This window comes from Perissodus microlepis, chromosome 1 (genome assembly GCF_051167445.1).
Source record: "Perissodus microlepis isolate ML-2025 ecotype Zambia chromosome 1, ASM5116744v1, whole genome shotgun sequence".
In the NCBI taxonomy this organism is placed as follows: Eukaryota; Metazoa; Chordata; class Actinopteri; order Cichliformes; family Cichlidae; genus Perissodus; species Perissodus microlepis.
Genome location: NC_140461.1, coordinates 3,427,043 through 3,561,746, shown reverse-complemented (window position 1 = coordinate 3,561,746; position 134,704 = coordinate 3,427,043). Strand labels below are relative to the sequence as shown.

The following is a 134,704-nucleotide window of genomic DNA, read 5'->3' as shown; positions in this document are numbered from 1 at the left end:
CATACTCTCTCCCGCACTCGATATATGATCCATTGTTGATCTGCACACAGCTGTTGTCACGAACGTCGCACTCGCTTACGTCACGGTCATGAGACATTCTCGCAAAAAAAATCACGGTTTTAGTAACGCAGTAACGCAGCGTTCCTACGGGAAAGTAACGGTAATCTAATTACCGTTTTTGCAATAGTAATCCCTTACTTTACTCGTTACTTGAAAAAAGTAATCAGATTACAGTAACGCGTTACAAGTAACGCGTTACAAGTAACGCGTTACTGCCCATCTCTGCCAGCAAACACCTTCGTAGCTACATGCGGCTGTCTTCTTGTTTGATGGCAGATGCTCCCTTCACCCTGGCCAAAAAGGCTAAAATGACCAAAGAAAAAGTGGAAAACAGTTAAACATGAGAGGTTTTTGGACAAAGTTTGTGTTTTTTCCATTGTTTAAGCACTGCTTCCAGCCAAGAGTGATACCATATATGCCCCATAGCTGCAGAAAAGGCTAACATTGTTATCTTTTTACAAAAAAACAGCTGAACATGAGAGGTTTTTGGACCAATTTTGTGTTCTCCATTCTTTAAGCACCGGTTTGAGCACCGTTTAAGCACCGGCACCGTTTCAAAAGTACCGGTTTGGCACCGGTATCGGATAAAACCTAAACGATACCCATCCCTAATCATAACAGGACTATGTATAAGTCAATGCCTGCACACCTCAATGACCTGAAGCTACATGTTAAAGAACAGTGGGCCAAAATTCCTCCACAATGATGTAAAAGACTGACAAAGTCATACACAAAATCATTACTTGAAATTATTGCTGCTAAAGGCGGTTTTACAAACTACTCAATCATGGGGTTTACTTTTTCATATGACTGTAAGTATTCTACTTGTGTTATGAGCAGTAATTTCCTAGTACTAATTAAACTAAATAATTTTCTGTCGTCCTGCAAGTGTATTTATCCATCAAGATTAAGTCTGTTGACCAGTTTTGGAGATATTCAAAGAGACGGCCTAACTCTGGATGTGTGATGGACTGGTAACCTGTCCAGGGTCTAACTCACCTTTTACATGACAGCTGGAATCGACTGCAGTCCCCCTGCAAGCACAAATTGGACAAGCTGTTAGAAAAGCGGATGGAGGCATGTCTATATAATAGAACTACATGGCTTTGACTTGCAGTGCTCAAAGTGCTAAAAGATTAACGAATTAAAGAAATAATACTTACTGAGCAGTAACATTTCTTCCCAGAAATTATTACTCAATTCCTAAAAAGAAATGCCTGATGGACAACGTTAGCCAGCTGCACACTTCTTTTTGTTGGCGGATGTAGTCAGTAAGATCTCTGCGTTTCAAAAACTCACACCAAGCAACTGACACAGAACTCATCGAAGTAGATAAACAGCTCTGCAGACCAGAGCACATATCTGATTTCAGGGTGAACTGTTCACTGAAACGGATGATCTGCTTTGAATTTAAGCACAATGTCCTTGAAAGCTGAGATGAAACTTGAGCTCTCGTTTATCTGTCTCTTTGTACGTCTCCTTCTGGTTTCTAAGGCTGGTTTCCGCAGTTTAAACTGAATTTTCTAAGACTGTCATCATCCTGCTTTCTGCCCTAATTCAGTTTTTTTTCTTTCTGATATTTGACTTATTAGCTATGCATTGAAAAGTGAATCAATCAGCTTGTTTCCTGTTTTATTAAGAATCAGACCTGTGTTTGTCTTCATCAGTATCAGGATCAGCGAGCGTGTTGATCTGACACCAGAAACAGGCATCAGTCCGTCCAGGAGAACAGCTGACTACCCGATGAGGCAAACACCAATCAGAAGCTCTTTGTTGTTTTTAACTGAAGTGTTCAGCAAACCGACGAGTCTCCGCTCTGTCTGATCTCCCTTAAATTCGGTGCCAATGTTTGGAGGTGTTTATGAAGTTTGCTGTGAGCTGCAGGTTTCTGTGAATGTGCAGGATGTTTCTAAGAGGCTGATTCAGTTCAAGCTGAATCAACCTCTTAACCGAAATAGCTGCATATTTAGTCTGAGTCTGCTGCAGGGCTGCTAATCTAAACTGAGCTAACAGTGCTGGGGGTGGAGAACATACCTGGGGCCCCAGTTAACCCTCACCCTGCTTTTTCCACTCAGCTCTGCACCTCCACCCCCACCCCCTGCTTTCCCTTTGTTTATTTTACTTCCTTCAGGATCTTTTCTTTTCAGCAGCTGCAGAGGTTAAGGTGGAAGAATCAATGCTGAAACAGAGCAGCGGAGATTCTGAACCAAGCAGATGATTCTCCTCCCCCTTGTCATTAGCATCATATTCATCAGTCCAGAAAAGATCCAGGGAACATTAATCACCTTCAGTTTGTGGAAAAGAAACTATGTAGGCTTCATGTTCTGGTTATTGCATCCAGATCAGACCTCAACCACAAACCAAACCACAAAACCAAACCACCACATCACCAAACTAAACTTTTCAGACCTCATCACACATTGTGTTTGTCATTTAGAAAGAAGAAGCCCTAAAAATCCATAGAGTCCCAGCAGAAAGCTTTCTCTTCTGTGGCAGACTTTGAAATACAGAAATGTCACAGACTTGGTTCACCCAGCAGCCCAGAGTCTAAAAAAACACTTTCTGTGCTGGCTGTGAAAGATCACAACCTCCTCACTCCAACGTATGATTGCACATCACGTTTTCTGATGTGTTGTAACAGCTTTAACTAACTTAATACTTTTATTAACTCTCTGGTAAGGAATGAAGCCACGGGCAACAAATATTCTCTCATAATTCACACAGATGTGACAAACTGTGTGACTTTAAAAACATTATTTATATTGAATAAAATTAGGAAAAGAATGTAAAGAAATAGCAGCGTTACAGTTATGTCAATAATTGGAGGCCATGTGCTAGCTTATCAGCTCCTCACCCAGGCCTGGCTTCAGAGCGGGACCAACGTGTCCCTATTCTGAACGACGTTTCTAGGTAGATATTTTCATCAAAGGCTTTTTTTTGCCTTGGGAGACCCTACCAGGATTGAAAACATAAACTATCTCGTGGGATCACTCAGGCCCACAAACCGCTCCACTGACAAGATCATGGATGCAAACAGTACTGAGCTTCCTTTGACGGGTGCCTGGGTTCTCTTGATAACATTCAATCAAGAAGAGGCACTGGGGAAGATCCTGGAGAGGGTCGGATAGTTGGAAGTATTGGCATCTTAACTTAGAATGCTGCCCCAGTGGTTCGTGGACAGATCTATGTTCCTTACGTTACTTCTAGTCAGTAAAGCACAGAATATTATAATAGAAGAGGCTTCAGCGCCTGAAGGTTACTTAACAGAAACAAGCGTCAGTGGAGCATACGGCAACCTTTTTACTAGACGTCAGTAGAGTGCAGATTGCAGGCAACTGAATTTGATTTTCTTGTCCCTCCATATTCAAGTGCATAATCCTAGCTACGGTGGCCGCTGTAGGACAAACAACTTTGGCTGCCGTTCATCTGTTGCCTCTGTTTACCTCAGCTGGTGACCACGTCTATTTACTGTGGAGGAGGCTGTGAATGAGTCAAAGATGAGTCAAAGATGAGTCAAAGATGACGGCAATACCCAAGCGAGTTGTTGAGGATATCAGATTTTCTGTTGGTAAGTGCTGCTGTTATTGCCACAGTGTTAGGGAAACTGTCTTTGAAGTGGATCTAACATTGTTGGACTGACACTGAGCGAATAAATGATGTGATGTGAGAATGTATTCAAACTTCATCGGAGGGAAAGTGTTGATTTTTAGGACATTCAAGCCTAACATTAGCTGGAATAATATTAGCTTATAACCAGCAGTCATTGTTTAGAGATGGGAGGGTCACATGTGTAATCTGCTGACAACAAGTAATTGGGATACTATCAGGAATAAATAAGAATGTTTATGCACGTTTTCATGTGTTAGAGCCTTGACTTTGGTTCAGGAGATAAGGCTGAGGTGTGGAGGAAGAAGATGACATTTTATCCTGATACCAGTGGCGCTGTCTCTTTCCTGTGTGTTTCTGGTTCTTTAGTAAGTGCGACCCCTTCTCTTCTCATATCTATAGTCTGAAGGTGCAGACACACGGCACATGAATGCCTACGAGTTCTCCTCTCCTCTGGCTTTGGTGTACGACCATTGCAGCTTATCTCGCAGAATGGCAACGTCCAGCTCAACCATCTGAAGATGGCAGCTTCCAGAAACTGGGACTCTGTCCGATTTATTTTTAATGAATTAATTATAAACTAATGAGATTGCATTCGTTGGTCTCAAAAAATGACTGACTGTTCCTTTAAAGAATTAACTGTGATATCATGGCTACACTTACGTGCAAGAAGTAAAAATACATTTCCTGTAGGAAGCACAAATTGGAAGTGAGGAGGTGTTTTCATGGTGAGCATCAATCAAACTGCAGCATTATACCAGACAATATCGTGTTTCCTGCATACGCCAAACAAAGCATGGAGGAAAAGATCAGAATCCATTAATATTGTTATCAGCCTTGTTCTAATATTACTTCTCCGCTTGTACGTACAGGAACGAGCTCAAGCTGATAAATCTGCCTTTGAGCACGTTCAGTCCAACTAATTAAGACATCTGAGTCCTGCAAACAAAAGCAGAGAAAACTGAGCAGAAGAAATTGGGCTGCAGGGACCCCCCTAATATATTTTATGAAAACAGTTATTAACACTGACTAAACTAATTCAGTCCAGCTCGAACATGCTGGGCTCAGCAGGCCACAGTTTCTGATGGCGTAGAAATCGAACATCCTCCTCTGCTCAGCCTCAGGCAGCTGGAAGTCATTACCTCCCCCAACCCACCCTCCCTTCCTCATGCTCCCTCCCACCACCCTCACCCTCACGCAGCCAACAGTGTTTTTACCACATTATAAATCCTTTCAGGACTCTGCCAGCGGACTCTGAGCCAACTGTGCCGACCCTCACAACAACACTTTGCGGTCATTTCGAACAACGCAGACATGAGCAGCCAACCTGCTCTGCCATCTGCATGCGGATAACACGGACGCACATGATTAGACAATTTTTACATGTGAAACTTTTGTGGAAATAATGGGGGGGAGGAGGAGATTTAAGCCTGCAACATGTTTAGCTGCTGACAACAAACAATGTCACTGACCAATCAGGAGCACTGCTGGGAGGCTGAATGTTTAAACTCCAGTGTGAGGAGGACAGAGGAGGCAAACATTTCGAAATGATGATTCACCAGAATTATGATTTAATTCACAGAATTCTGTGAGGCTGTGACTTCCTGCCAAATGCACACAGTTTTACTGTGTTATTACAGTAATTACATGTATTTTTACCTGCTGCTATAAACACAGAGGAAGGTGGAAAATTATAGGCAGAAAAACTAAAGAACAGAGAGAGAATCTGAAAACCTGAGCTTTTGTTTTTAATGCAGCCAGGTATCACTATCATTTGCATCCAGAGTTTTTCACGGCCTGTAGAGCACACGACCCCCTCTGTCCTCCAGGTCTGTGAGACGTCAGCAGTTTGTGGAGCAAACCAGCGTACAAAATCATTTCCAGGCTTGTTTGTGATCCTGAATGTGTGTCAGGATCTGATTTAATGAGTCAAACCTCCAGCAGAGAACAAACACTGTGACTCACTGGTGTTCAAACTGGCTCCTGTTAGAAGTTTATACACCAGTAAATCCAGTAACACATTAAAGAAAGCTGCAGTCAGACCATCTGCAGGATGAACGGCTGCTGTTACACAGGCATTAAAATGGGTTAAGACCAGTTTGTACATCAAATGAAAGCACACTGACAGACCTGAAACAAGTGAAGAGCTTCAAAAGAAAATCATCAGTTTCTGCAGCAAGCGCAAAGCCTGGAATTAAATCCTGATATTTCCTCCAGCTATCATCAAACCTCAGTTCCTGTTTCAGGAAAAATGCACGCAGGAAGTTTGGCAAATCAAAATGGCCTTTGTGCCTTGGCCTTGACTGTCTGATGGGAATGCTTTTTTTCAAGGAGATACATTTTTTAAAAGAATTTACCATCACTGGAACAGTCGGGTAAAGCTGAGGGTTTACAGCAAAGAGGTTAAAAAAGGGCAGGAACTGAACTTGCATATGTAGAAATAATATTTCCCAATGCATTTACACAATTACGTGCAAAATATTATTCTCCTATCGCCTCCAAAGTCTGATACAAGAATGACTGAACAAACTGTGGATGCATTTGATCAGCAGCAGAAAATTCCTCTGATCCTTTTTTGTATTAAACAGCAGCTGTGAGGCTGTAAATGTTCTCAATAAAACTGAAAATTACCTGAAATAAAACAGCAAGCTGCTGTTCAGCAAGAAAACCCTGCAAACATGTTGTGTTTGACATATTTTGTTCTTCAGTCTCAACACTTTATGATAAAAATTGGCAACAAACGGTAAATTCATTGTTAGTGAAACAAACACAGATTCTTTATGTTGTTATTAAACACTGAAATGCAAAAAAAATATAATTCTAATAAAACCACTAAGTAAGACATGAACACATGGAGAATATACAAAATAAAAGACCCTCTCCAGAGTACATGTGTAAGTTGGAAAGGACAGAACAAAAGTGCACTGAAGACACAACGTGAAAGACACGCATCATCATCATCATTGCTGCTCGTCCGTGATGCTGAGGTCCAGCCAATCGGGAGGCAGTACTCGCTCATAAGTTGTTGTATTTTCATCCAATCTATTTTAGTGCCTAAAGGTGGTAAAAGTAAACGAGGACACCAACGTTCGTAGTGTGGAACTCCATCTGCCAACGTCTACGTGCTTTAAAACAGATATTATCATGTGGACATTATGTGGATATTACTCTAAAGTTGGATCTGGTTTACACAATTAATGATCACTTCATTATTTAATTACAGTACATAACCAGTAACTAAAGGTTAATTAACTATCAATTTACCATTTATTAATTATATTTTAGTGTTACCGCCATGTATTCTCAAGCTACTAATTGTGTTACCTTCATGGACGCAACAAAAAATCTGAATTCTAGAAGTGCTGAAGTTTAAACGCCTGATGGGAAACTGTGAGTCAGCCTCAGACCTGAACAGTTGAAGAAGGAAAAACAAACCCCTGCAGATGTTTGAGTTAAAGGAAGGTTAAAGTAAACAGGAAGCTCTTCAATTCTAAAGTGTGATTACAGTGAACGCAGTGCTGCTGTAAACACAGCCAGGATGCACCTAGTCAAGTGAACGTCTGTCTGTCTGTCTGTCACTGATGCATTTAAAGAAAACGTTTCAGCATCCAGCACATTTTTTAATATCTGGAAATCAGTTTTACTGACTGGAAACAGCAGCTTGTGTGCTAATCTAAATGTATCTAGTTGTTTCCGTAAGTCTGATGAGGGCAAACCTTCCTTCCAACCTTAAACAACTTTATTGTTTGAACAGTGCATGTTGGCTTCTGTACTTTATCTCAAATTATAACCCAGGAATTTGAGTTTTTGTTCTGGACTTATTTTTGAAAGTTTAAGAGAATGATGTGAGGTTCCCAAATATGTTATTGTCTATGTTATCATGAGCTTTGGGTTTGAGCTTCTGTTCTTTGTTTATGTTCTAGTTTCTGAACATGCCATTTTCCAGTGCCTCTGAGCTTGTATTAATAATTCTTGATTTCTGCTCTGTTCATTGTCTGTCATAGTCTCATGTCCATGTCTGTTTCCTGTTCTAGTGGCTAGCCCATGTGTCACTGCCTGGGTCTCTGCGTTTGTTACTTCCTGTTTTATTTTGATAGTCTTCCATCCTGTTCAGTTTTGTGTCCCCATTAGTCAGTTTCAGCTGTGTTCCCACCTGTAGTCTATTCCCTTGTTATCCTCTGTGTATGGTGATGGTTGCATGTGATCACACAACCAAATTACTCTGGTACCTGGTTGGTGCTCCAATCCTTCCTGACTTAAGTAAAAGGACGCTAAGGATGGAGCTGGTTTAAGCGCAGAGGCCAACAAAATGGACTTAACCACACAGGGGGAACGGGGTTTCTTCTTGTGTCATGTTTAGCTACTGTCTCTGTGTTTTTCGCCTTTAAATAGTTCATTCAGTTACTATATAAGCTGAGCTATCTCTTATTGTGGAGGTCAGTTTGTTGAGTTATGATATCTTGTAAAATATTGTTGTTTTTGGAGTAGAATTATGTCAGGTTGCCCACTTAGTTCTTAAAATAGCTTGCTTCCATTATTTTGAGGTTTTGTAGTAACTTTTTCTTTTCGGGGAAAAGAAAACCCAATAAAACCCATTTTTAGAAGATGACACCTGTGCTTGTATGTTTTTGGCTGCTTGGTCCCTGATAGTATTTATGTCCTCAGTCTCCCTCTCGTCGTTGTCATGTCAACCAATCATGCTCTGTGGTTTCCCTGTTAAATCCAGAATTGAATCCAAAATCCTGCTCCTCACATACAAGGTCTTAAATAATCAGGCCCCATCTTATCTTAATGACCTTGTAGTACCATATCACCCTATTAGAGCACTTCGCTCTCACACTGCAGGCCTACTTGTTGTTCCTAGAATATTTAAAAGTAGAATGGGAGGCAGAGCCTTCAGTTTTCAGGCCCCTCTTCTGTGGAACCAGCTTCCAGTTTGGACTCAGGAGACAGACACTATCTCTACTTTCAAGATTAGGCTTAAAACTTTCCTCTTTGCTAAAGCATATAGTTAGGGCTGGACCAGCTGACCCTGAATCCTCCCTTAGTTATGCTGCAATAGACGTAGGCTGCTGGGGGAATCCCATGATGCACTGGGTGTTTCTTCTTCACTCACTATGTGTTAATAGACCTCTCTGCATTGAATCATACTAGTTATTAATCTCTGGGTCTTTTCCACAGCCTGTCTTTTATTCTGTCTTCCTTCTCTCTCCCCAGCCTATGTTGGCAGATGCCCCCCCCCCCCCCCCCCCCCCCCCCCGATCCAGCAGATAAAAAGACTCTTTAATGATTCTGTTGGTGTAACTCGGTCCCATCTTCCTAAGCTGGTTATGCAGAGCAGGCCCAGCCTCCAGTGTCTCTTGGCTTCCTTACACCACTGCTGGCTGAGCCAGCTGTCTGCCATGTGCAGCACCCAACACAGAGTTCACCGCTCCATTGTCTGATCCTGCTCCACCCAAGCCAGCAGGCCTCTGTCTCCGTTGCCGGCCACCTGCAAAGCTGCCCTTGGTTGTCTGTCTACTCATCTGGCCACGTCATAGGCCTCCAAAGCTCCACCGTCTCCATTGGCTGGCCTCCAGAACTGCTCCTTCTGCGCCGCTGGCCACGTAGCCGGCCTCCAGAACGTCTCTGTCTTTGCCGCCAGCCTCTGAGTTTTGCCCTGAGGCCCGGTCGACCTCCTGAACTGTTGATTTTTGGTTTTGGGCTCTGTTTTTTCCCTCCACTCCTCTGTATTCTGAGCAGCTGTTTTTGGTCTGTTCCCCATGAACTCATTTCTCCTTCACGTGTTCATATTTATAGCAGCTGGATAAAAACGGGTTCCACCTGACCTTCACTCACAGCAAACTCTTTGTGTAAAACAAAAAAAGCAAACTCGATAAAACCACAAGAGTCGTCACGCGATGATAACCCGCAGAGACGCAATGACTCTTCACTTCCTTTCTCAGCTGTTGTGGGAACAGGAAGTTGTCAAACTGTTGTCATAGAAACCATAAATCAGAGCATTTTTCTATAGAGACAGGATGAATGAGGAGATATTGGCCGACCGAGGTCCTGAAGTCACATTTGTCGGTCAGAGTTATTCTGAGAGGAGAGGCGCGCTTTTGTCCATCGCTAATAAATGATCAATAATAAATAGCTGACTGTGACTCTGTGAACTTCACTCATCACAAACAATTTTAATGCTTTATCCTGTCACCTCGGATTGGACATTGGATTGGATGTCACCTCATGATCCTGAGATTGCACTGATGTACCTTTATGAAGGCTTTATGAAAATTAATCGTCATGCTAAAAAATGAAGCCATTGCCAGTCAGACTCTTTCCAGACTGTATTTTATGGTGAATCCAAATCTGACTGTCCTTTCTTACATTGTGAAAAAGTCCCAGACACCACTGGTTGTAATGCAGCCCTAAACCATTACAGTTGGCTGTAGACACTCACTGTCGTACCTGACCTGCTCTGTGCAGCTCTGACACTCATCTACCTTCACTACCTCTGCTCTTTGCATCCTCACTGTTACGCCAGTCTTTCATACTATACAACAGTAGGCATTCTCAACATTCAATCACCCATCCCCAATTAGCCTGATTAGCACACCTCATGGAGTACTATGTTTATTTTCATTTTCTTTGGTTAATTAACCAGAGGCAGTTGTTGTTAAGCCGGGCAGGACCGATCCAATATGGAAATCTCTTTCTTTGTCATCTGCATGTTTCATTTGGCAAAGTGTACCTCAGGCTTTTCCTGTTTCCCTTCATTAAGAATGGCTGCCTGACAGTCACTTTTCCACTGAGACATTTCTGTATCAGATCTTTGCTTTCTTACAGACACAACTTTTAGTTATTGTTCATCAGCTGCAGACATTTTTTTAGGCCTGCCACTTCGTTTGTCGTCCACCTGTCCAATGTCCTCAAATGTTTTAAAGATATGGCACACATGATGGTGAGATTTTGGCTAATAGCTCTTTGGGAATACTCTTACTGATGGATCCCGTCCATTTTTGACATCACACACATCCAAGACTAGAAAAAAACTGTCTGAAACTGAGCATTTAGAGCAGTGTGGTCTGAGTCATGTCTAACATGAACATCCACCAATGCAACAGTAAAGATATGACAAAAAATAAGGACAAATATTATTGATCCCATTTAAAAGAGAACTACATATGAAAACACCCATAGAGGCAAAACCTGTGATTCTTCTCAGATTCAATCAGAACTTAGACACTTGAAATGTGGCTGCTTACAATCAGTTTGACTTCCAGTTCCAGAGTGGGTAATCATCTCTGATGAACCCCCCGAGAAAGCAGAAACATCTGACTCAGAGTGGAGCCCAGTGGAGCCCCAGTGGTCTGCTTCAATCTCCTTCAGCTGAGCTCAGGTCTGTTTCTGCTCTCTGATGAATAATTTCCAGATGTTTCCATTGTCTCAGCAGCAGATCTCAGATCAGATTACTGAGAGGAACCTACCCATGATGCACTGGGAACTCCTCCTACGCTGTCTGTCTTCAGGTTTTCAGTTTGATGTAAACTGACTCGGGGTCAGTTTAAGGTGCAGACCCATGACTCACACTTCAGCTTAAAAATGGACCAATCAGCTCACAGCTCTGTTTTAAAAATATAAACGAGTCAGCAGAAACATCAGCATCTGGAAATCATCTTCAGCCATTTTTTTTTAGCCTACTGCCATGACAACAACCTGCAGTGACAACCTTACGCAGTGTGTGTGGTTGTGTGTGTGTGTGTCTGTAAACAGCTGTTGCACACATCAGTCAAAATGTTTCTTTTTCTCCTCTCTGTGTCGTAGCTGGAGATAAATCTTTAAAGTGGAACATTATTGTGGTGTAAACTCGACTGGACCTCCCCTAGTGCTCAAAGTGAAACTGATCCAGGTTCAGTCGTCAGAGTGAGAGATCAGAGTCTCTGCTGCCTCCTGCTGGTCTGAAAGAAAAGCTTTAAAAGATCATCTCAGTTCACCAAATGATTTTTTGACCCAATAAAAAGGTTTTTCATATTTAAATTGTAGTTCAACTGAAAAATAATTAACGTAACCATGGAAATCCAGGAGTAACCTCGACACGCTAACCCTAAATCCTGCTTCACGATGCAGACCGGTGGCTTCTGTTCATTTACTCAGCGTTTTGTCTTTTTCTGTATCCATCAGTTTGAACTCAGTGTGTTAAGCTTTTCCAAGTTCAGCCACAATGGGACTAATCTCATGCTTGTAGTCTGCCGATGGTTAATCTCTTGAAAGGGTGCACGCACACACACACACACACACACACACACACACACACACACACACACACACACACACACACACACACAGTATAGGAAAATATGACAACTTTTTCTTTAATGTCCACAGTGCAAACTCAGGGCATCACTGTTACTTTACAGTACGAAGGTCCTGGGTGTATTAAATACATCACTGCTCAAAGATGAAGAATTTATTAAGTATTTTAAAAAGAGAGTGGACTTCATATTTAGACTATGATGACACTCCTGGAACATCAGCTTCTGTTCTATGGGAAGCAGGGAAAGCTGTGATGAGAGGTAAAATAATTTCTTTCTCCTCACACAAAAAGAAAGAAGAAAAAAAAAAATATTCAGGAACTAGAAAAACCATCAAATCCTTAGAAGAAGCCTATGCGTGCGACCAAGATCAAGAAATAATGAACAAAATACGCAAAACAAAACTAGAATTAAATGAAATTATTAATAAAAAAACCACAATTCCTAGTACAAAGACTTCGCTTGAAGAATTTTGAACACAGTAACAAATCCGGTCGATTTCTAGCAAACCAGTTAAAAATTAATAAAGAAAAAACAACTATATGTGCTGTTAAAGATTTATCTGGAAACACAATATATGACCCTGGAAGAATAAACAACATTTTTAGGGATTTCTATGAAACTTTATATTCACCAAAAATAAACCCGTCTAAAAATGAAATTGATCAGTTTCTTGACAACGTAACTCTTCCAAAATTACTAGAAACTCAATCAATGGCACTGGATTTGCCACTGACACCAGGTGAACTCCAGGAAGCGCTGATAAGCATGCCCAATAATAAGGCTCCAGGTCCAGACGGCTATCCTGCAGAATTCTACAAAGAATTCTGGACAATTCTGGCACCAGTATTCCACGGGATGTTGCAGGAAATCGAGGAAAATGGCAGACTACCACCAAATATGAATTCTGCCAACATTAGTCTCCTGCTAAAACCAGACAAAGACCCTTTATTTCACTCAAGCTATCGTCCAATATCCCTTATAAATGCAGACCTCAAAATAACCTGCAAAGCTCTCTCAAAGAGATTAGAGAAAATAACCCCCCTCTTATTTCATCTTGACCAAACTGGTTTCATAAAAGGTCGGCACTCCTCAACAAACACTCGTAGATTACTTAATTTAATAGACTACTCATGCAGTAAAAACACTGAAACCACAATATTATCTCTAGATGCAGAAAAAGTATTTGACAGAGTTAACTGGAAATTTTTATTTGCAACTTTACACAAATTTGGTTTTGGAAACTCTTTCATAAACTGGCTAAGAATATTATATAACTCCCCAACAGCTTGTGTCAGAACAAATGACCAGACATCCTGCAGCTTCTGTCTCCTGAGGGGCACCAGACAGGGATGCCCACTCTCCCCTTCACTGCCCACTCTCCCCTTCACTGTTTGCTATTTTTATCGAACCACTAGCAGCAGCATTTAGACAGGCTACAACAATTAAGGGCATAAATGTAAGAACGTAGAACATAAAATCTGTCTCTATGCGGATGATGTGTTACTTTTTCTCCAAAACTCACAAACCAACCTTTCTGAGGTAATTACTGTAATAAACTGGTTTTCAAGAGTTTCAGATTATTCAATTAACTGGTCAAAATCTACAGTTCTTCCAGTTAACTGCTCCTTCCATAATTCTTCTTCTGCCCCACTACAATCTGGAAATATTAAATATTTAGGTATTAATGTCTCTCCTAAGCTTTCAGACTTAACTAAATTAAACCACATCCCACTTCTAAAGAAAGTAGAAGGTGATCTGACTAGATGGAAATCTCTACCCATATCACTATGGAAGGGTCGCCGCTATAAAAATGATGATCTTGCCAAAAATAAATTACTTATTTCTAATGATCCCGAACAAACCATCACAAGATTGGTTCAGATCTCTGGATTCGTATATTTCTAAATTCCTTTGGAAAGATAAACCCAGCGTATCAGCTTAAAAACGCTTCAAAGTACCAAGGATAAAGGAGGATTAGATCTGCCTAATTTTCAACAATACTTCTTAGCCAACAGGCTTCAGTTCATCTCAGGATGGTTAAAACGTACCTTCTTAGATGAACCTTGGGTAGATGTTGAACAGGCACTATGCAATAATCTAGAGATCTCAGACCTACCATTTATCAGCTCAAACATCAAAAGACATGAATGCTTTAAAAGCATCAACATCAGCTCTTCTCTGACAGCATGGTGGGAGTTTCTAAAAATAACGGAGTCTTCATTAATCCCATGCAAACGTACACCTATCTGGAACAACCCTGACATATTACAAAACAATAATATGATTAATTTTCCAGAATGGAGTTGTAAAGGAATCAAATACTTAGAACATATATTAGAAGGAACAGACTTTATTCCATTTGACAGACTACAGGGAGTGCAGAATTATTAGGCAAATGAGTATTTTGTCCACATCATCCTCTTCATGCATGTTGTCTTACTCCAAGCTGTATAGGCTCGAAAGCCTACTACCAATTAAGCATATTAGGTGATGTGCATCTCTGTAATGAGAAGGGGTGTGGTCTAATGACATCAACACCCTATATCAGGTGTGCATAATTATTAGGCAACGTCCTTTCCTTTGGCAAAATGGGTCAAAAGAAGGACTTGACAGGCTCAGAAAAGTCAAAAATAGTGAGATATCTTGCAGAGGGATGCAGCAGTCTCAAAATTGCAAAGCTTCTGAAGCATGATCATCGAACAATCAAGCGTTTCATTCAAAATAGTCAACAGGGTCGCAAGAAGCGTGTGGAAAAACCAAAGCGCAAAATAACTGCCCATGAACTGAGAAAAGTCAAGCGTGCAGCTGCCAAGATGCCACTTGCCACCAGTTTGGCCATATTTCAGAGCTGCAACATCACTGGAGTGCCCAAAAGCACAAGGTGTGCAATACTCAGAGACATGGCCAAGGTAAGAAAGGCTGAAAGACGACCACCACTGAACAAGACACACAAGCTGAAACGTCAAGACTGGGCCAAGAAATATCTCAAGACTGATTTTTCTAAGGTTTTATGGACTGATGAAATGAGAGTGAGTCTTGATGGGCCAGATGGATGGGCCAGTGGCTGGATTGGTAAAGGGCAGAGAGCTCCAGTCCGACTCAGACGCCAGCAAGGTGGAGGTGGAGTACTGGTTTGGGCTGGTATCATCAAAGATGAGCTTGTGGGGCCTTTTCGGGTTGAGGATGGAGTCAAGCTCAACTCCCAGTCCTACTGCCAGTTTCTGGAAGACACCTTCTTCAAGCAGTGGTACAGGAAGAAGTCTGCATCCTTCAAGAAAAACATGATTTTCATGCAGGACAATGCTCCATCACACGCGTCCAAGTACTCCACAGCGTGGCTGGCAAGAAAGGGTATAAAAGAAGAAAAACTAATGACATGGCCTCCTTGTTCACCTGATCTGAACCCCATTGAGAACCTGTGGTCCATCATCAAATGTGAGATTTACAAGGAGGGAAAACAGTACACCTCTCTGAACAGTGTCTGGGAGGCTGTGGTTGCTGCTGCACGCAATGTTCATGGTGAACAGATCAAAACACTGACAGAATCCATGGATGGCAGGCTTTTGAGTGTCCTTGCAAAGAAAGGTGGCTATATTGGTCGCTGATTTGTTTTTGTTTTGTTTTTGAATGTCAGAAATGTATATTTGTGAATGTGGAGATGTTATATTGGTTTCACTGGTAAAAATAAATCATTGAAATTGGTATATATTTGTTTTTTGTTAAGTTGCCTAATAATTATGGACAGTAATAGTCACCTGCACACACAGATATCCCCCTAAAATAGCTAAAACTAAAAACAAACTAAAAACTACTTCCAAAAACATTCAGCTTTGATATTAATGAGTTTTTTGGGTTCATTGAGAACATGGTTGTTGTTCAATAATAAAATTATTCCTCAAAAATACAACTTGCCTAATAATTCTGCACTCCCTGTAGTTATACAATCTCAGATTTGCTTAAAAACCTTTAAATTGATTAGAAATCCCAGTCTGCAATTAATACAATACAAAATACTACATAGAGTGCACTATACAGGTCATCGGATATTCCAGATGGGCTTTACGTCTTCCAACAACTGGTCAAACTGTCAAGGCAACACACCAGACAATTACATCCACGCTCTTTGGTTCTGTCCACCAGTGCATAAGTTTTGGCGGGAGATATGTGAAGACTTATCAAAGTGTCTCAAATGTAAAATTCCAACCTCCCCTTTAGTGTGCTTTTTGGGCAAATTGGATGATGTCACTACAGAAACTAATACAGTCCACATGGTTTTTACTGCCCTATGCATCGCCAAGAAAACGGTCCTCATGAACTGGAAAAATAAAAATAATCTTAATTCTAGCCAATATAGAAACGAATAGTTATGTCTATAACTTCTGTTCCCTGAAGGAGAGGAACGAGGTACAACACATAAGTATGGGATATCACGCCCTCGCGTGTCCTGGCTGAAGAAACCTTTAATCACGCCTTTAAGGCAGATGACGTGTGATGACACGCGCACGGCCCCGCCTGCACATATAGCCGCTGTCATCACAGTCATCCCTCAGTTCGATAGCCGCTCTTCACCGAGCCAAACTGCTCAGTGGGGCCACCTTGTGTTGTACCTCGTTCCTCTCCTTCAGGGAACAGAAGTTATAGACATAACTATTCGTTCCCTTTCAGTCGATTCACTCGGTACAACACATAAGTATGGGACATATATACACGCCCCACAGAGCAGCCACCGAACTGGAATCGGACCACCACATCCTTAGTGAGTGGTAGACCCAGCAGAAAGGACAGCATGAGCCACCGAAGGGGCTGCAACGTCCAACCGATAAAACCGCACAAAAGTGTGCGGTGATGCCCAACTAGCTGCCGCACAAATATCAGCTACAGGCACCCCTTTAAAAAGAGCCCATGAGGTTGCCATCCCCCTGGTGGAATGAGCGCTCACCCCGTGGGGCAAAGCAAGACCACTGGTGCTGTATGCCAGTGAGATAGCTTCTATAATCCAGTGGGACAGCCTCTGTTTCGACAGAGCTCTACCTCTATTTGGATTAGTGAAGCAGACAAACAGCTGGTCACATAAACGCACATTCTGAGTGCGCTCAATGTAGGTGCGTAGCACACGCACTGGACAAAGAGAATGCATCCTCCTCTGCTCCTCAGATGCAAAAGGAGGGGAGCAAAAACTCAGCAACTCAAACTCCATTGAGCTAGAAGATGCAGGCATGATCTTGGGAAAATAGGCAGCATTTGGACGCAATACGACCTTGTGGCCATCAGAAGAGAACTGTGTGCAGGAGGGATGCACAGAGAGCGCATGAAGGTCACCCACTCGCTTTGCCGAAGCCAAAGCGAGAAGTAATGCAGTCTTATATGAAAGAAATTTCATATCCACAGACTCAATGGGTTCAAACGGGGGGCTACAAAGGGCCTCCAGCACCAAAGACAAGTCCCAAGCAGGGACACTGGACTTAAGCACGGGCCTCAGCCGGCGAACTCCTTTCAGAAAACGTATGGCGAGGGGATGCGCACCTAGTGTCACCCCGTCAAAGCCAATATGACAAGCAGATATAGCTGCCAAATAAACCTTAATTGTCGAAAATGAAAGGCCCTTATCCAGTAGCTCCTGCAGGAATGTCAAAACATCCACAATAGAGCACTGAAATGGGAGAGTGTGGCGGTCCTGGCACCATTGCTCGAAGGCTCGCCATTTGTAAGCGTACAAGCCTCTAGTAGATGAGGCCCTAGCGCTCTGAATTGTCGCTATCACACTAGGTGGCAAACCCTTAGCAATCAAGTTTAACCTCTCAGCAGGTAAGCATGAAGGCGCCACAGATCTGGGCGCGGATGAAACACTTCTCCTCCCGCCTGAGAGAGGAGATCCCTGCGGAGAGGAAGCTGCCAAGGACTCGCTGCTAGCAGGCTGATTATCTCTGCATACCACGACCTTGTGGGCCACCAAGGGGCCACTAGAATCAGAGAGAGGGAATGCCGACGCACTCTCTCTAGAACTGGAGATATCATTTCCACTGGGGGAAATGCATACAGGAGCACGTCTGGCCATTGGTGCGCTAGCGCGTCCAAGCCCAAGGGTGCATCGTGGTCGATTATGGAGAAGAACAGGGGGCAGTGAGTATTTACCCTGGAAGCAAAAAGATCTATTTGCGCCTTGCCAAATAGGTCCCAAATCTGAGCCACTATTAAAGGGTGTAACCTCCATTCTCTCACCAGAGGATCCCCTCTGGAGAGAAGGTCCGGCCCCAGGTTCAGGTGGCCCGGGACATGGGTGGCTCTTAGAGACAGAAAATGAACACTGCACCATAACAGCAGAGAGCGAGACAGGAGCAGCCCGGGCTCCCTCCAAGGACTGAGAGCTAGCATGCAAGACGCGGTTACCGGCAGCCTCCTCCGGAGGTGACGCGATGCACACAAACGGTGAGAGAGAGTCCAGCGTTGAAACGCTCTCATTTTTACCAGTCCAAGTGGCACTACGGCGATCATAGATGCCATCATGCCCAACAAGCTTAATATCGTCTGGAAACGCAGTCTGCGTCCCAACTGAAACTGAGCGAGGCAGCGATGAAACGCGGCCACTCTGTGCTCCGACAAACGTGCGCGGCTGGAAAGCGAGCATATTTCCAAACCGAGAAAAGTAATCTGCTGACTCGGGATTAGCGAGCTCTTTTGAAAGTTCACAGAGAACCCCAGTGTCTGAATGTGTGACAGAACCAGCGACAGCTGTGTCTCCGCCTGCTCTCTGGAGCAAGCTACGAGAGCCCAGTCGTCTAGGTAGGCTAACATACTGATGCCTCTCTCTCTGAGGGGCGCTAGCGCTGCCTCGGCACATTTCGTAAAGGTGCGAGGAGCGAGCGACAGCCCGAACGGCAGCACTAGGTATTTGTAGGCTACGGCCTCGAATGCAAACCTCAGAAACTGCCTGTGTTTCGGGTGTATAACCACATGAAAATAAGCATCTGTTAGATCGATTGTTGCAAACCAATCTCCCGGGCCGACCGCATTCAAGAGCTGTCTGAGTGTTAGCATCTTGAACCTGTACGCTCGTAGATACGTGTTCAAGACTCGCAGGTCGAGGATGGGACGAAGCCCTCCCCCTTTTTTCGGAACAACAAAATAACGGCTGTACCAACCTTTGTCTGTCTCCGAAGCGGGGACCACTCGTATTGCCCTTTTCTGCAATAGCGCCTTTATTTCCTCTCTGAGTATCATGGCCGCCTCGGTGTTGACAGTCGTGTTTACGACTCTTTGGAAACGGGGCGGCTTGACCCGGAACTGCAACCGGTAACCCATGGCAACAGTTCGCAGCACCCACGGAGAGGGGGCGCAAGCGCGCCACTGAGGGAAGTGAGCAGCCAGCCGGCTGACCTGCAGCACCGTCGGCGGGGCGTTGTCGCCCCCCAGTGTCTGCAGGGGACTGCATCACCTGCCTGACCTGGCTCATTCTGCCTGCAGGCTGAGCATTTGTGATTGTTTGAGAATAAACAACACTCTTTATTGATTGTAACATGGAAACATGTACATTTATACATTTTGTTGGAGGCACCTTTTCTGGGGCACAACAATGAAAAACAGCGGGAACACTCGATGTGGTCACCTGAACATTTAACACACCTGAACAGGGAGTTACCTGAGGCATTTTGTGTGCAGGGGTTTTGTGCTTGGGAGACAGTGTTAGGAAAGTGCAGCGCCTTCTGGGGCTGACAACCTGAACAGAACTTAAGCGGCACCTCTTGTGCGGCAACAGAGGGGTAAAAACAGCGTCTCCCTGCTGCTGGACCCCCTCCCCACTCGAAACCACAACTAGGAGGGCTGAGGCTTCTTCCTCCTGGGCGTCGGGTCCCGCCGGGGGCCCGAGGGTGGGCCTTTGCTCCAGGCCGACTGGCGTGGAGCTCGGGCCGGAGGATGTGCTCTCGCTGGCGGCACACCCACTTCAGCAGTGGGCGCCGGTCTCTTGCCAGTCGGCAGAGGAGCGGCGGGCCTGTGAGAGCTAGCTGCGGGCTTGGGCTTGGGCTGACGTCTGGGGATGATGTCGCGCAGAGCTTCCATCTGCTTCTTCCTCAGATCGAATCTAGCCTGAATGGCTTCAAGTGAATGTCCGAATAACCCAGCCGCAGACACTGGTGCGTCCAGATATACAGCCCTGTCCCTATCCGGGACATCAGAGAGGGTCAGCCACAGGTGCCTCTGCGCCACTACTGTCGAAGCCATCCCTCTGCCCAGGGAGAGCGCTGCACAGCGAGACGCACGGAGGATGTAATCTGTGGCGACTCTGACCTCGTTAAGAAGAGGTGCCAGCGGGCTGTCATCAGGAACCAGCGATCCGAGCTCCGCCAGGCACATTGCCTGGTATGTCTGGAGCATGGTGACAGAGCTCATGGCACGAGCAGTGCCGGCCTGAGCCCGATAAATCTTCTCCAGCTGCGAAGCAGAGAATCTGCAGTGCTTGGACGGCAGAGTTGCGGGGCCGCCGACACCATGGTTATGGGACGGGGCCAGATAAGCAGCCAGAGACAGCTCCATAGGGGGTGGGTTAGCTAAGCCAGCCCCCTCGGCGCCGTCCAATTCCATGTACTGTCCATAGCCGGGCACAGTGACGCGGGTAGACAGAGGTTTGTCCCATGATGCTGTTAGCTCGCAGAGAAAGTCTGGGAACATGGGAAGGCAGTTTTTGGCCGTTGCGGGCTCCGGTGGGAGGAAAAACCCCGCGAACCGCGACGGCTTCTGAGCTGGCGGAGGAGAGGGCCAGTCCACCTGCAGCTTCTCAGCAGCACGGCGAAACAGGGAGAAAAGAGAGGTGTCGTCGTGGCCGACCGGCGCAGCAGCGGCGGTACATTGGGCCGACAATGAGCTCTCCTGCTCGTCCTCTGACAAACCATGGATGTCCAGGCCGATGTCCAGCACGTCATCGTCGTCCTGTGGAGCGCTGGCGGGCTTCAACCCAGGCTGAAGCCCGTCAGCGCTCCTGCATGGTTCCGGCTCGTCATCGGCTAACCCGTCAACATATTCCATGTGGTCAGCCCAGCTAATTGCGGGGACATCGACCAGAAAATCCTCGTCTTCGGACTCGGACGAAGCCGGGGCTCCAGACTTGGAAAGGAGAGGGTCATGCCGTGCGACAGCCGAGTGTCAACACGCACAGGCTTCGGGCTCCGTCAACGCTCTCCTAGCGTGGACGATCCCCAGGCAGACAGGGCAGGCATCGTGCTGGTCGCTGTCGTGCAAAGAGAAACCGCATCCCTGAGGACAGGGGCGAACAGAAGATTTCTGCTTTGCTCGCTTCGGTTTGGAGTCCATTCCAAAACACAAAGCAAAACGCTGCACGGGAAAACTTGAAATTAGCGCTCCGCGGGCAGCCTACACACCAACTGCGCGGTGGAAGCTAACACCAACAGGGGCAGTTAAGCTAAGTTCAAGGGGTGGGGGGTCGTGGTTTGGTCCCGCCTTCGCCATTGTGGTTGATGTGGAGGCAGAGATGGGCAGTAACGCGTTACTTGTACTTTTTTCAAGTAACGAGTAAAGTAAGGGATTACTATTGCAAAAACGGTAATTAGATTACCGTTACTTTCCCGTAGGAACGCTGCGTTACTGCGTTACTAAAACCGTGATTTTTTTGCGAGAATGTCTCATGATAGTGACGTAAGCGAGTGCGACGTTCGTGTGCAGATCAACAATGGATAATATATCGAGTGCGGGAGAGAGTGTGAGCATGCAGCGTTTAAAGCGTGGAAGTACTGACCTTACTTTGAGTTTGATTCCATAAAAAGTGACAAAAACATTAGTGTCTGTTGTGCGTGGGAAGAAAACTTCTTTTTACAGCGAAAAAGCCCCTAAACTTCCAAGCAAGCACCGAGTGCGCTACCACGTAATGGGAAATTCACACAGAAACTCGTGGATTCTTCCACTGACCGCTGCAGCACACCTGCACCAGGGTAAACCTCCGCCTACGCCACTCCTGCCATACAGGTGAAAATAGAGCAAAAGGACCGCTAGTCTTTGACTTTATTTATTTTCTGCTGTGTTTTACTTGCATCTATTTGAAAGAGTGAGTGTAAACACAAAAAATATTTTATTTTATGTGCTGGAATGTGCAGAAAATAGGTTTAAATATTAAACAAATTTCTTCCAGTCAGAGAATGGTGCATATAATAAAATTTTTGCTTGATGCATAAAGTTAAAAGATTAAAACTGATAAAACAAGTTTAAAAAAAAGAGACGTTTCCATTTGATTACATTTTGTATGATGGATTATGCAGAAAAAGTAGAATTGGGCTGAAAGATCTATCACTTTATCACCTATTCAGGTTGTAAATCATGTTTTTAAAAAGTAACTAAGTAACTAAGTAATTAATTACTTTTGAAAATAAGTAATCAGTAAAGTAACGGGATTACTTTTTTGGGGAAGTAATCAGTAATTAGTTACTGATTACTTTTTTCAAGTAACTTGACCAACACTGTGTGGAGGTGTCCCACATCAACCTTGACGCTTAGGGCGTCTGGAGAATCCCTAGGGACGTTATCCCTGGAGGGCTTAACCCAGGGGCTGTGGTCATAACCTGGTTAGTGGCTCTGGTTGCTCTTAGAGGGTGTTCTCCTTGTGGCTGCGTGCAGCAGGGCTGGGGGAGGGTCTGTGCTGGCGGACGTAGGTTACTGACCCGGTGGCCTGGCTGCCCCTGAGTGGATCCGGGGCAGGCGTGTGGGCTTGGGGTTTGGGGGTGCTTCGCCTTCATGCTAGGGCTCTGGCTGGGCCTTGGGGACTTCGGTCCTCGTTGGTGTGTTGCCGAGGTTGTGGGCGGGTGGGTACACGGGGGCTCAGCCCTGGCGCAGGGGGCCTCTGGTGCATCGGCCTAACTGGGGGGCTCTTCAACTGGCAGGGAGGTTGTTCCATCCTTGCAGGAGTCCACTCTGCAGGTGGGGGAGAGACATAGGAGAGGTGGAGAATAAACTTAAACTGGGTGTCTACTGTCTTGTGCAGTCTGGGAGATGATTGAATATTAGAGTGGGTACAGTTTCCTCTGCGGTGGGGTCGGGTGGGCTGCCCCAGATCCTGTGGGGCTGGGTGGTCCTGCTGCTGTAGGCCCCAGTCTGGATGGGCCTGGGCTCCCTTGCCTTGATGGGTGCCGAAGGACGGGGGTGCCTACTGGGGTCAGCGGGGGAGCTGGACCCAGGGAGGGGCATCTCCTGGCTACCAGCAGAGCCGGCGGGCACGCCACTGCAGCCCCCTCTGGCTTCTGTTCCGTGGCTGCTGGGTGACCCCTCGTCTGGGGCTCTCCTCAGCTCTTCCCAGGAGGGTGGCACGGATGCCCCTCCGGTGTCCTTCTTGGGCTCTCGTACTCTTGGGCATCTGGATGTCTGGAGCCTGGATCTCCTCCATGCCTGCTTCATGACCTGGGGGACGGGGCTATGGCTCTCTACACCCTCTAGCAGACCGTTACATGGGGAAAGCTTTTGAGTTTAGTATGTTGCTCTGTTTTTTTGCTTGTTTTCTCTTCTTTTTCTTTCAACAGGTGATCCAGGAGATTTTTTTTCTCTTCTTTCTCTTTTTAAGTGCCCTCTCTCACTGTCCCTCTTCCCTTCTGATTTTCTTTTCCTTCATCTTTCTTTCTCCCTTTCCTATCCCTCAGTCATGTCTGTCCCGTCTGTAACAACTGAAAATAAAATAAAATAAACAATAACAACAAAGGTCGATCAAATGGACCAATACAGCAAGGCCGTGATGATCCATTTGGCAAAGTAAATCCATTGGGTATCCTTGTTGGTCTTCAGACATCAATTCTGACGGTTAAAGAACCAAATGGGACAGGCAAAAAAAAAGAAGGTCCTGGGTGGCCCAGCCACTGTCTGGCTGGGTCTTTATGTGTGGAGTTTGCATTCTGACTCTGGTTTCATCTTGCAGTCATACGTGGAGTTAGTTAAATGGTAATTCTACATTTTTCGTAGCTGTGAATGCGCATGGATGGCCTTCTGTCTTTATGTGTTAGGCCAACGACAGACTGGCGACCTGTCCCGGGTGTATCCTGTCTCTTATCCTATGGGAGCTGCAATAGGCTCCAGCCTGTGACCCTGAACCCTGGATTGGCAAAAGAAAATTGACGGATTGCTAATCTCATTGGGAAGCTGAGTGCAGATTAGTTTTTACTTTAGGATTAAATCTTGCTTTTGTTTGTAATTCTTTACAGGTCACAGGCTAATATTTGAATCTCAATCTGTGATGCACCAAGTTAGGACTTATTCTCTCCGATTTGATGAAATATTTTGATAACGAAAATAGTACTTTTCTTTTATGACCTCCTTGGCCACCAGGGGGAAGCATGTAATCTGCAGGTGTGTCCAGATGATTTTGGATTGGTGCCGGTGTTATTTTAACTTTTAGTATCCTTTTACCTCTAGCCCCATTGTTACGACTGTTCATAAGAACACCAGGTTAAATAATGAAGAATGCAATTATCATATTTTTTCAGTGTTATTTATTGAGTTGATAAGTTAGATCTGAACTCTTGTGATGCAATAGAAGGAGGTCAGTCTTTTATTCTGACAATAGTGAACTTAAAGTATATAGTGAACTTTAATCTGATGTAAAATAAATGTTGACGGCTGTCATTACATCCCAGAAGCTGCTGTGATATCGCTGATTTCTCACTCCCCCCAAAAAACAACAATATCCACCAGAAGTAATTCAGTGTCATCTTTATAGAAAATTGTTCAGGTTACAGGTCAGTGTATTTTGTTTTCTTTTCCAACAGAAAAGAGCTCCTTCTGCCCAACATCAGCACAGAGACAAATACAGACTTTTGGTTACAGCAAAAAACCCCAATAAAAATAAAATGAAAAGATTTCCTCGTTTCACTCAGCAGGTCTGAAACGATGTAAACACATTCATCTGGTCTTTGAGGAAAAAAAAAACATGTTTCATTTTAAACAGACAAAGATCTGCAGGTCAAACTGGAATAGTTAACATTGACTGTATGTTTCACTGTAGATGTTAAGAAAACATTGGGATTATTTCATGATAAACTGATGAGATCTTTGTGTTTATTTAACTGGACATGAACAACAGCATTCATATTAGCAATTAGATCAAATAGTCTTTTAGTGCAATGTGTTTTTATGGATTCATCATGGGAGTGAAGTGTTGCAGCTAGCCAATGACACCTCCCCCCCACCCCCAAACAAAACAAAACACAACAAAACACAACTTAAACTAAAAACAATTAAATACAAATTAAGGTAATAAAACAAAATAACCAACCAGCATATATAGATATAGATATTTGGATGGAATTAAATGTTTCTCATAATATTGTGACTTGATTTCTTCCTTCACTGTTCTCATTCAGTAGTTTCACAGGTCAACTTTCTTACTCTTCAGAAACACAAAGTTGAGCTTCAAACCGGAACTACAGAAACCAACGAGTTTCATCACAGCAGCTCTGTCCAGCTTTTTTGTGTCAATCAATAAAAAAGAAAACTACAATCCCATAATTCTTTCATTTGATAAGTAAGAGCTTTCAACTGTTAGCATGATGAAAAAAACCTAAATGTCTGACTGGACATTTTAACTGAACACGTGTGTGCCGGCATAAATCCGTTTACATTTCTTAAAGCAACAGTTACACATTTCACATGGAAACCTTCCTGCAAGCTTTCCAAATATTTACTGCAAATCAGCTGTAGACAGGAAGTGACCTCACTGCTTGTTGCCCAGTTTCAGGAAGCGCTGTGACTTCTGTCTTGCCATGCGATGCTGCTGCTGTGCCATCTGAGCATCAAATATGGCGGTGTGCAGCTTCTGCAGGGAACAAGAGGAACAAGGTTGGGGAGGGTTACATCACGAAACAACACACATCCATACTGAGGCTTTTTATTTAAATGCACTAAATTCACCTCAGATTAACAAAAAAACAACTCAACAAATAATGCGAGTATACAGGACCTTTCCAAAAAATTAGAATATCATGGAAAAGTTTATTTATTTCCACAATTCCTTTCATAACTTTCATAGATTATAGATTCAGGGCCCACAACTTAAATAATGTGAAGTACTGTTGTTTATTTGTACATAATTCGGGCTTCCAGCCCATGAAACCCACGTAAACAGGATTTCAAAAAATTAGAATACTGTGAAGACATCAGCCCAAATTTTACAGGGCATGAATGTTTTAAACTGAGTGTCACACACAACTCATCTACTAAACTCAAAGCACCTGCACAGGTTTTCCCAAGTGTCATTAAATTGCTTCACTTTGACCCAATTGACTCAGTTAGGTTCAATATGGGGAAGACTGCAGACTTGACAACAGGCCAGAAGAGCATCATTGGTACCCTCCATAGGATGGGTAAGCCACAAAAGGTTCATAGCTAAGGAGGCTGGCTGTTCACAGAGTGCTGTGTCCAAGCATATCAATGGAAAGTCTAGAGGAAGGGCAAAATGTGGCAGTAGAAGATGCACCAGCAGAAGAGATGATGGTGGCTTTCAGCAGATTATCAGACAGAAGATTCAAGAATCTGTCAGAGATCCAGAAAGGGTGGAATGAGGCAGGAGTCAAAGCTTCAAAACCACTTCTGCACCTGAGCCAACGTCAGAAGCGACTCAACTGGGCCAAGGAGAAGATGGACTGGACTGTTGGCCAGTGGTCAAAGGTCCTCTTTTCTGATGAAAGTAAAGTGTGCCTTTCATTCGGGAATCAAGGTCCAAGGGTTTGGAGGAAGACGGGTGAGAAACAGAACCCATGCTGCTTGAGGTCCAGTGTGAAATATCCACAGTCAGTCATGTTTTGGGGTGCAATGTCCGGTGCAGGTATTGGTAAACTCTGCTTTCTTAAATCCAAGGTCACCACAACAGTGTACCAGAATGTTTTAGAAGGCTTCATGATTCCTTCTGCTGAGGATCTGTATGGAGATGCAGATTTCATCTTCCAGCAGGACCTGGCCCCTGCACATACCACCAGAAGCACCCAAACCTGGTTTGATTGCCATGCCATCACAGTGCTTGACTGGCCAGCCTACTCGCCGGACCTAAACCCCATTGAGAATCTATGGGGTATCAAGAGGAAAATGAGGTCCACCAGAACAAAACAAAGAAGAGCCGTCAGCAAGCATCAAGAACACCTGGGCTTCCATAACTGCCAGGCAACGCCACAGGCCGATTGCATCAACGCCACGGCGCATCGAAGCAGTGATTCAGGCGACGGGATTCCCAACCAAGTATTGAAGATTAACATATAATTTTGAAAATACCACATTTTGATTGATTTGATCCTATTTTTTTCTTTTTTTCCTGCAAAAACTGAGAAGTAAATGGTGATGTCTTCACAGTATTCTAATGTTTTGAAATCCTGTTTTCGTGGGTTTATTATGTACAAATGAACAACTAAGTACTTGAAATCGTTTAAGTTGTGGGCCCTGAATCTATAATCTATGAAAGTTTAAAGTTTTGAATGAAATTATGGAAATAAATAAACTTTTCCATGATATTCAAATTTTTTGGAAAAGGTCTGTACGTTAGCAACCCCCCACAGTGAGTGGGGTTAGTTGTCGAGAGGTTTGTGGTAATTTTGTAGCATGACAAAGTAAGCAGAACTTTTTGCAAAATGCAGAAGTGAGTTGGGATTATTAAGTAGCACACAGACGAAAGCAGGGTTAATGTGCAACACAGAGGCGAGCGTGGTTAGTTTGTAGCACGTAAAGAGGAAGCAGTGTAATTTGCAATGCTCAGGTTTGCTCACGCAGACATAAACAAGTCTTTGTTTTGGTGATTATTACCGTTTGTTTCACGCTGTTATTGGGGCCAAACTGAGCTCATTAATACTGTTATGTGCTGCACACGTCACACCTGCCTTAGGTAAACACCATAACTGTCCTTATTTACTCCATTAAGTGCGAGTTCGTCAATAAATAGTTAAAACCTCCTCCTGTCTCCTGCTTTCTGTGCGTCTCTGATGGAATTTTGTTCCGTCCTTCTTACAATTTTAAAACCCACCAGAAGCTGTTCAAAAGTGGAGCGTTTAATCTGGACCTGGTCTTTTATTTTGAAAATTGACATGAATGCTAATGCTGCTCTTGTGCCCGACTTCAAGCTCTCACCTACTCTGTGTAGCTTGATGCAGCTTCGATAAATAATCGACCCAAGAGGTTTACAATGAACAGTGTTCAGGCTTTCCTTAGCCTGTTTTCAATTCAAGTTAATAATGTTACAGCTGTGTGCGTTCTACAAAATTATGACTGCACAGAAGAGCTCTGAAACTTTAAACCAGATACATTTAAATATTAAAGCTTGCTGTCCTACAGCCTGATACAGGAGATGAGGAAATCACTTTAGTTTGTCTGCAGATCAGAGTGAGACTAAATTGACTGACTTAGCAGGTATTATGCGTGTGTGTTGTGTTCTAAGAGCTGCATGTTAAACAGTGTGAAAGAGACTTAACAGCACATAAGAATCAAATGTAAAAAAAACAAATCTTCAAATGGATGCATGAAAATTTCACTAACAATGTGCCGTTGCAGATAAATCTGCTGGTTTTACAGCTCTGCAGGTAACCAATGTGAAACATGTTCCTCCAGCAAACAGTCTGTAATGCACTTAAAACAGCTAAGAAAAGAACAACAGAAAGTGGACTCTGAATATAACCTCGTCCCAACCAGGTCATGTATTCAGCATGAGTTACCATGGTTACACTGACTTTAAACTTGACACAGCACACTTTGCCATTACTCTTGCTTTGTAGTCCTCCACATGCTACTGTAAACGAAGTTGAGTAGGAAGCTGCTATCAGCTTTGGTGTCCATATTGAAGTCAGAATGTGCTGCAGCCTCACAGACCCACACACAGACACACACACACACACACACACACACACACACACACAGTACCTGAGCAGTGTTAGGGTCGTTGAGCTGAACGCTCCTCACCAACTCTTGACCATCTCTCTTTGAAAATGACAGCTTCTGCTGCTCCTGAGACACAAGACATTGAAATGTAACATGGTTACAGGATGTGACCTCACACCTAATCTTAATTTTTATCTTCCTGATTAAACAGCAGACAAATGTGGCCGATGAATTCGAGTTTTATTCAGAGGTTTATTTTGGTACCTTGCTGTAAATCTTCAGCTCACTTCCCACCACAGCCAGCGGTCGACAGAAGTTCTCATACAAACATTCCCACTCTTTGTTGAAATGACCCACAAATTCTATCTCCTTAACACACAAAACCCTCCTGCACAAAAACAACAATGTAAGCAACGACACATGCTGACAATCAGCAATGAAAAAACACAATAAAATAACAACAGGTTTTACCTGTTGGTGACGATGATGTTGGTCTTTCTGTGTCCAGGATACTGACAGTGATCTCTGAACACTTCACCCTCCAGCTGTTTGATCTCTGATCGCTGGAAACACAAACAGACTCCCAGGTTTATTTACTGACCACCTGCGGTTTGAATCTGAACATTATACATGAACATATGGTGACCCTGTCGTTCAGTAAAACCATACAGGGTCCACACTGATGCACCAAGAGGTGGATTTTACCATGCAGTGTAGCTCGTTGCTGGATGACTTCTAGTTGAAACAAGGACATTTAACAGTATGAAACCTTCAAGAATCGGCTATATATAAAAGGAGGAAGCAAGCTGACATGTTTGATTGTTTTGGAGATTCTGAAGGTTCAGGTTTGGCATTTTTGTTGCTGGCATCTATTTTTATTTGCGACAGGACTTCATAGCGAAGGGAAGGATCTGTCTCAGAAAAAAAAAAAAGATTAACCAAATCAAAGATAGACCTGTCCTAAAATATATCCTGCTTTTTCATAAAAGGAACATAATCTTGCATTAAGGACATCTTGAAACCAACAAACGAGACCTTAATCTCACAGGAAAGCATTTATTCAGACTTATATGAGGTGAGAAGTAGAGCATCATTCTGAAACACTTGCAGTCCAACTATACGATCATTTGCAATGATCCTTTAAAAACACTGTTCTCCTTGGAGAACCCCAAACTTTTTGTGCAGGTGCCAGATGGAGGAAATTCTGAAAGCATGACACCGAATGCTTCGATTAACAGCAGAAATGTTAATAAGCGTGAAAAGTGATCCCCTGTTTTGTGGAACAAACCATAACAAACCCACCACCAGAAGAAAAGAGAGGAAACTGTGGACGTATCAGAGGAGCTATATACACACTTCTATATGGCCGAGGATGCTAACATGTTGCCAAGCACACTAAAAGACGTATACGGAAGCCAAACATGCCCTCTGAGAGAAATCTGACCTACTTCAAAAGAAGGATCGGAACCAGAGTGTGTGATAGCGTGATTCTGTGAAAGCACATGTTAGTGAGTCGTTACTCTTCTAACCACATGCTGACAGTAAAGGCGACAGCCCCGCCCCCTCCCACCAAGCCCTGCATTTGGAAAAAGAAAGGTGTGAGTAAAGGCAGAATTTTTATTAAACACAAATCTTACAGACAGCGACACGCTCTCAGCTGACAAACACTCAGAGGTGACGTTAGCGCAGACACAACAGAGGTCATGCAGAGTCGTACAAAGAGTACATCATCACAAAGACACAAATATTAAACAGCAAGTATTTATATACAAGTTCAGAATGAATTTAAAGCTAACGCTACAGAACGATACAAAAATATCGGTAAGCTCTACACGGACATGTATCTCAGCTTTATAGCAAAATAATTTCACCACCTGCTAGTCTTGTCTGAATAAACAATATGTAATAAATGGCTATAAACAAAAAGGGTTATTTAAAAACTATTGTTTATAAACAGAAATAAAAAACTAAAAGCAGAAATGTTTTGTGTAGAAAAAGTAATAAACTGAGAGCTGAGTGTAGAAATGTTTGAGGTATGAGAAGAGAGATTAGTTTTGGCATGCATAGAAACCTGAATCATCTCAATATCCAGAATCAATGTGGATATAACAATAAATATAGACTATTATAGAATATTATAGGATGAGGAATTGAACCATAAACATTTTATTAGTCATAGACAGGATTATAGTCTTTCAAAGCACTTGAATGATAAGTTGATCCGCCCAAACGAACACGATTATTCCTCCTCAGGCTGCATGTGGCACCAACACAAGAAGAAAAACAAAAAAGAAAGAAAAAAAAAAAAAAGGGATTAGAAGCACAGACACACAATATATTAGCAGCTCCAGAATAAAGTTTTTCTGGTGTGTTTTCCAGCAGCTGAGATCTGGTTTCTCATATCTCGTTTCTCCTGCTTTCTGATGTCTACCTATTTGCTGGGTGTAGACTGTGTTCACAGTGTGAATGTGTGTTTTGGCTCAACTTGTTTTTAATTCATAAATATCCGGAGTGTGTGTTCAGAGCTGCTGCTGCTGTTTTGGATTTTTATCTGCTGATTGGTTTTGGGGCAGAACTGTTTTTGTTTTTAACAGCAGAAGACCACACCTGCTTCCTCTCAGCAAGCAACATCGGGTCGTTATGGAGCAAAACGGTCAAAGCGATCGAACCTGGAAAAGGTCGAATCCCTGCGACTCGGTCAGGTCATACGGCCTGATGATCCCATCCTCCCTGATCAGACGCACCGGCCGTAGCTTGGTCACTTCCTCTGTCGCCTCGGCCGCCCTGAAATCACAACACACGCGGGAAAACAGAGATGCACTTGAAAAATTATTCTAGTGCTACAGAAACGGAAACAGACTCATTTCTGTGCCTTCCTGCTGAAGCTTAATAACTTCACATGGTGGAACTGAAGTTGAAGCATCGTCAAAGTCAGCATGCTGACTAGTCGTTTCTACAAAAGTGAGCCCTGAGAGTTGGATCTGCTACAACCCCGTTTCCAAAAATGTTGGTGCACTGTGCAAAATGTACAGAAAAACAGAACAGTCATTTGCAAACCATTTAAAGTCTGTATTTAACTGAAAATATCTTAAAGGTAAGAGATCAAATATTGAAACAAACATTTTTCTCAGTTCTTGAAAGCTGAATGGACGTGTTTAATGTTAACTCTGCCCCCCATAGTGACGAATTATGTCACTATTAATAAAGCTAGGGCTTGTTTCCAGATTGTTCCAAGAGCTGCTGCACGGGCAGACACCTCACCATCGTCTGATGCACACCAGGTCAGTTTGAAACCTGCCACAGACTTTGGGGGGGTAAAGAGTCACTCATTCTTCTACCAACACTTGCTGTGCTTTTGGAAGCCAAACAATTTTTTATCTCACTTATTCAGCAGAGACTCCTGTGTGTATATTTCCAGTGGCTGTTTATGAACAGAGAATTATGGATTCTGTGGATCTTCTAATGTTGTTAAATTCATTCTTTAAGAAGTACTTTTTCTCTAAATTGGAGAAACTACTGCATCTATCTGTCATTTTGTACCACTGATTACACTGTGTTGTCTTTTTGATCCATTTTCAGTCAAATATAGATTTTAAATGTTTTCCTTTAACTTCATATTTGTCCTAACCTTTTTGGAAACGAGGTTGCAGTTCAACCCTGAAGCGCATTCAGAGTGAAGCAGGTTCATTTCTAATGCGCACGATGCTGCGAGAAGCTTCCGTCAGGTGCGATATCTCACCTTTGGTGACCTCTACAGTGACAGCGTGAAACGGTAACATTCAACAGGTTATCATGAACCGACTGACGTGTCACAGGACAGATGTGTCCTCCATACGGAGGAGGGGGAGGAGGATGAAGGTTGATAAGGTTCCTGGGAAATGTTTTGGGCATTTCAAAGTATTTCTTTCTACTTAAATGTGTGGACAAAAGACTAGTTAAAGACAAAATGCAAAGGTCACTGCTGATGTACACAGAGTTGTTCTACCTTTATCCCAAATATCTCTGTCCTGATAGAAGAGCATATAGAAGACAGATGTTGATATCCAAATAGGGGAATGTCTTTAGTAAGAATGATTTGCATCCCTCCGGTAGAGCGCTGGCCCAGAACCTTCATGAGACACTTGATATTATTATTTGTCACCTGCTTCCCAGTATCTATAATTACTTCCACGTATATTTTAAATCTGAACCATCGCCTAACGTGTTCAGAATGTACTATGTAGATGGAAATAATCAACTCTTATTTAAAAATATTTAGCAGTACTTTGAACTTTGCAGTGCAGTTTTCTCTTTGATGCAGCTCAAAGCTGTTTTTAGTGCGAGCGTCACCTCAAACAAACCAACACCGTGGCTGTTAGTGTTTCTTTACACAATCAGTATGAACCAAGGTGCCAAACTCAGGCTGGAAGAACCATGTGACCATTCAGTCAGCCAATCCCTGAGGAGAGACCAGGTGATGCTTTGAGATTCACTGGCAGGTGGGACAACAGAGGTTACTGCAGATCAGAGACTTTAAAGTACTCAGTGGTGAGATTAAGGTAAGTGTATACAGAAACTCATCTGTCCTCGGTTATATACCTGCAGAAACGTCAGCGGGACGCGAACACAGTGTTTCCCATAGATTAGCAGAGATGGGTTTGTCCACACGACCTCTTAATGAATCAATAAATTTATCTACACATATTTTCTGAGTGACAAATAAATAACTGATCAGCTGCCTCTCATCCTGTCGATTAACTCTAAATCCATCATCGTGTTGCCAGTGGCGATCCGCAATGGTGGACAGCCAAACCCACAGGGAGGTCGGCAATTTAGAATCACCCTAAGCCCAATAACTGCATGTCTGCACGACTGGAGGAGAACCCATGCGGACAGCCCAGACAGTGGATTCAAACCTGGGAACTGAAAATGTCTTCATGACGAAGACAGAACAAATGCTAAAAAGAGTCACCACACTGGTTGGTTGTTGACACAGGGTGACCTGCTAAAGTAAACTCTACGTGTTGGAAACAATGGAAGGGAAACTGCGAGGACCAAGCAGACAAATGTTTTCAATTTTCACGATGTAAATGCATGAAGCACTTCAGATCTCTTTACAAGCAGGACCTGTGACTCTCCTCGGGGGTGTGGCTTTCTGAATCACAATGCTGCCACAAGCTGGTGGGTTTAAGAAAGGGGAAGGGGCAGCAGAGGCAGACTGATGGTGGATGACATGATGAGCATGAATCAGTTTAAACTCTTGACACGATGCAGCGACTTACCGTCCATCTGCCGCAACAGTCAACATGCAAACGTCAAAGTGCCGCAGGTTAAAGCTCGACCCCCTCACTACTGCTTCATCAGGTCTGATCAGGTTTTATCTGGTGCAACAATGAATGCTACCCAAACATTTAAAAGGAGAAAACTAGTCCTGAACCTCTGTAACAGATCTACAGTTCAGATCTCAGGCAGCGATTAAAGAGTTCGGCTTTAACATGCTTCATGTGAAATACTCACACACCAAAACAGCAAGAAACCAATGAACAAAACTCCCGGCAACAACGACACGAGACAGAAAACAAAAGCAGAAATTAGTGAGCAGACAAACAACACATTAAGAAGCACACAGAAAACACAGGAAGTTCTTCAGTCTGCAAAATACTGGAGACAAAGTACGAATAAACAGAGTCACTGACAGACTGAAGAGTGAAAATAAAAACTGGACACAGACGAAAGCTTGAAGCAAATACCTCTGGATGCCCTGGAAGGTGCTGCTGGCCATGTCCACGATGCCGCCTGTCGGCCGAGCAACCACCCCCACCAGACCTTTACCGATCCCCTTAAAGAAACCTGCTGCTCCCTCCTTCTTCGCTCCTACAGAGAAAGACAGAGTAACTGCTCTGATCCTCTGGAGCTCCAGAGTCTACATTTGCAGTTTTGGGTTTTCTTGCATTTCTCTGACAGAAAGGGGATCTAATCTAATTCAGGTTAGCCTGGGTGTTAAATTTCATCATCACTCACAGTAGTGTACTGCACTCTGCTACAAAGAACATGCGAGTGTTTCTGTTTTCCTTCAGATGGAGACACTACAGGTGAATATGGTAAAAATGTAACTAGTAAACATCACTATGCGAAAGCTCAAAGTTCATATCTGCTGTAGATTTGCACCAATTTGCATATATTTACAGAACACATGTGGGCACACTAGATAAAGCTGGGTTCAACATTCTTGGTAACATTTTGTCTGTCTCCATCAAGCAAAGTCTCTCTGCTCTCTTCTTTTTCCCTTCACCCCCAAACTGAGTGTGTGTTTGCAGCAGCAGTGTGGGTTTCACGGCAGAGGAGCACGTACCCTCCACAGGTTTGGTGACGATGCCGGTTACTCCGCCCACGACTCCCTGCAGAAACAAGAACTGTTATTGAACTGCATCGGGCTCACATCAGGACGCACAAACCTCTGAACTCTGTCACTCCGTACCTTCAGCAGTCCTTTTCCTCCTTTAGCCAGACTTTCCCCAAAGTCTTTGGGTGGTCGGTTCATCTCCTCACGTCGCTTCTGTTGGTACTCTTTATCCATAGTGATGGCTGCCAGACCTTTACCAACCGATCCCGTGATCTTGGAAACCATGCCTGCGGCGCCACCTGCACGAGGAATCAGCTCGCTAATAATACTGATCGCAGTGGTCATCATCTGTCCTGGTTGGCGTTAAATCAGTCACTGCACATCCATCATGCCTCTGGCTTTCTTACCGACTGTGTGGCCCAACAGGCTGCGGACACCGATCACAAAACCTTCAGCAAACTCCTCCGGACCCTGAACGGCTCCCTGACAAACACAAACCACTTTTATTTCATCTGGATTCTCCTGCCTGTCAGTTTCTCAGCTCATGATCCAAAAATAAGACTGACATCAGAATCTTTCCTGGTAACTATCAGAAAAAAGTCGATTACGTCGTCGTGTAGTTCAGGATGAGTTACCTGGAAGGGCTCGTAGAAGAAGGCCTCCACCCCCTCAGACAGACCTCGGATCAGCCCAAATGGATTTCCCAGCACGTCCAGACCCAGAACCAGAACATACATCTGCTTCAGGAACTGCAGGCAGAGAAAGACACCAGGTTTTCTTTCTTGAGATTTTAAAATACGACCAATGGTACCCCCCAGACTCGTTGTAGATACACCTGTGGTATCAATTTGAAAATCCTACGTTGCTTCGTTCTCAAGTTATCGCATTCCCAAAGTTAGATGCCCATCAACCTTTTACAGCTGAGGGGTAAAAACACAGATTATCCGTCTTTTGCTTCTGCAGAGACGCTGTTTAATACTAATAGGTTTAATACTAATGTCCACATGATCAAATTTGTTAAATGTTTATCATCATCATCAGTTGTTACTTCTTCAGATCTGATTGGCTTATCTCCATTTAATTACACCTTTGTTTTGCTTGTAGATAAATTACGACCTGAAGAAAGCATGGCACACATGGAGGCTGTAACTTTACCTGTTCAGTATAGTGTCGAGCCGCCACCCACGTCAGCTTCTCTTTACTGTAAAACTGGTGCTTCACCTCGAAGAAGGCCAGTCTGTGGGACACAAACATGACGAATGTCAAACACAGAAAGTTTTACTGTGACAGACTCAGCAAACAGCCGTCCCCTACTTTACGGCCCTCAGCGCATCTCTCTAATGCCGCCGCAGCAGCGGCGAGAGTCTCACTTGAAGATGATGTCGTCGACGTCGGTCAGCGTGGCCCCGATGCTTTTCAGCAGCAGGTTCAGAGACTGAATGGCTTCCGTCTCCTCAACCAAGTCATCACCGCTGGAGCCCAGAGACAGACTGAGATGGAGCTGAAACAAACACACGAACACCAAGATGGAAACACAACCTTGACCCAGTGACGACACTGGGCTTATTTTGAATCCAAACATTCATCTGGTTGACTTAACGATTTAACCTGTTTTTAAATATAAGTGAAGAGGAGAGCTCAGACTGTGCGTCTTCACCTTGATGGGTGAGATGTGGAAGTATTCGAAGTAGCTGAGACCAGATGCGTCAGTCCGCGACGCCTCCATCAGCTCGGCCTGCAGGCCCTGCAGATCTTGCTCTATCAGCCCAGACTGAAACACAGACACACCTCAAACGCATGAACCCTCTGTGTGTGGTTCATGTTGGCACTTTTCACATGTTAGAAGCAGCTCTACCTTCTCGCTGTCGGCCTGGGGGTCTGCAGCAGGCGTGAACAGAGCCAAAATGGCTCCCAGGAAACCCTGATCGATCTTTACTGCCATCTCCTGGACCAAAGCCATGAAATACCTGGAGAACACAGACAAGCTCAAGACAAGCTGAAAATCTTTTCCTTAATCCCATCTCTGTGCTTACCTCTCAAAAACAAGTAAGTGTGGCTTTTTCCACACACGAAGGATTTGGACTTCAGCAGGGTTGTGGTTTTAAACACCCTGCAGGTCTTTAGGTGAACTGGTTCTTACTCACTTGAACTGCATGACGTTGCTGTGCTGGTTGAACCTGGTGATGATGGACACGTCAATGAAGGGCTTTGGCTCTGTGGAGACAGAGCAGAGTTAAAGACACTCGGCTCACCGTGAGAACGGTCAGATCAAGAGTTTGATCGAAGCTATGAAGAAGTTAATAAAAAGACTCCACCTGTGTCCAGAGCGATGGACTTTGGAGGAAGAACTGGATTGAAGACGATGGGGAAGATGGCACCTGGAAGCTGATTGTCCACCTGCACACAGAATGATGCCAGTCATACAAGAGTGTGTATTTCTGTGCAGGTGTGTATCCATCGTGGTGTGTGAGTGTTTACCTGCAGCCAGTGCAGCTGAGCTCTCAGGCTGCGCTGATGCACCGACTGCTTGAACTCCACTTGGATCCCAGACAGGAAGTTCCTCCTCACTTGGCAGGAAAACGGCTGACGCATCATCATGGTGGCCCCACTGAGGTTCACCTGAGAGCGGGTGACATCACAGCTTCTCTCTCAGCTCAGTGGACAATTGAAATTTAAATTGTGTGTGTATTTTTTGGAGGGTGGGCGTGTTTCAGGTGCACGTTGACCTCTCACCTCAAGGTTCTCCAGTCTGATCCAGCCGCCGGCGGACTTCCCACTCAGCTGATTCTGGTAGGCTTTCTCCAGCAGGCTGATGTTCTTGTTATTGAACGGCTTCCAGCGATTCTTCGGCTTCATTTCCCAAACAACACCTGAGCTGTGATACAAACACACATGTAACGCTGTAACACACTTGTGGTTATGTGTTGATGTTGCTCCAAGCGGTGTGCTAGGAAGCAACATTCAGTGGGAGCTGGTCTGCACAAACAGACGTGTGGAGGAGCAGCAGTGTTTGGGTCAACAGCTATCCCAGTCCAGAGGGAGCAATCCACCGCTTAACATCTGCAAATAATTTAAACCCTATATAAACAGCTTTAAGGTGCAGCGGTAAAAAGAGAGCTGAACCTAAAAGTGTCGATAAAAATATACTGGCTGGTCCTGCTTGTTATTCCTACTCTCACCTATGTTCATAAGCTGTAACTGGTCACAGAAAGCAGAAGCTGACGAGAACAGGCAGCAGAAATCAGCTCAGTTATTTAGGAGAGGCTAAAAGTAGCTATTTCTTCTCCAACAGTGCTACTTTAGTCCGCTGGAGGTGGTTCAGGCAGCTGACTAGCAGGCCTCCTGGATGCCTCCAAGGTGAGGTGTGTCCAGGCATATCCAGCTGGGAGGTGACCCTGGGACAGACCCGGGACACGCTGGAGTTATTACGTCTCTCTAAGCCTCAGTAACGCTTCATTATCCCCTCAGAACAGCTGGAGGAGGCTGTGGAGAGGGAGGTCTGGGCATGCTTTCTCTGTCACCCAGATCTGGATAAATAGTAGGAAACTTGCAGCTGTTACATTGTGAATAAAACCAAAACAAAAAAGTAAAAGATTTTTTCTGCATTTCTTGGTTGCATTTTGCTCATCTGGACTTAAATGAGGCACTCATCTAGCCCATTTTTAAGGAAGAAGAGTCCATTTACAATCTCTTCTTTATGAGAACACAGAGACTGATTTGATATGTGTTAGCCAAGAAAGCAAATAACTAATCTCACGCTGTAGAAGAAGCCTGGAAATGTGACCTTGCTTTGCTGTAAACTGCTCTGGTAATGTGATAGTGTTTACCTGGTGATGCCAATGTACGCGATCTCCTGCCGCTTGCTGTTGTTGATCAGCGACAATCCAAGGTTTTGCAACAAAACTTTTACTTCCTGATCGGACTGTTCAAGCTCCTCAGCCTGACGAGCCTTTGTCACCACTCCAACGTCCTCAGTAAATATCAGCACCCGCTGGCGTCCGTCCAGGAAGGAAGCCCAGTGGATCTGAGACTGGCTGTCGTAGGAAAACTGACCAAAATCATCCTAAATGAACACAGACAGACTGTAAAGAAACTGATGTGTTTGTATTCTGGGTTTCATGAAGTTTGTGGGAAGCAAACACGAGGAGCACATTGTTATTGCTATATCCTCCAGTTTGACTGTAATAGTACCATAACCAAAGATATTCAATAGGATGTGAAAATAGCAACGGAGACGCTAAAAGTCATCAGGAATATATGTACACAGGGGATCTACATCAGTATAAGAAGCCTCAGTTCCCCAGACTTCTCTACAATCAGATGTCTTGTAGCCAGAGTGGTTGCCTCCTGATGGCCAAACAATCAAGGTAATAATTAATTAATAATTAAGGTTGTAAAAGCAACTAAATGTAAACGAAAAACAAAATCTAGATGTGAAAAAACATTTTGGTTACATAAAATTTAATTAAAAACTAGACTTTAAAAAAATTAAAACCAAGAAATGATTTTGCGAACTTGGCAAATTAAAATAAAAATTTTATTTTTTTCCTAGTTTGAGCTTCTATTACGTTTTTAGTTGTTTGGGGAAAAATTTATTTGCCTGATGAAGGATTGATGTATTGAGATTCTGGATGTCTGTCTTGGCTCTGACGGATGTTCTCCAAACAATCATAATTACAACAACAACAACAACAACAACAACAACAACACTGAAACTAATAAAAATGAAACTACAACTAAACATTTTCAAACAATAAAAACTAAACTGGAACGAGAAACTCACTCTGAAAATCAGCTAAACTAGACTGAATTAAAAACAAAAAGCTAAAATGAAATAAACTAATTAGAAAATACAAACTCATTGTTTAGATCATAAATCTACACCAATCTTTTATATAGAGTAATTGATCATTTTTCTCAGTACAACAGCAGTGGCTGAAATAAATGGTTTTTTTGGTTCCTCAGGGTTCCTTTTTTGGTCCTTGACATTTTCAGGTTTGTTACATTAGATTTCTTCGGTCACAACAAACTGAAAAATCTTTTTTCAGAGGATGAGGTTCAGCTGTTACAAAGACACAAAGGCATAGTTTCCCAGTAATATCTGGCTCTTCCACTATTAATCAGAGAGTTTCTGCTGTTTTCTGTGGGAAATCTTTTGATATGCGTTTCATCAAACCTCAATAGCAACTAAACAAAGCTCGACCTCCAGAATTGTCTCACCATGACACACAACAGTGTCTTCTTACAAAAATAAATAAAAAATGCAGATACGAGATTTTGTGTGAGTCTGACCTTCAGCAGATCCAGCTCTCCTGAATGATCCCGGCATTCCCAACGAAGCATGCGGACTCCTGTTGGGTCGTCCCACGCAAACCGTCGAGTCTCGCTGGGTTTCAACTCATGAAAGACGGATGAGCCGCTGAAAAGAAATGGCAAGTAGCTGGGTTTCCACCAAGGTGTTTCACAAAGAGAAAATTAACTGAAATACAAAATTTATTCAGCCTGAAATCAGGGAACTGACATGGAGTGACAACCAGAAACACAGAAAACAGGCAAAAAAAAAAGCCTTTAAGAGCTTTATCTGGTTTTGTGGCCAAAAACCTGGAGCACCTCCAAGAATGCAGAAGTTAAGACAGAGTGTACCGTGTCAGATGAAAAAGTTACAGCTTTTAAACTCTGATAGGCTATAAAATAACATATATGTAGTAGTGTGTTGACCTCTGACCTCTGTTTATAGCTGATGGTAGCCCAGGGCGTGTGGTTAACCAGCAGGGCAGGAGCTGCTCCTTCATAATAATCACCGAAGCTGATGACGGCGGAGTGATCAGAGAGGTTGACGTCCACGATGATCCCACCGCACTGAAAACATACACGCATTTAAAAATCTCCAAAATGTACTAAACTGTGAAAGTTCTTCCAATGTGTCTGGTCTAATGGACACTGACCATTTCCATTTTTAGCAGGGTGCCGTTGTCCTGTTTATTGAAGAAGAAGGATTGGGAGGTGGATTCAGACCCGACAACACGGACACACAACTTTCCCGAACCATTCTCCGGCCACAGAGGGAGACACTGCGCCACAACAATCGAATTATAAGAATTATAATAACATAAGGAGTTTGGTAGTGACAATAAGGAAGACAGGTCCCTACAGCCTGTCTGTTCTAAAACTAGAAATTCATTCACCTCAGTGGAAGAGATGTAGTGCCACTTGGTTTGGCTGCTGACTTCTCCCACTTCTAGTTCATAAGATGACTTGTTGACCAGAGTGTAGAAAGGACTCATGGTGACGATCCTGGTTAGTTTAAAACTGCTCATCTGAATACTAACACCCACCTGCACACAGAGACAAGAAGTATGAAACTAGATCAGCTCACAGCTGATGATCATTTTAATCAACCCAGGAGAAGAATGTGACACATTCAAAAGCTCCACAACAAGCCTGGTCTAATCCTCAGAAAGACAAAACAGGTTAAACAGTTTGATTAAAAGAGAAAAAAAGTTACCAAGAAGTCCATGTGGTTGGCGGGACAGCGAACGCAGCCATAACTTCCCACTGTGTCCAGAGAGAACCCATCAGACCAGGAACTGGTGGAGACGCAAAGCTGGAGCTGATACAAAATATCAATGTGCAATAAATAAACATTTTACATATTACAGAAAATGTCTGGCTTTGTTTTTATCGTCAAAAAAAGAGTTAAAAAGGAAGCAGTGATCAAAAAAGAGGTCTGACCAGATCTAAATATACAGGAATAAAAAAACGTACCTGGAAGCTTATAAAAGCATACAGGCTCGGATTGTGAACGCGCATAGTGAAAACTTTAAACAACTTGTTTAAAGTCTAAAGAAGAAAGGCTGGACATGTGTGTCCAGGTGTTTCTCACCTTGCACTTGCTGAACATGTTTTTCTTCTTGAAGGAGAACAGGATGATGTCTCTGTAGTCGGCCGGGTGCTTGACGGAGATGTCCTCGGCTTTGTACTGCAGCACTCGAGACGTTTTGTTGATGATCCAGTACGGACTGAAGAGCGACAGCAGCAGGCGGCTCGCCGTCCTCGTCACATGGACGTTAATGTCCACCGTCATGCTTATGTCCGAGTCGCAGGTGAGACATATGGCCAGGAACTCGGGCATTTCCTTTTCAATCCGAATGTGTCCGTGCCAGTCGCGTCCTTGATACCTCATCAGCACCAGCGACACGATCTCGCCTGAGACACGAGCGTTCAGGAGGTCTGACATGCTGCCTTCACGAAGCTCGCAGCTGTCTACTGAGCTCTGGGGATGCAACACATCAGGTCCGATCAGATTATTTTAGATCAGGTTAGTTTTCATTGGCTTATAAAATAATAAAACATTTCTAACAAACAGATGTGAATATCTGCAAAGACTCTTTATTATTGCATTGCTAAACCTTGATGGAGCTGTTAGGGTTACCTCCATCATGTAGCGAATGGTGTATGGCAGCAGGTTGCGTAGGGTAGCCATAGGATGGAGATGGATGACATAGGCGGGGTCCCAGTCCTCCTCTCCACAGCTGGTGATGTGTCGCAGGTCATCGGGGACGGCCAAAGTGCTGACCATGAGCGGCAGCAGGCTGCTTTCGGATGCGGGACACTGAAGCATCGACCCCACCTCTGAGCTACAGTGCACCTGCTCCTTCCAGGATATGCAGGTGGAAGATGGCGCATACTGACCTGTCAGCTCTCCTGCTGGCTGCAAAAACAGCTGAGATCTGGAGGAAAGAGGAAGTAAAGACTCTCACCACCTCCGGAAGTTATGACGAGGCACCTGGAGCTGCTCAGATCCACAGGAACTCACAACAGCACCCAGAGAGTTTCAGGGACAAGATTGAATTTGTGACACTTTAAGTGCAGTTTGGAAAAAAGGATCTGCAACCAGAAGCTCGCCCATGTTGGCAAACCCTAATTTTGTAGATGTTCAGAGCAGCAGAGGATGTCTTTTATTGAGACAATCATCAAATCCACAAAGACTATGACTATGCTAACAAACAGTCTCTCGAACACCTGAAGAAGGTGGTGTGATTCTACCTGTAAGTTTCTAAGGTGACATGAAACTCCGTCTTGGGTTCGGCCTGTCCAATAACCTGCAGAGCTCTGGTTTGTGGAGAGTACTTGAGGATGGTGAATGGCACTGAGAAGTGATTCTTTATCTAAAAACACAAACAAAAGTTGCTTCTAAATAAACCTGTCCTGCTTTTCTAATCACAATATCGGCTTTATTTAGAGCGTCTGTGGTTCAGACCTGCAGCGGCGAGCGAACCGTGATGACCTTGTTGCCTTCGTTGGCGTCAATCTGCAACAGCACAGATATGGCCTCCTGCAGATTCGGGCCGCGGATGTTGTAGAGGCGTCGACCCGGTTTGTCCACAGCAATGTTGGCGATCTCGCTGTATCCCGAGGGCACTGTATGGGGAGAGAAATAACACATCTCCAATCGCAAGCTTAGCATAAGACAACGCGCAGCACCAACAGAGAACGAGTGGGAACGTCTGACCGATGGTGAGGTTGAACAGGCAGCTCTCTTGCCGCTGGAGAGCTGAAAGTTTGCCTCTGGATGCTGGTTCGAACATTGAGTGCTCCAGTTCCATGTTCTGATCCACCGGCAACTCGTGGAGCTTTCCCTGCCCCGCAGATCCCACCAGTCTCAAGTTAGCACTGTGCTCCACAATGAAGGGAATTCCCAGAGAGTTTCTAATAGTGAATGGCGCCTTCTCCTTCAGAGAGTAATCAAAGGTGGAAGTCGTTCCCTCCGAGAACGCCTGATCAAAACACAGCAAAGGAAAAGGGCACTCAGTGATTCAACGAATTAACACTTTTTCAAAAAGTCGATTAGAAGTGATATTACAGCATCAGTCAGACACAAACTGAAGCTGTTCTGTACCTTGGCGAGGTTTTGGAAAACGTTGAGGCAGCACTTGGAGATGGTGACATTCATGGTGTCTTTGGAGCAGATGCTAACGACAGTGCGAGGTTCAGGAAGGAATATGAAGTCATCTCCGTGAACGGGGCTTTTGTCATGGATTGGGTTGTTCTTCATCTGCAGGAGCAAAAACAGCATCACTAAGTTCATCAGCCTTCAGCCGATCGTTGCTGGGAATTTTATTCCATTTAAAAACTCATTGAGGGTTTTCAAAGTTCTGCAGCGGGACAGCAGGTGATCAGATTCACCTTCATTCCACCTTTAAATGGCAGATTACAGACGTGCCAATTAACTCTTACACCTGTAATATTAAGGTCGGTCTATTCCAAGAAAAAAAAAAAAAAGGGGGGGGGGGGTTGGAAATGAGCCACTTGGATGTTTTATATGAGGAACACAAAAATGTCTTTGATATAAAACTATTCACAGACAAAGACTTCAGGGAATTGCTTTGCTGTGGGACGTTTACTGGAGTGGGACATTGTGTAGCTGTCATAATAATCACACAAAGTTCATTAAGAGCAGCTTTACCTCGAACTCCAGGTTCCACCTTCGTCTGCCGCCGTCGACTCGTTCCAGCAGAGGCTCCCACACCGCGTGGGTCTCATTAAAGTAATTCACCTGGGAACAGATGACACACTTGTTTTTTTTTTTTTCCACTGAGCACAGCAGCTGCGATAACTCAGCTGTCAGAGAGATTTTTGTCTTTCTGGAATATATCAGCCTATCCCTTCCAATGGCGTCAACACCTTCGTTGGTAGGGATGAACACATGAATAATGTTCTTAAATACTCCTCAGCTAAAACTAAAGATAGGGAAAAAAACCCAAACTAAAGTTAGGAGCCTTGAATATATGACACGAGTTTCAGGATCAGGTCTGAATCCAGGTTGAGTTCTTACTTCAAGCGTCATATCAGCTCTCAGCTGTAGCAGCGAAGACCAGTTTTTGGCTGAACCATTGAAGGAGGACTCGGCCAGCAGCAGAGGGACTGTTCGATGACCCAAACCGGACTCAAGAGTCACCTGTACAACCTGAGGGCCAACAACAGCTCGTCAAAACGAAGCAAACCTTCTTTAAAGTTTTACAATGAATGTTCTGCGAAGACGCTGTGGTACCTTGACTTCGACGCCAAAGCTCTCCCCTTCATTTCGTCCGTCCGGTTCTCTGAAGCTCTCGGTGACCTCGGTGGCCTGGTCCACTCCCAGGAACCAGTAGTTACAGTTGTAGATGTTCATGACCGACCACAGGTCACTGACATCGGGCTTCGATGCCTCGCACTGTTGATCCTTCTGCTTTGCCGTCATGGCGGCTGTTATCGTTGTCACGGTGTTGAGGATGAACGGTGAGATCTGCAGATGAAAGACACACTGGTGATGAGTTCACTGACAGTCGGGAAATCACCGCGAGTCCAGAGAAGCAACACAGAGTCTCGAACATCTGTCAGTGTGATTTATAAATCCATAAATAAATACCTTAATTATGATTTCCTCCACTGTCACGGAGCCCCTCAGTGGCTGATTGGGGTGAGCTTTGGTTTCCAAGGTGACCGAACAAGGTCTCAGTACCTTTTGGATAGAGCCAGACTAAAACCTTTAATCATGTTTGTTCAGCTCTCATTACTTACAAGACCACTAACACATCACATTTTCTTCCCCTACAGTAAGACACTTTTTCAGTTAATCTGTTACCCGACTCATATTTTTAAGGGTAATGCAGTAAAAATGGTTTTACTCCCAGTCAACAATTCCAAAACGCTGTGGGTTTAAATGTGTCTGACATATCAAAAAACACAAAAAACAGAACTGATATAACAGTGAGTGAAGGATCTACAGACTGCAAAAAACAAGCAGACTCTTACGGTGGTGACAGCCTTGTCCTCTTTGTTTTGGATGAAGGGGCAGGCGAGGACCTTCAGCTCCCTCAGGTTGGCTCTCATGTTCTGTGTGCCGTCCTCCTCGGCCTGTAGCGTGAAGTCGCACTGAAATGAGGCCACGAGAGCTGGGGCGTCGGCCTTCATCAGGTTGGCCACGAACACCACCTCTGGGTCCACCACCACTGCTCGAAGTCGAGTCTTCACTGTGGAGGCTGCAGAGAGAAAACAGTCTTGTGATGCTTTTTCTTTTTTTGTTCCCGTTCTCGCTTTGTGATTCTGAATGGTCGTCTTTAGCTTGACTGAGAAGCTCTGAATACTTGGAAACATCAATTTTGTTCTTATTGCTAAATCAGATAAAGTAGATCATGATCTCGCCATTCAGTGGTCAAAAGCGTAGGCTGGGCTCCCTGCTGCAGTTGTAGACTAACCCTTTCTGGATTCTTTTAATATTCCTGTTGATACAGTAGATATACTCAATCCCCCCGCCTCTCCGGTTGGGGTCTGGTGTCCCGATCTTACCAGTCTTGGGGTCGGCTCGTGGTTCAGTGGTCTGTCTCAGCTGCAGTCTGTCGCTCGGTGCAGAGGCGGCGGTCGGAGCCGAACTCTGCGGCAGAGCCTGCAGGAAGAAATCTCCGACGGCCATCAGAAACTCCACGCTTGCACAGAGATAGAGCTTCTGCAGAACGGCCACCACCTCCCGTTCTGCTGCGCTCTGCCGGTACGTCACGTCGATCGTGACCCCAGAGCTCTCTTCGTCTCTCTGCTTCACCATCCTGCAGCAAGTTAACACAATGTGTGATCACTGACTGGTAACAGCCAAAAAAACCCTCTAAACCACTTTGGTAGCAAAAAACTAAACTGCTTTCCAAGAGATATTTTCAAGTATAGTCACAGTCTACTGTAGCATACTATACTGTACTGTACACTATGTTCAGCAGTAATTTGGTAACTATACTGCAGTGCATGTTAACAGCAGTATGATCCTGCCGATTGATTGTAAATGTTACAAAACGTTGTGGGACCCTAAAAACCATCTGTGGGAAAAGGTAAAGGGGGCAGACTGAATATGGATCATATTCACTGAGCAGTGTGATCTGACTATGTTTCTTCTTCTTCTCTGAAAAACAACTACAGACTATTTGATGAAGAACTCCATCAGTGATTGATCACGTCATCAACAAAACAGTCAGACAGACGGAAAGCAGAGATCATTTGACTCTTACCGCGAGGTGACCCTCTCCATGCCGGTCCTCAGGTCGTCCAGTGTGCAGGCAGTCAGCACCGTGTTCACCTCCATGCTGCCATTATTTAGGATCTTCCCTGAAGTTTTTAGCAAGTGTAGGGCAAATTCTCCCAGTCTGAGGTCCTGCTGGTTCTGGAGAGCTGAGGACTGGGAACAGGGACAACAGTCAGGAAGAATAACTAACACTTGCTTGCTTATTCCAACCACTGGACGAATACCGTCCCCCACATATCAGTTTCTTTTCACGTCCTTGTTGTTTCTAACTGACCTGTTTGGGGTCGAGGTACAGAACCAGACCAAGAGACTCGATGTTGAAGTTAAACTTGACAGTCTCCAAAGTTTCATCATCCTCTTCACTGTGGCTCACAGTCATCTTTCCAGAACCACCTGAGCAATCAGGACAAAGATCACATCAACAAAACGGCAAGAAACCTTAAAGTGGATCTATTACACTCATTAACAATATTTTTATCCTTGGACTTTCGAGCAGCCTAGCTTGATTTAGGGTTCAAAATAATCCTGGTCTATCTTATATCGGATACATGTCAGCGCTTTGAGTACTCCGGGAGAGTAGAAAAGCGCTATATAAGAATCAGTCCATTTACCATGTCATCAGTCAGACACAGAAACCAGACAAATATCAGGGTTCAACTCTGGATGAGTGAAGATCTGAACATAAACTCAATCGGACCTGTCGGGGTGGCTCCAGTTGCTCGGACCTGCAGACTGGTCTCCTGCCGGGCTGCGGCGGGCTCCGGGCTTCCGGCCTCTCCCAGATTCTCCATCAGGATCCTGAGCACCACCTTCAGGTCGTCTTGACTGAGCTTCACCTGCACAGACGCATCAGTCACTACTCAGTCTGTCTACAGCTGTGACTAGAATGAGGCTACGGCTAAAGGCTGCTAGCCTAGCCTAAACCTGCGTCCTAAACCTGCATCCTTATTGGGGGTGTCTACGGAGACTACAGACCACAACAAACAAACTGCATCCAGCTTCCAAGTAAAAGACGAGACCAGCAACAATATAACTCTACAGAGCAGACTGTCCTCAGGGGAAACTGTACCTTTGGTGGTTTACTTGTCGACTGGTTGTAAAAACAAGAATAAAATCATTAGTGGAATTTCTGACACATTTTATTCTATTGAGGAAGATTATTACATACGTCTTAAAACACCAACCATACTGTACAGCTACTCTGTTTTTATATCGTCTTGTAATCTGGGAAAGATTTTTGGTTACAAGTTTAATAATGTAACAAGCATACATGTTAACTTCCTCCTACCTTCATGGGTTTCAGATCTCCATCGATCTCCACAGCAGCCATCTTCTTGTACCAGGAAGCTGCCAGGTTTCTCTTGATGTTCAGGTGCAGGTTGACCGGTTCAAGCAGCTCTCTGCTAGGTTGGTTTGAGTCAGGCTCTAAGCAGGTCCTGGGCCACAACAGGAAAGAGTCAATGTGCTTACAGGAGAAACTAATCAAAGTCTGCATATAAAACAAAAGCTTCCCCTTCAAAGCTTTCTGCTTGTGCACCTTTTTTTCAAGCATGACCACAATATCCTTGGAATTTGTGATCTGACTACTTGCACATGCAGTTTCATCCTTTTTCTCAGATTGACCAGCAAATTTCACTGTTTTAACACAAAGGAGAGGCGCCAAGATTCAGGTGGCCAGATTGGGTCTTCCTTCCTGCATGTCTGTGGAGGTTCTCAGTCATTAAAGGTCACGGTAGTCTTAGGAGCTTAAAAAGACATTGAAACCTCTCACGTCTTATCCAAGAGGTTTCCTTCAGCTTTAAAACTTTTAAAAACTGAAGAAGCTTCTTGGTGAAACAGACTTAAAGAAGTCCAGTCGCATCTTTTTACGCTCCTGAGACATCCTTTAAGGCAGCGGTCCCCAACCTTTTTTGCGCCACGGACCGGTTTATGCCCGACAATATTTTCATGGACCGGCCTTTAAGGTGTCGCGGATAAATACAACAAAATAAAACTAGTACCGGTACCGAAAAAAAGAAGATTTATTCATAACACACGTGAAAAGACCCAGGAAAACCGAGTTAACGATAAAAACGATAACAAAATAACGCTGAAAACCGATAAAAACCCTGAAAACTATACATTTCACACCTGAGCCTCAACTCTCGCGGCCCAGTACCAAACGACTCACGGACCAGTACCGGTCCGAGGCCCGGGGGTTGGGGACCGCTGCTTTAAGGTCCTATTCTAAGAACAGATGTCATTACTGACATTAAGAATTTCAGTCTTCAGATTCTTTCATTTCACTTTGTAAAATCTTAATCAACACCATTAACATTTCTGACTGTGGATCAAGTCTTTGAGGCTTTGTTTCACTGACCTGGAGAGTTTCACCTTCGTCAGCTGGACGTCCATATTGTCGATGACGGCTGGCAGCGGACATCCTGTGACATCCAGCAGAGAGAAGCTGTTCCCAACAGTAATCAGACCCAGGTCCACCTCCAGAGCGTTGTTGGAGGTGGAGGACTGTGGTATGATGATGACTGGGGCCTTAAGGTTGATGTCCATGGACAGACGGAAGCTCTTCTGGGCGAAGTCACGAACGCTGGACGCGGCCTTCTCCGCTGCCTGAGCCGTCGCGGCGCTCAGAGCTTCTTTAGCAGTCTGGAAGTTGTTGGTGAAATTCTGCAAGAAAATAAAAAAAAACAAACAGTTTTCTTCAGTCCAGTAGTGACCATTTCATGCACTCTTCTCAGGTGTTTTAAACATCACTTGATCCAGGTTTCTTTTTGCATTTCTTCTCATTGCCAAAAATTAAAAAGAATAAAAGAAAACTCACAACATTAATACTGAGAAAGAAAAACATATTGTGTAAATCAAACTGGGAGGAGGGAACACAAATAACAAACCAGAGTGCAGGTAAGCTGCTCGGGTCAAACTAAAAACAGTTCTACAAACTAACTTTCAATCATCACGTGTGACTCACCAGCAGGGACATGAAGAACCTGTGCAGGTAAACCACCTGGATGCAGCCCATGTTTAACTTCACTTTGCCGTCAGTTTTGGAGGTGTCGGCGTAGCCCGCGCCCTCTGTGGCGTTAGGGGTCAGACTCATGCTGAAGCTGAACACCTCGTTACCCACGATGGAGATGGCCTGAAGCATAATCGGAGGGAAACTGTTAGCTCACACAAGAACACAAACACAAGAGGGCAGGACGATCTAAAGCAGTCCCGTGGTATCAGGGTCTGAAGACGTTATCAGTTTTGACACAATGGAGTGAAGCATTCTTATATAAGACAACTTACTGACCTTCTTGTGGAAGCTTTTGGGATCAACGTTTAGAACAATGAAGTCTCGCAGGCCGCCTGATATATGAGTCTGAGGTCCTTGCATCAGCAGCGAGCCATTAATACCTGAGGAACACAGCAGGCGTGTTACATCAGGTTTGGTAGTGAAAACTCACAGAAAACAAAATTCAGCTCCGATTCAGTACCTTGGATCTTGATGTCGGCCATGTTGCACAACTGGTCGCACACTAGAACGTTGAAGGCCCCGAGATCCATGACCACCTTCAGGTCTGTGACCTGAGAGTCTACAGGTGACACCAGGGCAGCTGCAGGAGAAAAATAACACATGACGCTGAGTTTTAAGTCAGACTCGCATTATACCTGTGTGTGTGTGTGTGTGTGTGTGTGTGTGTGTGTGTGTGTGTGTGTGTGTGTGTGTGTGTGTGTGTGTGTGTGTGTGTGTGTGGGGGGTACTGACTGGACTTCGCAGAAACCGTCTTATCCTCCGTCTTTGGTCGGACTTCTTTCTCTGGAGATGGAACGCCGCCGCCAGATGACAACGCTGTCGACAGGAAGTTAATGGCTGACAGCAGAGCTTCGGTGTGAAGCATGACGTCGAGTGAGGTGAAAGTCACCTACGACCCAAGAGGAAAGCTGATGCATTTTAGTGGTTCTCAAAAATGTGCAACACCTGGGATGTGTGACAGATCTTAGTCCCGTGGTGCCACGTTCATCACTGGTATTTTGCCAAAAGCAGAGATGGTCATTTGAGTCCTGTGCAAACTGTTATTTTATTAAGTTACTTTTCCCTGATCTACCTCTCGTCACAAATACAGGTTTTGTTGTTAGACAGCGTAGAGAGGCATTCATAGAAAGAACAGGCTCAAATCTATCAGAACAGGATGACGTGACGTGGAGCACTTTTTGTGTCTGTGTTGTAAATTTGATGCAGTGTGAAAATGCTGCACACAACACAGATGCAGGAGTTTTTTTCTAAATCAGACAAATCCACCTGGTAACACTAGATCTGTGCAAACAGGGCTAAAGTCAAGCTTGCATTTCCTTCAACACGACCATGAGATGTGCAGAGATGATGCTGTACTGATCTGCAGGCGTGTGGATGAACTATGACTCACATTGATCAGCTGTTCGGTGTTTTTGTAGACGGTGGAGAAGTTTGGTCCGGCACGGTCGGCCTGATGAAACAAACAGGCTGATTAAAAACTGCTGAATCTCAAACTGTCGACCCCACACGTAGTTCCCGCCTCCACCTCCCGTGCATGAACAGGTAATCAGATGGTGACCTCACCTTACAATACTCCACTTTGAGCAGTTCAGCTCCAGACTCGACTGAAGAGCTGATGAGGCACAGCGGCTCCCCACTTGAGTCTAAACCAGAAGAGACCAAAGCTGTCACATCATCAACATGTTTGACCGCACACGCACAACCAAAGAAACCAGTACAGACACACTTGTGTCAGTAAACCCTGGTGTGCTGTAACGCTCTGACCTTTGAACTCGAGGCACTTCAGGGCAATTTTTCGGATGTATGTTGCTGCGCACATGTCGTATTTTCTGACTTTTGTGTTAATGCCCATGTGGGCGACGTGAAAGACCAGGAAAGGGGACTCCTTCTTTTCCTTTGGCTTTTTCAGAGTCAGAAGCACCTTAAGAGAAGAAGCAGAAAACACATTTAGATGACAGCAGAGCGCCAACATGGTGGAGCAACAATGAATGCAACATTTTGTATCTCTTCAGATACAGAATGATCTTTCAGACTCTCTAAAGCAGGGGTGGGCAACTCCAGGCCTCGAGGGCCGGTGTCCTGCAGGTTTTAGATGTGTCCTTGATCCAACACAGCTGATTTAAATGGCTAAATTAGCTCCTCAACATGTCCTGAAGTTCTCCAGAGGCCTGGTAACGAACTAATCATTTGATTCAGGTGTGTTGACCCAAGGTAAGATTTAAAACCTGCAGGACACCGGCCCTCGAGGCCTGGAATTGCCCACCCCTGCTCTAAAGTCTCCACAGACTGATGTTCTCTTGAAACAGAGGAAAAGTGAGTCAGACTCTGAGCTCTGGCAGATTTCGTACCTCTTCCACTTCAAAGTTGAGGCAAACGCTGATGGTGTTTTCATTCTGAATTCCATTGGTTGCGGCCACAGCGCCATTAGATGCTGGTGGTAATGACACCACATCTACCAGCTGCTCTGCAAGCTCTGCTTTCTCTGTGGAAGCAAAGCGGTGATTAAAAAACACACACGTGTGTTCAGATCTTCTTTTTCATGTCTCACTAATTGAAGTAGCGATCAAGTTCTTACATAAGAACCGTGCGTCATGGCCACTCAAACTCAAACTTTGCCGTGAAAGCGACCCGACTTTAACACTAGTGATAAATGAACTTTTAATGAAATGCTCTGAGGTAGGATGCTCATGCCATCGCGTGTGCAGTTTCAACGCCCAGAAAAAGTAAATACTGGTCTCCACCCACCACCACCTGCTCACCAGATTTGGGTCCCTGCAGCTCTGTCCTTTTGCTGAATGAACCAGACACCATTTTATTGTACAGATGAAAGAAGGTAGTACTAGATATTTGTTTAATTTGCAAGTCATAGAACATAACATGGTTAAAACTTGCTCCTGGGTTCTTCACAGTACTGGAGTAAAGATCTGGTTAAGTCCAAAGAGAACTTCAGCTGTGTCTGAATTTATAAGCTGAAAACGACTTTTCTCCAACTTCATTTCATTTCCCATCCTGTGCTGTGAGAGTGAACTTACCTTGGGCCACCTGTCTCTTCACATCCATGCTGTGCTCTTTGTTCCCCTCTCCAATGTTCTCTACTAGAATCTTCATCAGTACACCAAGATCTTCCTCACCCAGACTCATCTGATGGATACACAATAAAGATTTGTCTCACTCTGCAGAGTCTGAATCCTGGCTCAGCCAACAGTAAACAAGAGAGACCTACATTTAGGGACCGGAGCACTCCCTGGACCTGGACTCCGGGAATCTTAGAGAACCAGGAAGCAGCCAGGTTTCGGGTGACAAGCAGCTCCAGGTTGATTGGCTGAAGGATCTCGATGTCGGGCAGAGAGTCTCGCTTCAGTGTGGTTCTGAAAGCACAGTGGAATCTGTTTTTATCTACTGGACCTTCGTCATGTTTCAGTGCAGCTAAGAGGAGAAACATTTCCCATCTACTGGTGTGTACGAAGACGCCAAGCGATGAAGAGAACTGGATGGATCAGTGCATCGGTACCATTTCTACCCATTTCTAAGTCCCAGTGAGGTCTAAACAACCTGAGTTTAGCTGGATTTAAACCAACAAACACAATTAAGCAAAAGCAGAACTGTTTCCATCCCTGCTCACAGTCAGTGTATTCACATTTCTTATGTTGTTACCTGGACAGTTTCAGCTGTGTCAGCTGGACATCCATCTTCTCCACCACAGCTGGCAGAGGGAAACCCTCCGCCGGCTGCAGAGAGAAGCTGTTTCCCACCGTGATCAGACCCAGATCCACCACCACAGCATTACAGGAGGTGGAGGACTGGGGGATGATGATGAGTGGGGCCTTCAGCTTGATGTCCATGGACAAACGGAAACTCTTCTGGGCGAAGTCTCGAACACTCGACGCGGCCTTCTCCGCTGCCTGAGCCGTCGCGGCGCTCAGAGCTTCTTTAGCGGTCTGGAAGTTGTCAACGAACATCTGAAGAACAAAAGCAATCAGGTGTGAGATGACAGACTCCCCAGATGTGGAGTAGACTTAGAGAGACGCCATGAAGGAGCAAGTCAGAGGGCCAATGTGAGGAGTTCACTGTGTGCACAGGTTCATTTCTGTTTCACAAGCCTTCACAGGGATATGAACCTCATGCTGATGGCAGGCTTTAAAGTCGCTGCGTTTACACACCAGCTGGCACTTGAAATCAGGAGTTGAAACCGAGACGTGGAAACTACATTAGTTACGTTTTTTGAACATTTTTAATATCGTAAATATCGAGCTGAGTGTAGAAGTTAAAAGGTTCATATCACGGCTGACGTATGAAACAAGAATGAAAGTCAAACCCGTTTTAAGGAGACGTCACACAGGCAAAGGTCATGTGACTGACGGGGGGGTGGCAGTGAGGGTGTGGGGGGATAATGAGGGCAGCTGAGTGATTTGCATAGCACATATGGAGGACGTGAGCTCTGATTACTGTCAGATGTTGTGCATGAAAAGCATTCCTTCTTCTGTCATCTCTCCCTGTGTCCGTGCTCACACTGCCAAACATTCAGAGCAGTTGTTTTGACCATCTCCTGGTCTCAGACGGGTGGCGCTCAGGGTTTTGAGTGACTTCCTGTCTCATGTGCTTTGTTTCAGTAACAGTTTGGTGGAATTTTGGTCAAATGTGCAAACAATCACAGGTGGAAACACGCTCATTGAGGATGATTCTGCTGGACTGTCAGCTATCCTACAAATTTGTAACTGCCTGGATTTCTATGTCACGCAGGTGGGGTTTACTTTTATACTGCAGAAATCAGATTGTTGACACACCCCAAAGACATCCATAAAATTGCACTGACAACGAATATAATCGCACACTATGATAACTACACCGTACGTCTGCCCTCTTGGCCTGGTTGCTCTTGGAAAAGAGATTTTACCTGGATAAACAAAAGGGTAATGAAATAATAAAAATTAAAAGTAGCGTTTTAGAAAAATGAAAATGAAGCCAACAGCTATTTTGCAACACTGGGTTGAGCTCAGGCTTTGTAAAAAGACTGAAATGTGTTTCCTGGTTCTTAAACATATGAATAGTTTTCCTTATTTACTTCTTTTTATATTTGAATTCATAAAAATAAACTGGTTCCAAATAGATGATGCATTATAGTCCGTTAATCATCATTCTGTTCATGAGTTGAGGATAATGTGTCATGGGAGGTCAGACGTATTCATATTTTCTAAAGTTATGAAATGAGAAATAAATACAGATGTGATGAGAAGCTGATCAAAGAAAGCATGAGCAGAGAGTATATTTAAAGTTGTCTTTTTGTCACTTCCCTTCTCCCTCAAAGTTAAACCTTGTCACATCGCGTCATTCAGATTAACCCGAGTCTACGACCAACGAGTAGAAGGTAGAGACGGGGGTTAATCCGCTCACAGAGACAGGGTCCCTCTGGGACGTTAAACCTGATGATATTTAAGCTGGGGTGCAGCGGTGTTGTCGAGTGAAGCTAAAGCAGAAGGTTTTGTGCAGTTCAGAGGTGCATGCTGTTTGCTGTACCTCGTCACCAGATGTATACTGAAAGCTAAAAGAAGCCTGCAAGAACAAAACACATCAACAAGACAAGAAAGATGAGAGACAACGAACTGCAGAGAAAGGTCATGCAACAGGGAACAAGACATCTCTGATTTGACTCTACAGTACACACAGCTACAAACACATCAGAGAAGTTCAGAGTTTAAACTAAAGCTGATTCCCGACGACTGTCCTGCAGACATTACAGTGACAGCTGCAGGCAATCAAAAGCAACTGAACATATAGAGTAGAATACAGTTTCATTTCACAGTGACATGGAGCCAATTTCTGTCCATCCCTACTCACACTCACTCATTTCACAGAGGTCAACCACATGGAATGAAATTCAAAATTAACTTATCAAAAGGCTGGAGTGGGTTTATAAACCACCATTAAGGAGCAGCAGCGGTTGTGTTCTGATACGGAGGAGACTTCAAACACTTACAGAGGGACGTTTAATGGAATAATCTCACAATAAATAAAATCACTTGCATGTATATGAAAAAGCTCATTGCTAATCATCTCCTGTTCTTCAGAATGAAAAGGCAAAGCAGAGAATTTTGGAAATTCTGCAAAGAGCTTGAATAGGAAACAGAAGGGTTTTTTTCTAGCAAGTGAAGCACATAATCCTGATACAGCCATCTGATAGTTGCATAAACTCTCTCATGAATGTCTCTGTTCCTGGTAGAATTCAACAAAGCAAAAGTAATCGAGTTTAAAAGAGGCAAAAAAATCTTATATTATATATAGTATATTATATTCTTATAAGTATAAGTGCTTAATTGATATCCTAGAGCAGGGGTGGGCAACTCCACGCCTCGAGGGCCGGTGCAGGTTTTAGATCTCACCCTGGGTCTACACACCTGGATCACAGGATTAGTTCGTTACCAGGCCTCTGGAGAACTTCAAGACATGTTGAGGAGGTAATTTAGCCATTTGAATCAGCTGTGATGGATCAAGGACACATCTAAAACCTGCAGGATACCGGCCGCGCTGATCACAGAGTGGCTGGGTGTAGAAGGGCGGAGCCGATTAGATTTGGACCACAGTGTGTTACAGATAATATAACATAGGTTGATTAGGAAGCATGTCAGACTGTTCACGGTATCCCGCTATGTGCTGCGGACCAGAGGAGATGCAGACGTCACCTGAAACTGCAGATGTGTGAGCGTGGACTGCTGGATCATAGAGGACATTGGCCACACACAGACAAAGGCAAAGACTAGTTCTGTAGTTAGTGACTGTGTTAAGTTGAAGAGCACAGAAACAAAAGCAACACACTCACAACAAATGAAGGAAATTAATACTTCGATATAGGAATCTGAGAAGCCAAATGAAAGAAAGAGCCCACATCGCATTTAAACACTGAAATGTGTGTTTAAAAATGAAATGTGTTCAAGACTAAAAGTGTGTGTGTGTGTGTGTGTGTCCATCACATGTGTTTGTGTATTTATACATTAACCTATAAGCACCATCACAATCAGGAGGGCAACCGTAACCAGGAGCCCAACGGCCTCCACACAGAGACAACAGTCATCTGGCTTTTTAGGGGTCGCCTGTGTGGAGGTCAGGGCTGAGCGTGGATGTGCATTTAATGTGTAGAGAAATATGACGCTCCTTACCAGCAGAGACATGAGGAACTTGTGCAGGTAGACGATATGGATGCAGCCCAGGCGCAGGGTGACCTTCCCGTCCACCTTCGACATGTCGCCGTAGCCGTCACCCTCGGTTGCCCCGGGAAACAGAGAGAGTTTGAAGCTGAACACCTCCTCACCCACGATGGACACTGCCTGCAGGGTGAAGAAAAAGACCACAGCGGCACTTTCCATGACTCGAGACAGAGTACAGTACTAAAATATCCCAGCTGACTTTTTACAGAAAAACAAAGACACTTAAGTGCACACAAACTTCTAAAGTAGCTTCTTTGTCTGGACTCAAGGCAGAAAGCAGATCTGATCATATATTGTGGCACGTGTACTGTTAGCATGACAGATGCTCAGGCTTCAGACTGCTTGAAAACCTCTGCTTTAGACAGCTAATATTCACTCCTGGGTCTGTACGACATCAGTGAGAATGGATCTCTCTGTTATGGTTGTCTCAGGGAACCAGCTGTGGCTGACAGAACAGCAGCCGGATCCACATGCTGATGCTGTTAAAACCTTCCTGCTTATGAGAGGCAGAAAGCTGGCCTTAAAGGAAGGGCAGTTAAGCAGCTTGTTTCAGGCTCATAAAAGGATACAGGATTTTAAAGTGCGAGTAATAAAAAACAACCTTAGGGGAGTTCAAGAATGAAAATATAGAGCTGGAAATGAGTAATCCACTTGAAATCAATGTTAAACATCCTACTTAATGATCTGAGAAGTCTGTCTTTCTACCGTCTTTAGAATAGAATACAATAGAATGTCTTTTATTGTCACTATACACATGTACAATGAGATACAGAGCATCTCCTACTCAGAGCAGACCCGTGGGAAAGAAAGGGGGGGTGAGGTGCACAGTTTTGCAGCACTACATAAATAGTATACAAAAATATCACATGTACAAATACACTGTGGAAACAAAGTATTCCAGCAAGTTTTCCTGCTGCAGACCTTTCTGTGGATGGTATTGGGGTTGACGTCTGTGACCACGATGTCTCGCAGCCGTGCGAACACCTCCGTCTCCTTCGGCTGCACCAACACAGATGCGTCGATTCCTGCAGAGAGGTCACATGACCGCAATTTATGCTTCATCGTGTGCCGTCAGCGTGCCCGTGCTTTTAACTCTCACTTCAGCTCAAGTGTTCGCACCTTGGACTCTGATGTCAGCGATGCTACGGCGGTCATCACACACCTCCACATGGAAACAACCCAACATGGCGACCAACTTGAAATTGAATATTCCTGCATCCTTAGCTCCTTTAGATACTGCAGAGAACGAGAATCATATCCTGTCAGATGAAGATCATTCAAGACACACCTGTAACCAGATGGTTAAGCCTCACCTGTCCGGCTCTTTCCCGTCTTCTCCACCTGCTTTTTGACATCTTTGTCTTTGTCTCCGCTGAACTGTGACGGCATGGCGTTGTTCAGGTAATTGATGGTTGAGAGTAGAGCTTTAGTGTGAAGGAGGAAGTCCAGAGAGGAAAACTCCACCTGAAACAGCAGTACAGAGACACCTGAGAGGAAGCATGACATCATGAACCGACTGACTGTGAGCCACTATTTGTTTCAGAGATAAAACATCCAGACCCACACTTTTTAAAGCACTTCCTGGACAGGAAATAATCCCTGAATGACCAACAAATGTCGAGTCACATGTTTGTGTTGTTTTTATTAAGAACAACAAAAAAAAGTAATAAACTGAATGACTAAATGCTGATTTTAACAGTGGAATAAAAGAACCGCTCGCCCACTCACCTTCAGCGTCTGCTCAGTGTTTTCAAACAGTGTCTGGAAGTTGGGACCGGCGGGGTCGGCCTGCGGGAGCACAGAGACACAAAAACACGTTCAGCGGGTTCATGTTTCTGTTTGCTGGATAAAAGGCCGATTCTGACTATGTTACAGGACTGATACAGCGCCAGGCAAAAACGATCTGAACTGTGGTGTTCTGAGCCATTTTTGGCCACATCAACACAATCTTCAGTCACACCACGACCCCACTTACTACATGATTGTGACCTGTCCCAAATCTGTGTGTCTATTATGTGTAAACAGACCTCTCTGCATTCAGTCATACTTGTTATTAATCTCTGGCTCTCTTCCACAGCATGTCTTTATCCTGTCTTCCTGCTCTCTCTCCAACCAATCACAGCAGATGGCCCCGCCCCTGCCTGAGCCTGGTTCTGCCGGAGGTTTCTTCCTGTTAAAAGGGAGTTTTTCCTTCCCACTGTCGCCAAAGTGCTTGCTCATAGGGGGTTCAATTCAATTCAATTTTATTTATATAGCACCAAATCACAACAGTCGCCTCAAGGTGCTTTATATTATACAGTAGATCCTACAATAACACATACAGAGAAAAAACCCAACAATGAAATGACCCCCTATGGCAGTGTAAGTGTGTCCATGTCCTAAAATGAGTGAAATATCTGAGGAGCAGGATCACCAGCAGTGGGGCCAGTACTACGTGTAGACCAAACAGGTGAGTCTGCTGCTGGTGTGTTTAATCTTACCTTGATGAACTCCACCTTCAGCAGGTTGGTGCCCTGCTCCGAGGAGCTGATCAGGTGGAGAGGCTGTTTTGTACCACCTGAAACAACAAAAACACATTTAAAAAAAAAAGAACAAAAATATCACGACTACAAATGGAGACTATGAACAGGTACACAACACAAAAGAATTCGTTTAAATTATGATGCTAATAGCATCTGTGCTACCTGGCAGGTCGCAGTAGTCGAGCATGACTCGTTGCAGATACGAGGTGACGCTCAGGTCGAAGCTTCGTTTCTTCCCTTCGGCTCCCAGGTGACAGATACTGAAGGACAGGAAAGTCTTTTCCTGTTCCACCTGCCGGGTCAGCTCCACCAGCACCTGAACACATCGCACGCTGCTCGGTCACACGTTCTCATTTAACACTAGGACACCCGCACCCCACCCCCTCCTCATGGGTCGCACGATGACCTGACATGAGAGCCAAACATACACACACCTCTTTGACTTCAAACTTGAAGTGAACATCAGTGAGATCCTCCACAGTCGAGCGCTGATGATCCTCATCTGTTGATTTCTCACTGGTGTCTTCATCCGAATCTGAACACAAATTACGCACGACAGCATCAGTCACAGCCCACAGCGTCGTACAGCGTAGCTTTAAAGCTTTTAATTTGTTAAAAAAAACAATAGTCAGTCGAAATGCACCAAGCAGTTACCAGTTTCCATGGTGTCGAGGAGGGTGGGGTGAAGGTCAAGTGCTCGCGGTCTCACCTCCACCAACGGCAAGACCTACAACAAGAATCGCCCAAACACAGTCAGCTAAACATCGAAGTGCAGGTAACTCTCACTCCCCAAAGTTCTCTCTGCAATCCCTCTAACATCCCTCAGTCCTCACCCTTGACCTCCCCATCACTCCCCAAGCTTTCACCTGTCTCTACCAACCCCCAAATGTTTTTGCTCTGAAGTTTCCATCATCACTCACTCCTCCAATCCCAATATATCCTTTCTATATTAGTGCATAGCTGCAAGACGAACAGTCTGTACCAAACGTACCTTCAGCGTTGGGGTGGATGGCGAGGAGTCCACGTTGGGTAGAGGGATGCCGTCGACCAGCTCGAGGACACTGTGGATCTTCTGGTCTGAGATCTTAACGTGAAGCAAAGGCAGCTCGCCCGATACCTTAAACCTGAAACGCCAGAAACGATTCGGATAACGTGCACAGGTGAGCGCAGACGAGTCAGCAGAGAATTTGAACGCCTGTTCACCGGTGGGAATCATACCTGGGCATCCTGGCATCCTTTTCCACCATGCACTTGGCCAAACTGAGAGTGAGATCCATCGGCTGGAGGATGTGTTGGAATGAAGAACCCTGCTGCCGTGCTACCTTCCAAGCCTCACCTGGAATCAGGTCACAATAAATTAACTAAAAATGATAACAGATGTAATCTGAGAAAACACAGTTCACCTACTGGCCACTTTGTTAGGTACACCTGTTCTACTGCTCATTAACATAAATATGGTGAATGAGCTGGTGCTTATATGCCTTATATGTATTCAATACTTGCACTTTTGTGTATGTGTAGCTCTGTTGTTGTGCGCTGATGTACCTGACTTGCTGTAAAGCACTTGAACTCGGCTCAGCTTCACGCTGTATCTGTCATAGGCTCGATCCATGATTTCCTCCAGAGACGAGAAGGAGGAAGTGGACGACCGGATGCCGCTCTGCTCAACACTGTTTAACTACAGACCAACAAATACACACTGGTGTTAAGTGACAGGCTGTAGTGCAGGCCTGTAAACACTCACGCTGTTGTCTTATCTGTTGCACTACAAGCTGTAAGGTCAAACCACAAAACATGTATGAGGCCAGTTCTATAAAAGGCAAAAACCCAGGCACACCAGGAATTTAGGAAAACAACTGTAAAATATCCAGAACTTAAACTGTACTGTAACGGAAATTTTTACGAGACACAGCTGACTTTCTTAAGGTCAGTATGTGTACATTTATTATTTTTATAGTTAGAGAATATTAAAGAAACTGCTTATCATCATGAAAATATTATAAAAAATGTATTTTCATCTTAAAAGCAGGGGTAAAACTAAAAGGACTGACCTGAAAGCAGCCAAAGTCCACGATAATGAGGTCCGCCGTGCTGCTGTAGAAGCCCGACTTTGGCAGCAGCAGATAGGACGGTTTCAACTCGATCCTCAGGTCCAGGACCTTTCTGGTCTCAATCATGTGAGACAAACCTGCAGAGACATGAATCCCTTAAAGTCCTAAGACCTGAACTCTTCCACGGCATGCATTTTTAATTTCTCTTTGATATTTGGGCATATTGGGACCCGATGAATGTAAAAACAAAGAATTACCAGGTTGTTTTTTTTCCTGATTTTTGTTTCTAAGAAAAATGAGAGCCGCATATGAGGATATTCGTTTAAAATTTCAATGGAACAGTAGCAGCATAATGTCCTCGTAAGTGGATATCAGGCCCTTGTAGAGCAAAATTGAGTATTTTGGTCTAAATAACCCAAAATGTGATGTCCACATATGTGGACGCCAGGTCCTAGGAGGTTAAAGTCCTGATCCTCATAGGACTACATAACCTGTTCAGCCGTGAGGACAACAGCTACCTTACCGAACCTCTTCCCCTCCTCCACCGTAACTGCTGGTTTGAACAGAAAATAGTTACTGACCTGTGGCAGTTTTCTCTTTGATCTCCTCCAGTTTGGAGAGTGTGGCCGTGGTCAGGACCTCCAGATCCACACCTTTCTCTGTCTTAAAGAAGTCGACGATACTGTTGACTGTCAGCTGAAGGATAAAAACACAGAGAGACAGGAGTCATAAGAAACAACCATCTTTGACTTCCCAGAGACACTTGGGAGGGGGAGGGGGAGGGGGAGGAGGAGGAGGAGGAGGAGGAGGAACGATTACCGCATCATAGATGATCTCCACAGGCTGAGACTCGACTCTGAGCAGCTGGTCACCAGTGCTTTCCTCGGGGTTCAACTCGAACAAAACGCTGAGCAGAGACGAGGACGAGTCGCCCATTGAGGCGATGAGTGAGGGCGTCGCCCCCTGCTGCTGCAAACCAGTAACATACCAGTGCTGCAAGGTCGTCTCCACCCTGCAGCAGAGCAGGGTCAATACAAATACAAGTCAGACTGACATGGATATGTGGACACCCCGAGCCATTTAAACAGACAGCACCTTCCACCAAAAGTAGCACTAGAATATTTCAGCAGGTTGATTTATTTCATGTGTGTAAAATAAAACCCCTGACCTGATGGCCTGAGCTCCGGGCCTCTGAGAGATTTTCGTCTTGAGGTCGATCATCTGGACCTTGAGGATCTCTGGTACATTGGGTTCCTCTCTGACCGTGACCGAAGTCCTCAGTAGCTGGAAATTGACGATCACAGCTACATACTGAAACAGACAAGTTCACGCCAGCTCAGTGTTACCAAAAAGTCTGGGTCCTGCTTCAAGTAGAGTCGGGTATTTTTAAATCTGCGCTTCATTTGACATTTGTGGGCGTGTAAATGATGAAAAACGAACAAAATGTCTAGAATTAGTCAGCCGCTGAGTGAGGACGCTGTAGCATGATTGTAGAAGCATGTAGAATATTTAAAATAAAAATGCTTCTTTGCATAGACACCTCACACGGTTAACCTGAGTATCAGATTTTTACAACCGGATAATTAAAACTGAGTGTTTACTTGGATATAGTTTGCTCTGAGGGTGCTAAAGGCAACAATGGGAAACGTGAACTTATCATCTAAAAAGCCCACAAGCATGCAGATAGCAGGTGTGTTTACCTTTTTGGGTAAAGCCAGATTGTGAGAGCTGCCACTGTACCCGATGGCTGTGTACAGCTTTTCCTTCTCCTCTGCGGTCATGATTTGGTCGAGTCCTGAACCTGAACAACGGCAGACACGCTTTCAGCCGCCAGTTTGGACGGAGCGAGGTTTTTAAGGCGAATCTGAATATCACTTACTCTCCGGCTCTTTGCTCTCCTCTGGCGCCTGCTCCTCCTTTTTAGCCTTCCTCCCAAATAAGCCGCTGAAGAAACCTCCTCCCTGCTTTTGTCCCGCCGCCGCCTTCTTTGCTGCCACCTTCTGTCCTGATCTGATCACCTGCAGGGGGAAGACGAGCATATGGCGTATAGCTAGCCTGAACTCTCCTCTGGTCTAATTTCAGTCATTGTGTTTACCTCCATGTGCGCCTGTTGTCGGCCCAGAGTGATGTTGAAAACATCCAGAACTTTCTCGAGATCCTGGATGAGCAAACAGCAGGGAAACAGCAGCAGGAGTGGGTGTGAGCAAAGTTCAGCTTCTTTATGAGCTCTTATTGGCAGCCAAAATACTCATAATTAGGATTCATTAGTTACATTCAGTAACTAAGGCAAAAAAGCAGAAATCAAACGCATGACTGGAATTTTCGTTCATCTTAAAGTGATCTTAAGTTACTTCATCTTCGTCATCTTCAGCAGAGTGGTGGAAGATTACAGAGTGCTTTGTGTAATTGGTGGAGATTGGTCAGCTACATGTGAGCGACTGTGGTTTCTGTTAGGTGTGCGCTCTGTTTAAGCTTGGCGCTGCTGTACAGAGACACCTTTACCTGGACTTGTTGCTCAGTTTCCTGGCTCACTTTGCCTTGGCTCAGCAGTTTGGTCTTGTAGGCGTTCTTGTAACCCTTCAGGTTCTCCCGATGACGTTTAATGTTAGACCAGGTCCACGTGTGTGAAAGAGGGTGGATGTGGACCTCCGTAACGCTGTTGACGCCGTACTTCCACCTGAGAGAGGCAGAGGAAGCAAATATTTGTGAGTTTCTGAGTCGATTTTGTTCACTGATCATCTCCGAATTGTAAACTTTACAAAACAGACCAGAGTTTGGTGTTTCCTTTGACTGGGACGTCCGGCCTGAACTTCCTGTAGGGGGCGTTCTTCACCATGCAGTCAATGGACTCCAGCAGCTCCACCATGGTGAGGTACTGTACAGGAATCCGAGGGGAATGTTTAGAGAACAGTCTCACCTGTCTATGCCTCCCATCTTGGTCTCATATTACCTGTGGTTTGGTCATCTCGATGGCAATGCTCTGGACCTCCAGCTGAAGATCTGCCTTCGGACTCTTCAGCTCCAGCTCAGCGCTCGGGTTGATGCATATTTTAGCCGAAGCGAAGATTGGTTTGAAAACTTCAGGGAGAAAAATATTTATGGGTGAAATTTGTGTGGATTTCACTGAGTGTAAGACGGTAAATACAGAAATGCAACACAACAGGGAGGCTGAACTATGTGAATGCTCAAAGGAGCTTGCAAAGAAAAGCGTCTGGACTTCTTTAAGTTACTTGAAGACGTTTCACCTCTCATCCGAGAAGCTTCTTCAGTTCTAAGGTCAAATGGTGGAGAGTCCCAGATATAAACCTAGTGGGAGTATCCCCCCACAGAGGGACAAAAGGACCCCCTGATGATCCTCTAATTGCCTGAGCCAAGGTGTGAAACTGGGTGTGGGTCCCAATCAGCCAGAGTTTCGGGTGTGTTCATTGTGAAACCTGGCCCCACCTTATCATGCGAATTCCTGAGGTCAGATGGCCCAGGATGTGAGTGGGCGTTAAGGCGTCTGGGAAGGGATCTCAAAACTGGATTATAGATGGCAGAGAGTTGGTGTCGTAAACCCCCGCCTCTGTTCAAAGATGGTCGCTCACAGTGGACATAGATGGCTTCTTTCACTCCTCTTTCAAACCATCTGTCCTCTCTGTCCAAAATGTGAACATTGGCATCCTCGAAAGAGTGTCCTTTATCCTTAAGATGCAGATGGACTGCTGAGTCTTGTCCTGTGGAGGTGGCTCTTCTGTGTTGTGCCATGCGCTTGTGAAGTGGCTGTTTGGTCTCTCCAATGTAGAGGTCTGGGCATTCCTCGCTGCACTGTACAGCATACACCACATTGTTAAGTCTGTGTTTTGGCGTTTTGTCTTTCGGGTGAACCAGTTTTTGTCTGAGCGTGTTGCTGGGTCTGAAATGCACCGGGATGTCATGCTTGGAGAAAACTCTCCTAAGTTTTTCTGATACACCGGCTACATAGGGGATGACAATGTTGTTGCGTCTGTCCTTCTTATCCTCCCTCGCTGGTGTCTGGTCTTCTTTTCTGTGCCTCTTTGCTGACTTTAAGAACGCCCATTTAGGATAGCCGCACGTTTTGAGTGCTTCCTTTACATGTGTGTGTTCCTTCTTTTTTCCTTCAGGCTTAGAGGGAACATGTTCTGCCCGGTGGTGTAGGGTCCTAATTACTCCAAGTTTGTGTTCCAAAGGGACTCTCCACCATTTGACCTTAGAACTGAAGAAGCTTCTCGGATGAGAGGTGAAACGTCTTCAAGTAACTTAAAGAAGTCCAGACGCTTTTCTTTGCAAGCTCCTTTGACTACGATGACCTGGATGACTGAGAACCTTCACAGACATATGTGAATGCTGTTCCTCCTTTTAAAAGAAGTGTTGAACTCACTGTACTGATAGTGAGGAAGCTCCTGGTCCTTAGTGCAAATCCCAGATTTTAGCTGGCCCTGCACGAGAGGAGGAGACAGACGATGAGCGTGAATGTTTCCTCTGACAACAGAATTAGGGTCACTCGGCTGACAGTTACGTACATTTGTGGCTCTCATCTTGCAAACTGTTGAAATTAATGCAACTTACAGTGTCTCCCTTTATGGCTGTAACCAACATAGGGATCACTGGATGACTCCATGAAATGATGAAGATTACCTCATTATTTGCTCAAATTAAATTAAAGGTTTAGGACTAAGCAACAGCTTTATAGCTGTAGTTAACATTTACATGCCTTAGAACCAGAATGTACTCTGCAGTAAGCCTGAAAATATTCATAATAGATATGAAGGTGAAGGCTTATTAAATTAAAAAAAAAAAAAAAATCTACAATCTAAAATCCTGAAGTGGTCGGGTGGAATGACACGTGTATCAGTTTCTCTCTTTTCCCTTATCATTAGTTTTATTTTTACTTTTTATTCTTGTTATATTTTTTATTGTTAATTAAGAATCAGCTCAAATCAGGTGACTCTGTTCCCAACTCACCACGATGTCCTCCCGCGATCCTTTGTAAAAGATCGGACTGTTGACGTTCCAGTAGGCGCAGAGAGACTTCAGACTGCCGAGCTGTGGTAAACATGTAAACAGCAGCAATCAAAATCATGGATCGATCCACATCACATGACCGATGAGCTATTCTGCATCCTTCACACATGTGACGTGCAATTTAAGCTTTAAGCTTACAAACACCACATAACAAGGAACACAGAATTAGAGGGCAAGCAGAGCATCCGTCACCTTATAGATGATCTTTGCTGCCTCGTTCAGGATGCACTCTTTCCAGGTCGCATCAGTGGTCTAAAAAAACCAAAATAAAACAAAGAAAACACAGGGATGTACCAACAGCAACTGCACAGGTAGCTGGAAGTGTGTGTGCGTTTATGTTACCTTAAGGCTGAGCTCTGACAGCGTCACTCCCATAGACAGGGGGCGCTGTGGATCCGACAGCTAAAACAAAACAGAGCAGACATGAGCTGACTCACCTTAACGAGTATCCGGATTTGAACCTGGATCAGTACTTACATCATCTTCGTAGCGCAAGTGGATGCTGCTGATGTTCACCTGCAGGTTTTTAATCACCTGAGTGGCCATTTTCTCCGCAAACGTGTCCTTCTTTTCTTCCTTGGGTTTGTCTGAAACAATAAACCGTATAAAGAGCGAGTCTTACTTACTTGGATTCATACAATTTTTACTTCATGCTGGATACAGATGGTTTGTTTCTGTTCATTCATAAAAAGATTCTGCGCTTTAAAAGGCAGGTCCAAGAAACCAATATGTAACAGAGATCCTGAAATATCAAATCAGCTTGAACTGATGCTACCTGTCTTGTGATTTCACACTGACCTCTTCACAGATCAGATTTTCACTACCATATAGAAATGGCCAAAATAATTAACAGTAAAACTGCAATCTTTCTAGAATATTTATAAAAGTGGTATCAGTCAAAACTATTGTTTCAGTTTGTTTAGTGTAATATTTTGAGGACCAACAGGCTTTGTGTTGATCATAGTGACCAGGTGGGTGCAGGCTGGTGGTACCACCTGGCATATTAAATAACACTGAACAGCTTTACCAGAATTTAAATGTGAAAACACACTGCATAACCATCGAAATATCCAAATGGACTAGACTGCAAAGAGACAGTCCCTGAAGTCCCTGTCACACAGGCCTAGCGAGCTGTTGGTGACCTCATGGCGCCACTACAAAGATGAGGTTTTTCACTCACTATGTGGCTAACATTACACATTTTCTCCTAGCAACCGGGTGGTTTCCGGGTGGGTCTCTAGGCATGTGTGACTGGGGCCTTACAGGAAAAATGTCTAAACAAAAATAAATGATTTCACTGAACTAGTATGAAGAACTGTTTGCAGTACTGAGTTCATTCAGCTTAGAAACAGGACTGTAGTGACTCAGACACACCTGTGAGGTAAGGTAGAGGGGACAGCAGTGTAGTTTAACAGAGCAGCTAGCAAAAGCTCAAAGTTCAGAGAGAAAGAAGGAGCAGAGAAGTCACAGGAAGAGTCAAGTATTCACAAATCAGGAATTAGGTCCTCCACAGTGCGCTCTATTCATGTCCAGCTCATCACTTAACAACCTAACAGCCTAAAAAGGGATGCTGCACGGCAGTCTGCCTAACTCCTGTCAGAAGATTTAAGATCTTATATGTGTATTATTAACCTGACATGAACACTGGTGTCTCTCATAAGCCCGATACTCTACATGAACCACTTTATAAAAATGCTCCCGGGTCCTTGAATGATAAAAGTTTGCTTCATTAATGGTATAAGTTAAAGGATAATCATGCTCTGTTACAACTTATGAGACAATTTTTCCAGAACAACAGAATCTCCCAGCTGAATGGTTGATCCAAACAAACGGACCACGCGCCTGTTTTAAAGCACAAACTCAGTGAAAATGTGAAACTCACCTTCTTTGTGGTCATGTCGTTTCAGCTTCTTCAAGGCTTTTTTGTGCTTTTTGTGTTTTTTACGTCCTTTTGGGACTTTGGCAGCGTTAAAGGAAGAGATGGCAGTTAGTGTGAGAAAAGCCCGAAAGCACACAGACTGCAGGAAGCAGCAGCAGAAGACTCACACATTCAACACTAAAACCAAACTGCTGAACTTGTGCGAGCCCGAGAGGACAGATGGGGGTGTTCGCATGGCAGAGATACCAACTAGCACCTCTTACATTTCTTGACATAATCAGAGTGAACTCTGAGATAATGTGTGTTCATTAACTAAAGGCAAACGGCTACTTAATGGACCAATATGGCCAAAAAAACCAAACAAAGAATGATTCAAATTCAAATCCCTGAACATCTGAAGCTTTTATTTTTTTAACTGGACTTTTATTGGACTGAAGAGCTCTGAAATGCAGCCTTACCTTCTGATGCCAGCATGCACCTACACACGTGTGTGACGCCGACCTGTGTGTCTGTGTGTGTTAACTTTTATGTTTCATTGTGTGTGCCGCACTGTGCGCTTTACCCTTGACTGGCTCCTTGTAAACCACGCTCTCCAGACTGAACAGCAGATCTCCGGTTTGAGATGCTGTCAGCCAACGCAGCATGAACGGGACAAACAGGATGTTAATACATTCATCCATTCACCTGTGCAGGACATGATTCACACACTGCGGCGGTCTGGTTTGGACACTTCTGACCTGAAACCTCACAGTGGAAACCTAATGGTGAAGCTCTGACACTTAACACACACATCTGGGTAGAATCTGCACATACGGGATGAGAATTATTTGGTAGCTTAAGCTGTTTAGTTTGCAATCCTACAAATAAAAATCTGAGTTCAGTGCTAAATTTTTATATATTTTTTTAAAACACCCTGAAAAAATATCTAGGACTAAACTGAGACTCTGGTTTCTTCGCAGAAACACCAAGTGGAGGAACTAAAACTGTGCCTGTTTGTGTGGTGGGAAAAATGTGAACTGGAGGAAGCGAAAGTTAAAACCACAGGAAAATTTAGCAGAGCAAAGATGGCAAATAAAGCAGGAAACAGAAAAATCCACAGATATCCACAGGTGTCACTGAGGTCAGAGTGACTCACCCCTGCGTGCGGCCATCTGCAGCGCATCCTCGATGCGTTGCAGTTCCCTCTGCTTGGCCTCCTGCTGGTAACGCTCTTCCTTCGCTGCATCATACTTTAATGCTGAGAAAAACAACCAAAACAAAGCCAGAGTTAGTTTTAACCTCCACCAGCGTCGACCTGGTGCCTGCTCTGAGAGCCAAACTGTCTCCTCCTACTGGATAAAGAGCCAGTTTGTCCCTGCCGTCCCTCACGGGACCTCTCCGTGTAGTTAGAGCTCCCTGTGGAGTTTCACCACAAACAAACTAAAGTTCAGTTTACATTCAGCATGTCAGGAGTTACTGTGTATCTTACAAATGTGTTCAAGGTGTTGTCATCTTTATAAAGCATTTACTGGCATGCTGCTGTGTATCTCGCTTTGTTGCGCAAACATTGTCTTTGCATATCATCTCTGGTTCTGTTTTTCTTGCGCACAGAGATACAGACTGACAGCAAAACTGCTCCTTTGGGTCACTTGAAGTCAAAACAGGATCACATGAAAAAACTGTTACAATCAGTCTTTAAGTAAGAGCCGCTTATAGAAAAGAACCAAACCAAACCATATTACACTTGTAATATGTCTTCTTTCTCTCACCCCAACCAGTTGCAGCAGATGGCCCCGCCCCTCCCTGAGCCTGGTTAAAAGGGAGTTTTTCCTTCCACTGTCGCCAGAAGTGCTTAGTCATAGGGGGTCATATGATTGTTGGGTTTTTATCTGTATGTATTATTGTTACATATAAAGCGCCTTGAGGCCACAGTTGTGATTTGGAGCTGTATAAATAAAAGTAAATTTAATTGAACAGTATTAGAAAACAGTTTATCTTCTTTAAACCAATTTTCTCTTCCAGGACAGTTTCATACAAAAATAGCAGACCCAGAACTACTGTGGATGCAGGCCCAGAGGACTGAACAGAAGTCTGTTTTACAAGCCACTGCAGGTTCCAGGTTTTGGATACAAGGACCAGGTTGTAATGAGATGAGTTCCTTTCTCATCGAATCGAGCTTCTAATCTGTGAGCTTACACAGGAAATCAGGTCCGGGTGACATGGATCCACAGAGACTCTGCTGAATAGAACGCTGACACAGCTCTAAGTTTTTAAGCTTTTCATTTTCACCGAGCTCTCCTTGACTGGTTGTTCAAAAGGTTCCACCCAACTACCACCACAGCTCTCAACATGGTTCTAAAGAATCAAATTCTGGACACAAACCTTTGAAACATCCCAGGATTAGTTTTCAGAAATCCCTACATCAAGATTAAGGAAGAACCCCAGACTGGAAACCAGATACCTCTACACGAAACCACCGAGACAGTTAATCAGAGCTGCACGATAAGTTTACTGGTAATTGCTGTTTTTTGTTTTTACCTGAAAGGTTTTTCTACACACCTTAAATCCAAATTCAACACAAAGCTGTAGCAGTTCCACAGTAAAAGCTCTCCACTAATCCAACAGCATAGAGGCTTTTACTTTGAAGGAATTTAAAAACGGATTACAAGTTAAACCGCTGTTATCATACACTTATTTGTTTTTTGACATCGTGCAGCCCTGACAGGAAGCCCAGAGAATGGATCGGACCTGAACCCGAACCTCCACCTCTGAACTGGTAGCTTACCGTTATACGGACTCGTTTTCAGCTGAGATCCAGCTGGAACACACACATAAAAGCTGAGAAAACACTCCTTTATCAAAAGCAACACACTGTTAGTAAACTAGCCACGCCTCCATGATGCCATCTGTTAGAAAAGCCTGAAAAAGAAAAAAAAAAACTCTCTCCTGTGTGTGTGTGTGTGTGTGTGTGTGTGTGTGTGTGTGTGTGTGTGTGTGTGTGTGTGTGTGTGTGTGTGTGTGTGTAGGAGTTATCATAAGCTGTATACAACTGATTACCAGCTCAAAAAAAAAAAAAATGTATCGTCCACTTTCTGAGTTCAACTTCCTGTTTATTTTTCTACTTCATGTGACACTTGCCTGGAAAGATGCTTATCTGCAAATTCAGCATAACTTACTGGCTCCAGGGACAACCAGAAGGTAAAGACCCTCCAATGTGGCAACCACAGCATCATTGTAGAGGTTCTTCCAGGGGATTTTCAAAGTCAGCTTCCCTGAAACACAAACACAGATTCTTTCTGATTATCAAAAGGAAAATGTTCAACATCCCAACCCTTACAGAAGTCTTCTAGATGCTGGTGATTAGTCCAGCTTTTGGTGTGTTTGTGTTTATGCTGGCTATCTGCACTCGTGCACGTAGGGATATCACTTCCACCTGATCATCATCAGATTAAACAGGAAGGAGCTGAGTAAGTTTGGATTTTTAATTGCTCTCTGAAACCTTCAGCAGCTTGCTAAACAGGTTTGGTAGCATTAACTAACAATTTACCACCCTACCATTTTGTTTACATATGATCACTTGAGGCTACTACCAAAAAAAAAGAAGCATTGCTGTGTCAAAATGCTAACGTCGAGGTTTTGAGGGTGTGTGTGGGTGGGTGTGTGTGTGTGTGTGGGGGTAGATACATATTTGGTCTATGGGGATGGCTGACTTGTGATGTGAAGCAATGAAGCACACAAAGAGCTTCAAAAAAGGTGACATGAGGTGAATAACAATCATCGGAACTCACCGATCTGTCCGGCCTTCACTTTGAAGGGAACATCAAACTCACTCTGAAACACAAATGCACACACTATTAACACCATGGCCTGTGGAAAGGGATGACGAGCCAGGTGTCCAGGCTTAAACTCTGTATTCTCACTCAAAACACACTCCAAACTACTAAAGCATCTCAGAGCAAACAGGAAGTGAGAATTTTGCAGCCTAGAGATTATGTGGTTAGCCTGTGTTTACAACACATATGATTTAACAAGCGAGCAATCTTCTGTAACCATGAGGAGGCCACAGTTATCACACCATGTGACAACCAAGCAGAGTACAAAGGCCAAAAACAGACTCCTTTACATTAAAAGCTCAGACCACTCTATAAAATCATCACACTAAACCACAGGCTGCACGTGTCAGTGTGTGAGGTTTGGGACTTACCAGAGCATTTTCTTTAACTCGCAGGTTCTCAAGGACAACATTTCCTGTAAGAAATCAGAAGAAGAATCAGAGTCAGCATATCTGATTGTGTGTTTACAAAAAAATCACGTTTCACACGTATCCCTTTAAATGCTTCATTTGGCAAAATTAAGGTAAAACTAAACTCATTCTGATACAAATACTCGGGTGTATCAGCCTGATTTTGCTACAGCACTTCTATCGATAAACCTGCCCAGGATCCACCTGGATGTGAAATCCTTCAGGTGATTTTCCATAAGCAGCTACGCCAGTATTTGATTAGTGGAGAGAAGCTTCCTTCTCATGCATAACAGAAGCATGTTTACAGATATGAGGAAACATTAGGAAGCAGGAATGTAGCCAGACAGGCGGCAGCACAATGCCCACATGTTACACTTCTGCCATGTTCACATATTACTGACATGTAATGTCCTGGAGTTTTTACTGAAACTGGTTTGAACATGTACACAAAGGCTAACTAACTTGAGGATGTTTGCTTGTAATATTGCACAACAACAGACATTAAAAGGTTAATGAGTCCCAGTTAACTTCCTCATGAAAGACAATTCAATTAAATTTCTAGCCGTGGCTCTGCTGTAACATCATTTTAATATGTTTAAGTGAAAGCATTTAATCAGTCTGTGTAGCAGTGACAAAAAATAACCATGCTGATGATAATGGCTTAACCGCAGACGTGCTGCAGTGTGTGTGTGTGTGTGTGTGTCTGATAAGCTGCAGGTTAACTGAATGCACCTTCTGTGTGTCACATTAACTTCAGCGCCACTTCACGCTGACTGATCTGGTATCTGGATGAGGCCCAAACACCAGGACATGTGCAGCGGGCTGAGGGTCCGTCTGCTTGCAGTTACTGGACCCGAATGTGGGCTGCAAAGTTCAGTCCCCCTCCAGCGCCTGACCTCGTTGTAATATCCGGTAATTCAATAACAACGAGTCGCTGTGAAAGCTGGACGTGAAAACACTCAAATGTCCGTGTTTATTTCGCTCGCTGTGAGTCACTCTTTATTTCGGCGAACATTTAACAAACTTAAAGCATCCCCAGTCAGCAAAAATTAATATTCAACCACAGCACTCAGTAGCTTCCCCTTCTACTTCGCTGTATATTAAGCGGAGGTGTAGCCCAAACACCAGACGAAGCTTTAACGAAAGTTAAAATTTCACCAGAACACATACTAAATTGCAGCTTAAATTGATGCCGATATTATCAATAAACTCTATCGCTTTACAGTATGTGTTCAGACACTTTAATTATACTTGTCAAGTTGTGCAAAAAGACGCAAGAACTAAATTTAGAAATTTCCGAACGGAGTCTGGCTCGGATGCGTGTACAACAGAGACAGTTCCTAGCTAGCTGCAGAACCCACCTCCCCAGATCCCGATCTTGAGCTGAGACTTGTCGAGATTCTCCACGTAGTCTCCGATGAACCTATTGAGCAGGTCGCTGACCAGAGACTCGAAAACCATGACCGAAAGCTCCGGGATGGACCCAAATACAGGGTCACCGTCAGCTTTCCCCTGATTTCCGGCTCAGCTGATGACAGATATTCAAGTCTGACAGCTTCCGAGCTCGACTGCTCTGCCTGGTCGATTAGCTCCGTCTGTGTGAGAAACCAGTGCGTGTGTGAGAGAAGGAGAGCATCGATCGATCAATCAGTCAGGTGACAGTGAGTCAGAGCTGGAGGGGTGTGTGTGATTTCTCCTCGACCTGGTTTGTGAAAGAAAAGATTCTTTGTGTTTCAAGTCTCCGAGGACGCACTCGGGTCTCCAATTACAGTGACTGTAGTAATGCAATGCTCATAAAAACTTTCTTGAACAAGAATAATATTTTTAAAGCAAGGCACCACAACAGTGTGTTAGCAGCACAGAGCCACTACTGTCATTGTGCACAGCGCTGCACAGTTGATAAGATCGGTGGAGAGAAGCCTTTCCACCAATTCTATCATATCATATAGAAATGTAAGATAACGATGATACGAATCACTGATTTTCTGACAGCAGTGAACCGAAAGTGTCCAAACCACAAACAATAAAATGAAACTTAAGTGCATCTGCAGAATAAACAGTTAACAGGTTCAGGCTCTGGGACTCAGACTGATGTTTAAAAAAAACTCTAAATATCCACCTAATTATGTTACAATAAAAACAATAATATTTTTGATTTTTTTTTTTTTTTAATGAATGATTTGCAAATATGTATAGATTTATAGCCCCAAAATAACCAAGTGAAGTATTCTGTGCCTTGATGATAGAGGGAGATGGATACTGTGAGGTCAAAAGTGAATTGAACTAATCAGACAAAACAGAAAACAGCTCAGCCCTCCTGCCTGCGATGCTAAAGTTGATTTGAATGCTCTGGAAGCTTATTTCTAAAATGCTTTTGGTGCATAGACTGTATATAAAAGTTGGACGAGATCAAGTTAAAGGGAAATCTCGGGCTGAACATTTTCACGGTTACCCTGTTGGGATTTTGAAATGGGACACCACATGCCCATAAAATATATGTAGCAACTTGTCCATTAGTGGCATAATGTGCTTCACCTTATTACTTTTTAAACACCATTATTCTATTCTAATTTACAAAGCAAGCATCAGATTACGTTCAGTAAGTGAGCAAAAGTAGCAACTGAGACTATCATTTCATCAAAAAAGTGTTTAGTGAAGTCACAAATCAAGCGTGACTGGATCATATCTTCTTTACAGTTTGACTTCTTTTTGAAGCCACCCCCTGCTGGCCATTGGAAAGAGTGCAGGCTGAAGCTGAAGCTGTGTCTATCCTTTATATACAGTCTATGATGTGGCTGGATTTAGGCTGCACCACAGCAAGCAATTTGCTCTCCACACATCAGTTTGTTGCTGACAGTTGGACACTAGCAGACATCCATGGCTCTGGTTGCCTAGGTAACCCTTTAGCGTATTTACCACCAGGTCATATGTCTACCAAGGTATGCTGCATAGTCTTTTACTGGTAGTCTTTTCAATTGAAGCATTAAAATGTTATCTTTGGAACCGCACACTTTGAGCTGTCTGCAGTTTTTTCAGCCTTAGTCGCTTAAACTTGCCAGATGCCGTTTATTTTCTACATCTGTTCACAGTTGTGAAGCACTTTATTAACACACGCAAAGCCTTTTTATTCACACAGGCTACACTCAGTAGGTGTTGATTTGTCCTGCTCTGTGTTTTCCCCGCATTGTAAACCTGCACAGGTTTTTACATCTCCATTTTCTGTGTTAAGCACATTGAGTGTATATGTAATGAAATGTGCTATAAAAATAAAATCGTCATCATTTGTCAGTGTAATGTTTGCCTGCACCTTAACATGAAACAACTGCTAGATGATACGTGACACACTGGTGGAAAATAGAACCTACGGCAAAAGGAGAACTCTGCAAATACACGGAGGTCCATAAGTTTTTGGACAATTACATAGTTCTTGTCATTTGTCTTGTGAATTTTCTTTTTTTGATATAGTTAGGGTTGGATCCCGCGACCCTGAGACCTTACTTAGTTTTACTGTGTGGAATTAAAGAAATTATTTTACAGCTACAATATATCCTGCAGCATTAACATTGCATAACAATATAATCTACAGCATTGACATTGCATTAAGATGGTTATTAAACCTGCTGGCTTTACATTAACCTTTTATTACAGGGGCAGCCATAATAATTGTATACACACATTTTGTGCTTATTAAAGAGTTAAAGCTCAGTCAATTAAGGAAAGGTCATAAACCTCGTTCGGCGCGATGTCCGGGCGATCTATTGTGTAAGTGACTTGGAGCTATAGAAGGTTAAAACTGCATACACGCTTACAAAACACATATAGTACATATAATCTAGAAACAGGCCTGAGCAAAGGCCTGAAACTATTCAGCAACCTGTGGCGTTTGAGTCAAAGGAGCTTGCAAAGAAAAGCGTCTGGACTTCTTTAAGTTGCTTGAAGACGTTTCACCTCTCATCCGAGAAGCTTCTTCAGTTTGCTTAGTAACAGGTGACAGAAGATGTGTCAAAAAGAAGACAAGTCCCTGGGGACCTTCAGTGCCTGGATTCATCGCCATATTTGGACGAAGATGCTAGGGAGGGGAACTTCGGTGTCTGCATTTATCTCTTAAAATTGATCATTGTCTGTAAAAAAATGCAAATAATGTTCTTAAGATGCAAAAACGCGAGAAGGGGCGTCAAACCCTGACATTATAAAAGCAATTGCTTGTGTATTTTTGGGTGGAGATCTATGCTGATTGTGTGCACTATCCATCTCCCCGCGCGTGTGTTCAATAAAATCATTGTTTGACCAGACTCTTCGGGACCAGTGTTGTTTTGTTTTCCTCCTCAATATCTTCGAGTTCGGGACAACTGCAATAGGTGTAGACTGCTACTGAGTGTTTCTTCTTCACTCTATATGGGTTTATACACCTCTGCATTTAATCACAGGTTATTATTAATCTCCGGCTCTTTTCCACAGTGTATTTTTTGTCCCGTCTCCTTCCCCTCACCCCCAGCCTCCCTGAGTCTGGTTTTGCCAGAGGTTTCTTCCTGTTAAAAGGAAGTTTTTTCCCACTGTCGCCAAAGTGCTTGCTCATAGCAGGTCATCTGATTGTTGGTGTTTTCTCTGTATTATTGAGGCAACTTTTGTTGTGATTTGGCACTATATAAATAAAATTTAATTTGGCCTCTATTTTGCCACAGCAAATTTTAAATAAACCAAGAAATGATTGAAGTTCAGCTTTAATTCAAGAATCTATTTCATGAAATGTTTAGTAATTACAGTCACTTTTATACATGGATACATGTCATTGACCTGTATATATTCAAGATTCAAGAAGTTTATTGTCACATACACCGCAAAACACAAATGTTACGCTGCAATGAAATTCTTACTTTGCGAGTTCCCTTTAACACAACTAAATAAACAACTAACTAAAAAAAACATAAAAAAAACTCTAAGCATAAAAAATAATAGAATAAAGCGAGTGCTATGGACACTTGCTTTATTACTTGCACTTATTTAGAAGTGCAAGTAGTCATGCAACACTGTCACAGTGTTAACATAATCAGATTATGCAAATATTAAAATTGTTTAAATTGTATGTAGTCGTATTATATTGTATATAAATGTTCAAAATTATACATTTATAGGTCAAATTATTGAGGTCATTGTTGCAGATGATCACAGTTCAACAGTTAGTCAGTGATTCAGTAGCCTGGTGGACTGTGGTGAGAAACTGTTTTTAGTCTGGTTGTTCTTGCTTTCACACTCCTGTAGCTTCTGGCAGATAGTAGGAGTGTGAACAGTGTGTGCTGTGGATGGGTGCAGTCCTTAATGATATTGTGGGCCCTTTTTTGCCCCGGCTGTTGTAAATGTCCTGCAGTGGTGGGACTAGATGAATTTTGCCGTTTTAATGACACACTGGAGGGCCTGTCTATCCTGAGTGGTGGTATTCCCGTACCACACTGTGATGAATACTCTCAGGATACTCTCCACCGTGCATCTGTAAAAGTTGCTGAGCAGTTTGTGCATCTGTATAAGCATGAGCAGCAGTCACAGCACATCTTCAGATGATGCAGCTGCGGCGTGTATCACTGATGTGACTTTAAAATAGGCGGGGTCAGAAGCATGAATGTTTAATTTGATTAAAGCCCTGTTACCTCAGCTTCTGTCCCCTCCTGCGTCTTCCTCGCCTCCTCTGTTTGCATCACAGGTGTGAAGAAATAAAAAAGTTAAATACTAATAAAGTAAAACATCTAATTAAAGTGTAATGCTCCAACATAACAGAGGGCAGCTACCAAAACCTGAGTCTCACACATGGTCGATTATGGTGGTAACCTTCAGATGGAATTACCCACAATCCACTGTGACATGAAAGAAACAGAACTCACACAGTGACTGTGGTAAGAGTTCAGGCTGAAACAGGAAGTATGTGAAGACAAACATGTTTATTAAGTCCATTTCCTGCTGATGGGCTGTAATCAGTTGATTCTGAGCGCAGATGCTATGTGCAACTGCAGCTGGTCCGATCTCATTTGTACTGAGTGCGGCGATGATGTCAACAGTGTGTCACTATTCAGAGAATTGGCAGCATGTTGGCAGACAGAGGACGAGGAGGAGGAAGTCTAACCAAAGCAGCAGATTGACAATAATAGAAGAAACATGAAGGAAGCAGCTGATCTAATGTTCTCCATTAAAGCACCCTGAGAGGATTATTACTGAGTGTACCGAGCTCTAATGAGCACTCAGGTCATAACTGACAGCACAGAGGCAAACACGACTACTTTTACTGATTAAGGAACAAAATAAAGGCACATTGAATAAATTTACAATTTACTTTTTTTATCCACATAGTTAATTTTTTTTATTTTTATTTGAACTCACGCAGGCTTATCGAATCAATCGGTCCTATTTCCTAGATCAGTTCATTTACCACTCTGGGCTGGTAAGAAAAAAGAAGACCAAATTCAGTTAAACCACTATGTGAAAACATTTCAGGCTGGACAAGAACCTAGCCTGCCTTTATATCCTCCTCTGTCATCTATTCTGCAAACAAAGGTACCAAATATCTCAAAAATAACGACAAAAAAGAACCAAAAAAATCACACCAGGGAAGAGTTTGAGCAGGGAGATCCGTACTGGGTCATCTGCCCAACGCTGAGGACCTTAGGTCTTCTCAGAGTCGAGGTGGAGCACAAATCTACTCCAAGTGGGAGAAGAAGGTTTCCTGAACACACGCTTCTAAAACTGGTTCTGCAGACCCGAAGTGTCACATCTGCTGCTGCTTCTGCAGGATTACTGTGTTTCAGTAACACAGTGATTCTGTGTTCATGTGTTGCTCTCTCTGACCTCGCTCTTCCTTTTCCTTGCTGCAGATATCTCTGGCTCCAGGGCTCATCTGTCGTATCTGCGGTTACTAGCCTCTGCTTTTTTGTTTGTTTTGCCTTTCTGTTGTCTCCTTGTCTTTTTCACATTCCCCACAACTGGTTTTATTAAAGATTTTTTTACCTTTACCCAGGCAGTATCTGGGTTTCCCTCTGTAAAACAGCCCGCTGCCAGTCTTTCTGTCTTACAAGACTAAGTACCCTGAGGTGATATTTGCTCTGATTTTGTGCTAGAAAATAAAGAAAAAGATAAAATAAATAGTTTCCACAAAGAAGAATATTGTGTTTTCTATTAGACACTCAACTGTCTGTCCAGTTTTTGATATATTCTTCATTTGTTTTTGTCGTTTATAGATGAAAATAGACAGAAGTGACCTTTACGACATAATCACCATATTAATAGATGCCCCAACCCCCTGCTATACAGTCTCACGTATAGTTTAAATTAGCCTTAGAGCTTCCATCATGCTCCATTTGATGTATCTCTGCAAGGTCGCGGGATGATGCACATGCACAGCGGGTGCCATTCCATACCAAACCTGTGGGTCATGTGACCTTCTTCCTGTCCAGGGGTCTTTAAATTGCCCCTCGTCTTCTCAGAGAGTCACAGTGAAGAGTCACAGCAACAGGTGAGTCACATCTCCGTCTGGTTCTCTTCTGATTCAGTTTATGTAGGAAGTAAATAAGATTTTATTTATGATTAAAACTGAAGTTTTATTTAAGCCTTCTGGTGTATTAGTGACAATAACAGGAATATTATGCTGTAAAAGGGATTTTTCCAGGGATACAATTTTGTTGTAGAAATAAACATCCACAGTTATCTTTTTATTATTACAGTTGTGTTTTTGATCATTTAAAAAATAAGTTTAATAAAAAGTCAAATTCAGCAGTGTAAAATTATTTTAATAAAACAAAGTAGAACTATGCAGCCTAGTACTAAATGTCCTTTGCACCACTAATGAAACCCAGCAGGAATGATTTTGTTTTTAACTGCTGACGAGCTTCACTGTGGATGTAAATGACAATGTGCTTAATGAGAATCTCTCCTTGCTTTATGCATGACTTGTTTTCATCATACAGGAAAGTGATTAAAACAAGTGCTGTGGGTTATTGCTAAGGAAGAAAGGGAGATGTAATTTAATATTTTACGGAACAATATTTAATTTGTTTTCCTCCAAGGTTTGCAATCTGTTCAGTGTGGAAATTTCAACAGATTTAGTTATGCATAAGAATAATAATCTGTTGGTTGTAATCTGAAAAAAGAAACACTTGGTGCTGAAATTTATAACTGACAAACTCAAATTTATGTGCTGAAAATAAAGAGAAATTCACAAACCAACAGGTTAGTTTATTTCACGTGGGATCAGATCATATCTGTTATCAAACTTATTCCAACAAGCTCCAAATCCAAAACTTGTTTGGTAGAAAATTTCACACATGTTAGTTGTCTTTGTATTCAGTAAAGAAGGTTTTTGAATGCAGAGAATGAATAAAAAATGTGAAGTTTTGGCGTTCCCCCTCTTTCAGGTAAACTGAAGCCTGTGTCTGTTTCCTCCTTTCAGAGGCTCTTGTTGGAGAAACTGAGGATTGTGGGAGTTGTGGTGCAGGTTTTTCTTCTTCTTTTGTCTGCCAGCAGCAGGATGTTTGGCACTGTGCTGCTCTGCTGTTGGTCCTTCGGTCTGCTGCCGCTCGCCTCCTCGCTGGTTCATGGAAACTTACCGCTCGATGAAGGTCCTGTCGCTGGACGTCGCACTGAAACCTCCTTCCTATCTGAAATCGGTCAGTAACATCTCTTCGTTCAGAGAGCTCCAACCACTGTCTCTCCAACACACCAGAGTTGGAAGGATTAATTTGTTTAACAGTGGAAGCAGGAATATTTTCAGATAGAAAAAGACCTCTGAACATGTAGTTTTCTGTTTTGTCCCTATTTTTTTTTTTACATCACATCTAGTAAGCCCAATCGTTTACATTTGACTGCAGTTATTTTGAAGTATTTTGAAATTGATTTTTCACATACAGCAGATTAAACGCAATGGCGTGATTACGGTAAGCAAAAAAATGCAAAATACATTCTGCTGTGTTTTCTGATTTGCAGAAAGAAGTCAAGTACCTGACCGCATGCACGAGCCTGCCCTCCTCCCTGTGGACTCTGTAGAAGATCATTTTTTGATGGATACAGGCTCCTATGATGAGGTGCAGCATTTAAACCAGCAGTTTACTCTTTACCTCGTGACTCCCTGTTAACAGGTTTACCTTAACAAAGTGAATTCATCTGCTTGCTGCGTTTATGTTTGCAGGACACGTCTGCAGCCTTACAGCTGCAGGGTCGGGCCATGCGTTCACCTCGTCGCTGCATCCCTCACCAGCAGTCCTGTTTGGGCTACCCACTTCCCTGTTGTGATCCCTGTGACACCTGCTACTGCCGCTTCTTCAACGCCATCTGCTACTGCCGCCGAGTTGGCCACGTGTGCCCCCCAAGACGCACCTGATAACAAGCTGCTGTGATGAGGAGCGAAGGCAGAAACTCATACAGCAAATATGATCTGTGATCTTTTTGTTTTGTGTTGGATTAAATGTGCTGTAATAAATAACTGATGAGGACAGTGTGTGTAATCATATCAGTGTAACCTGAAGATGTGAAAACACATCTCTATATGTCTATATATATATATATATATATATATATATATATATATATATATATATAATATATGTGTGTGTGTGTAGATGTATATGAATTACTGAATGAAGAAAGACAAAGAAATCTATGTGTGGATTGTGCTTTAATCTTGTAAGGAAGTCAAAAAGTGATGCCCACAATCATAACTCTTAACTATATCTCATTCATATTAACGTGTGTTTCTTTATCAATTAAGGAGCATAAAATATTTGGTTTTTTACCATAAAAAATAGTTTTTATTCACTGCTTCTAGTATTTATGTATAGCTAGGCCAACCTGATTCTGGTGCTGCTAAACACCAGGCAAGTCCAATGTAATAAAACTCTTCTGGAGTTCACCACACTTCATTCACCGAATGCTCGATGTCTTAAAATGAATTTCTACAGAAGAGTTTATGTTGGGTCATTTGTCCATTTTTGTCAATGAATATATGAATAATGTTTCTTTAATAGTTGTGATAATTTGTCTGGTCACATAATAAAAACATGAAGATGAATATTAAGGAGAAAAAGACACGTTCTCGAGCAGGTCATTTTCATTGTTTCTGTGTTTTATTGAGGATTAGCTTGATGCTGAAACCTCTCATATGTGACATGCTCAGTTGGTAGCGATGGTCTGGTTGATCCAGGCACGCAGCTTGCTGACACGGGCATAGACTCCCGGAGTGGAGGTAGAGCAAGTTGAGGCTCCCCAGGACACAATACCAACCAGAGTCCAGGCTCCAGATTTCTCACAGACCAGAGGACCACCAGAGTCACCCTGAGAAATAACACATGGATTTTTAACACAATATAAGAAGCTCAGGATCAGTGCTTCTGTAATTGATGGAGGTCCCACTCACCATGCAGGAGGAGACTCCGGAGGCTCCAGCGCAGATCATCATATCAGTGACTTGGCTGCCCCAGTACGACTGGCACTCAGTATTGGTCAGCAGGGGCAGGGCAGCCTGCTGCAGACGGGGTGGTGTGTTGCCAGCTGCAACACACACACAAACACATCAGACATTAGAGACTTTTTTATCATGCTCTATCATTCCTCGTGTTTTAGCACAACTGTTAAAGCTCCACCTGGTGGTCTCATTACAGTCCAAACCCACGTATATGTCTATCTAATAATTGTTTAACCGATCAGTGTCTACGAGGACATAATAACAAAGAATAACAGGTTTCAGCACAGCCTGCTTCAAAAAAGTGGGTGAGCTCTTACCGTTGTAGCGGGTCAGACCCCAGCCAGTGGTCACACACTTCATGCCTCCGGGGAAGTTGTCGGAAGTCTCGGCCACACAAACTGGGGAAACACGTGTGCCCAGTTGGGCAGGGGTGGCCAGCTTGATGAGTGTGATGTCGTTGTTGAAGGTGTAACTGTTGTAGTTGGGGTGCCTGAACACCTGTTGGGAAGTGACATCGTTATGAGCGGCCAACAAACCCTGACATGTAGCTATGCGATGAAAGCTGATGCAGTGTTTCACCCACCTTGCCGGGAGCCAGGGTCTGGATGTTCTCGGCACTGGAGGAACGGTCGTGCTCTCCGAGGATCACGCGGTCGGAGGTCCTGCAGAGAAAAGAACAGAAGCATGTGGGCATTTCTGAGATCACCACATTACCTGAAAACTGTTTTTATTTAGTTTTATTCTACCCCAGATACACAGCAATGCCCTCTAAACAAGGATTCTCCTCATCAAACACGACTCTATGTCTTAATTGGAGTTTTCATTCTTCAAAACCAGCTTAAAGTTACCTGATGGTGCAGTGAGCAGCTGTCACCACCCAGTTCTCATTGATGAGAGAACCACCACAGAAATGGAAGCCGGTGTAGTCCTGTTACAGCAAAATGAACATCAACGGTTAGACATTTCCATCTGATTGTGTGGTGAGCTGTGACAGCGTGTGTGTGTCTTTGTTTCTTCATTTACCTGGAGGGACACCTGCCAGGGCCAGGAGTGAGGCACTGCCTCCTCACCGTTCACAATGCGGGCGTAACCGGTGATGACAGGACGGATGGCGGGAACTCCGCACCCTGGTGACATCAGAACATCAGAATTATGCCATTAACAAAAATAAAATTCATGTAACAGTCACATTGGCACTAACTGTAAAATTAAGCAAATGTTTCTCTCTAATGCTGATCTGCTTAAAACATAATGACACATATACGCCACACAGATCTCTCAGCTGGACCAGATTGTTTAATCTACAATCTGAGAGCTACTTTTGCCACAGTTAAAGTTTTATTGTATTTTCATATCATGTTGCATTATGTGATTAAACTGATATAACGCTTTGATTTCCCCATTCTTGAACATTTTTTTATACCGTCTTCTACTTTTTCTTTATTCGCATGTAATTCTTAACGTAAGTCAATAAACGAGTCATTAAAATGGAAAAAAAGGAGAATAAATTACAATATATCCGTCACTGCTTTGAAAAAAGACAACTTACAACATGCTTCACCCAATGAGCTATAACCTTAAAGAGTTTGTCTCACCGTAGGCGGTGCCAATGAAGGCGAGGCAGGAGAGGATCCACAGGAAGGCCATGGCTAGATCATGTCAGGGCAACCTATTGGAGGAGCTTTTATACAGCAGGAGTGTGATGTGATTGGATGGAACCAGGGTGGTTACATCTTATCTGGACAGTGGGAGTTTTAACAGGTGATGCTGACAAAGAGCTAAGTTTGATTTTCCAGTGTGAGGGACCATGACATTTACATGTGCAGCTGATTCACTGTAAAGGAGTGAAAGAACTCCTTAACTGAGGCTAAAAATAAAGATTTACATCACCATTGACTAATCTTTTATATGTATATATATATATATATATGATGTAACTGACAGTGTGCTTAATGAAAACATCTATTGTGTGTTATTGCTAAGAAAGAAAGGGAGATGTATTTAAATATTTTACTGAACAATATTTAATTTGTTTTTTTCTCCAAGGTTTAGACTTTGAAAAAATCCTTCTTCATTCAGAGTGGAAATTTCAACAGATGTTACCCACTTCAGTTATACATAAGAATAATAATCTGTTGGTTCTTATCTGAGGGAGAAAAAAAATAAAACACTTGGTGCTGAAATTTATGACTACAAACTTAGATTTATGTACTGAAAAAAAGAGAAATTCATAAACCAGCAGGTTAGTTTAAATTATGTATTTAATGTGGGATCAGATCACATCTAACCAGTGAATCAATGTTATCAAACTTATTCCAACAAGCTCCAAATCCAAAACTTGTTTGGTAGAAAATTTCACACATGTTAGTTGTCTTTGTATTCAGTAAAGAAGGTTTTTGAATGCAGAGAATGAATAAAAAATGTGAAGTTTTGGCGTTCCCCCTCTTTCAGGTAAACTGAAGCCTGTGTCTGTTTCCTCCTTTCAGAGGCTCTTGTTGGAGAAACTGAGGATTGTGGGAGTTGTGGTGCAGGTTTTTCTTCTTCTTTTGTCTGCCAGCAGCAGGATGTTTGGCACTGTGCTGCTCTGCTGTTGGTCCTTCGGTCTGCTGCCGCTCGCCTCCTCGCTGGTTCATGGAAACTTACCGCTCGATGAAGGTCCTGTCGCTGGACGTCGCACTGAAACCTCCTTCCTATCTGAAATCGGTCAGTAACATCTCTTCGTTCAGAGAGCTCCAACCACTGTCTCTCCAACACACCTTGGTTGGAAGGATTAACTTGTTTAACAGTGGAAGCAGGAATATTTTCAGATAGAAAAAGACCTCTGAACATGTAGTTTTCTGTTTTGTCCCTATTTTTTTTTTTACATCACATCTAGTAAGCCCAATCGTTTACATTTGACTGCAGTTATTTTGAAGTATTTTGAAATTGATTTTTCACATACAGCAGATTAAACGCAATGGAGTGATTACGGTAAGCAAAAAAATGCAAAATACATTCTGCTGTGTTTTCTGATTTGCAGAAAGAAGTCAAGTACCTGACCGCATGCACGAGCCTGCCCTCCTCCCTGTGGACTCTGTAGAAGATCATTTTTTGATGGATACAGGCTCCTATGATGAGGTGCAGCATTTAAACCAGCAGTTTACTCTTTACCTCGTGACTCCCTGTTAACAGGTTTACCTTAACAAAGTGAATTCATCTGCTTGCTGCGTTTATGTTTGCAGGACACGTCTGCAGCCTTACAGCTGCAGGGTCGGGCCATGCGTTCACCTCGTCGCTGCATCCCTCACCAGCAGTCCTGTTTGGGCTACCCACTTCCCTGTTGTGATCCCTGTGACACCTGCTACTGCCGCTTCTTCAACGCCATCTGCTACTGCCGCCGAGTTGGCCACGTGTGCCCCCCAAGACGCACCTGATAACAAGCTGCTGTGATGAGGAGCGAAGGCAGAAACTCATACAGCAAATATGATCTGTGATCTTTTTGTTTTGTGTTGGATTAAATGTGCTGTAATAAATAACTGATGAGGACAGTGTGTGTAATCATATCAGTGTAACCTGAAGATGTGAAAACACATCTCTATATGTCTATATATATATATATATATATATATATATATAATATATGTGTGTGTGTAGATGTATATGAATTACTGAATGAAGAAAGACAAAGAAATCTATGTGTGGATTGTGCTTTAATCTTGTAAGGAAGTCAAAAAGTGATGCCCACAATCATAACTCTTAACTATATCTCATTCATATTAACGTGTGTTTCTTTATCAATTAAGGAGCATAAAATATTTGGTTTTTTACCATAAAAAATAGTTTTTATTCACTGCTTCTAGTATTTATGTATAGCTAGGCCAACCTGATTCTGGTGCTGCTAAACACCAGGCAAGTCCAATGTAATAAAACTCTTCTGGAGTTCACCACACTTCATTCACCGAATGCTCGATGTCTTAAAATGAATTTCTACAGAAGAGTTTATGTTGGGTCATTTGTCCATTTTTGTCAATGAATATATGAATAATGTTTCTTTAATAGTTGTGATAATTTGTCTGGTCACATAATAAAAACATGAAGATGAATATTAAGGAGAAAAAGACACGTTCTCGAGCAGGTCATTTTCATTGTTTCTGTGTTTTATTGAGGATTAGCTTGATGCTGAAACCTCTCATATGTGACATGCTCAGTTGGTAGCGATGGTCTGGTTGATCCAGGCACGCAGCTTGCTGACACGGGCATAGACTCCCGGAGTGGAGGTAGAGCAAGTTGAGGCTCCCCAGGACACAATACCAACCAGAGTCCAGGCTCCAGATTTCTCACAGACCAGAGGACCACCAGAGTCACCCTGAGAAATAACACATGGATTTTTAACACAATATAAGAAGCTCAGGATCAGTGCTTCTGTAATTGATGGAGGTCCCACTCACCATGCAGGAGGAGACTCCGGAGGCTCCAGCGCAGATCATCATATCAGTGATTTTGCTGCCCCAGTAAGACTGGCACTCAGTGTTGGTCAGCAGGGGCAGGGCAGCCTGCTGCAGACGGGGTGGTGTGTTGCCAGCTGCAACACACACACAAACACATCAGACATTAGAGACTTTTTTATCATGCTCTATCATTCCTCGTGTTTTAGCACAACTGTTAAAGCTCCACCTGGTGGTCTCATTACAGTCCAAACCCACGTATATGTCTATCTAATAATTGTTTAACCGATCAGTGTCTACGAGGACATAATAACAAAGAATAACAGGTTTCAGCACAGCCTGCTTCAAAAAAGTGGGTGAGCTCTTACCGTTGTAGCGGGTCAGACCCCAGCCAGTGGTCACACACTTCATGCCTCCGGGGAAGTTGTCGGAAGTCTCGGCCACACAAACTGGGGAAACACGTGTGCCCAGTTGGGCAGGGGTGGCCAGCTTGATGAGTGTGATGTCGTTGTTGAAGGTGTAACTGTTGTAGTTGGGGTGCCTGAACACCTGTTGGGAAGTGACATCGTTATGAGCGGCCAACAAACCCTGACATGTAGCTATGCGATGAAAGCTGATGCAGTGTTTCACCCACCTTGCCGGGAGCCAGGGTCTGGATGTTCTCGGCACTGGAGGAACGGTCGTGCTCTCCGAGGATCACGCGGTCGGAGGTCCTGCACAGAAAAGAACAGAAGCATGTGGGCATTTCTGAGATCACCACATTACCTGAAAACTGTTTTTATTTAGTTTTATTCTACCCCAGATACACAGCAATGCCCTCTAAACAAGGATTCTCCTCATCAAACACGACTCTATGTCTTAATTGGAGTTTTCATTCTTCAAAACCAGCTTAAAGTTACCTGATGGTGCAGTGAGCAGCTGTCACCACCCAGTTCTCATTGATGAGAGAACCACCACAGAAATGGAAGCCGGTGTAGTCCTGTTACAGCAAAATGAACATCAACGGTTAGACATTTCCATCTGATTGTGTGGTGAGCTGTGACAGCGTGTGTGTGTCTTTGTTTCTTCATTTACCTGGAGGGACACCTGCCAGGGCCAGGAGTGAGGCACTGCCTCCTCACCGTTCACAATGCGGGCGTAACCGGTGATGACAGGACGGATGGCGGGAACTCCGCACCCTGGTGACATCAGAACATCAGAATTATGCCATTAACAAAAATAAAATTCATGTAACAGTCACATTGGCACTAACTGTAAAATTAAGCAAATGTTTCTCTCTAATGCTGATCTGCTTAAAACATAATGACACATATACGCCACACAGATCTCTCAGCTGGACCAGATTGTTTAATCTACAATCTGAGAGCTACTTTTGCCACAGTTAAAGTTTTATTGTATTTTCATATCATGTTGCATTATGTGATTAAACTGATATAACGCTTTGATTTCCCCATTCTTGAACATTTTTTTATACCGTCTTCTACTTTTTCTTTATTCGCATGTAATTCTTAACGTAAGTCAATAAACGAGTCATTAAAATGGAAAAAAAGGAGAATAAATTACAATATATCCGTCACTGCTTTGAAAAAAGACAACTTACAACATGCTTCACCCAATGAGCTATAACCTTAAAGAGTTTGTCTCACCGTAGGCGGTGCCAATGAAGGCGAGGCAGGAGAGGATCCACAGGAAGGCCATGGCTAGATCATGTCAGGGCAACCTATTGGAGGAGCTTTTATACAGCAGGAGTGTGATGTGATTGGATGGAACCAGGGTGGTTACATCTTATCTGGACAGTGGGAGTTTTAACAGGTGATGCTGACAAAGAGCTAAGTTTGATTTTCCAGTGTGAGGGACCATGACATTTACATGTGCAGCTGATTCACTGTAAAGGAGTGAAAGAACTCCTTAACTGAGGCTAAAAATAAAGATTTACATCACCATTGACTAATTTTTTATATATATATATATATATATATATGATGTAACTGACAGTGTGCTTAATGAAAACATCTATTGTGTGTTATTGCTAAGAAAGAAAGGGAGATGTATTTAAATATTTTACTGAACAATATTTAATTTGTTTTTTTCTCCAAGGTTTAGACTTTGAAAAAATCCTTCATTCAGAGTGGAAATTTCAACAGATGTTACCCACTTCAGTTATACATAAGAATAATAATCTGTTGGTTCTTATCTGAGGGAGAAAAAAAAAAACACTTGGTGCTGAAATTTATGACTACAAACTTAGATTTATGTACTGAAAAAAAGAGAAATTCATAAACCAGCAGGTTAGTTTAAATTATGTATTTAATGTGGGATCAGATCACATCTAACCAGTGAATCAATGTTATCAAACTTATTCCAACAAGCTCCAAATCCAAAACTTGTTTGGTAGAAAATTTCACACATGTTAGTTGTCTTTGTATTCAGTAAAGAAGGTTTTTGAATGCAGAGAATGAATAAAAAATGTGAAGTTTTGGCGTTCCCCCTCTTTCAGGTAAACTGAAGCCTGTGTCTGTTTCCTCCTTTCAGAGGCTCTTGTTGGAGAAACTGAGGATTGTGGGAGTTGTGGTGCAGGTTTTTCTTCTTCTTTTGTCTGCCAGCAGCAGGATGTTTGGCACTGTGCTGCTCTGCTGTTGGTCCTTCGGTCTGCTGCCGCTCGCCTCCTCGCTGGTTCATGGAAACTTACCGCTCGATGAAGGTCCTGTCGCTGGACGTCGCACTGAAACCTCCTTCCTATCTGAAATCGGTCAGTAACATCTCTTCGTTCAGAGAGCTCCAACCACTGTCTCTCCAACACACCAGAGTTGGAAGGATTAACTTGTTTAACAGTGGAAGCAGGAATATTTTCAGATAGAAAAAGACCTCTGAACATGTAGTTTTCTGTTTTGTCCCTATTTTTTTTTTTACATCACATCTAGTAAGCCCAATCGTTTACATTTGACTGCAGTTATTTTGAAGTCTTTTGAAATAGATTTTTCACATACAGCAGATTAAACGCAATGGAGTGATTACGGTAAGCAAAAAAATGCAAAATACATTCTGCTGTGTTTTCTGATTTGCAGAAAGAAGTCAAGTACCTGACCGCATGCACGAGCCTGCCCTCCTCCCTGTGGACTCTGTAGAAGATCATTTTTTGATGGATACAGGCTCCTATGATGAGGTGCAGCATTTAAACCAGCAGTTTACTCTTTACCTCGTGACTCCCTGTTAACAGGTTTACCTTAACAAAGTGAATTCATCTGCTTGCTGCGTTTATGTTTGCAGGACACGTCTGCAGCCTTACAGCTGCAGGGTCGGGCCATGCGTTCACCTCGTCGCTGCATCCCTCACCAGCAGTCCTGTTTGGGCTACCCACTTCCCTGTTGTGATCCCTGTGACACCTGCTACTGCCGCTTCTTCAACGCCATCTGCTACTGCCGCCGAGTTGGCCACGTGTGCCCCCCAAGACGCACCTGATAACAAGCTGCTGTGATGAGGAGCGAAGGCAGAAACTCATACAGCAAATATGATCTGTGATCTTTTTGTTTTGTGTTGGATTAAATGTGCTGTAATAAATAACTGATGAGGACAGTGTGTGTAATCATATCAGTGTAACCTGAAGATGTGAAAACACATCTCTATATGTCTATAAATATATATATATATATATATATATATATATATATATATATATATATATATATATAATATATGTGTGTGTGTGTGTAGATGTATATGAATTACTGAATGAAGAAAGACAAAGAAATCTATGTGTGGATTGTGCTTTAATCTTGTAAGGAAGTCAAAAAGTGATGCCCACAATCATAACTCTTAACTATATCTCATTCATATTAACGTGTGTTTCTTTATCAATTAAGGAGCATAAAATATTTGGTTTTTTACCATAAAAAATAGTTTTTATTCACTGCTTCTAGTATTTATGTATAGCTAGGCCAACCTGATTCTGGTGCTGCTAAACACCAGGCAAGTCCAATGTAATAAAACTCTTCTGGAGTTCACCACACTTCATTCACCGAATGCTCGATGTCTTAAAATGAATTTCTACAGAAGAGTTTATGTTGGGTCATTTGTCCATTTTTGTCAATGAATATATGAATAATGTTTCTTTAATAGTTGTGATAATTTGTCTGGTCACATAATAAAAACATGAAGATGAATATTAAGGAGAAAAAGACACGTTCTCGAGCAGGTCATTTTCATTGTTTCTGTGTTTTATTGAGGATTAGCTTGATGCTGAAACCTCTCATATGTGACATGCTCAGTTGGTAGCGATGGTCTGGTTGATCCAGGCACGCAGCTTGCTGACACGGGCATAGACTCCAGGAGTGGAGGTAGAGCAAGTTGAGGTTCCCCAGGACACAATACCAACCAGAGTCCAGGCTCCAGATTTCTCACAGACCAGAGGACCACCAGAGTCACCCTGAGAAATAACACATGGATTTTTAACACAATATAAGAAGCTCAGGATCAGTGCTTCTGTAATTGATGGAGGTCCCACTCACCATGCAGGAGGAGACTCCGGAGGCTCCAGCGCAGATCATCATATCAGTGATTTTGCTGCCCCAGTAAGACTGGCACTCAGTGTTGGTCAGCAGGGGCAGGGCAGCCTGCTGCAGACGGGGTGGTGTGTTGCCAGCTGCAACACACACACAAACACATCAGACATTAGAGACTTTTTTATCATGCTCTATCATTCCTCGTGTTTTAGCACAACTGTTAAAGCTCCACCTGGTGGTCTCATTACAGTCCAAACCCACGTATATGTCTATCTAATAATTGTTTAACCGATCAGTGTCTACGAGGACATAATAACAAAGAATAACAGGTTTCAGCACAGCCTGCTTCAAAAAAGTGGGTGAGCTCTTACCGTTGTAGCGGGTCAGACCCCAGCCAGTGGTCACACACTTCATGCCTCCGGGGAAGTTGTCGGAAGTCTCGGCCACACAAACTGGGGAAACACGTGTGCCCAGTTGGGCAGGGGTGGCCAGCTTGATGAGTGTGATGTCGTTGTTGAAGGTGTGACTGTTGTAGTTGGGGTGCCTGAACACCTGTTGGGAAGTGACATCGTTATGAGCGGCCAACAAACCCTGACATGTAGCTATGCGATGAAAGCTGATGCAGTGTTTCACCCACCTTGCCGGGAGCCAGGGTCTGGATGTTCTCGGCACTGGAGGAACGGTCGTGCTCTCCGAGGATCACGCGGTCGGAGGTCCTGCACAGAAAAGAACAGAAGCATGTGGGCATTTCTGAGATCACCACATTACCTGAAAACTGTTTTTATTTAGTTTTATTCTACCCCAGATACACAGCAATGCCCTCTAAACAAGGATTCTCCTCATCAAACACGACTCTATGTCTTAATTGGAGTTTTCATTCTTCAAAACCAGCTTAAAGTTACCTGATGGTGCAGTGAGCAGCTGTCACCACCCAGTTCTCATTGATGAGAGAACCACCACAGAAATGGAAGCCGGTGTAGTCCTGTTACAGCAAAATGAACATCAACGGTTAGACATTTCCATCTGATTGTGTGGTGAGCTGTGACAGCGTGTGTGTGTCTTTGTTTCTTCATTTACCTGGAGGGACACCTGCCAGGGCCAGGAGTGAGGCACTGCCTCCTCACCGTTCACAATGCGGGCGTAACCGGTGATGACAGGACGGATGGCGGGAACTCCGCACCCTGGTGACATCAGAACATCAGAATTATGCCATTAACAAAAATAAAATTCATGTAACAGTCACATTGGCACTAACTGTAAAATTAAGCAAATGTTTCTCTCTAATGCTGATCTGCTTAAAACATAATGACACATATACGCCACACAGATCTCTCAGCTGGACCAGATTGTTTAATCTACAATCTGAGAGCTACTTTTGCCACAGTTAAAGTTTTATTGTATTTTCATATCATGTTGCATTATGTGATTAAACTGATATAACGCTTTGATTTCCCCATTCTTGAACATTTTTTTATACCGTCTTCTACTTTTTCTTTATTCGCATGTAATTCTTAACGTAAGTCAATAAACGAGTCATTAAAATGGAAAAAAAGGAGAATAAATTACAATATATCCGTCACTGCTTTGAAAAAAGACAACTTACAACATGCTTCACCCAATGAGCTATAACCTTAAAGAGTTTGTCTCACCGTAGGCGGTGCCAATGAAGGCGAGGCAGGAGAGGATCCACAGGAAGGCCATGGCTAGATCATGTCAGGGCAACCTATTGGAGGAGCTTTTATACAGCAGGAGTGTGATGTGATTGGATGGAACCAGGGTGGTTACATCTTATCTGGACAGTGGGAGTTTTAACAGGTGATGCTGACAAAGAGCTAAGTTTGATTTTCCAGTGTGAGGGACCATGACATTTACATGTGCAGCTGATTCACTGTAAAGGAGTGAAAGAACTCCTTAACTGAGGCTAAAAATAAAGATTTACATCACCATTGACTAATCTTTTATATATATATATATATATATATATATATATATATATATGATGTAACTGACAGTGTGCTTAATGAAAACATCTATTGTGTGTTATTGCTAAGAAAGAAAGGGAGATGTATTTAAATATTTTACTGAACAATATTTAATTTGTTTTTTTCTCCAAGGTTTAGACTTTGAAAAAATCCTTCATTCAGAGTGGAAATTTCAACAGATGTTACCCACTTCAGTTATACATAAGAATAATAATCTGTTGGTTCTTATCTGAGGGAGAAAAAAAAAAAACACTTGGTGCTGAAATTTATGACTACAAACTTAGATTTATGTACTGAAAAAAAGAGAAATTCATAAACCAGCAGGTTAGTTTAAATTATGTATTTAATGTGGGATCAGATCACATCTAACCAGTGAATCAATGTTATCAAACTTATTCCAACAAGCTCCAAATCCAAAACTTGTTTGGTAGAAAATTTCACACATGTTAGTTGTCTTTGTATTCAGTAAAGAAGGTTTTTGAATGCAGAGAATGAATAAAAAATGTAAATTTTTGGCGTTCCCCCTCTTTCAGGTAAACTGAAGCCTGTGTCTGTTTCCTCCTTTCAGAGGCTCTTGTTGGAGAAACTGAGGATTGTGGGAGTTGTGGTGCAGGTTTTTCTTCTTCTTTTGTCTGCCAGCAGCAGGATGTTTGGCACTGTGCTGCTCTGCTGTTGGTCCTTCGGTCTGCTGCCGCTCGCCTCCTCGCTGGTTCATGGAAACTTACCGCTCGATGAAGGTCCTGTCGCTGGACGTCGCACTGAAACCTCCTTCCTATCTGAAATCGGTCAGTAACATCTCTTCGTTCAGAGAGCTCCAACCACTGTCTCTCCAACACACCAGAGTTGGAAGGATTAACTTGTTTAACAGTGGAAGCAGGAATATTTTCAGATAGAAAAAGACCTCTGAACATGTAGTTTTCTGTTTTGTCCCTATTTTTTTTTTTACATCACATCTAGTAAGCCCAATCGTTTACATTTGACTGCAGTTATTTTGAAGTATTTTGAAATTGATTTTTCACATACAGCAGATTAAACGCAATGGAGTGATTACGGTAAGCAAAAAAATGCAAAATACATTCTGCTGTGTTTTCTGATTTGCAGAAAGAAGTCAAGTACCTGACCGCATGCACGAGCCTGCCCTCCTCCCTGTGGACTCTGTAGAAGATCATTTTTTGATGGATACAGGCTCCTATGATGAGGTGCAGCATTTAAACCAGCAGTTTACTCTTTACCTCGTGACTCCCTGTTAACAGGTTTACCTTAACAAAGTGAATTCATCTGCTTGCTGCGTTTATGTTTGCAGGACACGTCTGCAGCCTTACAGCTGCAGGGTCGGGCCACGCGTTCACCTCGTCGCTGCATCCCTCACCAGCAGTCCTGTTTGGGCTACCCACTTCCCTGTTGTGATCCCTGTGACACCTGCTACTGCCGCTTCTTCAACGCCATCTGCTACTGCCGCCGAGTTGGCCACGTGTGCCCCCCAAGACGCACCTGATAACAAGCTGCTGTGATGAGGAGCGAAGGCAGAAACTCATACAGCAAATATGATCTGTGATCTTTTTGTTTTGTGTTGGATTAAATGTGCTGTAATAAATAACTGATGAGGACAGTGTGTGTAATCATATCAGTGTAACCTGAAGATGTGAAAACACATCTCTATATGTCTATATATATATATATATATATATATATATATAATATATGTGTGTGTGTAGATGTATATGAATTACTGAATGAAGAAAGACAAAGAAATCTATGTGTGGATTGTGCTTTAATCTTGTAAGGAAGTCAAAAAGTGATGCCCACAATCATAACTCTTAACTATATCTCATTCATATTAACGTGTGTTTCTTTATCAATTAAGGAGCATAAAATATTTGGTTTTTTACCATAAAAAATAGTTTTTATTCACTGCTTCTAGTATTTATGTATAGCTAGGCCAACCTGATTCTGGTGCTGCTAAACACCAGGCAAGTCCAATGTAATAAAACTCTTCTGGAGTTCACCACACTTCATTCACCGAATGCTCGATGTCTTAAAATGAATTTCTACAGAAGAGTTTATGTTGGGTCATTTGTCCATTTTTGTCAATGAATATATGAATAATGTTTCTTTAATAGTTGTGATAATTTGTCTGGTCACATAATAAAAACATGAAGATGAATATTAAGGAGAAAAAGACACGTTCTCGAGCAGGTCATTTTCATTGTTTCTGTGTTTTATTGAGGATTAGCTTGATGCTGAAACCTCTCATATGTGACATGCTCAGTTGGTAGCGATGGTCTGGTTGATCCAGGCACGCAGCTTGCTGACACGGGCATAGACTCCCGGAGTGGAGGTAGAGCAAGTTGAGGCTCCCCAGGACACAATACCAACCAGAGTCCAGGCTCCAGATTTCTCACAGACCAGAGGACCACCAGAGTCACCCTGAGAAATAACACATGGATTTTTAACACAATATAAGAAGCTCAGGATCAGTGCTTCTGTAATTGATGGAGGTCCCACTCACCATGCAGGAGGAGACTCCGGAGGCTCCAGCGCAGATCATCATATCAGTGATTTTGCTGCCCCAGTAAGACTGGCACTCAGTGTTGGTCAGCAGGGGCAGGGCAGCCTGCTGCAGACGGGGTGGTGTGTTGCCAGCTGCAACACACACACAAACACATCAGACATTAGAGACTTTTTTATCATGCTCTATCATTCCTCGTGTTTTAGCACAACTGTTAAAGCTCCACCTGGTGGTCTCATTACAGTCCAAACCCACGTATATGTCTATCTAATAATTGTTTAACCGATCAGTGTCTACGAGGACATAATAACAAAGAATAACAGGTTTCAGCACAGCCTGCTTCAAAAAAGTGGGTGAGCTCTTACCGTTGTAGCGGGTCAGACCCCAGCCAGTGGTCACACACTTCATGCCTCCGGGGAAGTTGTCGGAAGTCTCGGCCACACAAACTGGGGAAACACGTGTGCCCAGTTGGGCAGGGGTGGCCAGCTTGATGAGTGTGATGTCGTTGTTGAAGGTGTAACTGTTGTAGTTGGGGTGCCTGAACACCTGTTGGGAAGTGACATCGTTATGAGCGGCCAACAAACCCTGACATGTAGCTATGCGATGAAAGCTGATGCAGTGTTTCACCCACCTTGCTGGGAGCCAGGGTCTGGATGTTCTCGGCACTGGAGGAACGGTCGTGCTCTCCGAGGATCACGCGGTCGGAGGTCCTGCACAGACAAGAACAGAAGCATGTGGGCATTTCTGAGATCACCACATTACCTGAAAACTGTTTTTATTTAGTTTTATTCTACCCCAGATACACAGCAATGCCCTCTAAACAAGGATTCTCCTCATCAAACACGACTCTATGTCTTAATTGGAGTTTTCATTCTTCAAAACCAGCTTAAAGTTACCTGATGGTGCAGTGAGCAGCTGTCACCACCCAGTTCTCATTGATGAGAGAACCACCACAGAAATGGAAGCCGGTGTAGTCCTGTTACAGCAAAATGAACATCAACGGTTAGACATTTCCATCTGATTGTGTGGTGAGCTGTGACAGCGTGTGTGTGTCTTTGTTTCTTCATTTACCTGGAGGGACACCTGCCAGGGCCAGGAGTGAGGCACTGCCTCCTCACCGTTCACAATGCGGGCGTAACCGGTGATGACAGGACGGATGGCGGGAACTCCGCACCCTGTTGATAGTTCTACTATGTCAAATTTTAGACCTATCTCCAAGCTTCCCTTTTTAAGCAAGATCTTGGAGAGGATTGTACATACCCAACTGTTGGATTATTTGAACGATTCGCAACTTTCTGAAATCTTCCAATCTGGTTTTAAGCCCTTTCACAGTACGGAGACAGCTCTTGTTAAAGTTATGAATGACATTCTTGTTGCTACTGATCGTGGTAAATATGCTGTGCTTGTGTTATTGGACATGACAGCTGCATTTGACACAGTGGACCACGACCTGCTGATCTCCCGCTTACACCACTGTGTGGGAATTTCTGATTTGGCATTGTCATGGATAAAATCATATCTTTCCGAAAGGAGTTTTTGTGTCAAGCTGGGACTGGCCGCTTCCTCTGTGGCCCCTCTGCTTTGGGGTGTGCCCCAGGGATCTATCCTTGGGCCATTATTTTTCTCGCTGTATTTACTCCCCCTTGGTGCGATTTTTCATAAACACGGAGTGTCATTTCATTTGTATGCCGATGACTGTCAGCTTTACTTACCTTTTAGTCATTTGGATACCTCCCCATGTCAACCACTGCTTGACTGTCTTAGCGATATTAAATTATGGATGGCAAATAATTTTTTGAATTTTAATGGTCGCAAAACGGAAGTAATTTTATATGGCCCGCATCGTTCTACTGATACCCCAGATGTTGATTTTGGTGATTTGACCTCTCATCTGAAAAGTTCAATCACTAATCTTGGTGTTAAACTTGATTCTGCGCTTACTTTTGAAGGTCATGTAAATGGGGTGGTAAAATCAGCTTTTTATCACCTCAGACGCCTGTCGAAGGTTAAGCCTTTCCTTTCCAAACCCAATTTGGAAACTCTTATTCATGCTTTTATCACCTCACGTCTGGACTATTGTAATTCCCTTTTAATAGGGGTCGGGTCGGGCACCTTGTCACGCCTGCAGTTAGTGCAAAATGCGGCGGCGCGATTTTTAACCGGTAGTAGGAAATTCGATCACATCACTCCGGTTCTGGCTTCCTTGCATTGGCTTCCCATTGAATTTAGGGTTCGTTTTAAAGTCCTTTTATTGGTTTTTAAATCTTTAAATGGTCTGGCTCCTGTCTACTTATCTGATTTGCTGAAGCCACATGTTCCTCCTCGCTCGCTCCGTTCAGCTGAGCAGCTGCTGCTGTCGGTCCCTAAGTCGCGGCTGAAATGCAGAGGAGACCGTGCCTTTTCAATTGCGGCTCCGATGCTCTGGAATAACCTTCCCCTCCAAATTAGACAAGCGTCATCAGTGCAGGTCTTTAAGTCCAGATTGAAAACCTATTTTTATTCCCTGGCTTTTAACTCTGTAGGAAACTGACACCTTCTTATTTATTTTATTGTATGTAATGATTTTATGGTATTTTTAATTTGGTAGTTGTTTTGATCTGTGTTGTTCAGCACTTTGGTCTGCCTGGTGTGTTCTTAAAGTGCTATACAAATAAACGATGATGATGATGATGATGATGATGGTGACATCAGAACATCAGAATTATGCCATTAACAAAAATAAAATTCATGTAACAGTCACATTGGCACTAACTGTAAAATTAAGCAAATGTTTCTCTCTAATGCTGATCTGCTTAAAACATAATGACACATATACGCCACACAGATCTCTCAGCTGGACCAGATTGTTTAATCTACAATCTGAGAGCTACTTTTGCCACAGTTAAAGTTTTATTGTATTTTCATATCATGTTGCATTATGTGATTAAACTGATATAACGCTTTGATTTCCCCATTCTTGAACATTTTTTTATACCGTCTTCTACTTTTTCTTTATTCGCATGTAATTCTTAACGTAAGTCAATAAACGAGTCATTAAAATGGAAAAAAAGGAGAATAAATTACAATATATCCGTCACTGCTTTGAAAAAAGACAACTTACAACATGCTTCACCCAATGAGCTATAACCTTAAAGAGTTTGTCTCACCGTAGGCGGTGCCAATGAAGGCGAGGCAGGAGAGGATCCACAGGAAGGCCATGGCTAGATCATGTCAGGGCAACCTATTGGAGGAGCTTTTATACAGCAGGAGTGTGATGTGATTGGATGGAACCAGGGTGGTTACATCTTATCTGGACAGTGGGAGTTTTAACAGGTGATGCTGACAAAGAGCTAAGTTTGATTTTCCAGTGTGAGGGACCATGACATTTACATGTGCAGCTGATTCACTGTAAAGGAGTGAAAGAACTCCTTAACTGAGGCTAAAAATAAAGATTTACATCACCATTGACTAATCTTTTATATGTATATATATATATATATATGATGTAACTGACAGTGTGCTTAATGAAAACATCTATTGTGTGTTATTGCTAAGAAAGAAAGGGAGATGTATTTAAATATTTTACTGAACAATATTTAATTTGTTTTTTTCTCCAAGGTTTAGACTTTGAAAAAATCCTTCTTCATTCAGAGTGGAAATTTCAACAGATGTTACCCACTTCAGTTATACATAAGAATAATAATCTGTTGGTTCTTATCTGAGGGAGAAAAAAAATAAAACACTTGGTGCTGAAATTTATGACTACAAACTTAGATTTATGTACTGAAAAAAAGAGAAATTCATAAACCAGCAGGTTAGTTTAAATTATGTATTTAATGTGGGATCAGATCACATCTAACCAATGAATCAATGTTATCAAACTTATTCCAACAAGCTCCAAATCCAAAACTTGTTTGGTAGAAAATTTCACACATGTTAGTTGTCTTTGTATTCAGTAAAGAAGGTTTTTGAATGCAGAGAATGAATAAAAAATGTGAAGTTTTGGCGTTCCCCCTCTTTCAGGTAAACTGAAGCCTGTGTCTGTTTCCTCCTTTCAGAGGCTCTTGTTGGAGAAACTGAGGATTGTGGGAGTTGTGGTGCAGGTTTTTCTTCTTCTTTTGTCTGCCAGCAGCAGGATGTTTGGCACTGTGCTGCTCTGCTGTTGGTCCTTCGGTCTGCTGCCGCTCGCCTCCTCGCTGGTTCATGGAAACTTACCGCTCGATGAAGGTCCTGTCGCTGGACGTCGCACTGAAACCTCCTTCCTATCTGAAATCGGTCAGTAACATCTCTTCGTTCAGAGAGCTCCAACCACTGTCTCTCCAACACACCTTGGTTGGAAGGATTAATTCGTTTAACAGTGGAAGCAGGAATATTTTCAGATAGAAAAAGACCTCTGAACATGTAGTTTTCTGTTTTGTCCCTATTTTTTTTTTTACATCACATCTAGTAAGCCCAATCGTTTACATTTGACTGCAGTTATTTTGAAGTATTTTGAAATTGATTTTTCACATACAGCAGATTAAACGCAATGGAGTGATTACGGTAAGCAAAAAAATGCAAAATACATTCTGCTGTGTTTTCTGATTTGCAGAAAGAAGTCAAGTACCTGACCGCATGCACGAGCCTGCCCTCCTCCCTGTGGACTCTGTAGAAGATCATTTTTTGATGGATACAGGCTCCTAAGATGAGGTGCAGCATTTAAACCAGCAGTTTACTCTTTACCTCGTGACTCCCTGTTAACAGGTTTACCTTAACAAAGTGAATTCATCTGCTTGCTGCGTTTATGTTTGCAGGACACGTCTGCAGCCTTACAGCTGCAGGGTCGGGCCATGCGTTCACCTCGTCGCTGCATCCCTCACCAGCAGTCCTGTTTGGGCTACCCACTTCCCTGTTGTGATCCCTGTGACACCTGCTACTGCCGCTTCTTCAACGCCATCTGCTACTGCCGCCGAGTTGGCCACGTGTGCCCCCCAAGACGCACCTGATAACAAGCTGCTGTGATGAGGAGCGAAGGCAGAAACTCATACAGCAAATATGATCTGTGATCTTTTTGTTTTGTGTTGGATTAAATGTGCTGTAATAAATAACTGATGAGGACAGTGTGTGTAATCATATCAGTGTAACCTGAAGATGTGAAAACACATCTCTATATGTCTATATATATATATATATATATATATATATATATATATATATATATATATATATATATATATATATATATATATATATATATAATATATGTGTGTGTGTGTAGATGTATATGAATTACTGAATGAAGAAAGACAAAGAAATCTATGTGTGGATTGTGCTTTAATCTTGTAAGGAAGTCAAAAAGTGATGCCCACAATCATAACTCTTAACTATATCTCATTCATATTAACGTGTGTTTCTTTATCAATTAAGGAGCATAAAATATTTGGTTTTTTACCATAAAAAATAGTTTTTATTCACTGCTTCTAGTATTTATTTATAGCTAGGCCAACCTGATTCTGGTGCTGCTAAACACCAGGCAAGTCCAATGTAATAAAACTCTTCTGGAGTTCACCACACTTCATTCACCGAATGCTCGATGTCTTAAAATGAATTTCTACAGAAGAGTTTATGTTGGGTCATTTGTCCATTTTTGTCAATGAATATATGAATAATGTTTCTTTAATAGTTGTGATAATTTGTCTGGTCACATAATAAAAACATGAAGATGAATATTAAGGAGAAAAAGACACGTTCTCGAGCAGGTCATTTTCATTGTTTCTGTGTTTTATTGAGGATTAGCTTGATGCTGAAACCTCTCATATGTGACATGCTCAGTTGGTAGCGATGGTCTGGTTGATCCAGGCACGCAGCTTGCTGACACGGGCATAGACTCCCGGAGTGGAGGTAGAGCAAGTTGAGGCTCCCCAGGACACAATACCAACCAGAGTCCAGGCTCCAGATTTCTCACAGACCAGAGGACCACCAGAGTCACCCTGAGAAATAACACATGGATTTTTAACACAATATAAGAAGCTCAGGATCAGTGCTTCTGTAATTGATGGAGGTCCCACTCACCATGCAGGAGGAGACTCCGGAGGCTCCAGCGCAGATCATCATATCAGTGATTTTGCTGCCCCAGTAAGACTGGCACTCAGTGTTGGTCAGCAGGGGCAGGGCAGCCTGCTGCAGACGGGGTGGTGTGTTGCCAGCTGCAACACACACACAAACACATCAGACATTAGAGACTTTTTTATCATGCTCTATCATTCCTCGTGTTTTAGCACAACTGTTAAAGCTCCACCTGGTGGTCTCATTACAGTCCAAACCCACGTATATGTCTATCTAATAATTGTTTAACCGATCAGTGTCTACGAGGACATAATAACAAAGAATAACAGGTTTCAGCACAGCCTGCTTCAAAAAAGTGGGTGAGCTCTTACCGTTGTAGCGGGTCAGACCCCAGCCAGTGGTCACACACTTCATGCCTCCGGGGAAGTTGTCGGAAGTCTCGGCCACACAAACTGGGGAAACACGTGTGCCCAGTTGGGCAGGGGTGGCCAGCTTGATGAGTGTGATGTCGTTGTTGAAGGTGTAACTGTTGTAGTTGGGGTGCCTGAACACCTGTTGGGAAGTGACATCGTTATGAGCGGCCAACAAACCCTGACATGTAGCTATGCGATGAAAGCTGATGCAGTGTTTCACCCACCTTGCTGGGAGCCAGGGTCTGGATGTTCTCGGCACTGGAGGAACGGTCGTGCTCTCCGAGGATCACGCGGTCGGAGGTCCTGCACAGACAAGAACAGAAGCATGTGGGCATTTCTGAGATCACCACATTACCTGAAAACTGTTTTTATTTAGTTTTATTCTACCCCAGATACACAGCAATGCCCTCTAAACAAGGATTCTCCTCATCAAACACGACTCTATGTCTTAATTGGAGTTTTCATTCTTCAAAACCAGCTTAAAGTTACCTGATGGTGCAGTGAGCAGCTGTCACCACCCAGTTCTCATTGATGAGAGAACCACCACAGAAATGGAAGCCGGTGTAGTCCTGTTACAGCAAAATGAACATCAACGGTTAGACATTTCCATCTGATTGTGTGGTGAGCTGTGACAGCGTGTGTGTGTCTTTGTTTCTTCATTTACCTGGAGGGACACCTGCCAGGGCCAGGAGTGAGGCACTGCCTCCTCACCGTTCACAATGCGGGCGTAACCGGTGATGACAGGACGGATGGCGGGAACTCCGCACCCTGTTGATAGTTCTACTATGTCAAATTTTAGACCTATCTCCAAGCTTCCCTTTTTAAGCAAGATCTTGGAGAGGATTGTACATACCCAACTGTTGGATTATTTGAACGATTCGCAACTTTCTGAAATCTTCCAATCTGGTTTTAAGCCCTTTCACAGTACGGAGACAGCTCTTGTTAAAGTTATGAATGACATTCTTGTTGCTACTGATCGTGGTAAATATGCTGTGCTTGTGTTATTGGACATGACAGCTGCATTTGACACAGTGGACCACGACCTGCTGATCTCCCGCTTACACCACTGTGTGGGAATTTCTGATTTGGCATTGTCATGGATAAAATCATATCTTTCCGAAAGGAGTTTTTGTGTCAAGCTGGGACTGGCCGCTTCCTCTGTGGCCCCTCTGCTTTGGGGTGTGCCCCAGGGATCTATCCTTGGGCCATTATTTTTCTCGCTGTATTTACTCCCCCTTGGTGCGATTTTTCATAAACACGGAGTGTCATTTCATTTGTATGCCGATGACTGTCAGCTTTACTTACCTTTTAGTCATTTGGATACCTCCCCATGTCAACCACTGCTTGACTGTCTTAGCGATATTAAATTATGGATGGCAAATAATTTTTTGAATTTTAATGGTCGCAAAACGGAAGTAATTTTATATGGCCCGCATCGTTCTACTGATACCCCAGATGTTGATTTTGGTGATTTGACCTCTCATCTGAAAAGTTCAATCACTAATCTTGGTGTTAAACTTGATTCTGCGCTTACTTTTGAAGGTCATGTAAATGGGGTGGTAAAATCAGCTTTTTATCACCTCAGACGCCTGTCGAAGGTTAAGCCTTTCCTTTCCAAACCCAATTTGGAAACTCTTATTCATGCTTTTATCACCTCACGTCTGGACTATTGTAATTCCCTTTTAATAGGGGTCGGGTCGGGCACCTTGTCACGCCTGCAGTTAGTGCAAAATGCGGCGGCGCGATTTTTAACCGGTAGTAGGAAATTCGATCACATCACTCCGGTTCTGGCTTCCTTGCATTGGCTTCCCATTGAATTTAGGGTTCGTTTTAAAGTCCTTTTATTGGTTTTTAAATCTTTAAATGGTCTGGCTCCTGTCTACTTATCTGATTTGCTGAAGCCACATGTTCCTCCTCGCTCGCTCCGTTCAGCTGAGCAGCTGCTGCTGTCGGTCCCTAAGTCGCGGCTGAAATGCAGAGGAGACCGTGCCTTTTCAATTGCGGCTCCGATGCTCTGGAATAACCTTCCCCTCCAAATTAGACAAGCGTCATCAGTGCAGGTCTTTAAGTCCAGATTGAAAACCTATTTTTATTCCCTGGCTTTTAACTCTGTAGGAAACTGACACCTTCTTATTTATTTTATTGTATGTAATGATTTTATGGTATTTTTAATTTGGTAGTTGTTTTGATCTGTGTTGTTCAGCACTTTGGTCTGCCTGGTGTGTTCTTAAAGTGCTATACAAATAAACGATGATGATGATGATGATGATGATGGTGACATCAGAACATCAGAATTATGCCATTAACAAAAATAAAATTCATGTAACAGTCACATTGGCACTAACTGTAAAATTAAGCAAATGTTTCTCTCTAATGCTGATCTGCTTAAAACATAATGACACATATACGCCACACAGATCTCTCAGCTGGACCAGATTGTTTAATCTACAATCTGAGAGCTACTTTTGCCACAGTTAAAGTTTTATTGTATTTTCATATCATGTTGCATTATGTGATTAAACTGATATAACGCTTTGATTTCCCCATTCTTGAACATTTTTTTATACCGTCTTCTACTTTTTCTTTATTCGCATGTAATTCTTAACGTAAGTCAATAAACGAGTCATTAAAATGGAAAAAAAGGAGAATAAATTACAATATATCCGTCACTGCTTTGAAAAAAGACAACTTACAACATGCTTCACCCAATGAGCTATAACCTTAAAGAGTTTGTCTCACCGTAGGCGGTGCCAATGAAGGCGAGGCAGGAGAGGATCCACAGGAAGGCCATGGCTAGATCATGTCAGGGCAACCTATTGGAGGAGCTTTTATACAGCAGGAGTGTGATGTGATTGGATGGAACCAGGGTGGTTACATCTTATCTGGACAGTGGGAGTTTTAACAGGTGATGCTGACAAAGAGCTAAGTTTGATTTTCCAGTGTGAGGGACCATGACATTTACATGTGCAGCTGATTCACTGTAAAGGAGTGAAAGAACTCCTTAACTGAGGCTAAAAATAAAGATTTACATCACCATTGACTAATTTTATATATATATATATATATATATATATATATGATGTAACTGACAGTGTGCTTAATGAAAACATCTATTGTGTGTTATTGCTAAGAAAGAAAGGGAGATGTATTTAAATATTTTACTGAACAATATTTAATTTGTTTTTTTCTCCAAGGTTTTGACTTTGAAAAAATCCTTCATTCAGAGTGGAAATTTCAACAGATGTTACCCACTTCAGTTATACATAAGAATAATAATCTGTTGGTTCTTATCTGAGGGAGAAAAAAAATAAAACACTTGGTGCTGAAACTTATGACTACAAACTTCGATTTATGTACTGAAAAAAAGAGAAATTCATAAACCAGCAGGTTAGTTTAAATTATGTATTTAATGTGGGATCAGATCACATCTAACCAGTGAATCAATGTTATCAAACTTATTCCAACAAGCTCCAAATCCAAAACTTGTTTGGTAGAAAATTTCACACATGTTAGTTGTCTTTGTATTCAGTAAAGAAGGTTTTTGAATGCAGAGAATGAATAAAAAATGTGAAGTTTTGGCGTTCCCCCTCTTTCAGGTAAACTGAAGCCTGTGTCTGTTTCCTCCTTTCAGAGGCTCTTGTTGGAGAAACTGAGGATTGTGGGAGTTGTGGTGCAGGTTTTTCTTCTTCTTTTGTCTGCCAGCAGCAGGATGTTTGGCACTGTGCTGCTCTGCTGTTGGTCCTTCGGTCTGCTGCCGCTCGCCTCCTCGCTGGTTCATGGAAACTTACCGCTCGATGAAGGTCCTGTCGCTGGACGTCGCACTGAAACCTCCTTCCTATCTGAAATCGGTCAGTAACATCTCTTCGTTCAGAGAGCTCCAACCACTGTCTCTCCAACACACCAGAGTTGGAAGGATTAACTTGTTTAACAGTGGAAGCAGGAATATTTTCAGATAGAAAAAGACCTCTGAACATGTAGTTTTCTGTTTTGTCCCTATTTTTTTTTTTACATCACATCTAGTAAGCCCAATCGTTTACATTTGACTGCAGTTATTTTGAAGTATTTTGAAATTGATTTTTCACATACAGCAGATTAAACGCAATGGAGTGATTACGGTAAGCAAAAAAATGCAAAATACATTCTGCTGTGTTTTCTGATTTGCAGAAAGAAGTCAAGTACCTGACCGCATGCACGAGCCTGCCCTCCTCCCTGTGGACTCTGTAGAAGATCATTTTTTGATGGATACAGGCTCCTATGATGAGGTGCAGCATTTAAACCAGCAGTTTACTCTTTACCTCGTGACTCCCTGTTAACAGGTTTACCTTAACAAAGTGAATTCATCTGCTTGCTGCGTTTATGTTTGCAGGACACGTCTGCAGCCTTACAGCTGCAGGGTCGGGCCATGCGTTCACCTCGTCGCTGCATCCCTCACCAGCAGTCCTGTTTGGGCTACCCACTTCCCTGTTGTGATCCCTGTGACACCTGCTACTGCCGCTTCTTCAACGCCATCTGCTACTGCCGCCGAGTTGGCCACGTGTGCCCCCCAAGACGCACCTGATAACAAGCTGCTGTGATGAGGAGCGAAGGCAGAAACTCATACAGCAAATATGATCTGTGATCTTTTTGTTTTGTGTTGGATTAAATGTGCTGTAATAAATAACTGATGAGGACAGTGTGTGTAATCATATCAGTGTAACCTGAAGATGTGAAAACACATCTCTATATGTCTATATATATATATATATATACATATATATATATATAATATATATATATATATATATATATATATATATATATAATATATGTGTGTGTGTGTAGATGTATATGAATTACTGAATGAAGAAAGACAAAGAAATCTATGTGTGGATTGTGCTTTAATCTTGTAAGGAAGTCAAAAAGTGATGCCCACAATCACAACTCTTAACTATATCTCATTCATATTAACGTGTGTTTCTTTATCAATTAAGGAGCATAAAATATTTGGTTTTTTACCATAAAAAATAGTTTTTATTCACTGCTTCTAGTATTTATGTATAGCTAGGCCAACCTGATTCTGGTGCTGCTAAACACCAGGCAAGTCCAATGTAATAAAACTCTTCTGGAGTTCACCACACTTCATTCACCGAATGCTCGATGTCTTAAAATGAATTTCTACAGAAGAGTTTATGTTGGGTCATTTGTCCATTTTTGTCAATGAATATATGAATAATGTTTCTTTAATAGTTGTGATAATTTGTCTGGTCACATAATAAAAACATGAAGATGAATATTAAGGAGAAAAAGACACGTTCTCGAGCAGGTCATTTTCATTGTTTCTGTGTTTTATTGAGGATTAGCTTGATGCTGAAACCTCTCATATGTGACATGCTCAGTTGGTAGCGATGGTCTGGTTGATCCAGGCACGCAGCTTGCTGACACGGGCATAGACTCCAGGAGTGGAGGTAGAGCAAGTTGAGGTTCCCCAGGACACAATACCAACCAGAGTCCAGGCTCCAGATTTCTCACAGACCAGAGGACCACCAGAGTCACCCTGAGAAATAACACATGGATTTTTAACACAATATAAGAAGCTCAGGATCAGTGCTTCTGTAATTGATGGAGGTCCCACTCACCATGCAGGAGGAGACTCCGGAGGCTCCAGCGCAGATCATCAGATCAGTGATTTTGCTGCCCCAGTAAGACTGGCACTCAGTGTTGGTCAGCAGGGGCAGGGCAGCCTGCTGCAGACGGGGTGGTGTGTTGCCAGCTGCAACACACACACAAACACATCAGACATTAGAGACTTTTTTATCATGCTCTATCATTCCTCGTGTTTTAGCACAACTGTTAAAGCTCCACCTGGTGGTCTCATTACAGTCCAAACCCACGTATATGTCTATCTAATAATTGTTTAACCGATCAGTGTCTACGAGGACATAATAACAAAGAATAACAGGTTTCAGCACAGCCTGCTTCAAAAAAGTGGGTGAGCTCTTACCGTTGTAGCGGGTCAGACCCCAGCCAGTGGTCACACACTTCATGCCTCCGGGGAAGTTGTCGGAAGTCTCGGCCACACAAACTGGGGAAACACGTGTGCCCAGTTGGGCAGGGGTGGCCAGCTTGATGAGTGTGATGTCGTTGTTGAAGGTGTAACTGTTGTAGTTGGGGTGCCTGAACACCTGTTGGGAAGTGACATCGTTATGAGCGGCCAACAAACCCTGACATGTAGCTATGCGATGAAAGCTGATGCAGTGTTTCACCCACCTTGCTGGGAGCCAGGGTCTGGATGTTCTCGGCACTGGAGGAACGGTCGTGCTCTCCGAGGATCACGCGGTCGGAGGTCCTGCACAGACAAGAACAGAAGCATGTGGGCATTTCTGAGATCACCACATTACCTGAAAACTGTTTTTATTTAGTTTTATTCTACCCCAGATACACAGCAATGCCCTCTAAACAAGGATTCTCCTCATCAAACACGACTCTATGTCTTAATTGGAGTTTTCATTCTTCAAAACCAGCTTAAAGTTACCTGATGGTGCAGTGAGCAGCTGTCACCACCCAGTTCTCATTGATGAGAGAACCACCACAGAAATGGAAGCCGGTGTAGTCCTGTTACAGCAAAATGAACATCAACGGTTAGACATTTCCATCTGATTGTGTGGTGAGCTGTGACAGCGTGTGTGTGTCTTTGTTTCTTCATTTACCTGGAGGGACACCTGCCAGGGCCAGGAGTGAGGCACTGCCTCCTCACCGTTCACAATGCGGGCGTAACCGGTGATGACAGGACGGATGGCGGGAACTCCGCACCCTGTTGATAGTTCTACTATGTCAAATTTTAGACCTATCTCCAAGCTTCCCTTTTTAAGCAAGATCTTGGAGAGGATTGTACATACCCAACTGTTGGATTATTTGAACGATTCGCAACTTTCTGAAATCTTCCAATCTGGTTTTAAGCCCTTTCACAGTACGGAGACAGCTCTTGTTAAAGTTATGAATGACATTCTTGTTGCTACTGATCGTGGTAAATATGCTGTGCTTGTGTTATTGGACATGACAGCTGCATTTGACACAGTGGACCACGACCTGCTGATCTCCCGCTTACACCACTGTGTGGGAATTTCTGATTTGGCATTGTCATGGATAAAATCATATCTTTCCGAAAGGAGTTTTTGTGTCAAGCTGGGACTGGCCGCTTCCTCTGTGGCCCCTCTGCTTTGGGGTGTGCCCCAGGGATCTATCCTTGGGCCATTATTTTTCTCGCTGTATTTACTCCCCCTTGGTGCGATTTTTCATAAACACGGAGTGTCATTTCATTTGTATGCCGATGACTGTCAGCTTTACTTACCTTTTAGTCATTTGGATACCTCCCCATGTCAACCACTGCTTGACTGTCTTAGCGATATTAAATTATGGATGGCAAATAATTTTTTGAATTTTAATGGTCGCAAAACGGAAGTAATTTTATATGGCCCGCATCGTTCTACTGATACCCCAGATGTTGATTTTGGTGATTTGACCTCTCATCTGAAAAGTTCAATCACTAATCTTGGTGTTAAACTTGATTCTGCGCTTACTTTTGAAGGTCATGTAAATGGGGTGGTAAAATCAGCTTTTTATCACCTCAGACGCCTGTCGAAGGTTAAGCCTTTCCTTTCCAAACCCAATTTGGAAACTCTTATTCATGCTTTTATCACCTCACGTCTGGACTATTGTAATTCCCTTTTAATAGGGGTCGGGTCGGGCACCTTGTCACGCCTGCAGTTAGTGCAAAATGCGGCGGCGCGATTTTTAACCGGTAGTAGGAAATTCGATCACATCACTCCGGTTCTGGCTTCCTTGCATTGGCTTCCCATTGAATTTAGGGTTCGTTTTAAAGTCCTTTTATTGGTTTTTAAATCTTTAAATGGTCTGGCTCCTGTCTACTTATCTGATTTGCTGAAGCCACATGTTCCTCCTCGCTCGCTCCGTTCAGCTGAGCAGCTGCTGCTGTCGGTCCCTAAGTCGCGGCTGAAATGCAGAGGAGACCGTGCCTTTTCAATTGCGGCTCCGATGCTCTGGAATAACCTTCCCCTCCAAATTAGACAAGCGTCATCAGTGCAGGTCTTTAAGTCCAGATTGAAAACCTATTTTTATTCCCTGGCTTTTAACTCTGTAGGAAACTGACACCTTCTTATTTATTTTATTGTATGTAATGATTTTATGGTATTTTTAATTTGGTAGTTGTTTTGATCTGTGTTGTTCAGCACTTTGGTCTGCCTGGTGTGTTCTTAAAGTGCTATACAAATAAACGATGATGATGATGATGATGATGATGGTGACATCAGAACATCAGAATTATGCCATTAACAAAAATAAAATTCATGTAACAGTCACATTGGCACTAACTGTAAAATTAAGCAAATGTTTCTCTCTAATGCTGATCTGCTTAAAACATAATGACACATATACGCCACACAGATCTCTCAGCTGGACCAGATTGTTTAATCTACAATCTGAGAGCTACTTTTGCCACAGTTAAAGTTTTATTGTATTTTCATATCATGTTGCATTATGTGATTAAACTGATATAACGCTTTGATTTCCCCATTCTTGAACATTTTTTTATACCGTCTTCTACTTTTTCTTTATTCGCATGTAATTCTTAACGTAAGTCAATAAACGAGTCATTAAAATGGAAAAAAAGGAGAATAAATTACAATATATCCGTCACTGCTTTGAAAAAAGACAACTTACAACATGCTTCACCCAATGAGCTATAACCTTAAAGAGTTTGTCTCACCGTAGGCGGTGCCAATGAAGGCGAGGCAGGAGAGGATCCACAGGAAGGCCATGGCTAGATCATGTCAGGGCAACCTATTGGAGGAGCTTTTATACAGCAGGAGTGTGATGTGATTGGATGGAACCAGGGTGGTTACATCTTATCTGGACAGTGGGAGTTTTAACAGGTGATGCTGACAAAGAGCTAAGTTTGATTTTCCAGTGTGAGGGACCATGACATTTACATGTGCAGCTGATTCACTGTAAAGGAGTGAAAGAACTCCTTAACTGAGGCTAAAAATAAAGATTTACATCACCATTGACTAATTTTATATATATATATATATATATATATATATATGATGTAACTGACAGTGTGCTTAATGAAAACATCTATTGTGTGTTATTGCTAAGAAAGAAAGGGAGATGTATTTAAATATTTTACTGAACAATATTTAATTTGTTTTTTTCTCCAAGGTTTTGACTTTGAAAAAATCCTTCATTCAGAGTGGAAATTTCAACAGATGTTACCCACTTCAGTTATACATAAGAATAATAATCTGTTGGTTCTTATCTGAGGGAGAAAAAAAATAAAACACTTGGTGCTGAAACTTATGACTACAAACTTCGATTTATGTACTGAAAAAAAGAGAAATTCATAAACCAGCAGGTTAGTTTAAATTATGTATTTAATGTGGGATCAGATCACATCTAACCAGTGAATCAATGTTATCAAACTTATTCCAACAAGCTCCAAATCCAAAACTTGTTTGGTAGAAAATTTCACACATGTTAGTTGTCTTTGTATTCAGTAAAGAAGGTTTTTGAATGCAGAGAATGAATAAAAAATGTGAAGTTTTGGCGTTCCCCCTCTTTCAGGTAAACTGAAGCCTGTGTCTGTTTCCTCCTTTCAGAGGCTCTTGTTGGAGAAACTGAGGATTGTGGGAGTTGTGGTGCAGGTTTTTCTTCTTCTTTTGTCTGCCAGCAGCAGGATGTTTGGCACTGTGCTGCTCTGCTGTTGGTCCTTCGGTCTGCTGCCGCTCGCCTCCTCGCTGGTTCATGGAAACTTACCGCTCGATGAAGGTCCTGTCGCTGGACGTCGCACTGAAACCTCCTTCCTATCTGAAATCGGTCAGTAACATCTCTTCGTTCAGAGAGCTCCAACCACTGTCTCTCCAACACACCAGAGTTGGAAGGATTAACTTGTTTAACAGTGGAAGCAGGAATATTTTCAGATAGAAAAAGACCTCTGAACATGTAGTTTTCTGTTTTGTCCCTATTTTTTTTTTTACATCACATCTAGTAAGCCCAATCGTTTACATTTGACTGCAGTTATTTTGAAGTATTTTGAAATTGATTTTTCACATACAGCAGATTAAACGCAATGGAGTGATTACGGTAAGCAAAAAAATGCAAAATACATTCTGCTGTGTTTTCTGATTTGCAGAAAGAAGTCAAGTACCTGACCGCATGCACGAGCCTGCCCTCCTCCCTGTGGACTCTGTAGAAGATCATTTTTTGATGGATACAGGCTCCTATGATGAGGTGCAGCATTTAAACCAGCAGTTTACTCTTTACCTCGTGACTCCCTGTTAACAGGTTTACCTTAACAAAGTGAATTCATCTGCTTGCTGCGTTTATGTTTGCAGGACACGTCTGCAGCCTTACAGCTGCAGGGTCGGGCCATGCGTTCACCTCGTCGCTGCATCCCTCACCAGCAGTCCTGTTTGGGCTACCCACTTCCCTGTTGTGATCCCTGTGACACCTGCTACTGCCGCTTCTTCAACGCCATCTGCTACTGCCGCCGAGTTGGCCACGTGTGCCCCCCAAGACGCACCTGATAACAAGCTGCTGTGATGAGGAGCGAAGGCAGAAACTCATACAGCAAATATGATCTGTGATCTTTTTGTTTTGTGTTGGATTAAATGTGCTGTAATAAATAACTGATGAGGACAGTGTGTGTAATCATATCAGTGTAACCTGAAGATGTGAAAACACATCTCTATATGTCTATATATATATATATATATATATATATATATATATATATATATATATATATATATATATATAATATATGTGTGTGTGTGTAGATGTATATGAATTACTGAATGAAGAAAGACAAAGAAATCTATGTGTGGATTGTGCTTTAATCTTGTAAGGAAGTCAAAAAGTGATGCCCACAATCATAACTCTTAACTATATCTCATTCATATTAACGTGTGTTTCTTTATCAATTAAGGAGCATAAAATATTTGGTTTTTTACCATAAAAAATAGTTTTTATTCACTGCTTCTAGTATTTATGTATAGCTAGGCCAACCTGATTCTGGTGCTGCTAAACACCAGGCAAGTCCAATGTAATAAAACTCTTCTGGAGTTCACCACACTTCATTCACCGAATGCTCGATGTCTTAAAATGAATTTCTACAGAAGAGTTTATGTTGGGTCATTTGTCCATTTTTGTCAATGAATATATGAATAATGTTTCTTTAATAGTTGTGATAATTTGTCTGGTCACATAATAAAAACATGAAGATGAATATTAAGGAGAAAAAGACACGTTCTCGAGCAGGTCATTTTCATTGTTTCTGTGTTTTATTGAGGATTAGCTTGATGCTGAAACCTCTCATATGTGACATGCTCAGTTGGTAGCGATGGTCTGGTTGATCCAGGCACGCAGCTTGCTGACACGGGCATAGACTCCAGGAGTGGAGGTAGAGCAAGTTGAGGCTCCCCAGGACACAATACCAACCAGAGTCCAGGCTCCAGATTTCTCACAGACCAGAGGACCACCAGAGTCACCCTGAGAAATAACACATGGATTTTTAACACAATATAAGAAGCTCAGGATCAGTGCTTCTGTAATTGATGGAGGTCCCACTCACCATGCAGGAGGAGACTCCGGAGGCTCCAGCGCAGATCATCATATCAGTGATTTTGCTGCCCCAGTACGACTGGCAGTTAGTGTTGGTCAGCAGGGGCAGGGCAGCCTGCTGCAGACGGGGTGGTGTGTTGCCAGCTGCAACACACACACAAACACATCAGACATTAGAGACTTTTTTATCATGCTCTATCATTCCTCGTGTTTTAGCACAACTGTTAAAGCTCCACCTGGTGGTCTCATTACAGTCCAAACCCACGTATATGTCTATCTAATAATTGTTTAACCGATCAGTGTCTACGAGGACATAATAACAAAGAATAACAGGTTTCAGCACAGCCTGCTTCAAAAAAGTGGGTGAGCTCTTACCGTTGTAGCGGGTCAGACCCCAGCCAGTGGTCACACACTTCATGCCTCCGGGGAAGTTGTCGGAAGTCTCGGCCACACAAACTGGGGAAACACGTGTGCCCAGTTGGGCAGGGGTGGCCAGCTTGATGAGTGTGATGTCGTTGTTGAAGGTGTAACTGTTGTAGTTGGGGTGCCTGAACACCTGTTGGGAAGTGACATCGTTATGAGCGGCCAACAAACCCTGACATGTAGCTATGCGATGAAAGCTGATGCAGTGTTTCACCCACCTTGCCGGGAGCCAGGGTCTGGATGTTCTCGGCACTGGAGGAACGGTCGTGCTCTCCGAGGATCACGCGGTCGGAGGTCCTGCACAGAAAAGAACAGAAGCATGTGGGCATTTCTGAGATCACCACATTACCTGAAAACTGTTTTTATTTAGTTTTATTCTACCCCAGATACACAGCAATGCCCTCTAAACAAGGATTCTCCTCATCAAACACGACTCTATGTCTTAATTGGAGTTTTCATTCTTCAAAACCAGCTTAAAGTTACCTGATGGTGCAGTGAGCAGCTGTCACCACCCAGTTCTCATTGATGAGAGAACCACCACAGAAATGGAAGCCGGTGTAGTCCTGTTACAGCAAAATGAACATCAACGGTTAGACATTTCCATCTGATTGTGTGGTGAGCTGTGACAGCGTGTGTGTGTCTTTGTTTCTTCATTTACCTGGAGGGACACCTGCCAGGGCCAGGAGTGAGGCACTGCCTCCTCACCGTTCACAATGCGGGCGTAACCGGTGATGACAGGACGGATGGCGGGAACTCCGCACCCTGGTGACATCAGAACATCAGAATTATGCCATTAACAAAAATAAAATTCATGTAACAGTCACATTGGCACTAACTGTAAAATTAAGCAAATGTTTCTCTCTAATGCTGATCTGCTTAAAACATAATGACACATATACGCCACACAGATCTCTCAGCTGGACCAGATTGTTTAATCTACAATCTGAGAGCTACTTTTGCCACAGTTAAAGTTTTATTGTATTTTCATATCATGTTGCATTATGTGATTAAACTGATATAACGCTTTGATTTCCCCATTCTTGAACATTTTTTTATACCGTCTTCTACTTTTTCTTTATTCGCATGTAATTCTTAACGTAAGTCAATAAACGAGTCATTAAAATGGAAAAAAAGGAGAATAAATTACAATATATCCGTCACTGCTTTGAAAAAAGACAACTTACAACATGCTTCACCCAATGAGCTATAACCTTAAAGAGTTTGTCTCACCGTAGGCGGTGCCAATGAAGGCGAGGCAGGAGAGGATCCACAGGAAGGCCATGGCTAGATCATGTCAGGGCAACCTATTGGAGGAGCTTTTATACAGCAGGAGTGTGATGTGATTGGATGGAACCAGGGTGGTTACATCTTATCTGGACAGTGGGAGTTTTAACAGGTGATGCTGACAAAGAGCTAAGTTTGATTTTCCAGTGTGAGGGACCATGACATTTACATGTGCAGCTGATTCACTGTAAAGGAGTGAAAGAACTCCTTAACTGAGGCTAAAAATAAAGATTTACATCACCATTGACTAATCTTTTATATATATATATATATATATGATGTAACTGACAGTGTGCTTAATGAAAACATCTATTGTGTGTTATTGCTAAGAAAGAAAGGGAGATGTATTTAAATATTTTACTGAACAATATTTAATTTGTTTTTTTCTCCAAGGTTTAGACTTTGAAAAAATCCTTCATTCAGAGTGGAAATTTCAACAGATGTTACCCACTTCAGTTATACATAAGAATAATAATCTGTTGGTTCTTATCTGAGGGAGAAAAAAAAAAAACACTTGGTGCTGAAATTTATGACTACAAACTTAGATTTATGTACTGAAAAAAAGAGAAATTCATAAACCAGCAGGTTAGTTTAAATTATGTATTTAATGTGGGATCAGATCACATCTAACCAGTGAATCAATGTTATCAAACTTATTCCAACAAGCTCCAAATCCAAAACTTGTTTGGTAGAAAATTTCACACATGTTAGTTGTCTTTGTATTCAGTAAAGAAGGTTTTTGAATGCAGAGAATGAATAAAAAATGTGAAGTTTTGGCGTTCCCCCTCTTTCAGGTAAACTGAAGCCTGTGTCTGTTTCCTCCTTTCAGAGGCTCTTGTTGGAGAAACTGAGGATTGTGAGAGTTGTGGTGCAGGTTTTTCTTCTTCTTTTGTCTGCCAGCAGCAGGATGTTTGGCACTGTGCTGCTCTGCTGTTGGTCCTTCGGTCTGCTGCCGCTCGCCTCCTCGCTGGTTCATGGAAACTTACCGCTCGATGAAGGTCCTGTCGCTGGACGTCGCACTGAAACCTCCTTCCTATCTGAAATCGGTCAGTAACATCTCTTCGTTCAGAGAGCTCCAACCACTGTCTCTCCAACACACCAGAGTTGGAAGGATTAATTCGTTTAACAGTGGAAGCAGGAATATTTTCAGATAGAAAAAGACCTCTGAACATGTAGTTTTCTGTTTTGTCCCTATTTTTTTTTTTACATCACATCTAGTAAGCCCAATCGTTTACATTTGACTGCAGTTATTTTGAAGTATTTTGAAATTGATTTTTCACATACAGCAGATTAAACGCAATGGAGTGATTACGGTAAGCAAAAAAATGCAAAATACATTCTGCTGTGTTTTCTGATTTGCAGAAAGAAGTCAAGTACCTGACCGCATGCACGAGCCTGCCCTCCTCCCTGTGGACTCTGTAGAAGATCATTTTTTGATGGATACAGGCTCCTATGATGAGGTGCAGCATTTAAACCAGCAGTTTACTCTTTACCTCGTGACTCCCTGTTAACAGGTTTACCTTAACAAAGTGAATTCATCTGCTTGCTGCGTTTATGTTTGCAGGACACGTCTGCAGCCTTACAGCTGCAGGGTCGGGCCACGCGTTCACCTCGTCGCTGCATCCCTCACCAGCAGTCCTGTTTGGGCTACCCACTTCCCTGTTGTGATCCCTGTGACACCTGCTACTGCCGCTTCTTCAACGCCATCTGCTACTGCCGCCGAGTTGGCCACGTGTGCCCCCCAAGACGCACCTGATAACAAGCTGCTGTGATGAGGAGCGAAGGCAGAAACTCATACAGCAAATATGATCTGTGATCTTTTTGTTTTGTGTTGGATTAAATGTGCTGTAATAAATAACTGATGAGGACAGTGTGTGTAATCATATCAGTGTAACCTGAAGATGTGAAAACACATCTCTATATGTCTATATATATATATATATATATATATATATATATATATATATATATATAATATATGTGTGTGTGTGTGTGTAGATGTATATGAATTACTGAATGAAGAAAGATAAAGAAATCTATGTGTGGATTGTGCTTTAATCTTGTAAGGAAGTCAAAAAGTGATGCCCACAATCATAACTCTTAACTATATCTCATTCATATTAACGTGTGTTTCTTTATCAATTAAGGAGCATAAAATATTTGGTTTTTTACCATAAAAAATAGTTTTTATTCACTGCTTCTAGTATTTATGTATAGCTAGGCCAACCTGATTCTGGTGCTGCTAAACACCAGGCAAGTCCAATGTAATAAAACTCTTCTGGAGTTCACCACACTTCATTCACCGAATGCTCGATGTCTTAAAATGAATTTCTACAGAAGAGTTTATGTTGGGTCATTTGTCCAGTTTTGTCAATGAATATATGAATAATGTTTCTTTAATAGTTGTGATAATTTGTCTGGTCACATAATAAAAACATGAAGATGAATATTAAGGAGAAAAAGACACGTTCTCGAGCAGGTCATTTTCATTGTTTCTGTGTTTTATTGAGGATTAGCTTGATGCTGAAACCTCTCATATGTGACATGCTCAGTTGGTAGCGATGGTCTGGTTGATCCAGGCACGCAGCTTGCTGACACGGGCATAGACTCCAGGAGTGGAGGTAGAGCAAGTTGAGGTTCCCCAGGACACAATACCAACCAGAGTCCAGGCTCCAGATTTCTCACAGACCAGAGGACCACCAGAGTCACCCTGAGAAATAACACATGGATTTTTAACACAATATAAGAAGCTCAGGATCAGTGCTTCTGTAATTGATGGAGGTCCCACTCACCATGCAGGAGGAGACTCCGGAGGCTCCAGCGCAGATCATCATATCAGTGATTTTGCTGCCCCAGTAAGACTGGCACTCAGTATTGGTCAGCAGGGGCAGGGCAGCCTGCTGCAGACGGGGTGGTGTGTTGCCAGCTGCAACACACACACAAACACATCAGACATTAGAGACTTTTTTATCATGCTCTATCATTCCTGGTGTTTTAGCACAACTGTTAAAGCTCCACCTGGTGGTCTCATTACAGTCCAAACCCACGTATATGTCTATCTAATAATTGTTTAACCGATCAGTGTCTACGAGGACATAATAACAAAGAATAACAGGTTTCAGCACAGCCTGCTTCAAAAAAGTGGGTGAGCTCTTACCGTTGTAGCGGGTCAGACCCCAGCCAGTGGTCACACACTTCATGCCTCCGGGGAAGTTGTCGGAAGTCTCGGCCACACAAACTGGGGAAACACGTGTGCCCAGTTGGGCAGGGGTGGCCAGCTTGATGAGTGTGATGTCATTGTTGAAGGTGTAACTGTTGTAGTTGGGGTGCCTGAACACCTGTTGGGAAGTGACATCGTTATGAGCGGCCAACAAACCCTGACATGTAGCTATGCGATGAAAGCTGATGCAGTGTTTCACCCACCTTGCTGGGAGCCAGGGTCTGGATGTTCTCGGCACTGGAGGAACGGTCGTGCTCTCCGAGGATCACGCGGTCGGAGGTCCTGCACAGAAAAGAACAGAAGCATGTGGGCATTTCTGAGATCACCACATTACCTGAAAACTGTTTTTATTTAGTTTTATTCTACCCCAGATACACAGCAATGCCCTCTAAACAAGGATTCTCCTCATCAAACACGACTCTATGTATTCTGTCCCTCCTGTTATTTCTAAGGTATGTTTTTTCTAAGTTTGTTATATGGCGTAATCATTCGTTCTGTAATTAACTGTTGCAACGTGTCAGAAAATATGTTTATTCCTGATCTTGTCTGGGCAAAGCCTGCCATCTAGTGGGTTGACAGGGTCGTGCCACGTTAGAGCGCAAGCAGTGGTTTTCTCCCAGGGCTCGACAGGGAAGGTCCATTTCTCTGTGTCTCTGTAATTTCCTGCATCTGACGCCCTTGAAAAGGCATAATCTGTAAGTGTGGCAAAACGGTTTATTGTTCCCACTTATTAGTACCTTGTTCAGCAAAGTAATGAGTTTCTTGTGTGTTTAGCGAGTTTGTTACATTACTAGCACAAGCTAGCTGTTAGCCCTTTGTTTAGCCTGCTAACATGAAGCATACCAGCATGTGGTGTTAGCTGTATCTCTTGACATCTCTGTATCTCTTGATTGTGTAGTGACTGTTTGCATAAGTCAACAATATTTAATGTAATCTTTGTGTATTTGTATGGAGAGTGAATACACTGTATTCTGTTTCTGTTATTACAGTTTTACAAAAAAGAAAAATAAGGATCAGTAAAGCTCTGAAGAATGCCACGCGGTCTCCTGAGTGTTTACTGAAGCCATTTAATGTTTAGCTCACTGCATAAGCTGGATAGAGACATTCAGCTGAGGGCAGAAGAGTAAAAAGATTGTCCACGCATCAAGTGCACTGCCAGGATCCTGAGACACTCCACTCCAGCGACAGCAATCATGTCCAACCACGGAGACACCTCGCAGCTTTCACAGCTGGAAGTCAGGTCGGAATGCAGATCAGCAGCTTCACGCCGGTCAAACAGCCCAGCAGCAAGCCTTGCTGCAGCACGAGCACGAGCTGAAGCCGAAGCTGCTCGAGCAAGAGCAGAATATGCCAAACGCCAAATAGACATGGAGGTCGAAAAGGCCCGGATGGAGGCAGCGCTAAATGCTCTGAAGCAGGAGGGAGAAGCAGAAGCAGCACATGCAGCCGCAAGGGTCCTAGAGGCTGCAGTTCTGGACCAAGCAGAGTCTGTGAAGCCATCAGACATCCCTGCCACAATAGCTGCGGCTGTCAGCCGCACTCAAGAGTATGTAGATACCCACTTCCACAACAACACTAATATGGAAGGTGAGTCAAAACACAGTAGAGAGCAAAAATGTGACTTAGACAACACCCACACTACAGGGCCGGACATATCAGCAGCAGCTGCGCGTGGGTACCCCCCCAGTTCTCCACCCGTTTGGCAGCCCAAACTTCCACCTCCCCATTGGTCCAACCATGTTGGAGCAGCCACACCACAACGACAAGCAGATGTATCAGACCTCGTTGCCCTCCTCTCACGTCGTGACCTACTGACAGCAGGACTGACAGTGTTTGATAACAAGCCAGAGACTTATCTAGCATGGAGATCTATGTTCCACAATGCCACTGAAGATTTAAACCTAAAGTGCAGTGAAGAACTTGATCTGCTTACTAAGTGGCTTAGTGGGGAGTCTCTCCAGCATGCTCTGAGAATCAGGGCTGTCCATGTTAACAATCCAGAAACAGGTCTGCAGCGTTTATGGCAAAGGCTAGACAGGATTTATGGCTCATCAGAAGTTATTGAAGCTTCTCTGTTCAAACGCCTAGAGAGCTTTCCCAGAGTTACTCCGAGAGACAATCACCTTCTTCAGGAACTTGCAGATCTCCTCCTGGAACTTGAAGCAGCAAAAAACGAAGGATATCTGCCAGGCCTCAGCTTTCTCGACACTCCAAGAGGCATAAACCCAATTGTGGAAAAACTCCCACATACCCTGCAAGAGTCATGGATCAAACAGGGGTCCAAGTATAAGAAAGAACACAGAGTGCACTATCCGCCTTTCTCCTACTTTGTCCAGTTCGTAAATAGCAATGCTGAAATGAAAACTGACCCCAGCTTCATCCTACAAAATTACAGCACTGGGCACATGAAGATAGAAAGGCCACTGGTGAGACAATCACATTTTAGAGCCCCGGTAACAGCAAACAAAACACAGGTTGGCACACCCAGCAACAAATCTAACACTCACTCTCTTGATCCCGACAAACAGTGTCCAGTACACATGAAGCCCCATTCACTTGCAAAATGTAGAGGGTTTAGGATGAAAACACTGGATGAGCGGAAAAGTCTGCTCAAAGGGCTCTCGATCTGTTACAAGTGTCTCTCATCAACAGAACACAGGGCCAAAGACTGTAAAGCTGATATTCGTTGTCTGGAGTGCAAAAGCGATACCCACATCTCCGCCATGCATGCCGGGCCACCCCCTTGGATAAGTGGGAGCTTTGATTCTACACCAGAGGCACACGGCGGGGAGCCAGACATCCCGAGCTCCACAGTGACTACATCTAACTGCACTGAGGTATGTGGACAGGGACAACAAGGACGGTCTTGTTCTAAAATTTGCATGGTGAAAGTATATCACAGCACAGCCCCTCAAATGAAAACGAAAATGTATGCAATTTTAGACGACCAAAGTAATGTGTCACTGGCTCGTTCTCCCTTTTTTGACATGTTTAATGTACATGGTGAAGCCTTTCCATACACAATGAAAACATGCTCTGGCACAACGAACAAAACAGGCCGTAGAGCTCACGGCTTTGTCATTGAGGGTGTTGACGGAAAAGTGTCCATACCACTACCAACACTGACAGAGTGTAATCAGATTCCTGATAACAGGAGTGAGATACCCACCCCAGAAGCTGCAGCTGCTCATCATCACCTAGCTCACATAGCCGCACAAATACCCCCTCTTGATCCAGAGGCAGATATTCTCCTCCTCTTAGGCCGTGATGTAATTCAGGCTCACAAGGTTCGACGCCAGGCAAATGGGCCCAATGAAGCACCTTATGCCCAAAAGCTTGATCTTGGATGGGTAATTGTTGGGGATGTTTGCCTCACGGGAGCTCACAGACCCACAGTGAACTCCTACAAGACTAACATACTGGATAATGGCCGCCCCAGTTTTCTCTCTCCCTGTGGCAACAGAATCTACACAAAGGTGAAGATCACAGAAGAATGCCCCCTTTTTGAGAGCACACAGGTCAAAGATGAACTGGGCAAACACATCTTTCAACAAACTACTGATGATGACAAAATGGCACTCTCTGCAGAAGATAAGACGTTTCTGAACATTATGCACAAAGAGTTTGCTAAAGATGATGCAAATAACTGGGTCGCCCCCCTGCCCTTTCGTCATCCCCGACGTCGCTTACCCAACAACAGAGAGCAGGCTCTCAACCGCCTCATGTCCCTATGGAAGACATTAAAGAGAAAGACGGAGATGAAAGATCATTATGTGGAGTTTATGAAAAGGATCTTTGACAAAGGTCATGCAGAAAGGGCACCCCCTCTCAAACCCCACCAAGAATGCTGGTATCTCCCACACTTTGGTGTTTACCACCCCCAAAAGCCAGCAAAAATCAGAATAGTCTTCGATTCAAGCGCCCAGTTCGAAAATGTGTCTCTGAATCAAGTGCTGTGTAAAGGCCCAGATCTCAATAACAGCCTTGTGGGCGTGCTTCTCAGATTCCGAGGTGACCCACATGCTGTGATGGCCGACGTGGAGCAGATGTTTCACAACTTCACGGTCAGAGAGGACCATCGTGATTATCTGCGTTTCCTGTGGTTCCGCGATCACGACCTGGATGGAGAAGTGGACGAGTTTCACATGACAGTCCATGTTTTTGGGAATTGCCCGTCCCCCTCAGTTGCTATCTATGGACTCAAGAAAACTGCTGTGGAAGGAGAGAAAGAATATGGCCGTGATGTAAGGGAATTTATTGAGCACCATTTTTATGTAGATGATGGGCTAAAGTCATTTCCCTCTGAGACCCAGGCGATTGACGTCCTTCACAGAACACAAAGGATGCTGGCTCAGTCTAACATCCGCCTTCACAAGATCTCATCCAACAGCCCTGTAGTCGTCAGTGCCTTCCCAAGTGAAGATCTAGCCACAGGCCCGCAGGAACTCCAACGTGGACAACACGCCCCACTCATGCAACGCAGCCTTGGGTTAGGCTGGGACCTGTCGACAGACCAATTGTCATTTCAAGTTGAAATCAATGACAGGCCTTTCACCAAACGTGGTGTATTGTCAGTCATCAACAGTTTGTATGACCCACTTGGCTTCGCTGTGCCAGTCAGCATCGAAGGCCGCTCCATTCTGAGAGAGATTTCTATGGACATTAGCGAATGGGATGCACCACTGCCGAGGGAGAAACAGGACAAGTGGCAGCAATGGAAAGATTCCCTAAAGCACTTACAACAGCTCAAGATCTCCCGCATGTATACATCCATCTCACTATCTGAATCTCAGAGAAAAGAAATGCATGTTTTTTGTGATGCATCCACAAAAGCTGTTGGAGCCGTCGCTTACCTGAAACTCACAGCAGGCAATGGGCTCAGTGAAGTTGGGTTTCTTCTTGGAAAGGCCAGGCTGGCTCCAAAACCAGACATCACAATTCCAAGACTGGAACTTTGTGCTGCTGTGCTGGCTGTAGAAGTGGCGGAAATGGTCCAGCAGGAGCTTCACACTACTATCGATGAGGTGAACTTCTACACCGACTCGAAGGTGGTCCTTGGATATATTTTCAATGAAAAAAGACGCTTTTATGTGTATGTGCATAACCGTGTGGAGCGCATTAGGCGTTCTACCCAGACCCACCAATGGCATTACGTACCCACACAGCTAAACCCAGCTGACCATGCCACACGAGCACTGCCCGCTGAGCATCTGTCTCACTCTACATGGCTTAGCGGACCTGCCTTCCTTACAGATTCAGGCCAACGACAAATACAGAAAGAACCTTTTGACCTTGTTTGCCCTGAAAACGACACTGAGCTGCGCCCAGATATCGTATCCTGTGCCACCTTTCTGTCAAAAAAAGAGCTCGGGACCACAAGGTTCGAGAGATTCTCAAATTGGAGCCGTCTGCTGAAAACTATTGCCAGACTGCTGCACATTGCCAAGTCCTTTAAAGGAGAAACAGAGAGCGCATGTCGTGGATGGCACAAGTGCAACAACTATGCTACAGAAGAACAGCTCCAGCAGGCCAAGGTTACTATCATTCGTGCAGTTCAAAAAGAGGTGTATGCGGATGACATCAAGCGCATGGAGCAGAGTGAGTCCATTCGCACACAAAGTCCACTTAGCAAGCTGAGTCCTTACATAGACGCTGATGCAGTTCTTAGGGTCGGTGGCCGGCTCGCAAGAGCTCAACTGTCAACAGATGAGACACACCCCATGCTCATTCCCAGTAAACACCACATAACCCAGCTCATAATCAGACACTTTCACGCACAAGTATGTCATCAGGGCAGACACTTCACCGAAGGGGCAATCAGAGCTGCAGGTTTTTGGATTGTGGGTGGGAAAAGAGCCGTCAGTAGTGTCATCTTCAACTGTGTCATATGCCGCAGATTAAGGGGCAAGCAACAAGAGCAGATCATGTCAGATCTACCAGAAGACAGAATGTGTACAGACCCTCCTTTCACGTGTGTGGGCCTAGATGTTTTTGGTCCGTGGCCTGTTACAGTCAGAAAGACACGAGGAGGTCAAGCAGAGGCCAAGAGATGGGCAGTGATCTTTACGTGTATGAGCACTCGTGCCATACATATCGAAGTGATAGAAGCAATGGACACTTCATCTTTCATTAATGCTCTGCGCCGTTTCGTTGCCATGCGAGGTGCTGTTAAGCTACTCAGATCCGACTGCGGCACAAACTTTGTGAGTGCTTGCAGAGAACTCCAAATCGACAAGAAGGGTTGTCATAATGACAAAATCAACACGTATCTTGGAGACAGAAGCTGTGAGTGGCAATTTAACCCTCCACATGCATCGCACATGGCTGGATCTTGGGAGCGCATGATTGGCGTCAGTCGGCGGATCCTTGACGTAATGCTGCTGCAGCACGGAAATGCAAAGCTCACACATGAGGTGTTAGTGACATTCATGGCAGAGGTCACTGCAATAGTCAACTCAAGGCCACTTACCACAGTTTCTGCTGACTCAGAGCATCCTGAGATTCTCACTCCTGCCATGCTACTCACACAAAAGGTTGGTGCGCCCCCAGTACCACCAGGTCAGTTCCACGATCAGGACCTGTTTAGATCGCAATGGAGACGTGTACAGTACCTGGCCAACGTCTTCTGGGGACGATGGAGGAGAGAGTACCTCAGCGGACTACAGGGTCGTCGCAAGTGGAGGGCATGAAAGCCCAATCTACAAGTTGGAGATGTGGTCCTGCTCAAAGAGGGACAAGAAAACAGGATTGACTGGCCACTAGGGCTAGTCACAAAGACCTTCCCCAGTCAAGATGGCAGAGTAAGGAAGATCGAAGTCAAGATCATCCGCAGTGGCGAATGTAGAGTGTACCTGAGACCCATCAGTGAAGTCGTCTTGCTGGTACCTAAGAGCTAAGTCTGAAAGACTCTTAATATCCTTTGTAATAGTGGGATTCAGCTTTAGTTGGTGTGACGTCCTGCAGACGTCAGGCGGGGAGTATTCTGTCCCTCCTGTTATTTCTAAGGTATGTTTTTTCTAAGTTTGTTATATGGCGTAATCATTCGTTCTGTAATTAACTGTTGCAACGTGTCAGAAAATATGTTTATTCCTGATCTTGTCTGGGCAAAGCCTGCCATCTAGTGGGTTGACAGGGTCGTGCCATGTTAGAGCGCAAGCAGTGGTTTTCTCCCAGGGCTCGACAGGGAAGGTCCATTTCTCTGTGTCTCTGTAATTTCCTGCATCTGACGCCCTTGAAAAGGCATAATCTGTAAGTGTGGCAAAACAGTTTATTGTTCCCACTTATTAGTACCTTGTTCAGCAAAGTAATGAGTTTCTTGTGTGTTTAGCGAGTTTGTTACATTACTAGCACAAGCTAGCTCTTAGCCCTTTGTTTAGCCTGCTAACATGAAGCATACCAGCATGTGGTGTTAGCTGTATCTCTTGACATCTCTGTATCTCTTGATTGTGTAGTGACTGTTTGCATAAGTCAACAATATTTAATGTAATCTTTGTGTATTTGTATGGAGAGTGAATACACTGTATTCTGTTTCTGTTATTACAGTTTTACAAAAAAGAAAAATAAGGATCAGTAAAGCTCTGAAGAATGCCACGCGGTCTCCTGAGTGTTTACTGAAGCCATTTAATGTTTAACTCACTGCATAAGCTGGATAGAGACATTCAGCTGAGGGCAGAAGACTATGTCTTAATTGGAGTTTTCATTCTTCAAAACCAGCTTAAAGTTACCTGATGGTGCAGTGAGCAGCTGTCACCACCCAGTTCTCATTGATGAGAGAACCACCACAGAAATGGAAGCCGGTGTAGTCCTGTTACAGCAAAATGAACATCAACGGTTAGACATTTCCATCTGATTGTGTGGTGAGCTGTGACAGCGTGTGTGTGTCTTTGTTTCTTCATTTACCTGGAGGGACACCTGCCAGGGCCAGGAGTGAGGCACTGCCTCCTCACCGTTCACAATGCGGGCGTAACCGGTGATGACAGGACGGATGGCGGGAACTCCGCACCCTGGTGACATCAGAACATCAGAATTATGCCATTAACAAAAATAAAATTCATGTAACAGTCACATTGGCACTAACTGTAAAATTAAGCAAATGTTTCTCTCTAATGCTGATCTGCTTAAAACATAATGACACATATACGCCACACAGATCTCTCAGCTGGACCAGATTGTTTAATCTACAATCTGAGAGCTACTTTTGCCACAGTTAAAGTTTTATTGTATTTTCATATCATGTTGCATTATGTGATTAAACTGATATAACGCTTTGATTTCCCCATTCTTGAACATTTTTTTATACCGTCTTCTACTTTTTCTTTATTCGCATGTAATTCTTAACGTAAGTCAATAAATGAGTCATTAAAATGGAAAAAAAGGAGAATAAATTACAATATATCCGTCACTGCTTTGAAAAAAGACAACTTACAACATGCTTCACCCAATGAGCTATAACCTTAAAGAGTTTGTCTCACCGTAGGCGGTGCCAATGAAGGCGAGGCAGGAGAGGATCCACAGGAAGGCCATGGCTAGATCATGTCAGGGCAACCTATTGGAGGAGCTTTTATACAGCAGGAGTGTGATGTGATTGGATGGAACCAGGGTGGTTACATCTTATCTGGACAGTGGGAGTTTTAACAGGTGATGCTGACAAAGAGCTAAGTTTGATTTTCCAGTGTGAGGGACCATGACATTTACATGTGCAGCTGATTCACTGTAAAGGAGTGAAAGAACTCCTTAACTGAGGCTAAAAATAAAGATTTACATGACCATTGACTAATCTTTTATATGTATATATATATATATATATGATGTAACTGACAGTGTGCTTAATGAAAACATCTATTGTGTGTTATTGCTAAGAAAGAAAGGGAGATGTATTTAAATATTTTACTGAACAATATTTAATTTGTTTTTTTCTCCAAGGTTTAGACTTTGAAAAAATCCTTCATTCAGAGTGGAAATTTCAACAGATGTTACCCACTTCAGTTATACATAAGAATAATAATCTGTTGGTTCTTATCTGAGGGAGAAAAAAAAAAACACTTGGTGCTGAAATTTATGACTACAAACTTAGATTTATGTACTGAAAAAAAGAGAAATTCATAAACCAGCAGGTTAGTTTAAATTATGTATTTAATGTGGGATCAGATCACATCTAACCAGTGAATCAATGTTATCAAACTTATTCCAACAAGCTCCAAATCCAAAACTTGTTTGGTAGAAAATTTCACACATGTTAGTTGTCTTTGTATTCAGTAAAGAAGGTTTTTGAATGCAGAGAATGAATAAAAAATGTGAAGTTTTGGCGTTCCCCCTCTTTCAGGTAAACTGAAGCCTGTGTCTGTTTCCTCCTTTCAGAGGCTCTTGTTGGAGAAACTGAGGATTGTGGGAGTTGTGGTGCAGGTTTTTCTTCTTCTTTTGTCTGCCAGCAGCAGGATGTTTGGCACTGTGCTGCTCTGCTGTTGGTCCTTCGGTCTGCTGCCGCTCGCCTCCTCGCTGGTTCATGGAAACTTACCGCTCGATGAAGGTCCTGTCGCTGGACGTCGCACTGAAACCTCCTTCCTATCTGAAATCGGTCAGTAACATCTCTTCGTTCAGAGAGCTCCAACCACTGTCTCTCCAACACACCAGAGTTGGAAGGATTAATTTGTTTAACAGTGGAAGCAGGAATATTTTCAGATAGAAAAAGACCTCTGAACATGTAGTTTTCTGTTTTGTCCCTATTTTTTTTTTTACATCACATCTAGTAAGCCCAATCGTTTACATTTGACTGCAGTTATTTTGAAGTATTTTGAAATTGATTTTTCACATACAGCAGATTAAACGCAATGGAGTGATTACGGTAAGCAAAAAAATGCAAAATACATTCTGCTGTGTTTTCTGATTTGCAGAAAGAAGTCAAGTACCTGACCGCATGCACGAGCCTGCCCTCCTCCCTGTGGACTCTGTAGAAGATCATTTTTTGATGGATACAGGCTCCTATGATGAGGTGCAGCATTTAAACCAGCAGTTTACTCTTTACCTCGTGACTCCCTGTTAACAGGTTTACCTTAACAAAGTGAATTCATCTGCTTGCTGCGTTTATGTTTGCAGGACACGTCTGCAGCCTTACAGCTGCAGGGTCGGGCCATGCGTTCACCTCGTCGCTGCATCCCTCACCAGCAGTCCTGTTTGGGCTACCCACTTCCCTGTTGTGATCCCTGTGACACCTGCTACTGCCGCTTCTTCAACGCCATCTGCTACTGCCGCCGAGTTGGCCACGTGTGCCCCCCAAGACGCACCTGATAACAAGCTGCTGTGATGAGGAGCGAAGGCAGAAACTCATACAGCAAATATGATCTGTGATCTTTTTGTTTTGTGTTGGATTAAATGTGCTGTAATAAATAACTGATGAGGACAGTGTGTGTAATCATATCAGTGTAACCTGAAGATGTGAAAACACATCTCTATATGTCTATATATATATATATATATATATATATATATATATATATATATATAATATATGTGTGTGTGTAGATGTATATGAATTACTGAATGAAGAAAGACAAAGAAATCTATGTGTGGATTGTGCTTTAATCTTGTAAGGAAGTCAAAAAGTGATGCCCACAATCATAACTCTTAACTATATCTCATTCATATTAACGTGTGTTTCTTTATCAATTAAGGAGCATAAAATATTTGGTTTTTTACCATAAAAAATAGTTTTTATTCACTGCTTCTAGTATTTATGTATAGCTAGGCCAACCTGATTCTGGTGCTGCTAAACACCAGGCAAGTCCAATGTAATAAAACTCTTCTGGAGTTCACCACACTTCATTCACCGAATGCTCGATGTCTTAAAATGAATTTCTACAGAAGAGTTTATGTTGGGTCATTTGTCCATTTTTGTCAATGAATATATGAATAATGTTTCTTTAATAGTTGTGATAATTTGTCTGGTCACATAATAAAAACATGAAGATGAATATTAAGGAGAAAAAGACACGTTCTCGAGCAGGTCATTTTCATTGTTTCTGTGTTTTATTGAGGATTAGCTTGATGCTGAAACCTCTCATATGTGACATGCTCAGTTGGTAGCGATGGTCTGGTTGATCCAGGCACGCAGCTTGCTGACACGGGCATAGACTCCCGGAGTGGAGGTAGAGCAAGTTGAGGTTCCCCAGGACACAATACCAACCAGAGTCCAGGCTCCAGATTTCTCACAGACCAGAGGACCACCAGAGTCACCCTGAGAAATAACACATGGATTTTTAACACAATATAAAAAGCTCAGGATCAGTGCTTCTGTAATTGATGGAGGTCCCACTCACCATGCAGGAGGAGACTCCGGAGGCTCCAGCGCAGATCATCAGATCAGTGATTTTGCTGCCCCAGTACGACTGGCAGTTAGTGTTGGTCAGCAGGGGCAGGGCAGCCTGCTGCAGACGGGGTGGTGTGTTGCCAGCTGCAACACACACACAAACACATCAGACATTAGAGACTTTTTTATCATGCTCTATCATTCCTCGTGTTTTAGCACAACTGTTAAAGCTCCACCTGGTGGTCTCATTACAGTCCAAACCCACGTATATGTCTATCTAATAATTGTTTAACCGATCAGTGTCTACGAGGACATAATAACAAAGAATAACAGGTTTCAGCACAGCCTGCTTCAAAAAAGTGGGTGAGCTCTTACCGTTGTAGCGGGTCAGACCCCAGCCAGTGGTCACACACTTCATGCCTCCGGGGAAGTTGTCGGAAGTCTCGGCCACACAAACTGGGGAAACACGTGTGCCCAGTTGGGCAGGGGTGGCCAGCTTGATGAGTGTGATGTCGTTGTTGATGGTGTAACTGTTGTAGTTGGGGTGCCTGAACACCTGTTGGGAAGTGACATCGTTATGAGCGGCCAACAAACCCTGACATGTAGCTATGCGATGAAAGCTGATGCAGTGTTTCACCCACCTTGCTGGGAGCCAGGGTCTGGATGTTCTCGGCACTGGAGGAACGGTCGTGCTCTCCGAGGATCACGCGGTCGGAGGTCCTGCACAGAAAAGAACAGAAGCATGTGGGCATTTCTGAGATCACCACATTACCTGAAAACTGTTTTTATTTAGTTTTATTCTACCCCAGATACACAGCAATGCCCTCTAAACAAGGATTCTCCTCATCAAACACGACTCTATGTCTTAATTGGAGTTTTCATTCTTCAAAACCAGCTTAAAGTTACCTGATGGTGCAGTGAGCAGCTGTCACCACCCAGTTCTCATTGATGAGAGAACCACCACAGAAATGGAAGCCGGTGTAGTCCTGTTACAGCAAAATGAACATCAACGGTTAGACATTTCCATCTGATTGTGTGGTGAGCTGTGACAGCGTGTGTGTGTCTTTGTTTCTTCATTTACCTGGAGGGACACCTGCCAGGGCCAGGAGTGAGGCACTGCCTCCTCACCGTTCACAATGCGGGCGTAACCGGTGATGACAGGACGGATGGCGGGAACTCCGCACCCTGGTGACATCAGAACATCAGAATTATGCCATTAACAAAAATAAAATTCATGTAACAGTCACATTGGCACTAACTGTAAAATTAAGCAAATGTTTCTCTCTAATGCTGATCTGCTTAAAACATAATGACACATATACGCCACACAGATCTCTCAGCTGGACCAGATTGTTTAATCTACAATCTGAGAGCTACTTTTGCCACAGTTAAAGTTTTATTGTATTTTCATATCATGTTGCATTATGTGATTAAACTGATATAACGCTTTGATTTCCCCATTCTTGAACATTTTTTTATACCGTCTTCTACTTTTTCTTTATTCGCATGTAATTCTTAACGTAAGTCAATAAACGAGTCATTAAAATGGAAAAAAAGGAGAATAAATTACAATATATCCGTCACTGCTTTGAAAAAAGACAACTTACAACATGCTTCACCCAATGAGCTATAACCTTAAAGAGTTTGTCTCACCGTAGGCGGTGCCAATGAAGGCGAGGCAGGAGAGGATCCACAGGAAGGCCATGGCTAGATCATGTCAGGGCAACCTATTGGAGGAGCTTTTATACAGCAGGAGTGTGATGTGATTGGATGGAACCAGGGTGGTTACATCTTATCTGGACAGTGGGAGTTTTAACAGGTGATGCTGACAAAGAGCTAAGTTTGATTTTCCAGTGTGAGGGACCATGACATTTACATGTGCAGCTGATTCACTGTAAAGGAGTGAAAGAACTCCTTAACTGAGGCTAAAAATAAAGATTTACATCACCATTGACTAATCTTTTATATGTATATATATATATATATATATATATATATATATATATATATATATATATATATATATATATATATATATTATGTAACTGACAGTGTGCTTAATGAAAACATCTATTGTGTGTTATTGCTAAGAAAGAAAGGGAGATGTATTTAAATATTTTACTGAACAATATTTAATTTCTTTTTTTCTCCAAGGTTTAGACTTTGAAAAAAATCCTTCATTCAGAGTGGAAATTTCAACAGATGTTACCCACTTCAGTTATACATAAGAATAATAATCTGTTGGTTCTTATCTGAGGGAGAAAAAAAAAAAACACTTGGTGCTGAAATTTATGACTACAAACTTAGATTTATGTACTGAAAAAAAGAGAAATTCATAAACCAGCAGGTTAGTTTAAATTATGTATTTAATGTGGGATCAGATCACATCTAACCAGTGAATCAATGTTATCAAACTTATTCCAACAAGCTCCAAATCCAAAACTTGTTTGGTAGAAAATTTCACACATGTTAGTTGTCTTTGTATTCAGTAAAGAAGGTTTTTGAATGCAGAGAATGAATAAAAAATGTGAAGTTTTGGCGTTCCCCCTCTTTCAGGTAAACTGAAGCCTGTGTCTGTTTCCTCCTTTCAGAGGCTCTTGTTGGAGAAACTGAGGATTGTGGGAGTTGTGGTGCAGGTTTTTCTTCTTCTTTTGTCTGCCAGCAGCAGGATGTTTGGCACTGTGCTGCTCTGCTGTTGGTCCTTCGGTCTGCTGCCGCTCGCCTCCTCGCTGGTTCGTGGAAACTTACCGCTCGACGAAGGTCCTGTCAATGTTTTTAAAAAACAATGTTGGACTCTTTAGTTTTCTCTTGTTCCATCCCCAATCAGACCTGGAGCGACATGTTTAGCCGCATGTTCTCCTTAAATTGCTGGCTTAGTGGTGTCCATAAAACGATGTGGGCTTTATAGATAATTGCGAAACTTTCTGGAGGAAACCTGGTCTTGTTAGGAAAGACAGCATCCATCACACTTTGGGTGGAGCAGCTCTCAGTTATAAAAATCTGGCCAAAGTTATTAAATCCCCCAAAATGTGACTATTCAGAGTTGGGACCAGGAAGCAGAGTTACAGTTTTACATTATCTCTGTAGCCTTTCTCCTCCTGTTATCCCCCCTAAAATCCCATCCCCTTAGAAACTGTGTCAGCTCCCAAACACACAAACAAAGCAAACTAGAAATTTGCAAGATAAACATGAAAAATTACAAAGAAAGACTAATACAATATCCACATCTGCACCACAGAGTAAAACAGTGAAATGTGGAATATAAAACATTAGGTCTCTCTCTTCCAAGTCTCTGGTAGTACATGACTTTTTCGGTTTTTCAGTTCAATTCAATTTTATTTATACAGCGCTAAATCACAACAACAGTCACCTCAAATTGCTTTATATTGTAAAGCAGACCCTACAATAATACATACAGAGAAAAACCCAACAATCACATGACCCCCTATCAGCAAGCACTTTGGTGACAGTGGGAAGGAAAAACTCCCTTTTAACAGG

General features: G+C 43.2%; 18 protein-coding genes and 1 pseudogene across 25 annotated transcripts; 9 read left to right on the top strand and 10 right to left on the bottom strand.

The window, feature by feature from the left end:
- Positions 1–24,641: 24,641 nt before the first annotated feature.
- Positions 24,642–74,667, bottom strand: vps13c (vacuolar protein sorting 13 homolog C). 6 transcript variants are annotated; one of them, XM_084927195.1, is made up of 88 exons: positions 74,437–74,667; positions 73,037–73,080; positions 72,621–72,663; positions 72,009–72,104; positions 71,618–71,650; positions 69,989–70,090; positions 69,416–69,478; positions 68,857–68,931; positions 67,452–67,561; positions 67,317–67,376; positions 67,167–67,226; positions 66,915–66,995; positions 66,331–66,388; positions 64,900–65,027; positions 64,718–64,824; positions 64,452–64,626; positions 64,045–64,107; positions 63,829–63,967; positions 63,650–63,750; positions 63,118–63,260; positions 62,769–62,961; positions 62,531–62,645; positions 61,950–62,086; positions 61,444–61,576; positions 61,117–61,234; positions 60,890–61,022; positions 60,553–60,625; positions 60,333–60,433; positions 60,061–60,214; positions 59,857–59,933; positions 59,105–59,164; positions 58,690–58,840; positions 58,496–58,612; positions 58,298–58,401; positions 57,329–57,496; positions 55,692–55,727; positions 53,832–54,136; positions 53,401–53,545; positions 53,210–53,318; positions 52,526–52,659; positions 51,942–52,098; positions 51,741–51,820; positions 51,568–51,627; positions 50,910–51,066; positions 50,638–50,757; positions 50,454–50,557; positions 50,130–50,297; positions 49,524–49,828; positions 48,453–48,600; positions 47,862–48,000; positions 47,439–47,557; positions 47,151–47,317; positions 46,447–46,700; positions 45,913–46,139; positions 45,527–45,619; positions 45,170–45,403; positions 44,954–45,085; positions 44,585–44,674; positions 44,018–44,173; positions 43,631–43,895; positions 43,379–43,539; positions 43,165–43,286; positions 42,551–42,848; positions 42,002–42,391; positions 41,624–41,728; positions 41,304–41,453; positions 41,064–41,189; positions 40,844–40,977; positions 40,411–40,537; positions 38,946–39,181; positions 37,852–37,993; positions 37,597–37,737; positions 37,434–37,515; positions 37,263–37,332; positions 36,974–37,085; positions 36,776–36,889; positions 36,489–36,619; positions 36,274–36,355; positions 35,754–35,867; positions 35,526–35,601; positions 35,254–35,417; positions 35,128–35,173; positions 34,526–34,649; positions 31,466–31,580; positions 29,268–29,359; positions 29,061–29,184; positions 28,839–28,922; positions 24,642–25,758 (listed from the first exon to the last, which is right to left on the bottom strand). In XM_084927195.1, the coding sequence occupies exons 1-88, from the start codon at positions 74,534–74,536 to the stop codon at positions 25,657–25,659; spliced, it is 11,283 nt and encodes a 3,760-aa protein (XP_084783321.1). In that variant the 5' UTR covers positions 74,537–74,667; the 3' UTR covers positions 24,642–25,656. The 6 variants fall into 6 exon arrangements, with proteins under 6 accessions (XP_084783321.1, XP_084783322.1, XP_084783328.1 ...); XM_084927196.1 differs by lacking the exon at positions 71,618–71,650; XM_084927202.1 differs by lacking the exons at positions 68,857–68,931; positions 69,416–69,478.
- A 5,820-nt stretch (positions 74,668–80,487) lies between these two features.
- LOC146393161 (agouti-related protein-like) lies at positions 80,488–82,576 on the top strand. The gene is made up of 4 exons (XM_084924566.1): positions 80,488–80,570; positions 81,504–81,720; positions 82,037–82,134; positions 82,239–82,576. Exons 2-4 carry the CDS (start codon positions 81,582–81,584, stop codon positions 82,428–82,430), a joined length of 429 nt encoding a protein of 142 aa, XP_084780692.1. The 5' UTR covers positions 80,488–80,570; positions 81,504–81,581; the 3' UTR covers positions 82,431–82,576.
- Positions 82,577–83,150: 574 nt separating this feature from the next.
- LOC146393160 (chymotrypsinogen 2-like) lies at positions 83,151–85,188 on the bottom strand. Its single transcript, XM_084927149.1, has 7 exons — positions 85,106–85,188; positions 84,534–84,637; positions 84,359–84,438; positions 84,094–84,172; positions 83,828–84,008; positions 83,463–83,596; positions 83,151–83,380 (listed from the first exon to the last, which is right to left on the bottom strand). Exons 1-7 carry the CDS (start codon positions 85,155–85,157, stop codon positions 83,219–83,221), a joined length of 792 nt encoding a protein of 263 aa, XP_084783275.1. The 5' UTR covers positions 85,158–85,188; the 3' UTR covers positions 83,151–83,218.
- On the top strand, positions 85,158–87,069 carry LOC146393159 (agouti-related protein-like). Its single transcript, XM_084927173.1, has 4 exons — positions 85,158–85,271; positions 85,997–86,213; positions 86,530–86,627; positions 86,732–87,069. The coding sequence occupies exons 2-4, from the start codon at positions 86,075–86,077 to the stop codon at positions 86,921–86,923; spliced, it is 429 nt and encodes a 142-aa protein (XP_084783299.1). The 5' UTR covers positions 85,158–85,271; positions 85,997–86,074; the 3' UTR covers positions 86,924–87,069.
- Positions 87,070–87,625: 556 nt separating this feature from the next.
- Positions 87,626–89,663, bottom strand: LOC146393158 (chymotrypsinogen A-like). The gene is made up of 7 exons (XM_084927160.1): positions 89,581–89,663; positions 89,009–89,112; positions 88,834–88,913; positions 88,569–88,647; positions 88,303–88,483; positions 87,938–88,071; positions 87,626–87,855 (listed from the first exon to the last, which is right to left on the bottom strand). Exons 1-7 carry the CDS (start codon positions 89,630–89,632, stop codon positions 87,694–87,696), a joined length of 792 nt encoding a protein of 263 aa, XP_084783286.1. The 5' UTR covers positions 89,633–89,663; the 3' UTR covers positions 87,626–87,693.
- Positions 89,633–91,539, top strand: LOC146393157 (agouti-related protein-like). Its single transcript, XM_084927185.1, has 4 exons — positions 89,633–89,746; positions 90,467–90,683; positions 91,000–91,097; positions 91,202–91,539. The coding sequence occupies exons 2-4, from the start codon at positions 90,545–90,547 to the stop codon at positions 91,391–91,393; spliced, it is 429 nt and encodes a 142-aa protein (XP_084783311.1). The 5' UTR covers positions 89,633–89,746; positions 90,467–90,544; the 3' UTR covers positions 91,394–91,539.
- A 588-nt stretch (positions 91,540–92,127) lies between these two features.
- LOC146393156 (chymotrypsinogen A-like) lies at positions 92,128–94,165 on the bottom strand. The gene is made up of 7 exons (XM_084927110.1): positions 94,083–94,165; positions 93,511–93,614; positions 93,336–93,415; positions 93,071–93,149; positions 92,805–92,985; positions 92,440–92,573; positions 92,128–92,357 (listed from the first exon to the last, which is right to left on the bottom strand). The coding sequence occupies exons 1-7, from the start codon at positions 94,132–94,134 to the stop codon at positions 92,196–92,198; spliced, it is 792 nt and encodes a 263-aa protein (XP_084783236.1). The 5' UTR covers positions 94,135–94,165; the 3' UTR covers positions 92,128–92,195.
- On the top strand, positions 94,135–96,056 carry LOC146393155 (agouti-related protein-like). The gene is made up of 4 exons (XM_084927126.1): positions 94,135–94,248; positions 94,984–95,200; positions 95,517–95,614; positions 95,719–96,056. Exons 2-4 carry the CDS (start codon positions 95,062–95,064, stop codon positions 95,908–95,910), a joined length of 429 nt encoding a protein of 142 aa, XP_084783252.1. The 5' UTR covers positions 94,135–94,248; positions 94,984–95,061; the 3' UTR covers positions 95,911–96,056.
- Positions 96,057–96,612: 556 nt separating this feature from the next.
- LOC146393154 (chymotrypsinogen A-like) lies at positions 96,613–100,122 on the bottom strand. Its single transcript, XM_084925029.1, has 7 exons — positions 100,071–100,122; positions 97,996–98,198; positions 97,821–97,900; positions 97,556–97,634; positions 97,290–97,470; positions 96,925–97,058; positions 96,613–96,842 (listed from the first exon to the last, which is right to left on the bottom strand). The coding sequence occupies exons 1-7, from the start codon at positions 100,120–100,122 to the stop codon at positions 96,681–96,683; spliced, it is 891 nt and encodes a 296-aa protein (XP_084781155.1). The 3' UTR covers positions 96,613–96,680.
- Positions 99,616–102,032, top strand: LOC146393153 (agouti-related protein-like; annotated as a pseudogene).
- A 610-nt stretch (positions 102,033–102,642) lies between these two features.
- LOC146393152 (chymotrypsinogen A-like) lies at positions 102,643–106,152 on the bottom strand. The gene is made up of 7 exons (XM_084925016.1): positions 106,101–106,152; positions 104,026–104,228; positions 103,851–103,930; positions 103,586–103,664; positions 103,320–103,500; positions 102,955–103,088; positions 102,643–102,872 (listed from the first exon to the last, which is right to left on the bottom strand). Exons 1-7 carry the CDS (start codon positions 106,150–106,152, stop codon positions 102,711–102,713), a joined length of 891 nt encoding a protein of 296 aa, XP_084781142.1. The 3' UTR covers positions 102,643–102,710.
- On the top strand, positions 105,652–108,065 carry LOC146393151 (agouti-related protein-like). Its single transcript, XM_084927095.1, has 4 exons — positions 105,652–106,266; positions 106,993–107,209; positions 107,526–107,623; positions 107,728–108,065. The coding sequence occupies exons 2-4, from the start codon at positions 107,071–107,073 to the stop codon at positions 107,917–107,919; spliced, it is 429 nt and encodes a 142-aa protein (XP_084783221.1). The 5' UTR covers positions 105,652–106,266; positions 106,993–107,070; the 3' UTR covers positions 107,920–108,065.
- A 599-nt stretch (positions 108,066–108,664) lies between these two features.
- LOC146393150 (chymotrypsinogen A-like) lies at positions 108,665–112,174 on the bottom strand. The gene is made up of 7 exons (XM_084925005.1): positions 112,123–112,174; positions 110,048–110,250; positions 109,873–109,952; positions 109,608–109,686; positions 109,342–109,522; positions 108,977–109,110; positions 108,665–108,894 (listed from the first exon to the last, which is right to left on the bottom strand). Exons 1-7 carry the CDS (start codon positions 112,172–112,174, stop codon positions 108,733–108,735), a joined length of 891 nt encoding a protein of 296 aa, XP_084781131.1. The 3' UTR covers positions 108,665–108,732.
- On the top strand, positions 111,674–114,087 carry LOC146393149 (agouti-related protein-like). Its single transcript, XM_084927086.1, has 4 exons — positions 111,674–112,288; positions 113,015–113,231; positions 113,548–113,645; positions 113,750–114,087. The coding sequence occupies exons 2-4, from the start codon at positions 113,093–113,095 to the stop codon at positions 113,939–113,941; spliced, it is 429 nt and encodes a 142-aa protein (XP_084783212.1). The 5' UTR covers positions 111,674–112,288; positions 113,015–113,092; the 3' UTR covers positions 113,942–114,087.
- Positions 114,088–114,675: 588 nt separating this feature from the next.
- Positions 114,676–116,713, bottom strand: LOC146393148 (chymotrypsinogen A-like). Its single transcript, XM_084927059.1, has 7 exons — positions 116,631–116,713; positions 116,059–116,162; positions 115,884–115,963; positions 115,619–115,697; positions 115,353–115,533; positions 114,988–115,121; positions 114,676–114,905 (listed from the first exon to the last, which is right to left on the bottom strand). Exons 1-7 carry the CDS (start codon positions 116,680–116,682, stop codon positions 114,744–114,746), a joined length of 792 nt encoding a protein of 263 aa, XP_084783185.1. The 5' UTR covers positions 116,683–116,713; the 3' UTR covers positions 114,676–114,743.
- LOC146393147 (agouti-related protein-like) lies at positions 116,683–118,586 on the top strand. Its single transcript, XM_084927072.1, has 4 exons — positions 116,683–116,796; positions 117,514–117,730; positions 118,047–118,144; positions 118,249–118,586. The coding sequence occupies exons 2-4, from the start codon at positions 117,592–117,594 to the stop codon at positions 118,438–118,440; spliced, it is 429 nt and encodes a 142-aa protein (XP_084783198.1). The 5' UTR covers positions 116,683–116,796; positions 117,514–117,591; the 3' UTR covers positions 118,441–118,586.
- A 578-nt stretch (positions 118,587–119,164) lies between these two features.
- LOC146393146 (chymotrypsinogen A-like) lies at positions 119,165–128,466 on the bottom strand. The gene is made up of 7 exons (XM_084927047.1): positions 128,376–128,466; positions 127,804–127,907; positions 127,629–127,708; positions 120,108–120,186; positions 119,842–120,022; positions 119,477–119,610; positions 119,165–119,394 (listed from the first exon to the last, which is right to left on the bottom strand). Exons 1-7 carry the CDS (start codon positions 128,425–128,427, stop codon positions 119,233–119,235), a joined length of 792 nt encoding a protein of 263 aa, XP_084783173.1. The 5' UTR covers positions 128,428–128,466; the 3' UTR covers positions 119,165–119,232.
- LOC146393145 (agouti-related protein-like) lies at positions 120,201–130,334 on the top strand. 3 transcript variants are annotated; one of them, XM_084927034.1, is made up of 4 exons: positions 128,288–128,541; positions 129,262–129,478; positions 129,795–129,892; positions 129,997–130,334. In XM_084927034.1, exons 2-4 carry the CDS (start codon positions 129,340–129,342, stop codon positions 130,186–130,188), a joined length of 429 nt encoding a protein of 142 aa, XP_084783160.1. In that variant the 5' UTR covers positions 128,288–128,541; positions 129,262–129,339; the 3' UTR covers positions 130,189–130,334. The 3 variants fall into 3 exon arrangements, with proteins under 3 accessions (XP_084783152.1, XP_084783141.1, XP_084783160.1); XM_084927026.1 differs by lacking the exons at positions 128,288–128,541; positions 129,262–129,478; positions 129,795–129,892; positions 129,997–130,334 and adding exons at positions 120,201–120,599; positions 120,894–127,152; positions 127,447–127,808; XM_084927015.1 differs by lacking the exons at positions 128,288–128,541; positions 129,262–129,478; positions 129,795–129,892; positions 129,997–130,334 and adding exons at positions 120,201–127,152; positions 127,447–127,808.
- Positions 130,335–130,904: 570 nt separating this feature from the next.
- LOC146393144 (chymotrypsinogen A-like) lies at positions 130,905–132,942 on the bottom strand. Its single transcript, XM_084926981.1, has 7 exons — positions 132,860–132,942; positions 132,288–132,391; positions 132,113–132,192; positions 131,848–131,926; positions 131,582–131,762; positions 131,217–131,350; positions 130,905–131,134 (listed from the first exon to the last, which is right to left on the bottom strand). Exons 1-7 carry the CDS (start codon positions 132,909–132,911, stop codon positions 130,973–130,975), a joined length of 792 nt encoding a protein of 263 aa, XP_084783107.1. The 5' UTR covers positions 132,912–132,942; the 3' UTR covers positions 130,905–130,972.
- Positions 132,943–134,704: the final 1,762 nt, after the last annotated feature.

Excerpts from the sequence above, each read along its gene's own strand:
- LOC146393147 (XM_084927072.1), top strand. The coding sequence starts at position 117,592 with ATGTTTGGCACTGTGCTGCTCTGCTGTTGGTCCTTCGGTCTGCTGCCG. Across the intron at positions 117,731-118,046 it reads CTCCTTCCTATCTGAAATCG|AAAGAAGTCAAGTACCTGAC; the intron begins GTCAGTAACATC and ends TCTGATTTGCAG. Across the intron at positions 118,145-118,248 it reads ATACAGGCTCCTATGATGAG|GACACGTCTGCAGCCTTACA; the intron begins GTGCAGCATTTA and ends TTATGTTTGCAG.
- LOC146393149 (XM_084927086.1), top strand. The coding sequence starts at position 113,093 with ATGTTTGGCACTGTGCTGCTCTGCTGTTGGTCCTTCGGTCTGCTGCCG. Across the intron at positions 113,232-113,547 it reads CTCCTTCCTATCTGAAATCG|AAAGAAGTCAAGTACCTGAC; the intron begins GTCAGTAACATC and ends TCTGATTTGCAG. Across the intron at positions 113,646-113,749 it reads ATACAGGCTCCTATGATGAG|GACACGTCTGCAGCCTTACA; the intron begins GTGCAGCATTTA and ends TTATGTTTGCAG.
- LOC146393158 (XM_084927160.1), bottom strand. The coding sequence starts at position 89,632 with ATGGCCTTCCTGTGGATCCTCTCCTGCCTCGCCTTCATTGGCACCGCC. Across the intron at positions 88,484-88,568 it reads AGACCCTGGCTCCCGGCAAG|GTGTTCAGGCACCCCAACTA; the intron begins GTGGGTGAAACA and ends ACTTCCCAACAG. Across the intron at positions 87,856-87,937 it reads CCGGAGTCTCCTCCTGCATG|GGTGACTCTGGTGGTCCTCT; the intron begins GTGAGTGGGACC and ends GTTATTTCTCAG.
- LOC146393156 (XM_084927110.1), bottom strand. The coding sequence starts at position 94,134 with ATGGCCTTCCTGTGGATCCTCTCCTGCCTCGCCTTCATTGGCACCGCC. Across the intron at positions 92,574-92,804 it reads GGGTCTGACCCGCTACAACG|CTGGCAACACACCACCCCGT; the intron begins GTAAGAGCTCAC and ends TGTGTGTTGCAG. Across the intron at positions 92,358-92,439 it reads CCGGAGTCTCCTCCTGCATG|GGTGACTCTGGTGGTCCTCT; the intron begins GTGAGTGGGACC and ends GTTATTTCTCAG.
- LOC146393154 (XM_084925029.1), bottom strand. The coding sequence starts at position 100,122 with ATGGCCTTCCTGTGGATCCTCTCCTGCCTCGCCTTCATTGGCACCGCC. Across the intron at positions 98,199-100,070 it reads CTTCATTGGCACCGCCTACG|AATCCAACAGTTGGGTATGT; the intron begins GTGAGACAAACT and ends AATCGTTCAAAT. Across the intron at positions 97,901-97,995 it reads CCTGGCAGGTGTCCCTCCAG|GACTACACCGGCTTCCATTT; the intron begins GTAAATGAAGAA and ends TTGCTGTAACAG.
- LOC146393159 (XM_084927173.1), top strand. The coding sequence starts at position 86,075 with ATGTTTGGCACTGTGCTGCTCTGCTGTTGGTCCTTCGGTCTGCTGCCG. Across the intron at positions 86,214-86,529 it reads CTCCTTCCTATCTGAAATCG|AAAGAAGTCAAGTACCTGAC; the intron begins GTCAGTAACATC and ends TCTGATTTGCAG. Across the intron at positions 86,628-86,731 it reads ATACAGGCTCCTATGATGAG|GACACGTCTGCAGCCTTACA; the intron begins GTGCAGCATTTA and ends TTATGTTTGCAG.
- LOC146393144 (XM_084926981.1), bottom strand. The coding sequence starts at position 132,911 with ATGGCCTTCCTGTGGATCCTCTCCTGCCTCGCCTTCATTGGCACCGCC. Across the intron at positions 131,927-132,112 it reads GCTGCTCACTGCACCATCAG|GACCTCCGACCGCGTGATCC; the intron begins GTAACTTTAAGC and ends TTTTCTGTGCAG. Across the intron at positions 131,135-131,216 it reads CCGGAGTCTCCTCCTGCATG|GGTGACTCTGGTGGTCCTCT; the intron begins GTGAGTGGGACC and ends GTTATTTCTCAG.
- LOC146393152 (XM_084925016.1), bottom strand. The coding sequence starts at position 106,152 with ATGGCCTTCCTGTGGATCCTCTCCTGCCTCGCCTTCATTGGCACCGCC. Across the intron at positions 103,501-103,585 it reads AGACCCTGGCTCCCAGCAAG|GTGTTCAGGCACCCCAACTA; the intron begins GTGGGTGAAACA and ends ACTTCCCAACAG. Across the intron at positions 103,089-103,319 it reads GGGTCTGACCCGCTACAACG|CTGGCAACACACCACCCCGT; the intron begins GTAAGAGCTCAC and ends TGTGTGTTGCAG.
- LOC146393160 (XM_084927149.1), bottom strand. The coding sequence starts at position 85,157 with ATGGCCTTCCTGTGGATCCTCTCCTGCCTCGCCTTCATTGGCACCGCC. Across the intron at positions 83,597-83,827 it reads GGGTCTGACCCGCTACAACG|CTGGCAACACACCACCCCGT; the intron begins GTAAGAGCTCAC and ends TGTGTGTTGCAG. Across the intron at positions 83,381-83,462 it reads CCGGAGTCTCCTCCTGCATG|GGTGACTCTGGTGGTCCTCT; the intron begins GTGAGTGGGACC and ends GTTATTTCTCAG.
- LOC146393151 (XM_084927095.1), top strand. The coding sequence starts at position 107,071 with ATGTTTGGCACTGTGCTGCTCTGCTGTTGGTCCTTCGGTCTGCTGCCG. Across the intron at positions 107,210-107,525 it reads CTCCTTCCTATCTGAAATCG|AAAGAAGTCAAGTACCTGAC; the intron begins GTCAGTAACATC and ends TCTGATTTGCAG. Across the intron at positions 107,624-107,727 it reads ATACAGGCTCCTATGATGAG|GACACGTCTGCAGCCTTACA; the intron begins GTGCAGCATTTA and ends TTATGTTTGCAG.
- LOC146393161 (XM_084924566.1), top strand. The coding sequence starts at position 81,582 with ATGTTTGGCACTGTGCTGCTCTGCTGTTGGTCCTTCGGTCTGCTGCCG. Across the intron at positions 81,721-82,036 it reads CTCCTTCCTATCTGAAATCG|AAAGAAGTCAAGTACCTGAC; the intron begins GTCAGTAACATC and ends TCTGATTTGCAG. Across the intron at positions 82,135-82,238 it reads ATACAGGCTCCTATGATGAG|GACACGTCTGCAGCCTTACA; the intron begins GTGCAGCATTTA and ends TTATGTTTGCAG.
- LOC146393146 (XM_084927047.1), bottom strand. The coding sequence starts at position 128,427 with ATGGCCTTCCTGTGGATCCTCTCCTGCCTCGCCTTCATTGGCACCGCC. Across the intron at positions 127,908-128,375 it reads CTTCATTGGCACCGCCTACG|GGTGCGGAGTTCCCGCCATC; the intron begins GTGAGACAAACT and ends TGATGTCACCAG. Across the intron at positions 120,187-127,628 it reads GCTGCTCACTGCACCATCAG|GACCTCCGACCGCGTGATCC; the intron begins GTAACTTTAAGC and ends TTTTCTGTGCAG.
- LOC146393148 (XM_084927059.1), bottom strand. The coding sequence starts at position 116,682 with ATGGCCTTCCTGTGGATCCTCTCCTGCCTCGCCTTCATTGGCACCGCC. Across the intron at positions 116,163-116,630 it reads CTTCATTGGCACCGCCTACG|GGTGCGGAGTTCCCGCCATC; the intron begins GTGAGACAAACT and ends TGATGTCACCAG. Across the intron at positions 115,698-115,883 it reads GCTGCTCACTGCACCATCAG|GACCTCCGACCGCGTGATCC; the intron begins GTAACTTTAAGC and ends TTTTCTGTGCAG.
- LOC146393155 (XM_084927126.1), top strand. The coding sequence starts at position 95,062 with ATGTTTGGCACTGTGCTGCTCTGCTGTTGGTCCTTCGGTCTGCTGCCG. Across the intron at positions 95,201-95,516 it reads CTCCTTCCTATCTGAAATCG|AAAGAAGTCAAGTACCTGAC; the intron begins GTCAGTAACATC and ends TCTGATTTGCAG. Across the intron at positions 95,615-95,718 it reads ATACAGGCTCCTATGATGAG|GACACGTCTGCAGCCTTACA; the intron begins GTGCAGCATTTA and ends TTATGTTTGCAG.
- LOC146393150 (XM_084925005.1), bottom strand. The coding sequence starts at position 112,174 with ATGGCCTTCCTGTGGATCCTCTCCTGCCTCGCCTTCATTGGCACCGCC. Across the intron at positions 110,251-112,122 it reads CTTCATTGGCACCGCCTACG|AATCCAACAGTTGGGTATGT; the intron begins GTGAGACAAACT and ends AATCGTTCAAAT. Across the intron at positions 108,895-108,976 it reads CCGGAGTCTCCTCCTGCATG|GGTGACTCTGGTGGTCCTCT; the intron begins GTGAGTGGGACC and ends GTTATTTCTCAG.
- vps13c (XM_084927195.1), bottom strand. The coding sequence starts at position 74,536 with ATGGTTTTCGAGTCTCTGGTCAGCGACCTGCTCAATAGGTTCATCGGA. Across the intron at positions 53,319-53,400 it reads GAGTGCTCCGGTCCCTAAAT|ATGAGTCTGGGTGAGGAAGA; the intron begins GTAGGTCTCTCT and ends TGTATCCATCAG. Across the intron at positions 42,849-43,164 it reads GTCACCTTAGAAACTTACAG|ATCTCAGCTGTTTTTGCAGC; the intron begins GTAGAATCACAC and ends TCTTTCCTCCAG.
- LOC146393157 (XM_084927185.1), top strand. The coding sequence starts at position 90,545 with ATGTTTGGCACTGTGCTGCTCTGCTGTTGGTCCTTCGGTCTGCTGCCG. Across the intron at positions 90,684-90,999 it reads CTCCTTCCTATCTGAAATCG|AAAGAAGTCAAGTACCTGAC; the intron begins GTCAGTAACATC and ends TCTGATTTGCAG. Across the intron at positions 91,098-91,201 it reads ATACAGGCTCCTATGATGAG|GACACGTCTGCAGCCTTACA; the intron begins GTGCAGCATTTA and ends TTATGTTTGCAG.
- LOC146393145 (XM_084927026.1), top strand. The coding sequence starts at position 121,098 with ATGTCCAACCACGGAGACACCTCGCAGCTTTCACAGCTGGAAGTCAGG.